General features: G+C 37.2%; 1 protein-coding gene across 1 annotated transcript; it reads right to left on the reverse strand.

Annotated features, from left to right (window-relative positions):
- Nucleotides 1–7,316: 7,316 nt before the first annotated feature.
- ACTR3 (actin related protein 3) lies at nt 7,317–72,861 on the reverse strand. The gene is made up of 12 exons (XM_042994284.1): nt 72,641–72,861; nt 44,611–44,666; nt 40,504–40,628; nt 33,594–33,704; nt 29,246–29,341; nt 27,384–27,491; nt 22,146–22,289; nt 19,928–20,101; nt 13,338–13,430; nt 13,008–13,133; nt 9,789–9,872; nt 7,317–8,209 (listed from the first exon to the last, which is right to left on the reverse strand). Exons 1-12 carry the CDS (start codon nt 72,682–72,684, stop codon nt 8,114–8,116), a joined length of 1,257 nt encoding a protein of 418 aa, XP_042850218.1. The 5' UTR covers nt 72,685–72,861; the 3' UTR covers nt 7,317–8,113.
- Nucleotides 72,862–144,179: the final 71,318 nt, after the last annotated feature.

Genomic DNA, 144,179 nt, shown 5'->3' on the forward strand with positions numbered 1-144,179 from the left:
TATGTTATTAGAATGTAGAACAGAGGAAGGAATATTCTTAGTTAATGTATTTTGGAATACAAAAGCAAAATCACAATCCTCTCCCATGCTCAAGTTCAAGTATTTCAGGATCAGGTTGCCTATGGTTAGTTCTATGCTAAAATAGGAAGAGCAAGCAGCTAAGCCAATCTATGCTACTATATTACCTAAGGTTCAGTTTGATACATGTAAAACACACCACTGGTGGAGTTCTAGATCACATGTTGCAAAAGGTTGTTTTTTGAGCTTTTTTTTCCAGATAAGAATTTTCATTTACACTGTATAGTAATAGGAAAGTGTAGGACATTTAGTTGATGGGCATCTAAAATCTGCATGATGAATTAAAGGCAATTATGTCCATGTACCTTAATAGTAAAGGAACATTTCTTTGCTGACTCTGCAATCAACCTTTACATTTTTTCAATAACCCATATCACTAGAGAGAAACTGCACAAAGTCTAACCTTAAAGAAACATGAAGAACACTAACTAGCAAGTAGTATTAAACACTGAACTTTAAGCATGAAAAAAAGCTTAAAATGCTACCCAATCCTCTACTTTTTCTGGCTTTCCTTAACACAAGAACATAAATGATGGTTCTCATATTGAAATTTTAATATGTTGCTGTGGCTTGAACATTCTTTTAAAGTTCCAAGAGGCAAAAACCCTGTCTGTTTTGCTATTATATCCCCATATCTTCAACATTTTTTAGCATATAGGAAGTTCTGAATTGATACTCAATAAATAAATTCCACTGTGAATTACTGTCACAGCCTAAGTTGCCTCTTTGTTTTTATTGAAGGCATGGCTATGTTGCTGAAAATAGCATACTTTAAATGGGAACATGAGATGTATTATTTCCATAACTCAGATCCAACTTGCTTTTGACAGCAGCAAATTTAACTGAAACATATTCTTTATGGATGATAGGAGAAAAGAGACATCTAGTGGATGGACTGAGACTCAAAATTCAAAAACCACATCTGCCTCTCTCTCCATCTTTTGTTAGAAGTCCCTGAAAAAAAATAAGTTGTCTTCTTTGTCAAAGAGGTCAAAGACAAGTAGTCACTTCAATTTCAAGAATACTGAAATGCTAATGCCTGAATAAAAAGTCTTCTACTTGGGAGTTTAAGAAGTCACTTCCTTATCCTTGGGTGGGGGGGGGGGGTACTTAAAACCATTTTATTCATGCTTCAAGTGCCCTAAAGAATAATGTCCATAAAGTTGTAACTTTCCATTTATAAAGGTGAAGAAGGAGAAACAGGTAGAAAAATAACGTACTGTTCAGATCAAGTAACTTTTGAGATATATTAGTGGCAGATGAATCCACAAACATACAATTTAAATGTACCCAAATGTGAAATCATTAGCAGATCCTTGATCTTAGGTTTATGAAAACATAATATACATATAAGGGCAGAACCACTTTTCAATGGACCACCTTGAAAAGGATGAATTTTTAAAAGACTATATGTAGCTATAAATGGATATGTAGAATTTTAATTTCTTCCAAAAGTGATCTATTTTAAAAACAGGTATTGGAGCACCTGCGTGGCTCAGTCATTTCCAAGTCCATCTCTTGATTTCGGCTCAGGTCATGATCTCTCAGTTTATGTGTTAGAGCCCTGTGTTGGCCTCTGCACTGACAGTGCATAGCCTGCTTGGGATTCTCTCTCTCCCTCTCTCCTTGCCCTTCCCTGGCTCATGCATGTGCGCACTCTCTCAAAATAAATAAACAATAACAACAACAACAAAAATAGGTTATCATCCCGCCTGTATCCTAAGTATTCTTAATTACTGGGCCAAAACCGTGGTAGGATCAGAAACACCATTTCCACAAATCTTTTTCAATCCAGATAACTTTATTCAACAAATATTTGAGTACTTGCCACATGCCAAGAATGTATTTCATAACACTATCACAAAGTTCACTTTTATTTGTAGACTAAAAATGCTTTACCAGTCTTTAAAACCAGTTCAGGTACTTTCTAATTCATAAAAATCCAATTATGTCACTGGCAAGTTTCACTTTCAGTATGAGATCTGCAAATAGGCACATAAATTTAGCCAATTTGGAGAGACAGTGCCAAAATGTGCAAGAGCTTAAACACGCCTAGACTGGGACAGCTTAATGTCCCAATGGTTGTTCTACATACAGAGAGGTCTCTTTCTTTTCGTTCTCTTTTTAAAGAGTTAATTTCCTCATAACATCCAATTCAGTCTCCAACAGACTTGCTGAGTTTTAGGCTCTTGTTATTAACTAAGCACTTCAGCCTGGTAACTAAGGACATCATGCATGACTTGGTAGACGTATTTAAGGTCATTTGATACCTCCCTCTCATGAGCAGCATCTAGCACGAAAAGGTATCACCTCTCTCAATTAAATGGGTCACAGAGGCTAAGCAATATTGCCAAATAAATCTTGTGAATATTTAATAAACAATATGCTATTCGGTATAAATATAACAAAAAGAATCATTAGAAGTCCTATTCTGTCCCTAACTATGTGGTCTTTGCCAAGTCACTTACAATGGTAAAATGTGATTTGGACTAGACCAAACTCTGAAAATTCCACGTTACTGATGTTAGTTGTTTGCATATGTGATCTCAACCTTAACTGCATCCATTTTTAAGTTTTTCAGTCCATGTGTGAGGACAGCACACATCCTCCAATACTTTTATCCACTATTTCCAATTTGCTTACAGCCACAACACATTCACCCCTCCCCACAATCACTAATTGTTACTCAGGCCCTTTCTTCCATACCTAAAATATTTTCCCTACCTACTCTATCTACCAAAATCTTCCTCATCATTCAAGGTCTTGGGAAAGAGAAATCAGTCTATTCTAATAGAACTGCTCTGTAGTCACCTTGTAAAGGTACATGATATCCCAACTAAGCATTATTGCACCAAAACATACATCTGATATTTTCTTATTGCCCCACCCTCTGAACAGTGGATTCTTAAGAATTTGTTTGTGAAAGACACCATGTACTCTCAATAAAAGAAAGGATGTACTCCCAATTCCAGTATCAACTTTCTAATAAGCCTGCAAGAAAGATTAACAGTCTACTGTACCAATGATTCTTATTCATTGAAAATGGAGGAGATTTTAAGTCATCTTCTCTAAACTGTCTCAGAATGGGATTTGGATCAGAGGGAATCAAAACTGATCAACAAAAGCCACAGCGAGAAATTAGTAGGGTTCCTAGTGCTGATGTTCAATGGCACAAAACATTTCAAGGCATTTCGTTTAGCATTGTACAATGCTCAGATTTAGAGTGTACAATCATTTACACTACGGAGATCTAAAAATTACAAAAAACCTAGTTAAAGAACTACTGAAGATTCACTTCAGAAAATTTATGATCATTTAATTAATCCTCCACTGTTTTACATAGAATTATCACAGTTTAAGATAAAAACTAGTGGAAAAGAAAAATGTAATTATTGTTTTACTTTATTGATAAATCTGGATATTTTTAAAGGACCAAAAATTGTGTACACAAGTAATTCAAAGCTTTCATTTCAAAATGAAAAATGGATTTTATTCATGCATCTAGCCATCTATCAAACACATTTACTGAACTACTACTATGTGCCAGGTAATATGTAAGGCACTAGAAATACCAAATGAATATGACTGATCTTATTGTGTAATTACTTTCTTCAACTATTGTTGGATGTAACATTTTTCATTATTTTGAGTAAGAATTTTAGGCACACATAAAAGACTAATTTTAAACCATAGACACACGTTGTAACATAACTTAGTTACAGAGTTGTAACTCTGTACTTAGCAGAGTTTTTTTCCCTCAAAACAACCACCACAACCACCATCATCTATGCGAAGAAGAATTCTGAGCTTCATAAGACATTTTTGAAACCTCACTCCTCTGTGAATGGGTTCACTACACTAGCTTTTGAGCTCAGAACAGAATGTTTTATTCATCATCAAGCACAGTGACTGAATCATGGTATATACTCAAGAAATACCTCTGGGATTGAAGGCCCAAAACTTGATGCCTTCATACGACACGGGCAGTATAAATGAGTTGTAGTGTTTGAATAATAGTGAAACCATTTCAATTCAGCACCTTAGTTTTAGTGTAATGTATAAAAGTCACCAAAAGTGACAGACCACTAGAAAGCAATAAGGATAAATCATTTGCAAAATCAAAATAACAAAACAAAACTTTTCTAATTTTTAATTTTCTCAGTTTTTTCTTTCAGGTTTTTTTTCCAGTTGCCATTTTTTTCTAAGTCACGCATTCATCTCTATTTTTGTACCTTCTTTTTTTCTTTTTACTGCTGCTGCATACACGGGAGCAATGTTAATACAATTCTGAATTCGAATAGGTGTTACTGAATTTCAGCTTCCAACTTCTAAATACATCAGTTACACCGGGTTATGGCATAGAAATTACCAGGAACAACCACAGATTTTAATTTATTTTTGTTAAGATTCTATCAAGACCAAGCACATTGTAATGAAGGTTCTGGTATGCTGAAAAACAAATACTAAAGAGGGATGAGCAGTATTGAAGAGTCATCAACAGTGACTAGAAATCCCTTTTCACTCAAGTCTTCAGACCCTCCAGCAGATCTAAAATTCTTAAGATAAGCTTAGATATGATACGGACCTAATTACAAAAACAAAGTATTTATTTTCAGGATTTGCTGTGGAAAGTTCACCAGAACTTCTCGTTGACAACTCTGCCTGTGACCATGTATACTGGCTACGTGCTACTACAGTGAATATGTTCTACAGCACAGAGTAGAAGGTTTTACCCCAAGAGTTTGTACATATTTGGTTTGCATGTATTTTAGGTAATACATTTAGGGACATTAAGCTATATTGGGAATCTAGGTGCTAACAGCTAAAGAGACTGCAGAGGGCTCTCAGAGGCACTCAGGCATGGTGCTGATGAATTACATCTGGCAGTTAGAGGGGCAGAGGAGTCAAAGCAGTGCTGGTAGGAAAAGCAGAAATACATGGGACTTGATCACTGACAGATTAGTCCGATATTTAGTGGAACAACAACACTCTTTACAATACCACAAATACCTTTTGATACTACAAATAATTTCATCAATAATATTACAAAGTACTCTGGTACCATCTTTATGGTTATCTGAATGAAGAAGGTTTCTATTTTATATAGATATATCTTCTAGGACTTCTCTGCAGAAATTAAGTAGAGAATAAATAACATAATAGCTTATTATCCCTATATATATTATTATTTCTGAAGATATTTCTACAAATAACTGCAAGGACAGTTATATCCACTTGTTCAAGTAGCTTTGAAAGCAAACTACTGGTGGACTTGATAGACAACTGCTGTATCTGCTATCAAAAAGCAAGACAATCAGAAGAAGGTGGTTACTTGTAGTATATGCCATGTACTAATGTGTAAGGATCAGGCTGAAAAACCCGGCTTCCTGAAGAGTAGGCAAGTTAGATAACTGTCATCTATTTTATTTCTGTCCATTAATATTTCCCAATCGATCAAAGCCCTGCCTACTAAAAAGGAGACATTAGAAGACACCCTTACTAACACAAATAAACCAATTCTCACAACTCATAAAAACTGCACTGTTAATCCAGATACCACACCACCCTCATATGTAAATTAAGGTCCAGAAAGTTCAAGGAATTTATCTAAGATTACACAAATATATCTTCTATGTTTTAACAATAACAACAAAAAATCAAAGTCGAAGGAGTTGTATCATCAATTTGTAGAACCAGAATAAAAATTTCAGTCACTGGCCTTAGTCTGGTGTTTTTCCAATGTACCATGCTCATGTAGCTGACATCAAATCAGTGTCACAGATGTGAATTCATCTTGGCCAGCCTCTACACATATACAACCAAACATGCTATAAACTGAAAAATGATACACAGTGATAGGACAGATGTAAAGAAATAAGATGTAAAGAAATAAGCTATCATAACATAGCTCAGTCCTATAAAAGCAGTGCAAAGGGGATATCAGGAAACATAAGAAAGGTTTGAGTCTTCTTGTGTGCCTAAATACATGTAAGTTTAAAGAAAAATTCTTGACCTTCACATTTTTGTATCAAACCGTTGACATATTTATATGAGTGAGACTGTAATCTGTGGCTTTATAAATGTGATTTGAGCTTACTCATTCACTCTTCAACTATACTAGGTGGAAAAGATATTTAAAGCAATGCTAATGGATCAGGAAGATGAAATCTTTTGATGTTTACCATTTTAGCTCTGTATCAAAAGATCTTTGAAAAAGCAAACGAAGAATAGTGTATGTAGCAAACTCCTATTTGTGTTAACATAAGGGAGCTATACTCCTTTCTATATGCAGAAAATTGCAAGGACATAAAGACATTTCTAACTGTAATGAAAAAGTCAGAAAAGCTGTGGTGGAAAATAAATGTACTTTCACTATCTACTCTTTGGTACTGTTTGAATAGTTTTTTTTTTACATGTTCATGGACTACTTTCAAAAAGATCTTTGATACTCATATTATTACTACTGGAGGGCAAACATTTTGTTCTTTACTCCCATATTCAAAGATTCATATAAAATGATTAATTTAAGTATCCAGCTTCACTGTAAATAAAACCTAAAGTTTACTCCCCAATTCTATCTTTATAGTAAATACAAACAACAAAGACACTTTAACTGCTCTTTAACTTTTAGACAGAAGTATACTAATCCTATGTGTTATTCTCATGGATAATGAACTTTAAGTGTTCACTGACATTGATGCTGACGTTTTAAAAAGCCTATAAAACATTTTCCATTTTATTCTTCTATAAATAACTGGTAAAATTTCAAGTTCACAAGATATTTTCTGCCATACACATTAGAGAGATTTCAATGAATCCCACTATTCCAACAGAAACAGAAATCATATAAAATACATAAACACAAAGTAGAATGACACTGTTCCTAAAAAAAAAAAAACATTAGAAAAGGTAATTCAGTTTTAATTTATTTTATCACTTTTTCTTCATGATCCAGATATTTTAAAATGCAAAGAAAATTAACTTTCCATGATATGTCAGGGACTGGCACTAAAAAAATTTTCAGACTGCAAATGAGTTATACAAATGAAAATATCAAATGGAGATCCAGTTATCAAAATGAAAGCACTCAACATATTAAAATTTCACAATTATTTGTTCAGAGCACATAAAAAAGTCAGCTTGCTAACCAACTGTTGTGATTTTAAAGAACTATTGCAGAGGTTTGAAGAAAATAGATTAGTTAACTTATAAAGAGATTAAAGAGCTTGAAACAAGTATTAAAAAGAAATCTGTGCCTTTATTAGAATGGTGTTAGGCTTTAAATATACCAATTTTGGTAATCAAATTATTCATTTTTAATAAGAAATGACACTACAGAACTGCATTACTGGTCCAACAATCTTGTCTTTACTTTTCCTTTAAAGCAAGAAACAGAATTCGAGTAATCAGAAAGCACTAGCAGGCATCAGTTAATCCAAGATACTAGCTTCTTAGTTCCAAAAGCACTTGCAAAGAAAACCACTGTGGGGGTACAGGGGGGTGGAAGCCATTTGTAATAACTGGAATCCCATGAGTGTGTGTGTGCGCCAAGTCTCATGAGGCTTTTTTAATTTATCCTTTACTTGGTCACTTGTTTTTCCTCAAATACTAGTTTTTCTTTGACTTTTTTTTCCTCAAAGTATAAAAAGTATGAAATATAAACAAGCTCTTGCATTGCACACTTAGAAGTGCACAACTCAAGCATTATAGAGCTATCTACATACCGATAAATCCCATCGAATCTTGGATAATTCAATAATATACAAAATATCAGGGCACAGAAAGAACTAAAACCCACTTCTTTTTGTTACACATAAGATTCAAATATTCAGTCTAAAGAAAAACACATAATCATTTTGGCTCTCCTCTACATTCGCATGTTGATATACTTATTAAAATATCCTGTATAATTATGTTTGGTCTTCTTACTCCAAGTCAGGTTTAAAACCTAAAAACCAGCCATCCAGACAAAACAGGTAATCAGAAAGATTATTTCTTCCCCACCTCCCTAACCCCAATAATTATGAAATCAATTTTACGACATGACTCCAAACACTGGATTGTGACGACAAATGCTAGGTCCAATTTCTTCGTAATCCTTTTTGGTGTGGCACACTTGGTAGAACTCAGGCTGAAAACAAAAACATGTATTTTACAAAGGTCAAAAACGTACCACCTTTCAATATGCTTAAAAGAGATCTGTGTGGTGCCTTGGGTTAAGTGTCCGACTTTGGCTCAGGTCATGATCTCGCTGTCCGTGAGTTCAAGTCCCGTGTCAGGCTCTGTGCTGACAGCCTGGAGCCTGTTTCAGATTCTGGGTCTCCCTCTCTCTCTGCCCCTCCCCTGCCCATGCTCAAGCTCTCTCTCAAAAATAAACATTGAAAAAAATTTTTTAATAAAATAGACTTGTTAAATCTAAAATTTTTATTAGCCCACCTCCATATGTGAACAAAGCTTAAAATTTCTAGCAACTGTGACAACATCAGTTGTAATTCTTTATCAGAAATGAAAAGTAGCATTAAACAACACATGTCCTAACACACATCTCCCCCTACCTTAGCATGATTTTGAAATTCTGAAGACTGGAAGGTGGATTCTCAAAAGCCCAGACTATTCTGCTGAGGCTTCCCCCATTGTAATCTAAAAGAGCAGCATTAAATCTAAAATACAGGTAAACTCCTAGTAGTCATATACAAAAACTTCTAGATCAACTTGCTTTCCTTACTCAAGGTATGGACAGAGTCTCTCTCTCTCTCTCTCTCTCTCTCTCTCTGTTAACTCCTTTCTCAAAGGGCACACTTACAAACTCAAATAGGTTATATGGCACAAATGAAGATGACTAAAATTAAGGAATAATATGTACCTCTTCATTTTAAATGGTTTTAAAAATCCAAGCATGTATGACATTCAGTAATTCAGATTAAAGCTTCTTCATTTTATTTAATACTCTGTGCTACAGGATAAAGCACCAATATTTAATAGACTAATGATGTTAAATTATCTTTTGAAGGGATTTTAAGATGTTTTGGTTTGGGGAGAGAGCTCTTAGAACAATTCCTTCCACTAAGTTTTGAACGTCATATTTCCTATGCAATGATCTTAATGCTTTTAAATATCTACACAGAAAAAACAATGACCTTCTGATATCTATATTATCACAAGGTTAAAAGAATTTTCCCTACAGATAAATTTTAACACCATAAATGCTTATTCTAAAAAAATGTCTAGCGAGCAAAAAATAAAATCCAAAGGACTTCTACTTTTTAAAATACTATATATATATATGTACGTATGTGTATATATATATATATATATATATATATATATAGTATGTCTATATAGAGAGAGACATCCGATTTTAAAACCTGCTCATGCAATATACAAATACAATTTAAAGAAATTTCCTTCGTTCTTCTGAACTGTGTAAGTCCTGGGGTGCTTGTGTGGCTCAGTCGGTTAAGCATCTGACTCTTGATACTGGCTCATGGTCTGTGAGATGGAGACCTGTGTCCAGCCCTGCGCTGACAGCAGGGAGGCTATGTGGGATTCTCTCTCTCTCCTTCTCTGCCTGTCTGCCCCTCCTCCACTTGCACACACACTCTCAATCTCTCAAAATAAATAATAAACGTTAGAAAATATTTTTAATTATGTCAGTACTGGTGAATTCTCCCATCTGAAAAATCACATTTTAAATGTAAGCTTTATCTCACCGTGGAAGCCAGCATCGATCCTCCAAACCAAACTGCGTATCGCTGCATGTGGTGTGTAATGACTTGTACATCAATAGGTTTTGGCTAAAAATGAAACAGCAAGAGCAGTTCGAGAAATAAATTCAAGTAACGATTTCTGTATTATGTAACTTTAAATGTATATAGACTAAAATATAATGTTTCAGATATTCAAAAATAATAAAACTCTAAGAGGACGCACATAAAGCAAAACAAAACACGACAGAAACAAATTAAGCTAATTTTTAAAAGAAAAAAAAACCAACCACTCTGAAGTGGCGAAAGCGACTAACCCAATTGTGAACACAGTATTATGACTGTGCCTTCTGGCTTAAGATAAAAATTAACTGATGAATTCCAGTTAATATATTTCTCACAGTAGTATGGATTAACAATTCTGAAAGTACTATATACATATTCCAGATTCGAGAAAAAACATAAATATATTGTAGATAACGGAAGCCAAGATTCTCACTGTCAGAAAACACAACATTACAAATATGGAAGAGAAGAAGGCTAGATTGAACTTCTGGTATTCTGGAACTGGAAGTATCGGTATGCATTCAGAGTTTTAAATTTATATAGATACAAAACTAGATATAGATTGTGTGTGTGTGCGCGCGCGTGCAAGCGAACACACGCACATACACACAAACACATCCTAGTTCTGTACACCAAGGCCTGAAGTGGTGACCCTCAGTAACAATAAACATAACTAGTATCCACAACTTGGTTGCTTAATAGCATTTTGCACAAAAAGGAACAGAAAGGAAGAGAAGAACCTGAATTATTCTGCTGTGTCAAGGAGTAACAAAGCACCGAAAGAATACTAGAGATGCATCAAAAGGACAAAAAGCCATCTTTAAGGGCTCCTACTGGCCAAATCTGAGAAATCTGAGCATCAAAATTAAAGATATTAATAGTAATAATGATATGTTGATATTATATCACAATGATATTAAATTATATAATATGAGAAATCAGGTTTTCACAGAGGTATTACTGAATGAATGAATGAATGAATGAATGAAAGAATAAATAAATGAATGAGAAGGAAAAACTCTTCCTTACAGTAAAATGAGACTTAAAAAACACAGATGGAATGACTGGAATGTACAGAATACCAGCTGGCAACTACCACAACGATAACTATTTCAGAAAAGAAAAATGGATGTTAAAACCAGGGCTGAAAGTTTGATAAAAACCAGGATAGCTGCATAGTCTGAAACTATCTTTCCATAATATTCTTATTAAATATAAAGAAAAATAACTTCACAGAGAAACCTAACAAACACAACTTTATTAACCAACTGATCAAAATTAACATCTGGGACAACTTATACCATGTGTTCAGTGATACAATGCACTAAAAAGGATACAACATCATTTCTGTGGTATTACTGCCAAAGTACCTGATCTGAACCTAACTTATCATGAGGAAATATCCCCAATTGACAATCCCAAATTGAGAAACATCCTGCAAAATAAATGGCCTGTATGTATTCTTCAAAAACGTTAAGGTTAAAAAAGACAAATAAGACTGAGTACTTGTTCCAGATTGAAAGGACATAATAATTATTTCAAACATGTGATTCTGGATTGGGTTCTAGACCAGAAGTTTTTTCTTTTGCTATAAAGGACAATAATGGAAGAACTGTTGAAACCTGAATCGGGTCTATAACTAAATTATATATTATATCAAGCTTACTTGTGTGATTTTTACAACTGTAATGTATTGTTTGGGGACATACACTAAAACATTTAGGGGTGATGGACCATTATATTTCCAACTCACTCTCAATTCAGAAAAATGTGTGTATATATGCATATGTACATATATTTATAGATATAGAATAAAGCAAATATAAAATGCTAACATTTGGGGAATCTAGGTGAACGATTTATCGGAATTCCTTCCACTAAGTTTTGTAACTTTTCTCTAAGTATGAAATTATTTCAAAATAAAAAATTTACAAACTTACAGGTCATAAAAAATGGCTTATTTTGTTGCTGTTAAAACTATTTTAGTTGCCATTAAAAATTACAGATTGAAAGGGAATAAAGCCAGATTTAGATATAGATATATAAAAATGTTATGAAAGTCCATAAAAATATCATATAAAAGAAAAAGAGAGGCAGAGTCCTCCAGTAAACATTATTTTTCCTGTATCATTAGTGTCAATACAGTTGACATCACTGAGGGGAAAAAATCTCTCATTTCTTATTTTGAATGTACGAGCAACCTAAAAATGTTAAATTTTTACTTTATTAAAATACTACACTCAAAAATAGCATTTCTACTTTCATTTCATGTCTCTGAGTCATTACAAACTAAACAACTACTTAAACATATTTTATTCTGCAGTCCAAGGGACAGGTCTAAGATAACCAAAATTTAGTGGGTGATTTTGCTGTTTAAAAGGGTCTCCAACCACAGTAGTGCCAAACTCTAGAGGATTGTGTTTTACTTTTAAGTAATTTTAAATGATTAGTAGTCTCAGATGAAGCCCTCATTCTTAATAATTTTCCAAGTTGAATAAAATGTATTTTTATTTAGCAACATATCCTCTAAATCAATGTTTTGTATCAATAGTCTACAATGAATAAGGATGAAACATAACATTTACTGAAAATCTGTCTCATGAATATAGAAAGCCGACATCTGAAAATTTAAAATTAATTTTGATTTTGACAGTGAACCCAAAATCCAGGACATGCAAAAGAAAAGTTATTTCTGCCACCAGTGTGATTTTACACTATGAGCTGCTATGGGGGATAGGGGTGGGTAGGGTCAGTCTGTATAAGCAGGCTTGACCCCACAACATCAGCTTCTCTCTCATCTCAGCTTTATTGTACTACTATTGGAGAATTTAAAATTGTGTAGATTCCCTAAGGAATATTATCCCTGGAGTATGCAAGATATCTGTTCTATATAATATGTTATCCGTGAGAGAGGTATGAAAAAATGTTGCTTACACAGACTAAGAATACTTTCCAGAAATGTAGGTGATATCCTAGAGGAATAAAAATGACCAAGAATATCATGGACATGAATGTGTAATATTAACCACTTTCCATTAGAATGCCTGATAGAGGCCTCTTATTTTCCTAAATTAAAGCAAAAATTGGCAGACATTTCCCATCACCATTATAAGAATCAAGAAAGCCCCTACCCTCCCACCAATAACTGAGAAAACCAACCTTCAATCTGCCACCACTCAATTCCTCACTTAGTTTCAGTCTGGCATCTACAGTTCTTTTCAAATCTCTTTGTAAGCGACGTCCAAAGTCCCTGAACATGGTTGAACCTCCAGAGAGGACAATATTCTACATTGGTGGAGAAAAATAAATAAGTATTGACTTTTATTTAAAAGGAAAAAGAACATTTTTAAAGACATAAGAAACAATACTAAAATCCTATCAGAGCCTTTTGAAGAGAGGTTTTTCAATTTAATATTCAAGAACAGACCAGAAATTTAAGAAGTTTTTAAAAGTATGGCCTTGAACAGTAATTTTGCTGTAAATACTGACCTTGTAGAGAGGACGTCTGACATCAATAGGGCAATTCTGAATTACTTCATCTACAACTTCTGAGATAGGTTGAGTAAAGTCTGGATTAGCAAACTGAAAAGTAAAGGTGGATATACGATAGAGATTAGGTTAGTACTGACTTAAATATCACAATAAAAAAGCATGTTTTCAGTTCAAAAACAAAAGAATTTTTATAAATCATGAATTCTGGTCTCTAATTCAAAACTAAAGACACTGAAATCAGAGATTTCAGAAGTCAAATTGTAATAATGATGATATACACCATTTCACAACCATCAGAACAGTAAAAATGTAAAGCTGCACATACACTATGAACTGATAAAAATCTGTGGACACGCACATGAGCAGAGCTGCAAAAATCTGAATTGAATGACACATTTATAGTTGAAGGCAAACAAGGAAATGCTCAGTCTTCTCATTTCACCTTTTATACTATAAGTGGCCTTTTCACAATATATGTAGTGTCACAGTTTCCACAGTTTTGTGAGTGATTTTGCTGTTTAAAAGGGTCTCCAACCACAGTAGTGCCAAAGTGCTATCTACTATTCCTAAGCTTGAGAAGGCTGTGACGTGTGTTATGGAGAAAATACAGTGTTGGTAAGCTTCATTCAAGCATGAGTTACAGGGCTGTTGGCCGTGGGCTCAATGCTAATGATGGAAAATATATACTCGTGTGCCTTTAAACAGAAACACAAATAAAACAAGGTTATATGTTCAGTTGACAAAAAATGTAACCTAAAGCTCACAGGACCTAACCTTGTATTTCCCCTACGAACAATGATTTTAGTTTTCACTAATTCGATGTTCACAGCAACTTTATAGAGCATCTACTGTGAATAATGAGAATAAACTGTGTATTTATATGATGATATACCACAAACTATTTCCAAATAGCTGACACTCAAAAGCAAAACTCAATTTTTAAGAAGCTAACTTCAAAAAAATTTGAATGATTACATATATGTAAATCTTTTAAAAATGTTTATTTTTGGGGTGCCCGAGTGGCTCAGTCAGTTGAGCAACCAACTTCAGCTCAGGTCATGATCTCACAGTTCCTGAATTCGAGCCCCACATTGGGCTCTGGATTGAGAGCACAGAGCCTGCTTGGGATTCTCTCTCTCCCCATCTCTCTGCCCCTCCCCTGCTCATGCTCTCTCTCTCAAAAATAAACATAAAAAAAAATTTTTTTTTTAATATATGTTTTTGTGAATACATGCACAGTTAAAAAACATGAACTGGATATACACTAAATTTATGACAACCACCCTCAGGAGAAAAAGCAAGGATGGAAACCAAACAGAGAAAGGAAAAGGTCTGAGGAAGGGAAGGTACTCTTTTTGTAATACTTTATTTCTTAAAATCTCAGTATGATAAATATGAGTATTAGTATGTATTTATTTAGAATGGAAGGTACATGTATTAGGCAACACTTTTCAAAATTTTTTTAACAGATCGGTTAGATTGGTAGGTTTGAGATGGAAAGCAGCCTAACAATTTAAATCATCATGGAAATAAGAATGAGATTAAAAATAGTAAATTTTTAAAAACTTAATTTTCATATACAGCAGGCCTTATACAAGGAGAAATAGTATTAGGGAAGGCTTTCTTCCCCATCATGTATTTTTATATGCATGCCTGTGGCCCTCCAAAACATGCTGTAGCTGTATGTATATTTCTAGATTTCCTCAGAGGAACTACAAAACATAAGTTTTTTTTTTGTTTTTTTTTAAGATTTTGAGAGAAAGAGAAAACGGGAGAAAGCTGGAGGAAGTGAGGGGGAGAAGGCGGAGGGACAGAGGGGAGAGGGGGGAGGGAGGGGGAGGGAGAATCTTAAGCAGTCTCTATGTTCAGCGCTGAGCTACATGCGGGCCTCAATCTCATGATCTTGGGATCATTACCTAAGCCAAAATCAAGAGACGGATGCTCAACCATCTGAACCACCCTAGCACCCATAAAATAGTTTTTGAATACTAGATCTCAGAATTCAACTTGTATTTTGAAACAAAGACCTCATTTTACTAAAACTTTTCAAAAATATATGTATGTGGCCATTCTTTAAAATTGGAGAGGAAATGCTAGATGGGGTTTTTCCTAGTTAAAAATAAAAGGTCAAAAGTTAGCCTAATTTGTCAAAATAAACAAGTATATTTCACTAAAATGAATAAAATTTAAAGTACTGTCCAGAAAATGAGTTGCCAACCACGTTTCTTGGCCTCTCATTTTTCACATTAGGTTGTCTAATGGGAGAGACAACATTCCTTTGTTCAATAAACTGATTCTAGAACTTGACTGATAACTCTTATGCATTTGTCAATTTTTTCCAGTTTTTAAATTTAGTTTTAAGTTATTGAGAGTTTGGGCATATAATGAAAAGAGATTTAACGTTACTTAAATGATGAAGCATAATGATACAAAATATTTTACTTTAGATAAAGTAAAATATCACTAGCAAAGATTCTACTGACTTCTATTATCATAGTAAAAAAACAAATGGTAGTCAACATCTATCTATTTAAAGCATACCCTAACAGGGGTATAGAATTCCTAGGAATAATGAATAGCTACAAGTGGGTAGAGAAATGGGGCTCATACTGAGGCTTGAAAACCCAAACTACAGACTATTCTTTCCATCTGTTAGAGGTAGTCCATATTGCATCCTGTGGGAAAATGGGAGAATATAACTCCACTCAGCTGGCTCTGTATGCCATTTACAGTCAATCTTAGTTTATGGGCAAGGAATGGCTCAGTTCACAATTAACTGGAATGAGTAACAGAATTGGAATCCTGAAAATTTCATTTTGTGATGTGTATAACCACTCTCTAAGCTTTAGACTATGAAATCTCTAAGGAAACTTCAATTCTCAAAACACGCTTTTATGATCCCATAATGATACCTTCAACCTGAGAACCTGTCATGAGATTTAATCCTCAAAATGTGGAGAACATTAACAATCCGATAGAAAATATGGTCTATAGGGGCGCCTGGGTGGCTCAGTCGGTTAAGTGGCCGACTTCGGCTCAGGTCATGATCTCGCAGTCCGTGAGTTCGAGCCCCGCGTCAGGCTCTGTGCTGACAGCTCAGAGCCTGGAGCCTGTTTCAGATTCTGTGTCTCCCTCTCTCTGACCCTCCCCCGTTCATGCTCTGTCTCTCTCTGTCTCAAAAATAAATAAACGTTAAAAAAAAATTTTAAAAAAAAAGAAAAAGAAAATATGGTCTATAAAATCTCATCAATTTACTAATACAGAACTTAAAAATTCTATACATTGTCTTTTGTTAGCCATACTCCTTAGTACTTACCTAAACAACACACACACACACACACACACACACACAAAGGAGCACGCACTCAAGAGATTAACCTTTCCGTAATTCTTTCCCAAACCTTTAAGACAGTTCACCTGCTATAACAAGATCAGAAAAAGGCAGGGATAGGGTCATTCATTCCTGTGCCATGCCCTTCTCATAGCAATTTTTAATCAGGAACATACAAAAGATAGAATTTATACAACCTTTCAATATTCACATACCCTGGACTCACCCATAGATATTCTGATTTAGAAAGAAATGAAGTCTGATTTGAATACATCTTTACAAAAAGCTTGGGGACTATTGTGCTTTATAGAATCCCAGGAGAGAATGTGTAGAATGTATCGAGTGAAGCAGCAAGCAATGAATACTTAGTAATAAATAAATGAAGGAAAAGAGTTAAGAATTAACAATAAATTGTTGCAGGTTATTTAATACTTTAATACTAACAGGCTCAACCTAGGGTCCCTACTAAGCATATTTTTAGGCCTTTGCTTTCCCTTTCAGCAAAAGGATTAGTCCTGCCTCTGTTTTCTGATCGTGTCTTAATACTGCTACAAGTGGCTAACAAGAGAGGAGTATCTTTTCTCTCTTCTGAGAAATTTACAGAAAATACACTCAAAGTAGACAAAGCAGTCAAAATAGCTTTGTCAAAAAAATTTAATTTCCTTTAAAAAAAAAAATCAAAGTGCCAAACCCGTTCCTTCTAAAAACAGCTCAGGTATTTGTGAAGAATTCAGCAATTCAAAAAATAAATATCCTTACTCTTTCATACAGTTTATCATCAGTGTTCAAATTCAGGTACCTACACTTTTATCTAGCCAAAACAAAAACCAGAGTGAATTCTTCAGATGACAAGAGGAACTGTGACACAGAAAAATCTAGAACTACATAAGACAGAATCTTAAAATTCACTTGGGAAGTGACACAGTTCATATGATACCAAAAAAAGGGGTGGAGGTCTATTCTGGAAAAACATGATGAACTGTACACACATATCTTCTTCTCTCTACTAAAAGCACTAATAAAGAAAAATTATCAAAAAGGCATAATCCCAAATGTATGTAGAGAAGAGAACAGGAAGAAACAGCAACAAAATTTGGCAAACTAGAATCTGGAAGGCAGATGGACAAGACCATACATTCCCTCCAAAACACTTAGTAAGTCATCAGTAGGGAAAGCCAAGAACAGGGCTGTTTCTATCACCAGCCCACCCCCCCTCCAAAGAACTGGCTGTTATGTGTTAGCACTGAAATGGAAGGGCTGTCTAAAACCTTACAACACCCAAATACTAGTCTGACCACAATGCCTTATCCTTCAGGGCCTCACTCCTTTGCTCCCAATTTACAGTTATCTGCAATTCATCATGATCTCCAATCCCTGGCCATACCCCTCATTATCCCTAAGTAAGTCAGGCCTTTCGGATTCAGGCTCTTACACTCCACAAAACTCTGACCTCTGCCTTGTCAAAACACTTTGTTCCTTTTCCACAACTGCCTGGGAGGGAAAACACTGCTCTGTGACTCAAAGTTCTGAGTCTCTAACTTTTGTAGTGCCACCCCCCTACTATTAATATAGTCACCCTCTCAATTCTTCTCACTAATGATTATACAAGTTACTGTTGTCTCCTAGCCCTCAACTTTATGTCCATTCCCTTCTCCCAACACAATAGCTTGACTCCCCTTCATGAAAAATAAAACTATGCACTGTGACAATGAACTTCCTAAGCTACCTGCCTACTCCTCTATCCACTCTTCCCAGCTTCACATTTTCCTGTACCCATACATAACTCTTTACCTCTACCACTGGGGTAATCCCTCTTAAAGACAAAACAACCTCAGCCTTATTCTTACAACTGGGCTCTTCTCAGTCCCTCCTTCATCTGGAAAACTGCAATAAACTAACCTGTTTCCAACACCTCTGTTCTAATTCATCCCACACAGTGCAGCCAGAGTGACCTTTCTAACACCGTTCATAAATCTGTGTCATTTGCACTGAAGATTTCTGCACAACTCCAGAATCCAGTAAACTCCATTCTGTAGCATATTAATCCCTCATGAACACCCATCTGGACCCATCTCCTAACTCCCTTCCTTTATACTTCTATTATTTAGCTCTCTCCTCTCCCAGACTTCTACCCAGTCTATCCCCTTTGCCAGAAACATACTCCCCTAACATACCTGCCTGACAAATACCTATTCACCCTTGAAGTCTCAGTTCAACTGTTACCTCATCTAAGAAGTTTCCGTAGTTCGCCCAAGCAGACTTAGATGTTCTTTGTTCCTATCCCCTACCCAGATCCATGCATTTATTAAAGCAACTTTACCTGTTTAGCTATTCATCTCCCTTATTCTCTGAGCTCAGTAAAACCAATATAAAATAATTTTTCATCTTTGAATATTCCGTACTTAAACTGAGACCATGAAAACTGTATTCACTTACTATTTGCTAAGAGAATAAACAATATTCAAAAACAACTGTTCTTAATGTCAAATACGCACAAAAAACATTTAATGTAATTCTATTAACAAGTTTTTTATAGAGGCACCTGGGTGGCTCAGTCGGTTAAGCATCCAACTTCAGCTCAAGTCATGATCTCACAGTTCATGAGTTCGAGCCCCATGTCAGGCTCTGTGCTGACGTGACAGCTCAGAGCCTGGAGCCTGCTTCAGATTTTGTGTGTGTGTGTGTGTCTCTCTCTCTCTCTACCCTTCCCCTGTTCATGCTCTCTCTCTCTCAAAAATAAAAAAAAAAATTTTTTTAATGTTTCTCATACTAAGTTATTAGAAGAGTTTTTCATTATTAAAAACACACCATTTCATTAATTTAATAAAACCTGTACATCACTAACATTTCACAGAGATAGAAAACTACTTTGTTAATAATATTTTGTTACGATACTTAAAGGTTCTTTGTCTAATGGCCACTTTATATGAGGACAGTGGCAGTTCTAGAACTTATCCCCAAATATATTATTTAAATGGTCATAAATTTTAAGGGCTCTCGTCTTTGCATGACCCCACATAAGCCAAATTTTAAAAAGACAAGTTTCAGTTTTCTAAATGCATGAAAACAGTAACTTGTTTAGCCTATTTCAACATAGGCAATTTTTCCTCTTGAAAATGATTAATTCCCTATAGCATTTTAGTATACAAAAGAAAGTTCCTGAGATTAACTCTTTCCTGAATATCTTATAGTTCATTGATAATTTCTGCCAAATTTTTCAAAACAATTCCATCTAAAAAAAAAAAAAAAAACTTACCTCTGGATGAAAAAAGATTTCAGGTCCCAAGAATCTCTCATAACCAACATCAATAGAAAATTCTTTTTTTGAGATAGCATTGATTCCAGTATATTGCTTAATCCACTTTGATCCATCTGTGTCATACTTGTTAAATTCTTTTACTAAATCTGGGCAGACATAACTATAGCGCTCCTAGAAAAACAAAGAATTGAGTAATTATTTCCTCATTTTAGTAACGGTAAAAAAAGATGCCATATTTTCAGTAAACAAGAATCAAATGAACCAATACCTTCAGAAAATAAAGAAATTAAGCTGAGGAAAATTTCATGTTACAGTATTGTCTGATGTCTAGTACAAATAAAAAGCTCATCTCTCATCTCCTACACATAACTCCTGGCTTCATATATAAATTGAGTAAGATCTGACCAACTAAAGAGACAATCTCTATTATTTTAATGTTATTTCATGAAAATATTCATTTCTGTCATTCAACATTTTATACTGCTTCAGTAATTAATGGAGTTTACATTCAAGAGAGAAGAAAACATAAAATACATAATAACCAGAGAATAAATAATAGTTGAAATAACCACACAAATTAATATAGATACTTAATCCTTAATACCTATCTGAAAGAAAACTGAACATGGTCTAAGCAAATGAGCAAAAGAAAAATGACTGAAAATAAAAACTATTCTTTTTTACTATATCACCTGCAATGCTAAATTGTTGCATATCTGATTATATGCCCTAAGTAAAAGTTTTTATCAAAACTGCAATTCAAAAATGTTATGGGTTATAACATTCTGTTTGCAACTTATGGGTTCCTGAATCCAAGTCTCAGGGTTTTTTTGTTTTTGCTTTTGTTTTTTTTTTTGTTTGTTTTTGTTTTTTTTTTTTAAGAAAAACACACAGGGGTGCCTTGGGTGGCTCAGGCAGTTATGTATCCGACTCTTGATTTCAGCTCAGGTCATGATCTCACAAATCCTGAGTTCGAGCCTCACATCAGGCTCTGTGCTGACAGCATGGAACCTGGTTGGGAGACTCTGTCTCCCTCTGTCTCTGTTCATCCCCACTCATGCGTGTTCTCTCTCTCTCTCTCTCTCTCTCTCTCTCTCAAAAAAAAAAAAAAAAAAAAGGATTAAAACAAAACAAAAAAGCCACACATTTCATATAGTTTTGCACATCAAGAATCCTAATCTGCAATAGCTACAACTATTATTACTAGTAACCAAAAGACATAAAAGGAAAAAGTACTGAAAAACAAAGGACAATTTGATTATGTTACCGTAGGTCTTCTTTCTCCAAACCTTGGAAGTAGAAATTACATGGAAACAATAAGTTTTAAAAGACATTCACACTGAGCATTAGTATTCTCTAGATTTAAATCATTGGTGCTCTTATCATTTTTTTAAATTCCAAAGACTTCCCGAAGATGCTATAGCAGTAATGTTCATATTAATTTTTTACACATTTAATTTCGATGCCACCATTGGCGTCTTTTGGCAGCCATTTAGTAATTTAGTAATTTTAGCCATTTAGTAATTAGGAACAGTAAATTCATTTTCATTCCTGACCTTTGACGAGTGGCAGAAACCCTATAATCATGCAGATAGGCAATAAATAGTTATTTCTGCTGGGGCAGTTTTACTTTCACATACTGAAAACATAGGAGAAATCCACGGAAATTTGTTTAGGTATGCTGGCAAGTGAGAAATTTAAAAAGCAATGCTAAATATTTTGATGGTTTACATAAAGCACTGATAGACTTATGTAAGATACATATTATATAACACCTTACATAGCCTTTACATGTTTCTATTTGCCATATCACTGGAGCCAAACCTATATTCTATAGACAAATGAAACAATTACATTAAAAAAAAATTTTTGCAACAGAAAACTCTTAGGATTAAAATAAAGAATTCAGTGAAAAAACTAAGATACGAGGACTCTGAAGTGAACTAATGAGTTTTACTATGGGGAATAATCACAAAATGCATGCTAAAGTCAAATGTTCTTGACTCAAATGTGAAATGTGGAGACAACAGGCACAAGGCTGATAATTCCCCAAAATTTCCTTACAAGAAATACAGAGAAAACATATACATAATTAAGAGTAATGATTTGCAAAGGGTTTTTTAAGTACTATTCTTCATCTAATAGTTTCTCATGTTAACACTGTAAATTTGACTTTAATTTTTAAATGAATTACACACTCCTCATTATTTTGTACCTTTACTGCCTTAGCAGTTTCCAAGGATTGTTCTGGAGGGATTCCTACTTCTCGGTCTCTCAGCAACTGCTGAATAAAATATGTTATATCTCGTCCTGCGATTGGAATGTGCTTAATACAGCTGCCAATCACATACCCTTCGGCCTAGATGAAAAAAAAAGTCTCAAGTTTACTTTCAATGATTTCAAGATTAATATAACACAAATAACCATTATAATAAGACTAGGTTCTCAAGTTAGTGTATTTATATTCTCAAGTACTACTTTATCCCAGGAGAATTCTTCTAGTCTTTATTCCTCAAGTTTATTCCTCACAATACTATATTACATAATTTATAGTACTATACAGATATTATGAACAAGAATGGTCAGCAACTCAGAACTGTTCTTTTAAGAACTCTTGGTAAGAGTTTATAACCAAGACTGAAATGACTGAACAGCACAAACAACGAATTTCAGAAGTATTAAATGTTTTGATATTAGACCAGATAGAAAATTATTTTTAAAACCTTTTATATTATCAGTGAACAGTTTAGACAACATTGTAGGAAATTTATAGTCTACAAACTATCTTTTTTCCTACTGAAGTAGGTACCAATTTCACAAGGCTGAGGCATTCTATGCATCATCATAATGCCAAATAATTAAGTTCCATACAATGAATCCAAATTTTCTGATAGGAGTCAGAGGTACAAAGAATAATGTAGCAATATTAAATTTAATTAACAAAGAATATTAGGGATGTCCTCATCTGGGCACGGCAGAGTATTAGTGATTGGATTTATCCTCTCACCTTAAAGAAAGAACAGGACAAATTATATGAAATAAAGGTTTACAGACAGTGAATGAACAACAGGCAGAGTAGGGCAGTGTTCCCCATGAGAAGAGAAAACAAACAAGATGAATGCTATGAACATCCCATCTCATTGCCTAGAAAAGTGCCCACACAGCAGTAACAGGAGGGAGAACCCAAGCAGAGCCAGAGTCTCATTAAGTTGAGGATACGGAATTTCGATTTCAGGAAGGTCAAGACGGCTACAGTTTGCAAGTTAAACTATTGAAGTGGAAAGAGCTGCACTGACACAGCTTTGGAGATGTGAAAAGTAACACGTAAGCTAATAATCACCACATTCATGTTAGGAAACCATCAAGACCAAAGAAAGAACCTCTAGAAAGGAGGGGACAAAATAATCCCCAAAGCTCTTGCATAACTGGAATAGTCTACATTCCCATTAATCAGAGTTTAAAGATCTCAAACACAGGGCATTGAGTAGAGTCCACAGAAGGGTATTTCTTCAAGAGTGAGGATAGAGTAGAACCAGACAAAAGACTGTTCTGGACTTGCTCAATAACACTTAAAAGGAGCTCCTAAAAGGATCAAAATGATTCCTAGTAACTTAATTGGGTTCCAGGAAAGAAATCTCAAAATATTTTAAAAAGCCCCCAAAACCCAGGACACAACAATGTAAATATACGGTACCTAATGAAAAATTATAATCAAGCAAGGAAAGAGGAAAATACAACCCTGACTGGGAGAATCATCAAAAGAGAAAGCAACAGAAATACAAAAGATAATAGCATTGATAGACAAAAACACTGAAACAACTATATATTCCACATGAACAAGAAGATCAATGGAAATATGAGTGAGAGAGAAAGGGAAGATAAAAAAGACCCAAAGAGAACTTCTATGATGAAAAATAAAATATCTGAAATAAAAAATATTCTAGGGGCACCTGGGTGGCTCAAGTTGGTTAAGCATCCTACTTCAGCTTAGGTAATGATCTCATGGTTGGTGAGCATGAGCCCCACATCAGGCTCTTTCCTAACAGCTCAGAGCCTGGATCCTGCTTTGGATTCTGTGTGTGTGTGTGTGTGTGTGTGTGTGTGTGTGTGTGTGTCTCTCTCCCCCTCCCCTGCTCATGCTCTCTCTCTCTCTCATGCTTCTCTCTTTCTCTCTCTCTCTCTCTCAAAAATAAACATTTAAAAAAGAACAGCATTAAAAATATATATATGCTAAATGTGATTAGAGCAAATTAAATTATCTGCTCTAATAATAAAAAAAGTGAACATGAGGACAAGAATGAACCATTCAATTCATGAGTTCCAGCCCCACATCTGTTTCTGTGCCCATGGCACAGCCTGCCTGGAATTCTGTCTGCCCTTCATGCTCGCTTGCTCTCTCTCTCTCTAAAAACCTCAAGGAGAAGAAATGGAAAAAATAAAATAAAAGAATACATTTAGGTACATCACAAACTACTAAAAACTAGTGAACCAGGAATATATTATGAGAAAATCTTGAAGGCAGCTGGACAAATAAGAAACATTACAAAGAAACGAGCTTAGGAATAACAGCAGACTTATACTCACAAACAATGTAAGCCAAAAGACAGTAGAATTACATCTTTAAAATACTAAAAGTAAAAAGCTATCAACCTAAAATTCTATACCAAGTAGTATCTTTCAAAGATGAAGGCAAACTACTTTTTCAAAGGATGTATATAAGTTGAAAGAGTTCATAGTCAGTAGACCAGCACTTTTAAGAAATGCTAAAGGCCATCGCCATCATTCTGGCAGAAAAAAAATTAGGCTAGACGAAAATATGGACCTTCACAAAGGAAACCAGCACTGGAAATGGTAAGTGCATAAATATAAAAGAAACTTACCTTTTTCAAGATCTCTTTTAAAGATGACAACTTGTTATGGGCTGACATGTCCCGCCTCTCCCAAAATTCTTACGTTGAAGTGCTAACCCCTAATACCTCACAGTGTGATTGTATTTGGAGACAGGGACTTTAAAGAGGTAATTAAGTTAAAGTAAGATGATTAGAGTTGGCCCTAATCTAATATGACTTATGTTCTTAAAAGAAGAGATTAGGACACAGACACACAGGGAAGACCATGTACAGATAAATGGAGAGAATTAGGCCATCTTGATAGAAGACACAGAAGCCTCGGAAGAAATCAACCCTGCCAACATCTTGATCTCAGACTTTATTACCTCCATCTGGGCAAATATTAATTTTCTACTGTTTGAGCCACTCAGTCTGGTACTTTGTTACAGCAGCCCTAACAAAACTAATATACTATTTACAATGAAACAAATTAATAACATAGTGAAAATTTATAACAGGTAGAAGTAAAATAAGTGACAATTATAATTCCAAAGGGAAGTACACTGTTGTACACAGTACCTACTTATAAAACATCAGAACATTATTTGTACTTAGATTATAAGTTAAAGATGTTTATTATAAACTCAAGAGCAACCACTGCCAAAAACAAGCAAATGACAATGACAAAGAACATAGCTAATAAGTCAATAAAGAAAACAAAATAGATTTAAAAAAAATACTCCATTAATTCAAAAGAAGGAAAAGAGTACAAAAACAGGAACATCCAATTCTTAATATCCTTATAAAAATTCACTCTTATTCATGTTCATAACTTCTATTTGAATATTAATTATCAAGATACTGACATTACTGATTAATTTCATAGATCTTCAGATTTGGGTGAATCAGAACCAGTTCACCTACTAGTTCCACAGCCTAGTATTTGGTGATCTTAGGCAATTCACTTATTTTCATTTTTTAATGGGTAAACTGAGGCCCTCAAAAGGTAATATAACCTACATTATAGATTTTGAGGTTCAAACGAGAATTTAAAATGAAAATCTTAAGAAGCTCTATGTACCACTAAGAAAGAAAACTATGACACCAACTATAAAAAAAAAAAAAATGAAATATTGGACACATTCCAATATCCAAGATATTAACATATCCCCAATGGCAAAAAAAAAAAAAAAAAATGTGATATAGCCATACAATGAAATATTATATGGTGTAGCCATATAACGAAATCTTATTTGGCGATAATAATAAATGAAGTACTATCTTGAATCTTGAAAACCTAAGGCTTCATGAAAGAAGCCAGTCACAAAAGACCACAAAGTTTATGACTCCATTTATGTGAAATGTCCAGAACAGGCAAATCAATTGAGACAGAAAGTATGTGAGTGATTGCCAGTGGCTAAGGTTATCAGGGAGAGAGTCTGCTAATGGACAGGGCATTTCTTTTCAGAGTCATAAAAGTGTTCTAAAATTGACTGCGGTGATGGATGCACTCTGAATATACAAAAAACCATTGAATTATACATTTGAAATGGGTGAACTGTATGGTGTATAAATTATATCTCAAGAAAGGTGATACTAAAAAAGGGACAATTATTACTAAAACTATTATGACACTGGGAGAATGGATTATAACATCTAATCTAAGTCAACCCAAGGATGTTATCCTCATCAGAGGATGCCTGATCCATTAAAAATAGGAATGAGAATAATGAAGACATAAAAGTCCCGAAATAATTTCATCCCAAACAGGATATTTAATATAATATAAACATTATTTGAAAAACTGTTTTCTATGTATACCCATCTAATATTATCAAGTATGAATTCAAGTAGTCATTTTCAATATATTAGGCACAATAAAAACCCGAATTTGTCATTAAGAATTGGAAGCACAAAGGCCTTGGCAGAAAAAATGCTATCTCTGACAAACAATACAATCTGATGTATTTTTCTTAATATGCCTTACTAAATCCAAACCACAAAGTACAATCATAACTTGAGCTTTTTATTCAAAAAATAAAATAACTTTCCGGGACACTTAGCTGGCTCAGTCAGTAGAACATGTGACTCCTGATCTCGGAGTCATGTGTTCAAGACCCACCACTGGGTGTAGAATTTAATTTTAAAAAATAAATGAATAATTTCCCAAAATTATTAACAGCCATGAGCTTATAAACTATTTAGTTAACCTACGCACCCAGCTCAAGTCTGTTAATCAAGGATAAGAGAGATTATCAAGTAGCTAACACACACACACAGACATATCCAAACCAGAAAACAGAATTCCGTGTCTAAGAAAAGAAAGGTATAATATATTTCCATTCCAGTTACTCCAACATTTGCTAATTATGAATTAGAAATAATTTCTAATATCTTTAAAATCATTTTCTAATTATAGTACAAACCTATAGCAAAAAAGACTTTACAATTTGTTTACAGAATTTAAATATTAATTTGAGCAAAATATAGCTATAGCTGAACAAATGACCAAATTTTTAAAGTGCAACATTTAGAATTTTTTAAAAGTGGTATTAATTCATATAATTTATTTCTAACAGATGTGTTATCTGATGTCCGATTTGGTAACTGTAAAATATTCTTACCACAGGAATGACATGAGTGACACCGTCTCCACTGTCTATTACTGTACCGGTCAATGTCCGTTCTCCTACTTGTCTTGAGGTCCAAGATGCAGCTAAGGCAAGAACAGCCTTAGACACACACACACACACACAAATTATGACAGACAAAAAAATAGAAACAAGGGCAAAGAGTTAACAGAAAGAAAACTATTTCAATGGAGTACTACAATTTTAAATGTACAACTGACTCTTGAACAACACCAAGGTTAGGGACACTGACCATTCCAACACAAGCAGCTGAAAATACAAATATAACTTCTAACTCCCCCCAAAATGAACTACTAATAGCCTACTGTTGACCAGAAGCCTTACCAATAACCTAAAGAGTTGATTAACACAGATTTTGTGTGTTATATTGTATACTGTGTTCTTATAATAAAGGAAGCTAGAGAAAAGAAAATGTAAGAAAATTGTAAGGAAGAGAAAATACATTTACAGTACTCTACTAGATTTATCAAAAAAAACTCCACAGATTAGTGGACCCATGCAGTTCAAACCTGTGCTATTGAATGGTCAACTACAGTATCTTTGGAAAGAAAATACACAAAATTAATTTACATTATGCAATAAAATTATTCACATCCTACTAGTTTACAGGCTTATATTTACTTTCAGGGGCATGTTCATAAATATTCCATGTTTTAACAAGAGACATTTTTCTCCTAAACCCCGCAAAATGGGAAGACTAACATGAGATATCACAGTACTAAGAATGCAAGGACTTAAACTATGTTTATATGAGCTAGCCTATACACAAACCACAAAGTGTAAGGAAGGTAAAGAAATACACAAACACCCAATCACTCGTTATTCCATACACAGATGGCTATAAACAAGTACCTCTATCATAAGATTAGCTCCAAATTTTCTAAGTGCTGCGTGCATTTAGAAATATGTAACAAGTTATTTACCCATAGAAAAAGCCATTATACTCTTCTTAATATTATGATTTAATCAGGAAACAAAGTTGAGGGGACTGCATTTTTCAATGCAAAATACTAGCATGGGCAATAAGATACAATTTTTTTTTTTTAAGTTTACAAATAAAGAAACTAACACAGCTAGTTCATTGTTTAAAAACTCAATTTCATACAATCCAAGCTTCAAACAAGATACACAGCCAATAATTAAAAAGAGAGCTAAACTGGCTTTATTTTACCTACTTGCAATATAATAGCTGAAAGGGACCTAGAAAGTTATCTAGGCCATCCTCCTATTTTAGCACAGGATCACACACCATAATCATCATGACCTAAGAGAACTACACAATAGTTTACATACTAATTAAACATTTATGATATGCTAGGCATCACATTCACTACAGGGTTAAAAAACAAGTAAGAGGTGAGCTGTGATCCTGAAGGGTAGGAGAGAAGCCATTCCATGAAGATACACTTACAAAGTAAGTTCAATAAAATACTACAGGGATTTCTGATACATGGAAAACAGAAGGGCACAAAGAAGATGGTCCAATATACCTAGCAGTAAGTCAATCAAAACAAACTATGAAAAAAGGACACAACAACTGTTTCAAGGATAAATGAATATGTATATAAAGTTCCTGACCTGGAGCAAACAATAAATATTAGTTCCCTTATTTCTGTCCCATGAAAGCTTTGAATTATCTAAAGTTCATCAACTTACTTCCTTCAACATTTCTCTTTTGCTGGTTAACTCTATTTCCTATGATTTCTAAATTACTGATTCAGGAAAGAACTATGGCATGCTTTGAGGTTATGAAAAATATGTATTTTTTAACAGTGAATTAAACCTTAGATTAAAATTTAAGAGACAAGCTTATCTTGACTTATGAACTTGCTTACCTGCACAGCAATGTACAAGCCTGGAACATTGAAGGACTCAAACATTATTTCAGCAGTATATTCCCTGTTTTCTGGAGTATTCAGTGGAGGTTCAGTCTATTAAATTGAATGTTAAACATTTTAAATAGACAAGATCAGATTATTTTCATAACTTTATAGACAATTTTTAAATAAGAAATAATTTGTCATTTTATTTAAAAGTCTTTTAATTAAACTTGCAGGTACAAAGATAGACATACAGACAAAAGAAAAACTATATAAAGATTTCAAGCAGATCTAGGCATATATGAAAACAATAGTTATTCACACAAGAAACTGACTCCTTATGTCACACCATTAAGCACTGATAAAAGGAATGAAAGAGAAAGGAGACCCAGTCAAATCATCTTGTGAAAGGGTAAAGACAGACCTCCAGGGAGACATACCAATCCTATCTGCTGGTGGAAGAACTCTCACCCATGTAATGTTTTCAGCAGGATGTACCTGGTCTATTTACAACTATAATAAATAAGCCAAGATTCTACAAATTTATGGCATGGCTTCTTGGAAAATGTTATAGAAGTCATAAAACTGTTAAGAGTATTAAAATGGAGATGTGTAGGGGTGCCTGGGTGGCTCAGTGAGTTAAGCATCTGACTTCAGCTCAGGTCATGATCTCACGGTTCATGAGTTTAGCATTGGGCTCTGTGCTGTCAGCTCGGAGCCTGGAGCCTGCTTCGGATTCTGTGTGTCCCCTCTCTCTCTGCCTGTCTCCCGCTTGTGCTCTGTGTCTATCTCAAAAATAAACGAATGTTAAAAATTTTTTTTTTTTAAATAAAATGGCGATGTTTACAGTATTCTCTTCCATTTTTGTGACCACATACATCATTTAGAAACCTGCAGATTAAGTCTTGGCCAGAACACATCCTAAGTCAAGAGTGGACTGAGGAAACAGTTACCTGCATTCCTGGACTTCATGTTTCACCTATGCCTCATGACTACTTAAATCATTTACATTATTAAAGCTTGAAACTGGGCAAGACCTCTAATTCTTCTGAATGTGATTTGACAATTCTTTTTGTTATCTCAAATATTGAAACTGAAAGGCAAAACTTTTAAACTTCAGAAGTACAAAAGAATTATCTTTTTGATCTTGAGGTAAGAATGATTCCTTAAATTTCAAGAACACATATTACAAAGAGAAAGATGGATAAAATTCAAATTCATTGCAAATTAAATCTTTTTGTTAATTAAAAAAAAACACTATAAAGTTTTTAAAGAAAAAGGTCGACTAGGAGTAGACTTTTTACACATGTAAACCCTTTAATAGCTAAACTACTTGATATGATTAAACTTATTTAGAGGAGTTTTGGAACATGTTCAAGGATTTGGAGATAATTTAGAGACAGGTACATAGAAAATTAAGCCCCCCCCCAAAAAAAACCAAGGCAGTTAAATTATAAACTCCAAGAAAAACAGAAGTTCTATATAAAATAAGATATAATCAGAAGATCTCCCAAGGAAAATATACAAATAGCTAATAAGCACATGAAAAAGTACTCAACATCATTAGTCATCAGAAAATGCAAATTAAAACCAAAATGAGAACTCTTACACACCCACCAGAATGGCTAAAATTAAAAAGACTGACACCAAATGTTGGATAGAATGTAGAACAACCAGATTGCTAACACATTGCTGGTGGGTGTGCAAAAAGGTAGAACCCCTTGGAAAAAGTTCTGAAAGTTTCCTATAAAACCAATCATGCATGTACCCCCATGACACAGCAATTCCATATCTAGGTATTTGCACAAGACAAATGAAAACATGTCCACAAAAAGACTTGTATAAGAATGTTCGCAGCGACAGTTGGGTGGTTCAGTAGGTTGAGCTTCTGACTTTTGATTTCAGCTCAGGTCATAAACTCATGTCCAGCTCTGCTGAGCACAGATCCTGCTTGGGATTCTCTCTCTCCCTCTCTCTCTGCTCCTCCCCTGCTCTTTCACACACGCTCACTCTCTTTCTCAAAATACACACTTAAAAAGAAAGTTCGCAATAACCAAAATATGCATAATAATCAAAAATTGGAAACAGCCCAGGTAATCATCAATAAGAAAATGGATAGTGAGGCACATTCATACAATAGAATATGATCCAGCAACAAACTACTGGTATTTACAACAATGTGGATGAATCTCAAAGATTATGCTGGGGGCGCCTGGGTGGCTAAGTCAGTTAAATGTCCAACTTCGGATCAGGTCATGATCTGGCGGTTTGTGAGTTAGAGCTCCACATCAGGCTCTGTGCTGATGGCTCGGAGCCTGGAGCCTCCTTCGTATCCTGTGTCTCCCTCTCTGCCTGCCCCTCCCCGACTTGTGCTCTGTCTCTATCAAAAATAAATAAAATGTAAAAAAAAAAAATAATCAATTAGCTTAAAAAAAATGATTATGCTGAATTAAGTCTTAACCAAAGAGCACATCTTGTACAATTCCATTTATACAAAACTCAAATATAAGCGAAACCAATCTGCGCTGGAAAAAATCAGAACAGTGGTTGCCTCTAGGGAAGAGGGGCAGGAAATAATCAGGAAAGGGCATCAGAAAACTTTCCATGCTGATAGTAATGTTCCATATCTTGGTAAGGGTTTAGGTTACACAGATGTATGCATCTGTCAAAAACAGACAATGGGTAAACTACATCATGTATCCTGTAAAACAAATCCATCCCACCACTTGTTTCTGTAAATTCAATTTTATTGGAACACAGCCATACCCATTCATATAAGTATTTTCTGACACTGCTTTCCTGCTACAACAGCAGAGCTAAGTAGCTGCAAGAGACCACATAGCACTCAAAGCCAAAAATGTTTGCTATCTGGTTCTTCAGAGAAAGTCTGCCAATGCCTGGTCAATATACACTGAATGGTAGAATTAAGATTTGTGCATTTGATAGCATGTGAATGTTATATAAAAGAACTGTAAACAAATAATGAACTGTATTTGATGATATGCATGCTAATGTACTTAGGGGTGAAATTACCCCATCTACAACTCATTGTGAAGTAATTACAAATATAAGATTGGGGCGCTTGAGTGGTTCAGTCAGTTAAGCATCCAACTCTTGATTTCGGCTCAGGTCATGATCTCACGGTTCATGGGTTGGATCCCCACACTGGGCTCTGTGCTGATGGTGCGGAGCCTTCTTGGAATTTCCTCTCTCTTCCTTTCTCTCTGCATCCACACACATGCTTACTCTCTCTCAAAATAAATAAACTTTAATAAATAAATAAATAATAAGATGGAATGATGGATAACCTAATAGCTATCATAAAGCAATTATAAAAAAATTAATACTTGAGTCTAGGTTGTGTACATGTGGATATTTATTGTAAAGCTCTTTCAACTTTGTTTATGGTCTAGCCATAAACAATATTCACAAACTACCATAGTAAAATACAGAATACTGATTTACCAAAAATTATGACATAACCACACTGCAGGGAGGAAGAGAAGATAGGGACTTTGTGTTAACAGAAGGGGGATAAGAGGAAAAGAATAAAAGCCTCATCTTTCCTACTAGGTAGTTAGTAGGTAGTGTCTAATATTCAAATAAACAAGAAATAGAAAACATGTTTAAATTTATGTGATAACTAGCACACACACAAAAAAACTCTTAAAAATTTAAAGTGTTTGTCTCAAGAGAACATGAATCAAAGACTGGGAAAGGTGAGGAAGGAGAATACTATCTTTTTATTTTAAATCTTATACCACTTGATTTTTTAAGCTAAAAACATGTGTTGCACTGATAAAAATAAGAAAAAAGTTTAAAAGTAAATTATATTGTATTTCTGTTGTCAAGAATTATTAATAAATAATAATCAGACTAGTTACTTAAAAACACAAAGTGAGGTGCCTGGGTGGCTCAGTGGTTAAGCGTCTGACTCTTTACCTCGGCTCAGGTCATGGACTGGAGCCCCCATGTCGAACCTGCTTAAGATTCTCAAGATTCTCTCCCCTGCCCCCAACCCTCTTCCCCTGCTTGCACACGCACAAACACTCTAAAAAGAAAAGAACAAAAGCAAAGTGCCTTATTTCTAATTTGTTTTGAACCTTACTTACAGTTCCTACTGTAAGAATTAAATATTAATTATGAAAACTTTGTAAAGCACCTAACCCTTGGTGTCTCAACATATTACAACTCTAGTGGAACTCAGAATTAGATAATCTTAAAGACAACACAACTTTATAACAAAGTCTCTTAGGTATATGGCAATGTAATAAGAAACTATGCCCTACTGAGTACAGATGTGATGAAAACATTCTCAGCATTTTTCAAAAATATCCCTGATGAAATTATAATTTGTACTTACCAAAAGAAAATAATGGTCTTCTGGTTCTGCCCTTAAATATTTAAAGATCACCTGTTCCATAAACCTTTCCATCAAGTCCCAATCTTCAACTATACCATGGCGAATTGGCCACTATTAAAATGAAACACAAAACAAATGAAATCGTATTAATATCAAAAGTAAATATAACTACCCAAAAAAGGTAATATTAAATCAGGACAGAAATTTTTAGGTGTGATTTAATGAGTGTATGTAGATCATGCTTAGGAGACACAAACTTAACTATTTAGAGATCAATGAAATTATTGCTACAACCTATTTTTAGATGGTTCAATTAAAATAAATAACGCAAATATGTCAAATGCTAAAAACTCTTACATCTAGATAAAAGTTCACCGTACTGGTCTTTCTCGATTTCTGAAAATCTTGTAATAATGGGAAAATAACCCATTAAAACTAAAGTCTATGAATAGTATAGTTGATTAAAGTTTCCTTAATTTATAATTTGTTAGCTCTTTCACAAATATTTGTTTTGTGCCTAATATATATAACACAGCTGGTATGTATAAAGCCAGCATAATCATAAATGAAGCATGTTAAATTTTATTTAAAAAGTTATAGATATTTGTACAGAACCATGCTTTAAAACAGAGTCCGAGGGTACTGCTGCAAATTCACAAAGACACCACAACATATTTAAAATTTTTCAGGGAAATACAGTGATACTCAAAATCAGTTTGACACTGCATATCTACTAGTTCAAGGTAGTTCAGTTTCAACATTAGATCATTCTATACTCCTTTCAGTAACATCACTTCTTTGAGAAGCTGGGTTGCCAGCAGTTGCTATTATAAAAACCAAGTACCTCCCCCCAAATAAGAAATGAGGGTGGCAATGAAAAGTTGTGACGTGCCTAACAAGCACATGCATCGTAACAGTTAACTGTGATTATCTGACAATTAAATAAAAATATTTTCCTTTTGAATAGTGTCTTATTTTTTTCAAATGGCTACTAGCTGCTTATCACTAGCTACTTAATAAACACAACTGCTGGGTATTTCTTTTTGTCTAGGTGGTGGGTGGCACAGTAAAAAATCTTACTGAGACACTGAGAGCACCAAGAAAGTTTGTGAACCTCTGCAATAATACTTCCACAACATATATAACAAAAGATTAGTGTTATAAATATATAAGGAATTTCTTAAGCAAATTAAAATTTTAGGCAAAAAACTTTAAAAATACACATAACAGAAAGGAAACAAACAAACAAAAAAATAAATAGTTCCATGTACACAGTACGCACTCAATACCTAAGGCTGAACTATTGAATGAACAAGTAAACATCCCATAGTTATTTACTTAATCATTAAACCTCTTATCTATTAATCCCTAATGTTCACATCTCACTCCATCACTTTAGATACTTTTTTAGTCATTATACTTATAAAATGACTTCTACTAGAATTTAAATTAATATTTGAAATAAAAGAAATACTCTTCAGTTTGCTTTAGGGAAGGGAAATGAATGTACTACACCATTCATCTTATAACATTACTGGAAGTTTACATATTTCAATGTTCTAAGAGCTTATTCATTTATTAGTCAAGTATTATTGTGCACCTAATGTGAACCACTGGCAAAAATGCTAAGGACATGACCATCCTGCCCACAAGTTCAGCCTAATGCAAGAAACAGATACAAATAATACACTGTAAGATCTTAAAGAAAGTATCTAGGACAAGATGACCAACTTGGCTTCTGAAGGAAAACAGAAAGGCTCCTCCTATTCCTTTATGACTGAAGTCATAATCTAAGCTGGGTCTTAAAGGAGCAACCTTGTCAATACTGTTTTTTGGGGGGCAGAGGGAAAACATGTAGACAGAATAGAAAAAATATATACAAACACTACATAATATACAAACACTGCAGTTATCAAAAGGCTTGGGGAGAGGAAGTATAAAGAGATAAATCAGTTCTAGATGAAGGATACCAGATTCTCAAAAACTGCATTTACTTACCATGTATTTGTGTTTTATTCTATAAGAAATAGCTCATCAGTGGCAATTTTTAAGCAGCGCAATGACAAGAACAGCTTTGATTTTCAGAAACATCATTAGTGCAGCATTGGGAAAGCTGAAATTCATCTTAAAAGAATCAAGCAAGAAAGAATAAGAGCCCCAATTGTGGTATGGATGATGTTAGGCCATACTGAAGATTTCTGTCAATAAGAATGAGAACAAACTCAAATGTATCAACAAGTTTCCGTTCTGAAGTCAGATTGGAGAGGGTCTATTAATCAAGATACAAAAATTGTGTTCTGTATTGTCTTGGAATAAGCAAGGGTAGAATATATATGTAATGAATTTTGTTTTGGATATATTAAACTTGAGAGCCAGGTAGTTGGAAATGTAACGGTCAAGGAATTGAAAGCAGAGATCTGGGCTGTAGTCGTAGGGAATGAAGTGCATGAGATCACCTAGATAAGAGGGGAGCTTGGGTGGCTCAGTCAGATAAGCTTCCAACTTCAGCTCAGGTCATGGTCTTGCAGTCCATGGGTTGGGGCCCCACATGTCGGAGACTCTGTGCTGACAGCTCAGAGCCTAGAATCTGCTTCGGATTCTGTGTCTCCCTCTTTCTCTGCCCCTCCCCCGCTCATACTCTGTCCCTCTCTCAAAAACAAATATTTTTAAATAGATAGATAGATAGACAGATAGATAGATAAGAATCAGGGAAAGCACATGGGAAATAACACATCTGATTAGAGGCAAAGGCGGGGGAAGTAAGAATAAAATAGAAAAGTCTATGTTAGGAAGAGAATTATCAGAGCTATCCTGTTGACAGACAAACTAAGAAGGATAAAGATTATTATATACTAATGGATTAACAGTTTAAAAATAATCTGCATTCAAATAATGAGACTAAATAAGAAGTTTGGTTTTAAAAGGAAAGAGGAAAATGAGGAAAATGATAGCTCTAAAAGGCTGAGGAAAAGGAGTAGGAATAAAGACAGAGAAGTTTTATTGTTTTGGTTTGTTTGTAGCATTTGAAAATGTGTTTAAGATAATGTGTTGAAAATGTGTTTAAGAGAACAAAATCAGTGCAGAGAAACTCTGGCCTCTTAGCTCACTGACTTCATCACCTTCAAAGATTTATTTTCCATTCTGGCTGCAGTTTAGATCTTGGTATCACTATCATCTCTAAATTCCTGGAATCCAAGTATATCCCTCTCTGATCATAACCTCTTCTGGAATACTCCAGCAGCCCCACTATATTGCTCATCACAATAAGACTTGTAGTTCACTGGCTCTGGTAATTATTCCCTAGTTATCAAACCTCCCCAAATACACACACACACACACACACACACACACACGGTTTAGATTTTATGCCCCATCACTTTGACTACTCATATTTCCTTTTGTCATTCCATCTATCAAAACCTAACCTAGCATAACTCTTTGCTAAATGTGCCTATACCCAGAATGCTGACTATACTGAAGACACATACATAACTAGGTGGATAAAACTAAGTATTCATAATTACATTCTCAATTCTATACCTAACTTTGCCTGGCAAGCCTTTGTTTCCCTACTCTGTTCATCTTCACTCTTCACAATGATAATTTTAAATGTTCTCCCTATCTATCACTCATGTATTCTTCCCCAACTCCCTGGGCAGCAGAGATGATGTCACCATGTACTTCATTCACAGAGAAGGCAGAAGCCAAGTCAGGAATCCAACCTCCTTTCACCAAATCTATAAAACTGATTCCATACTGACCCTTGTTTCTCTTTCACTTTTTTGTAAGTGAAGAGACTCCCCCCCCCCCCCCCAAAAAAAAAACCCACCCATATCAATTACATCATCTGTGCTCTGGATGCCATCCCTATCTTTCTTAGTCACCTGGATTAGACTACATCTTTCCTGTTACTTACACCTTTTTCTAATGGCTCTTTCACATTAGCATTTAAACATCTCTTCTTAGTCCCACAACTTGTCTATTCATCTATCTCTGGCTCCCAATCACAGACAAACCCCAACGAATTATTACTGTCATTTTTTCCTGGCCTAATATTCACAATCCAACCTACCTGAACCCAGCCTCACTGGGTTCTCACTCTTCTAAAACTATTCTTAAAGTTACAAATGACATCCCTGTAGCTAACGACAGTAAATAATATATGGGCTCTAGCTTATTTGATACCTTGGCAGCATTCCACACTGTTTATATTCCTTCCTATCTAGCCCAGTCTCTCGAACCACAGCTTCTCGGTCTCCTTTGTAGGCTTTCCCTCTTCTATACAAATCTAAACGGTACATCCTGGGCCTCTTCCCAAGTACACTCCCCTAAGTAATCTCATCCTTTCTAAAGTAGATACTTTCCAAACATCTGTCTCTAGCTATCATGTTTTTGAGCTCCAAAAGCCAAGTACCTGACTGCCTAACAATGTATAAGATGTTTCTCAGGCACCTCAAACACAACACATGCAAAACTAAACTTACCCTCTCCTCCCTAAACCACCCCAGTCCAAAGTGTTTCTCCTCAAATAGTCTCAATCTCAAGAAATAAAGGGCACGAAGACTATCCAGGAGCTGGGAACTATCCTCAAGTACTGTTTACCACCAATATCTTGTTAATCATTCCCTACTACTCCTTAGGTATCCACGTTTTTATTCTTGGCAAAAAAACAAAACAAAAAACCAAACACACACACACACACACAACCACATAACTTACACACATCTAATCAGACTTCTATATTTAATACTTTACAACAAAGAAGTAAACATAGAAAACAGAGGATGATGTTAAGTGACAGAAGAATGTAATCATCAGAATCCACAAAGTGGGACATTTAACAAGACAAATAACCAAAATTTTTCCATAAAGGAAAGAAGAACTCACTTTCTCTCTCTCTCTCGCTCTTCTCTCTCTCTCTCTCACACACACACACACAGAAAAGAACCCCAGACCTAAGCAACCTGTCAACCAAATCAAAGGAGTAGACCTTGTTTAAAACTTGATTCAAACAGATTAACCAAGATAAGAAATAATCAGGGAAATGTACTTATTAGATTTCAGATATTAACAAAGTGCACACTGTATTTAGGTGTGATATTTATATTTTTAAAAGTCTGTAAGAGAGAAGTATTTGTAGGTGAAACAATATGTGAGATTTACCTTAAAATAATCGGAGGGAGGGGAAGATACAGATCAAACAAGGTTGGTGATGGGTTGATAACTGCCAAACTTGTGTAGCTGGTATGTGGGGGTTCATTATATTCCTTTCTATTCCTTTTATACATATGAAGTTTTCCATAACAGAAGTTAAGTATGTGTGTGAGAGACACACACACATAATCTGTTTCTGTCTATCCCCACTGCCATCAAATGTAGTCCAATCACTAATATTCCTTGTCTCATCTACAGTATGGCCTTCCCAGAATCATGCTGTGTTCCCAAATAATAAAAACAGCTAACACATAGTGCTCATTCATTAGGAACAAAGCACCACCCTGTTAACAACTGCTTTATATGCATTATCTCATCAAACCTTCCAACAATCCTGAAGTACCAAAAATATTCCCATTTTATAAATCAAGAAACTGAAACTCAGAAAGCTTAAGTTACTGAATGATACCACAAACCAAGAAAGTAGCATAGATTTCCAGCGTAAGCATAGAGACTTCAATATTTGTACTTTTAGTCACTAACATTATTCCTCTACTGAAACCCATTAATGTTGTCCATGGGACAGAGTTTAAATCCTTTAACATGTCTGGCCTAACAATACTTCCAACCATAACCAGCCTCCTCACTTCTTTCCACCTTATTCTCTATGCTTCAGGCACACTGGTTGTTCAATTCCAAGCTCCCTCATACTTCCAAGCCTTCCTGAATATTACAGTCTCTGCCTAAAACAATCTTGCTACACAATTCATTCATCTAACTCGTTTTATTCTTCAAGCCTCAGCTGAAAAGATATATTCTTCAAAGACTTTCCAAAATCCACAAACCAGGTAAGCTACTCCCGATGTATATTCCCAAAGCATCCTGTATTTTCCTTTTTCTAACCTTCATAACACTTGTAATTATTTCTTCAATGTCTTCCATTCCACCACATTATACTAGCCTTGAAGACAGGGAAGCCATTTTTCTTATTTACCATTGTACTCTTAGCACTTAGGGTTTTTTTTTACACACAGTAGTTGTTCATTGTTCATTAGTGAATAAATTATCAGAAGGGAATAAAAGGTACAGAAGAAATGTGCAAAAAAATGTGCAAATAAGGCAAAGTCAGCATCTAAAAATAAGAAAATTAAGGTCACAATGGTGTTTGCCTTTCAGTGTGGGCAGGGGTGGTAACAGTGTGGAGTAAGTACAAGGAAAGCAGGTGGGTCACTAGATTTATTTGCTCTATACACTGAACTTTTAGGATTATGATAACAAATATTTTTAGACTACAAAATGAAAACTTACCTATTTTACTATATAGAAATTATACCTCAATTAAAAGGGAAAGAAAGAAGGGTCAGGAACGAGAAAAGGAAAAAGAACAAGAGGAAAAGAGAGAGGCATTTCCAGGTGACATAAGCTTCAAGAGAGAAATAGTGTGAGTCTGAAGATGGGAAAGACATGTCTCTAGATGCAGCACTTTGGAAGTAAGAGAAAGCCACTCACATTGATGGCTCTGAGGTCTAGTGGCACGGAAAAGTAAATATTGCTCATTTGAATGGGTAAAAATTTTCCTCTCAGGAGGAAAAAACAAAGCAAGGTTGGGAGGAGCCTCAAGGAAGAAGAAATTTCTACACTAAAGTGGTTGAGGGTATTAGGCCTATAATTGAGTAAAATTCTAGATGGCACAATCACTGAGCAAACTCATTTTTAAAAAATGTATTATTTATTTATAGAAATCATAAAAATATACCTTTGTTGCATATGTAGGTTTTTCTATTGCTTCATCACCAATAAAGAAGTCTAGGTCATCAACACCTTTCATCACCCTCCTCTGAGCTTGATCACCCACTTTTGCTGACTCCTTAATAGCAATACCTTAAAAATAAAAGTTATTTATACATGTGAAAATTTGCTTTTCTCAAATGAGACATATTAACTTATATTTCTTCCATTATAAAGTATTATTAAACACAACATGACCTAACATACTTAAATTGTCAAAGCAGAGTACAAAGGTCATTTAAGAAATCAATGACAAAATTAATTTAACACAATGAAATCTCAACTTCCATCCAGAGACAAGGCCTCAAGTGTAAAAGCCACAAGTAGAAGTACTGTTGTGGGAATGTTTCAGTTATATTTTTTAAAACTATGTAGAATCTATTCTGATTTGAGCAAGATTATAATCCCACCAAGTCAACATATGCTTAATGGATAATCAGAAAGAAAAAAAATGAAAAACACTAACAAATGAAAACAGGAAAACAAAAGGGGAATTTTTTTTCAAAAGCTTTCTTCCTATTTGCACTATTATGGACTGGCAATTTAAATATAACACTGGGGGCACCTGGGTGGCTCAGTTGGTTCAGAGTCCAACTTCGGCTCAGGTCGTGATCTCACAGTTCGTGAGTTCAAGTCCCACATGAGGCTAGCTGCTGTCAGTGCAGAGCCCGCTTCAGATCCTCTGTCCCTCTCTCTCTCTGCCCCTCCCTGGCTTGCACTCTCTCAAAAATAAAAAATAAAAAAAATATAAATATAACACTGGCACAGGGTTCTGTTAAACTTTAATCCCACAAAGGGAAATTTCAAATCATTTAAGTAAAATCCACAACATTCCCCTTAAATAATTCCAGAAACCCAGCCACGGTTCTTGACCTAAAACCTATATATTTCTTAATTAACATATAAATTTCTGAATCCTTCAAGTTAAGCATTCATTCAAAATAATTATCTGCATGTACTTAAAATGATCTAGCATTCAACTGTTATACTTTCATTTAATAACAATTATATTCTTAATAAGATGGGTAGAAAATACTGAAGGAAAGATATTCTAAATCCAGTCTACTCCTTCAAAATGTTAGAAAGCTTCTCTAGTAATTTATTTATAATGTCCATAGACATCCAGATGGCTCACTACAAGTTTCCTGAAAAACAAAGATATATGCAAATAACTATGAACCAAATCTACAGGCTTTCCAAATCAAATATCCATGCTCATCAGTGGCAACTGGCTGTATCTGATTATAAAAACTGGACTTGCAGCATTAAAACTGGATGTAAAAAACTCCAAAATCAAAAATCTTCTTTCAGTACAGAAATGGATTTTTAACACGCTACAACTTCTCGTAAGAAAGACAACGAAAACTAAAATTGCATATTTTGGCAAAGAGACAAAATAGAGAATGGGTACAATGGTGATGGGATCCTAAGGTTCCAAAGATGGGTCTCCAACAAAGACAACACGTCCACTTAAGATTTATAGAAAAAAAAAAAGGAAAAGAAAATCAGTAATCTCATGAAATAAATGCTTAATCACAATACCTTATAAAAGATTATAAATTATGAAATAACAAAATCAGCATTTTATGGGTTGAGTATCTTCCCCAAAGTATGTTGAAGTCTTAATCCCCAGTACCTCAGAATGTGACCTTATTTAGAAAGAGGGTCTTTTGAGTTGAAAAGAGATTATTGGGGTGGGCCCTAATCCAACATGACTGGCGGGTGTCCTTATAAAAAAGGAAATTTGGACACAGCCAGAGAGAAGACAATGTGAAGACACATCGGGAGAAGACAGCCATGTGACTGGAGTGATGCATGTACAAGCACTGTCAGCAAACGTCAGAAGCTAGAAGCAGCAGCTAAGAGGGTTCTTCTCCTAGAGCTGTCAGCAAGATCATGGCCCTACTGACAACCTGATTTTGGAATTCTAGCCTCCAAAACTATAAATTTCTGATGTTTTAAGCCACCCAGTTTTTGGAACTTTGTTATGGCAGCCTTAGGACACTGATATAAAAATACGAAAGGGTCTAACACTAAACTCAAATATAACTAAGTCAGGTACTAGACCACAAAAGTATTATCCATATTAGTGGGCAATAAAGCCAATATTTGTTACCAAATTCTTGAAATAAACAACAATCAGTATATTGATACATAAATGCGAGGAAAGAGTAAAAAAAAGCAAACTTGTCCTTCAGTGTAGACAACAAACATGCATGAATAAAACATAAGGAAAAGACAATAGTACCACCAAACTAAGATCACTATAGTCACATGAATGAATGATTTCATCAGTGTCACCTAAAATCCATTGTATGTATTAAAAAATTAGATTTAGGTAGTAGCCTAAATTCTTTTTTTCCCCTTTTAATTGAAGTATAATTAACATAAAATGTTTACTAGTTTCAGGCATGTAACATACTCATTCAACAACTCTACACCTTACTCAGTGCTCACCAGGCTAAGTGGTGACCATCTGTGACCATACAATGCTATTTAGAATATTATGGACTATATTCCCTATGCTGTAGTTTTCATCTCCATGACCTACTTATTTTATAACTGGAAGTTTGTACCTCTTGGTAGTAAGCCTAAGTTCTTACATAATCAATTCATAGCTAAGTATACCAAAAGTGTATCACAAGTACAAAGTCAAACAGGTTTGTCAGTGGAGAGCTAAAAAATAAGATATATATATGTATTTATATGAATGTATGTGTACATATGTATACATATAAATATAAAAGCTCCCCTCTTAACTACAATTTTAACAATGTACTTCTCATATTTCACATTGAATTTTGTTCTTGCCATATTAATTACAAAACCACTAACCTATTCATGACCAATGAGTGCCGACGAGAGACTAAAGATCTGCATTTTTGGCAATTTCTACCATGTTCTCAACTTCACTGATCTGAAACCTAAGCTGTTTCATTAGTCTCTTGCATGTTTATTTTCCCAATTCCTTATTTTCATAAATAAGAATATACTACACAAAAATATTCAAACAGTCACACAAATACTACTTTGTAAGACTAGTGACACTCCCGGAGTTAGCACCACCAAGCAATGGCTCAAAAGATTTTTCACCTGATATTGTTAAAGTTTTGATTTGGCAGTAGGACAAGTAGATCAGGGTACTTTATATGTTTGAAAGTCAAAAGTACAAAAGCATGTCCATTCAAAACCAGATGCATAATCAATGCTAACAAGTAAGAGTGTTAACAAACCAAGTGTGAAGAGTATTTTTTAAAAAACTACTGAAAGTTGGGGCGCCTAGGTGGCTCAGTTAGTTGAGCGTCCGACTTTAGCTCAGGTCATGATCTCGGGGTCGAGATCCCACGTGGGTTGAGCCCCACGTCGGGCTCTGTGCTGACGGCTCGGAGCCTGGAGCCTGCTTTTGATTCTGTGTCTCCCTCTCTCTGCCCCTCCCCCACTCATGCCCTGTCTCTCTCTCTCTCTCTCTCTCTCTCCCTCTCTCTGTCAAAAATAAACATTAAAAAAAATTTTTTTAATAAATAAATAAATAATTACTGAAAGACAAACTACTGAAAGTTGATGGTCAGGCTAAAGTGAAGTTAACAGAGGATAGAACAAAAACAATGTAAGTACGGTTATAAAATATTAGAAAACAGCTCAAGTCAACATTTCTAAAAATGAGATGCCATCCTTATTTTGAAACATGGGCTTTCAGCAGGGACGTCAATAAACACAAGTCTGGCAAACAACAATCATGTCCACACACCAAAGAATAGTCTTCATAGGTGTGCACAGAGGATCCACTACTGAACAGTTACACCCAGAAACTGTTAACAGAAATATCCTCAAAGCAGAAAATTGTGTGATTTTTCAGTTCATTCATTTTTGTCTTTAAAAAGAGACATTTGGTAGATCTGGCAAATGAAGAACTAAACAGCTAAAATGAATGGTGAGAGGTGTGCAAATGAGGTCACACTTAGCAAACTGTTTTTAAAGGACTAAAATCTTACACAGTGCCAGAAATAATTATCTTTTACTTTAACGATTAAGAAAAAGATCTTTAAATCAGCTTGTGGCTTAAAAGAATACTTACAGGAAGGGATGATAAACTGTGGTTCTGTGTTTCCAGCATATCCTAGTTTTGTATACCTGCAAAATAAAAAATAAAATTTTAAGGATTTCACTAGTATCATAGCAATTATGAATTTATTTCTCAGATCTCCATTGGTTATGAAGTGAGATTCCATTGTGGGTAAATTTACAAAATCCCATAGCTTCAATGCATGTAAATATCCCTATTTTCCAAAATTATACCAAAATTATAAATACCCACAGCTTTTAACAAGAAATTCCACTTCTAGAAACTGATCCTACAGGAATATCCTACACATGTGAAATAACATGTATCAAGGCCATTTGCCACAATCTTGCTTATAACAGCAAGAGTCTGAAAATAACCTAAATAAACATGAAATGAGAAACTAGTTAAATATGCTAACTTCATCCTATGTTATATTATGCAGCTATTAAAAGAGATCGAAGAGGCTCTTTATGGACTCATATGGAACAACCTCCAAAATGTACTGTTAAATGAACAAAAAGCAAGGTACAGAACAATGTTTCACATACACTATACAGTATTTGTATAAAGTAAGGGAGAGGAGTAAGAACACATAAAATGTACTTGATTGTATAGACACACAGAGTATCTCTGGAAGAATATAAAGAAATCAATAATTGTGGTTGTCTCCAGAAAACGGAATTGGGTAGGTGATGGGCAGAATTGAGGAGGAGATTTTTTATTGCCTATTTTTTCATACCACTTGAATACATTACTATTCAAAATAACTAATTTTTAAATGCCTTGCCACAGTGGATTCAGCCTATATTCTTACAATAACAAAATAACGACAACAATGATGATTAGGAACTAAAAGCTGAGCTTTGATAAGCTGCGCGTTATGGGCTACATAGGAGATACCTGGCTAAATATGAAAACCTATTAACTATGAGCAGGCTTTAAAGACAAAGTAACAACATTTTATACTACTCATATTCAAACTCACTGCTAAATAGTAGGCAGGTAAATTGCTGTGAGATTCCTGGCTTCTAATAATATCTGCAGAACTTTTTTTTTTTTCTTTCCTAATATAAGAAGAAGGAAAAAAGCTCTCTTTGGGGAGAACATGGTTCAAAACTTAGTTCAAGAACTAAGAGTGCCAAATAGGCTAACTCGTTAAAAGTAAGGAGAAAACATAAACTCTTCCAAATGTGATAATGCTCTGACTAAAACCTCTTCCAAGATTCCCCACTGTCCACGTTTAAAAAGTAAACAAAACTTCTTTGCAAGGCATACAAAAGAGCTCTAATATTTGGCTCCTGACCACCTTTCCCAACAGCGCTGACATACTATACCAGGCTCCCTAGCCATAAAACTGCTAACGTTTTCTGGACAGAACAACTCATTTCATGCCACGGAGCCAATGTTAACACTTCCAACTACAGGAGATGCTCTCTTTTCAATGCTGAATGCAACTGCTAAACTCTAACCCATCCTGCAAACAGCAAATTAAGTATCACTGCCTCTAAACAAAAACTTTTCTAACCTTCAAACAGTATACTTTGTCCCCACAGTGGACAAATGGACCTGACTTATGTTTTATTACAATAAAGACTTACAAAACATGACAGTCTAAAACTGTCTGAGCCACAACACCCTAGAAGTTTACTATACAATACTTAGTGTGAGATCTAATCCCTCTACCTTTTTTTTACCATTAGTCACCAAAGCAATTTAAGTCATTATAAATAATACCCTAATAGAACAGAATGTCTTACTTCCAATTCTATTACCCCTACAAAGAATAATCATCTCCCTAAAAATCACTGCCTAACTCACATATCTTCAAATGAGGCTCTACTGCTTACAATATTAAGTACAAACTTCTTGTTTCTATAAAATGATTCATTATTAAGTATTCCTAAAGTCCCTTTCAGATTAAAAAAAAATGTATGATTCTGATTCCTTCAGCTGAATATTAAGGAACTTCACAATAAGTCCCAATTAAACATTTTAAGTGTCTCCCATCATTTGCTTCCATGAACCCAGCTCAAAACACACTGCACTTGTTACTCATTTTCCTCCACAATGACTTGCTATTTCCCCATCACATTATCCGTGTTTACATGGCACTCTCTCAGAAAGCTCTCACCACAACTTAGGACTCCTCCATGAAGTTTTCCTGATCATTTTAATTATCAGTCATCCTTTCCCTCAATAAATTCAATCTCAACAATCACTCGTTACACAAGCCAAACTGTTATTTTCCTGTGTGTAAATACCAACTCCCAAATAAAGTAGTAAGATATTTGAAGTAGAAACCATTACAGTAAAAACTCCCTTAAGAAAACTTCCATTTGTCAAGTTCACCAGATTAATCAATACTCCATCCCTGGTCAAAATCCAACAGCCTAAGTTGAACATATTCAGCAATAAATTAGTTTCAGAAAAAACACCAAAAGAAGAATCTAATCAACCAGTCTTTACCAGACTAATACAAAACAGTCAATACATAATCAAAACAAATGTGCTCTCCCCCAAACACAAAAATAACTACCTAGCATATTAGCTATATGGATACACCATAACATTTAATCATTTCTACTATACTTATAACACCACAGCCAAATAATTTTCTAAGTTTTTGTAGGAGAATAGCCAAATACATCTACCAATGCTCTACTGCTCTGGATTTAAAGTTAAACAGTATATCAAAGGTACTCAAATATCTCAAGTATCTCAAATACTAAAATGGCATCAAAAAATCTCAATTTTCACCAATTTTTAAGAAATATAAAGGGAAATCTCCTAGTTTACTTTTAACCTTAAAATGTGCTTAGCCTCTAAAAATTAATTTGGCTTGTAGCTTAAAGAAAAATGTTTGTGGCACAGAATACAATCTAAAAAAACTGAAAAAGTCTTATCCTAAACTCTAGAAAAGAGTTACTGAGTTAGGTTGAAGTCACATTTTCTCTACTGGAGAGAGAGCAAAGTGCTAGATAACAAACAATATGACTCTTTAAAACCACTCTCCTATACTATTAGCAAATTTTAAAAGTTGTTTTTTAAAACAGCTTTGAAACTGCTCAAAAAATCCACAAAAGTCCATTTATTTAAGTTTATTTATTTACTTTTATTTATTTTACACAAGCAAGGGAGGAGCAGAGAGAGAGGAAGGGGGTGGGGGGGGGGAGAGACAGAGAGAGAGAGAGAGAGAGAGAATATATATGAATGAATGCCAAGCAGACCCCACAACACTGGGCTCAAACTCACAAACTAGAGATCATGACCTGAGCCGAAATCAAGAGCCGGATGTTTAACTGACTGAGCCACCCAGATCCGCCCAAAAAGACATTTTAATGTTCTTATATGAGCAGAGAAGCATTTAAATAGGGAAAGCAGGAGAGAGGAGAGGGAAAGAGTCTAGGAAGATCTGAAAGAACTGGTCAGCTGAGTCTTAAAGGATGACTTACAACAGTACATATCAATGCACACAAAATATGCTAATATTTGAAGAGTATACTGGAATGAATTGGAGGGCATTTGGGTATAGCTATAAGAGATTTGTTTTTAACATTCATTTAAACTTTCTCAACATAAATATAACGAAAAGAATATAAATTATTAGTACAGATATTAAGTACTAAATTTATGTTTCAAATTAAAACTTTTCAAATATAAAGTAGCCTCGATTAACCTAACTTAATTTATCAGCTTTTATACTTGAAATGGCTGATTTGATTAAGACATTTTTATGATGACCTCCCAAAATTCTTGATAGTCACCACAGAGAAGAAACTGTACAAGTAAATGACAGAAAAGTTTTTTTTTACTTTTTCTCTAAAAGAAACTTTCTCACAATTAATGGCATTTGTTAACTCGAACTCTTTAAATTATAATTTAAGGATGTGTTCACTGTATTTAAACTAAAAGTTCTTTGCTTTCATTGACACATGCAAAATTCAAATTTTGTGTAATAAAGCAAATAGATTTCAAATCAAACTTTTTCATATTAAGACTTTCTCAAACCATGCATACATGTTCCTCTCCTTGTTACAACAATGTTCTTTTTTATTATTAAAATACTAACCAAAGATCACAGTGAAACATTTTTAGCTTCACTCTTCCAAAATGAATTTTTGTTTTAAATTCATAGATTCTGTCGGTATACTTTATTTTTCCACAGCCCTTGCAATTTTCTATTAAGTTCCTCTGGGTGTTCAAAAAAGTGTTTTATATAATTAAGCAACTCAGGAACACAATACTTAACCAGACTATACAATAAATCTATAAAGAAGTGCGCGCGCACACACACACACACCAAAATCTAAGTTGCCTTGAAGCAGAAACTCTTCCTTCAGACAGCTAGTAGACACTTTGCTAACATTTCCTCCCTTTAAGTTTTAAACATGGGATTAAACAGCTTGGCTTTCTCTTAAATTTACCAGTTGGAGAACATCACTTAATGTAAGATTCAGACCTGGGACAAATCTTTATATTTGCAAGGCATTTATTCAAATCAATCTACAGATTCATGCAATCCTTATCAAAATCTCAAGAATTTTTTTTGTTTTTGCATTAATAGAAAAAAATCCTAAATTCACATGGAATCTCAAGGGACCATCAACAATCCTGAAAAAGAACAAAGTTGGATCTCAACACTTCCCGATTTCAAAGCTTTACTACAAAGCTAAAGTAACCAAAACAATGAGGCGGTGAGGTACACACAAACTATATAGACTAATGGAATAGAACAGAACTCAGAAATAAAACCTCCCAAAAAAGGTCAAATGTTTTTTGAAAAGGGTGCCATAACCATTCAATTGGGGAGAGGATAGTCTTTTCAACAAATGGTGCTGGGAAAAGTGGATATCTATCTACATGTAAATGAATCAAGTTAGAGCTTTATCTTATACCATATGCAAAATTTAACTTAAAAAGGATCAAAAACGAACACCTGGGTGGCTCGGTATGCTGAGTTTCTGACTTCAGCACAGGTCATGATCTCAGGATTCCATTCATGGGTTTGAGGCTCATCAGGCTCTGTGCTGACAGCTCAGAACCTGGAGCCTGCTTCAGATAGTGTCTCCCTTTCTCTCTGCCTCTCTCTCTCTCTCTCTCTCTCTCTCTCTCTCTCTCTCTGAAAAACAAACATTTAAAAAAATGGATCAAAGACCTACATGTAAGAGCTAAAACTATAAAACTCTTAGAGGAAGTGCTCTCTTCAGCAGCACATATACTAAAACTCTTAGAGAAAAACACAGCGGAAAAGCTTCATGACATTGGATTTAGCAATGACTTATTGGATGTGATGCTAAAAGCACAGGTAACAACAAGGAAATAAATCAGACATCATCAAAATTAGCAACTTTTTGGCACCAAAGGGCACTATCAGTTCAGGACAAAGGCACCCATGAAATGGGAGAAAACAGCTGCAAATCATATACACATAGTGCCCAATTTAGAATGATTCGACTCACAATTTTCTGACTTTACAATGGTGCAAAAGTGATAATGCATTCAGTAAAACTGTACTTTGAATTTTGATCTTTTCCTGGACTAGCGATATGCTGTATAATACCTCTGGTCATGCTGGGCAACAGCAGTGAGCCTCAGCTCCCAGTAAGCCAATGTGATCACAAGGGCTAACAACCAATACACTTACAATTACTCTGTACCCATACAACCATTGTTTTTTACTTGTAGTACTACAGTCAATATATTACATACTACTTTATTATAAAATAGGCATTTTATTATATGATTTTGCCCAAATGTAGGCTAATGTAAACTTTCCAAGCACATTTAAAGTAGGCTAGGCTAAGCTATGATGTTTGGTATGTTAGATGTATTAAATACCTTTGTGACTTAGGACATTTTCAACTAATGATGGGTTTATCCAGACGTAAGCTCAATGTTAAGTGGAGGAAGATCTTTATCATCCAGAATGTACATATATATGTGTGTGTGTGTGTGTGTGTGTGTACATGCACACACATATACATATATGTATTTTCTATGGATATATATATTCTGGATATTATACACTACATATGTACACATATATTCTGGATATATATACACTATATATACATATATATATATATATGTATATATAGTGAAGAACTCAAGAACAAACAATACAATTAAAACTGAGTAAAACACGTAATAGACATTTCTCTTAAAAAAAAATGTACAAAAGACCAATAAGCACGTGAAAAGATGTTCAACATCATTAATAACGAAGGACATGTAAATCAAAATGAGATGCCACTTCATACCCATTACATTGGCTATTACCAGAAAACAAAAGGAAAATGACAAATGTTAGTGACAAAGTGCAGACACTGGAACCTTGTACTGGTAGTAATATAAATGGTACAGGTGCTACAGAAAACAATATGACAATTCTTCAAAAAATTAAACACAGAATTACCATGTGATCCTGCAATGCCATTTCTGGGTATACACCCAAAAGAAAAAGCAAGGGCTTGCAGACCCATGTTCAGAGCAACATTATGCATATAAGCCAAAAGGTGGAATCAACTTAACTGTCCACTGTGAAAGGGTAAACAAAATGTATATACACACCACAGAATATTAGCCTTAAAAAGAAAGAATATTCTGACACATGATACAATATGGAAGAACCTAGAGATCATGCATAGTGAAATAAGCCAATCACAAAAGATCAAATATTGTACAATTCCACTTATATGAGGTACCTAGAAGAGTCAAATTTACAGACAGAAAGTAGGACATGCCAGTAATGCAGGTGGGGTAGGGGCTGTTATTGTTTTATGGGTATAGAGTTCCAGTTTGGGAAGATGAGTAAGTTCTGAAGATGGATGGTAGTGATAGCTGCACAACAATGTGAATATACTTAATGCCACTAGACTTTACACTTAACAAGGTATTTATGTTGTGTATATTTTACCACAACTTAAAAAAAAAAACTAAATTTTGTAGCTGCCCAGAAAAAAAATTCAAATTGGATACATACCGTATATGTTAAATATAAATCTAAATGCATCAAAGATTAAAAGAGAAGAAAAATTAAGATATAAGTTTTAAAAGAAAGCAGGACAATTTCTTTATAAGCATGGAGTAGAAGCGGTTTTCTAACTATAATTTAAAATCTAGACACTAAAAAAAAAATTAATATTTCAACTATGTAAAATTAAAAACTTCTCCAAAAAAACGTATCAAAAGTAGCCACAAGAAAAATTACTAACAGAGAAAAATTGCACTCGAAGACAATCTCCTTGAAACATACAAGATACCTACAAGGTGATGATGAGGGAGGGAGGGAAATAAAGAGGAAAAGAGCAAAGAAAGGAAGAAGGCAAAAAAAAAAAAAAAAGGAAGAAGGAAGGGCAAAAGAAGAAATAGAAATAGCTATCAACAGAAAGGTGCTCAACTCCTTGAAGTTAAAAAAAAAGCAGGTTAAAAGTACACTGAGATAATGCTCATACACTCACAGTTGGAATCCAAAATGATACAGTTATTTTAAAAACACTTAAACATTCGGGGCACCTGGATGGCTCAGTCGGTTAAGCGGCCGACTTCAGCTCAGGTCATGATCTCATGGTCATGAGTTCGAGCCCCGCGTCAGGCTCTGTGCTGACAGCTCGGAGCCTGGAGCCTGTTTCAGATTCTGTGTCTCCCTTTCCCTGACCCTCCCCCGTTCATGCTCTGTCTCCCTCTGTCTCAAAAATAAATAAACGTTAAAAAAAAAAATTTTTTTTTAAAAACACTTAAACATTCACTTACCATATGACCCAGCAATTCTACTTCTACGTACACACCCAAGAAAAATAAAAACATGTGTCCACATTCGTTCAAAACAGCATTATTCAGTGTCCCCAAACTGGAAGCAAAACATATGTTCATCAACAAGAAAATAAACAAGGACAATATAATTATACAAACCAAAATTACTCCACACATAAAGAATTTAAAAGTGTAACCCACTCTCCAAGGAAAAGTGTTCAACAGAAGACAAAATGACCCAAATATTGGAATTATCAGATAAAGACGGGAAAACAGCTATGACTATCACAATTAAATACACAAAAGTGCACTTATAATGACGAATAACAAATATCACCAGCAACTCTAAAACTATATAAAAAAACAAATGGAAATTCTAGAATTGAACAAAGCAATATCAGATATTAAAAAAAAAAAAAAATCACGGATGAGCTAAAAAACAGAAAACAGGTAACAGAGGTAATAATCAGTGAACCTCAAGGCAGATGAGTAGAAATTACCTAATCTGAAATTGGGGGAGGGGGGATATTAAGAAGAGACTTGAAGAAAAAAGAATAGAGTCTAAGAAACTTGGGAGAAAATACGAAAAAGGTCATATACTGAAGTCTCAGATGGAGAACACACCGGATAGTAAAATACTTTTTGAAGGAGTAATGACTGAAAACTTTAGCAATTTAGTGAAAGACAGCAACACATAGATGTGAGGGGCTCAAGAAAACCCAAGCAGAATAAATAGAAAGAAACCATACTTAGTCACATTACAATCAAACTAAAAATCAAAGATAAAGAAAAAAATACTGAAAGCAGCCAGAGGAAAAATACCCACTAACCGGAAACAAAATTCAAATTACTACCACCTTCTTATGAGGAGTGATGAAGGCTAGAAGACAGTAAACAACATTTTTAAAGTCTGGAGAGAATGGGAAAACAGCCCAGGAATGTACAGGAACAAGAATATCCTTCGACAATGAAAGTGAAATGAAAACATTTTTCAAATAGAAGAAACTCACTGCCATCAAACATGGGCTAAAGAAAAGTTCTTCAATCCAAAGGAAACGGGAAACTAGAGGGGGTAGTGAAGTATAATAAAGAAAATCAGAAATTATAAACAGGTAAATATAAAAGACTATTTTTTATACCTAGTTTTTGAACACACTTATAACTAAAGCAAAAATCTGATTATCTTGTGCGGTTATACAGTACATAGATGTAATACCTATGACAACTTTAGCATAAAAGGACAGTGAAGTAAGGGGAACAGCAGGCAAGACTTAACAGATCTCCTGAAATGCAAGATCTCTACTCCTAACGTGAAGTTTTAATTAACTCTAAAGAAACAGTGAGTAGTGAGTTTTCTTAAAGACACATATTGTAATCCTTAAAGCAACTGTTAAAAAAAATGCCAAGAGTATAGTTAAAAAGCCAAAGGTAAATTAAAATGGAATTCCAAACAATATTCAAATAATTTGAAAGACAGAAAAGAGGAAAGCACAACAGGAACACATTTTTTTTAATAAATAAATAAAACAGTATACCTAAATCCAACCATATCCATTATTACATTAAACGTTAACAGACAAAACTCTCCAATTAAGAGGGACAGATTAAAAATTTTTTTAAAATAAAAATGCAAGCCCAAACTATATGTTGTCTGCATGATATGCACTTTATAAAGACAGAATGAAAAAAAATGGATGGAAAGCAAAAAGCAAGTATAAGAAGGCTGGAGTGGCTATATTCATATGCGATAAAACCGTTCTTTAAGAAAAAGAGTAATATGAGGGGTGCCTGGGTGGCTCAGTCGATTAAGCGTCTAACTCTTGATCTTGGCTCAGGTCATGATCTCAAGTTTGTGAGTCAGAGCTTCAGGTCAGACTCTGCACTGACAGCACAGAGTCTACTTGGGATTCTCAGTCTCCCCCTCTCTCTCTTTCTCTGCCCCTCCCCCATTCACTCACTCTCAAAAATAAATTTAAAAAATTTTTTTTAAAAAAGAGTAATATGAGAGAGTAATTTTATAATAATATAAAGGGTAAATTCATCAAGACCTAACAGTCTTAAATGTGTATGTGCCTATTAACAGTTTCAACATGCTTGAAATGTGTCATAATTAAATGCTGAGACTATTCAACTCTTACAGCAGGAAATTTTGTCACCTCTCAGTAATGGATAAAATCACACACACACACACACACACACACACACACTCACACTCACACACACACACACACATACCAAAAACTCAGTAAAGGCATACAGGATCAACGTTAATAACCATTCTGATCTAATTGATATACTCAAGAAGTGCAGAATATGAATTCTAAGTACACATGATGCATTCATTTTGACCACGGATGGGCAAACTATGGCCCCAAAACAAAATTCAGACTATTGATGTTTTGGTATCACTCGTGAGTTTAAAATTCTTTTTATATTTAAATTTTTTAAATTTTCTTTTATCTTTTTACATTTTAGGAGGAGGAAGGGAAGTGAAAAGGGAGGAGAGGAAAGCAGCAGCAAGGACCATGCCTGACCCACAAAGCCTAAAACAAAGACCATATGTGGCCCACAAAGGCTAAAATATTTACTATTTGGTCTTCTTTATAGAAGTGTGCCAATCCCTGACACAGACCAGATGCTAAGCCATAAAAACCAAATCTCAATAAACGTAAAAGATTAAAATCATAAATACATGTTCTCTGACTAAAAAAGAATTAAATTAGAAACCGACAGCAATAAGATATCTAAATAAACCCCAAACATTTGGAAATTAAACACACTTCTACCTAGAATCCGTGAATCAAAGAAAAAATTGCAAGGAAAATTACTTCAAGTTGATTAACAGTTAAAATAAAAAACATCAACATGTGTGGGATGCACCTAAAGCAAAGCTTAAAGGGAAAATTCCTACAATGCTTATGTCAGAAAAAATAGAAATGTCCATAATCAGTGACCTAAGATTCCACCTTAAGGTACAAAAAGGAGGGATGCCAGGGTGGCTCAGTCGCGTCAGACTCCAGTCCAGGACGTGTTCTCCCAGTTCATGAGTTTGAGCCCCAGGTCGGGCCCTATGCTGACAGCTCAGAGCCTGGACCCTGTTTCTGATTCTGTCTCTCTCTCTCTGCCCCTGCCCTGCTCACACTGTCTCTCCCCCTCTCCCTCAAAAATAAAAATAAGTATTATAAAAAGAAGAAGAAAGCAAACTCAAAATAAATAGAAATAAACAGTAAACAGAAAGGCAGAAATCAGGTTAATAGAAACAGAATATTAACAGAAAAAAATGGAACTATGGAAAGATAGGCTGATCGAGAATAGTACAGAAATTGCCAACATAAGGGATGAAAAGCTGATTAACGCTACCAATCATATAGAGGAGAAAATGATAAAAAAGAGAATACTATAAACCATAGCCATCATATTAAGATGTAAGGGACAAATACCTTCAAAGACAGAATTTACCAAAATCAATACAAGATGAAACAAAAAATCTATTTTGAATAACCCCAAAGCTATTAAAGAAATTATCAGTAACCCTTCCAAAAAGCAAACTCCAGGCCCAAGTTTGACTGGTAAATTCTATCACTCATTTAAGGAAGAAATAAAAATAATTCTACATAAGCCCTTTCAGAAAAGAGGGAAGAGCTTACCCCAAACCCTTTCGTGAGGACAGCATAATTCTAATACCAAAACCAGATAAAGACATTTCAAATGAAGAAAATGGCAGGCCAACATCCATCATGAATACAGATGAAAAAAATCCTTAACAAAACAAATAGAACAACATGCAAAAAGGGTATATATCATAACTAAGTGAGGCTTAGCCCAAGAATCCAAGCTTGGTTTAACAGTTGAAAAATCAAGCCTCTGCTTTTTCAGAACACCTCAATTAATTTCACTACTCAACATGCTATGGGGTCTGATGCCTGCTTACTTCCCCAGACTCATCCAAATACTCACTTCACTTGCATAATCCTCAAACCCTACAAAACACATTTTTTTTTATCTAAAATAGAATTACTCTTATAAAGCTTTAATAAACATAGTTAGGAACAGAACACACAAATCCGAGCACTTACAGAACATAAATGCTTATCCTTCTTTCCTTCTTTGTTTTATTTCACCCAAATCCTTTGTTTCCTTATAGACCCTTTCCAAATCTTCCATTTTTATCATTCCTTTTGGACACATTTGATTTTCATAGTATGATTCCTAAGCAAAATTAGTAGAGTCCTAATGCCTTTCAATTTGCTATTCTTTAATACGTGGTGTAAAGTATGTATGTTCATGTATGTGTACTTTTAATACTGTTTAAGTGCATTTTGTTACCTTGAAATATCTTAAAAAAACCTTTCAAACCTAGTCCTTTTTTAATCTGAATTCTAAGCAGGAAAATTACATTTTGTGAATGTCCTTTCTTTTTTGATGTCAATTGTAAGTAGAAATCTACATTTAAATGCAGAGTAGAAATAAAATTACACATCAAGAAAAATTCTATTACAAAATGCATATGTTTTTTTATTCTGGAAGTCTACAAAAGAAACAGAAAATTGTGAGGCACCAGGGTGCCTCAGTCAGTTAAGCTTCCGACTTCAGCTCAGGTCATGATCTCACAGTTCCGGACTTCCAACCCCACATCAGGCTCTGTGCTGAGAGCTCAGAGCCTGAAGCCTGCTTCAGATTCTGTGTCTGTCTCAAAAGTAAAAAAGAAAGACGAAAGACAGGAAGGAAGGAAGGAAGGAAGGAAGGAAGGAAGGAAGGAAGGAAGGAAGGAAGGAAGGAGAGAGGGGGGGAGAGAGAGAGAGAGAGAGAGAGAGAGAAAGAAAGAAAGAAAGGAAGGAAGGAAGGAAGGAAGGAAGGAAGGAAGGAACAGAGGGAGGGAGGGAGGAAGGGAGGGAGGGAGGGGGGAAAAACTGTCATTGTCTCCAGATAGCAGAATGGAGAAAAAGGAGAATTCTGTTTTCTAAATTTACAATGTTATGTCTTAAATGATCTAACCATATACATTTAACACATAACAGTGTCACATTACTTTTTTAATTAAAAGAATTTTGGAAATGATAACATTAGCCCATGAAAAAATTTTAATAAATAGTAACACTAGAAAAGTACTAATGTAAGTTTCCCTACCATGCCTATCCCCTAGCCACCTAGTTGCCATCCCAAGAGTAATTATTTACATATCCTGGAAAAAATTCATGCATAGACATGTACATATATTACTTTAATTTATGTCATTGGGTTATACAGGAAGTCAAATTATGAATCCGCTTTACTTCTTTATACTTTCCTATATTTAAAATGTGTCATTTTCTAAATGGTTTTTAAAAAGAGAACATAATGAAAAAGGCAAAGCTATCTTACCTAATGTTTATGAAACTTGTAAGCACAATACAGTATTTTGGAAAACTAAACCAAAATTTTCCTTTATGGCCCGAGAAAGCAGGCTAGATTTACAGAAACTCTCCCTGAGCTACACAGCAATGAAAACAAATTTCTGATGCTGATTTTGGCCAGCCAGGAGGAGTATGGAATTGGAAACGGCTTACAGAAGGGACGATAGTAGAGAATTCAAAACCATCTTTGAAGACTTGGTGACTAGAAAAATAGTGAAAATATAATAAAGTTAGAAGAAAGGGATTTCCTGCACTGGGAGAAATGAATGGCAAAAAGCGAATGAGTTTTATGTAAGAAATGGTTGGTCTATCATGGTCCTAACTGCCTCTGGGGCAGGGAAAAATGGATTCAGGAGTAGTCATCAATAATGTGCTCTCTTAAAAAGAAATGAAACAAACATGATAAAATGTTAGCAGGCAATAATTGTGATAAATAAGAGTATCTGTTATGTTATTCATTATACTTTTCTAAAAGAAAAAATTCACTTAAAGAAAGAATATTTTTAAATAATAAAACCAGTTATGCTTGTAATGTAAAACATTAGCATCCCTTATGTTGGATAGTATTTTTAATTCTGGGGACGCCTGGGTGGCTCAGTCAGTTAAGCGCCCAACATCAGCTCAGGTCATGATCTCACAGTTCAAGCCCTGCATCCAGTTCTCTGCTGTCAGCACAGAGCTGGCTTCAGTCCCTCTGTCCCTCCCTCTCTCTGCCCCTCCCCTACTTGAGCACATGTGCGCTCGAGCTCTCTCTCAAAAAAAAAAAAAAAAAAAATTATTCTTATTCTGCAAATTCAAATTTTACTTATTAAAGGCATATAGTTGACAATGAGTACTTTTACTTTACACATGATTCCTATTTCTTTTTGCTCTGAAAATCATCTCACAGCAAAAAGTTACTTGAAGATTCCAATACTTTACTGATACTAAACCACTAATGGGAGCAGAAACTTAAGAAAATAAATAAATAAAGTTCAAAAATGAACTGGAATAAAAAGCTACAACAAAAAAATCATTCCAGAAAAGAACAAATATGTATTGACGTTATTACCCTAAATACAGTATATGTACCTACAGCCTAGTAGGTAGGAAGTAGATAGAATTTTAACTTTCCATGTTTGAACAATCTTAAACCACATAACAAAATGAATATAAGACTCCCACACTTTAGGATGTACAGAACCTTCATGATCTAGTGCAACCCACAATTTCCAAAATTTCTTTGTACTGACAACTACTAATTTAAAGCTGAAAGAATTCTACCTCAATATGAGCAGCTTACATCTTTACCATATCATAAAAACAAAGTATATATTAAGCATAATTATCAAATTGTAAGTGAAAATGGAGGTCTACAAATGAATTCCAATGCTTAACTTCTATAATTTCTCAATTCTCAGCTTAGCTATAGTTTTCTTTGTGCTTCTAGTGTTAGGAACTTTTACAACAAGAATGTAGTCGTGGGGAGCCTGGGTGGCTCAGTTAGTTAAACGTCTAACTCTTGCTTTCAGCTCAGGTCATGATCTCATGGTTCATGAGTTCTAGTCCTACACTGGGCTCTGTGCTGACAGGGATTGTCTCTCTCTCTCTTCTCCCTCTTCCTTCTCTCCCCACCCCTCAGGTATGTGCTCTTGTTCTCTCTCAAAATGAATAGCATAGCACAGCACAGCATGCAGTGGCTAATTTACTGGATTTGTAAATCGTATCTCAATAGAGCTGTTTAAAATAGAATAAAATACTAGAGTCAGTCTAATACTGCATTAAGTTTAACTTTTACCAATCTTCTGCTTAATGAACTACACAATCTATTGCCAAGCAAACCAATTCCAACCCATTGTTTCCCATTTAAAATCCTTCTGAAATATGGCAGGATATATAAATGAATAAAATTAGCTACTTTCTGTCACACAGCTCCAAATAGGGTGAATTCCAGGTAGGGCAATCTCCTAATTGACCCCTCCCTCAAATATTTTGAAACTCCTGACTTCCCTTCATCAATAAAATATTACTGAGCACTATTAAATACTACGCACAAGGCAGTAACTTAGAGAGTGAACAAAAAAGACATCCTACCATCATAAAGCTTCCAATTTAGCTTACATTAACAAGGTTTTCTTTCCTTTCCATCTACCATATCCTACTTATGCTTTTCCAAGAATATGAGCAAGTTCAGCTCCTTCATAAACCATCCTCCAAATACGACAGCCCTTAGTAATGTCCCCAATTAAATACTAATATGCCATCTTTAATTATTTCACATACATTAGTTTCATCTCTGAAACTAAATTGTAAGTTTTTTAAAGAATAAAATCATGCTATAGCTTTCTGGACATACCACAGTATTCAACACAGAACTGAGAAGTCCAACAGTGAAATAAGTAGTTGATTACTTTTTATAATAATTTTAACTATAGCCAAAGTTGTTACTGTATGTCAATTATTTTGCTATGTTCTTTATATTATCCCTAACAGTTATCAAAAGCATGCAAAATGGATCTGTTTAAATATTGGGAAACTGCAGCTCACCAAAAAAATCACTTCAAAGAAATACAAAAGCTAGATACGAAATCAAGTATCTATCAGCCTCCAAAGTCAATGTCTTTTGTACTGTCTCCTTTTAAACATGAGTGGTTACTTCCAAAGTAAAACCAGAGAAAGAAATAACAGTATAGTATAGTATGCTAGCTATGAGATCTTTGGCAAGCAATTTACACTCTGTCAGTTTCATCTGTAAAAGAGAATAACTACCTACCTCATAGGATTACGTATCAAATGAATTAATATTTGTAAAGCAATTAGAACAGTGCCTGGCACACAGTATGCACTATATAACTGTTGGCTGTTATTTTTATTGTGATAAATCACCATAATGAAGTCATCAAATGTGCCTACTTTCATACATTATGGCTTCATACTATCTACAACATAAATATCAAAGTAGTGCAGAATTCAAGGACATTCAAACCTCCATAATCCAGCTCAACATGGATCTTTTTAATTCAACTCAAGAAGCACTTACTGAGCACCTATCATACATCAGACACTTTCAGTACTTTCTTGTACCATCTCTCTGTACCATATTAAACATCACTACTGCCTCGTACCATATCAAACCTAACATACCCAAATTCAACCTATACTTTTCTCACCTCACTTTGTTTTCTTCCACTGTTGTCTCACCTGGTACACTAGTGTTATTTCTGCCTATTAACGCTTTATTCATCCTTAAAGGCCTACTTTAGTTATCATTTCTACCAGGAAGCCTTTTTTTCATCGTCCCTGGAAAAAGTACATTTTCCTTCACCTATGATTCCAAAAAGTTTCATTCATACCTGCCAGAATATTTATCATATTGTTATAATTATATACACGTAAGCTTCCTAAAGGCAGGCACCATTTCGTAATCATCTTTATATTCCTCACAACAAAAGTATTGCAAAAGTACACATTTGCAGACACTTACTAGAGCTACTGAAAAACAACTTTCCCAACCATAAACAAAACAGACGCAAAAGCTACTTCCTATTTCCTACTTTTGTTTATAAAGATAATAATCCCACTATCTTCTGAAAAAGAAAAAAAAAGAGTACAGCTCAAATTCTCTCAATTATAATTCTGGTTTACTATTTAAAAAATTAGGGGTGCCTGGGTGGCTCAGTCAGTTAAGCGGCCGACTTTGGCTCAGGTCCGTGAGTTCGAGCCCCGCGTCGGGCTCTGTGCTGACAGCTCAGAGTCTGGAGCCTGTTTCAGATTCTGTGTCTCCCTCTCTCTGACCCTCCCCCATTCATGCTCTGTCTTTCTCTGTCTCAAAAATAAATAAATGTTAAAAAAAAATTTTTTTTTAATTATAAAGCTTAAAGAAATAACCTGTCATATTACTGCATTTATCAAGCGGGTCCTACTTTCCAAAATATTTCATACTCCCAGAATAACTAGACTGTTATACCTCTGTTCTAATGAAAAATCCCATATTATTCACACCATCATTAATTATTGCTTTCAAAAAAAAAAAAACCAAAAGCAAAAAACAAAAAAACCTGCTCCTTCATACATTTAAATTGAACACTGCTTGAAACTCACAAGAGTTTTTGCACTTTTGGAAAAAAAATGTGTTAATTCAAACTGCTGGGTAGTAAAGGATCAAGCAGTTATCAAAATGAAATAGGAATTTAAGGCAACATAAAGAAAACCGGGCAACATTACTTCCCCATCCTCATCTTTCTCTGGACAGCAGTCACTTCTGCCAGCATCAAATCCCCACTCCTATTCTGACAAACCCACCAAGGATTAAATCTTTTTGCAAGATGAAAAGCTGGCATCCCTTTACAGGATGAGGGACCCATTCCACTCCTGTCAGCTACTACACATCATATGATCTATGCCTAATCAATCTGAGCTTAGGTAAGAACACTGAACATCTCAGAGATGTTTTAGAATTCATATTGCCAGTATCTATCTAGTTGCAGCATCTTGCAGACTTCATGCAGCATGACTTTGACAGCAGACTCTCACTACCTGGCCTCTCCCTTCCTCTGCTTTTCTGAGCCCAGTTCTCCAGCCTTCCCATCAATTTTGTGCTGTATACCATACCCTTTCCATAACTCATTCCTTTTTCGCCTTATATAAGCTAGTTATTCTGTTGTTTGCATCCAAGATCTCCACAAGTTACATTTCTCTCATTTCTACTTCTCATGGAGTCTTATCAATTTGAATCCTATTTCACTGGGTTTTTTTAAACCAAAGTTTTGTTTTGCTTTTTACAAAAAATGTTTATTTTGATAGAGTGAGCATGTGCACGCACGTGAGAGAGAGAGAGAGCAGGGGAAGGGCAGAGAGAGAAGGAGAGAGAGAATCGCAAGCAGGTTCTGTGCTGCCAGCATGGAGCCCGATGCAGGGCTCAATCCCATGAACCCTGAGAGTCTGAGCCAAAATCAAGAGTCCGATGTCTAACCAATTGAACCACCCAGGCACCCCTTGTTGTGCTTTCTAAATAATTTTCCTGACAGGAAGGCAACTTGAAACAAGGCAGGCCCCTATGAAATGCATTTTAGAAGCAATAAAATTCTCAACTAGTGTATTATACAAAAAACAAATTAACCAAGGGGAAAAAAAGCTCAAAAAGGTCTCTTTCCTTCACTGTTACCTCTACCTTTTTTGATTAGTATGAAACAAAATTTTTAAATAAATATTTTCAAACAGGAAACACAAGTTTCTCCCAAAACTGTGTACTTTCCAGATAAAATGCACCAAAATTCATCCTATACCTGAGATAACAATCTCTTTAAATTCTACTTTAGACAGGGCACCTGGGTGGCTCAGTTAGGTGTCTGACTTCCGATCAGGTCGTGATCTCATGGGTTCGTGAGTTGGGAGCCCTGCTTTGGGCTCTCTGCTGTCGGCACAGAGCCCACTTCAAAGCCTCGTCACCCTCTCTCTATCCCTCCCCTGCACACGCACACACACTCTCTCTCTCTGAAAAATAAACATTTTAAAATAAATAAATTACATTTTATGGAAAAAAACTGCTTTCTGGTAACCCATGTTTCTCTTAATCTATATATTCACTATATTCCAATTCAAATAGCAAACATTAAGTCCTGTGAGTCTAATAAAAAAAAATTCTTATTTACAACTCCATACTCTTCTTATTCTTAAGTTCAACTATTTCATTTTTGTGTTTTATGCAGTCATTAATGAGAGATGACTTTTGTAATGCACTAATTATTCATTTTCAAACTGCGGCTTCAGAAATATACCCTCATTCTGAAGTTATATGTAATTAAACATCATTTGCTTAATTGAGTTGTCCTGAATGAACAAGCAATTGTCAGTTTTACCATGTTTGATATAATTCCTGTCCTTGCAATATTCAAAGTTAATAAATAATTCAATGTCAATTAACTTGCTTATGTTTCAGGTTAATCAAATCAATGAATTGGTCACTAAGACTACCCTATATATCTCATATTTGTACTAAAAATTGGCAGTTCTAAAAAAATATTTTTTTAATGTATATTTAAATTTGAATACTCTTCAAAAACTCGGCTAACACTTTAACCGCTCTTACGGAATATATCCCAACTGAGGGCAATGAGCTCTGGTGTCAGATTGCCTGAGGGCTCAGAGTCTAGATCTATGTAACTGTAGCCACTCTTTTATTAGAGCAGGTTACTTCAGTTCTCTATACCTCAGTTTCCTCATCTTAAAATAGTAATTATATCATAGTACCTATACCTCATAGGATTTCTGAAAAGGTTATAAATAATTATCTCAAAAACCTAACTCTTAAAGGGCTCTGAAAGGCTGACTTGTACACATCCCACATTATGTCTTTAAATAACTGAAATCCAAAAATAAAAATATTTTTAAGATTTAAATGACCTAACCAATAAAAAAGCATATTTCCTTAAAAAAAGCATCACTTCAAAATAGTAATTTCTGAACTTGGTTTCAAATGTTATGATGGGAAACAAAATTAGTTTTTCATTTGTGCCATCCAGTATGTATTTGTATCAGCACAAAAACCCTAAAGATTTCATGCACTGCACCATGCCTCAACCAAAACCACTCTAACATATTTTGTATCACTTCAACTAGTAATAAGAAACTTTAACTAATATAACTCATAAATGTGAACTCCTAAGAAAACTTTAAAGAACTCAACAATGCTATCAATTGATGGTTAGAACACTCCCGAAAGGTATTTTTCAACTCTGGATCTCTGTTTCATTTTTAAATAAGAGTGGATTAAATTATTCTTAAAGTCTTTTTCAGCTCCATAATTCTATGTAAGTCATGAGGCACTTCCCTTAATTCACGTAAGTTTCACAAATACACATTAAATGCTATTTTTGTGGTCTCAAAGTAACTGAACTTAAAAATGCTTATAGCAGAAGAAAAATGCACCATATTTAATTTACTAAGTTCTAAGACTTTAAGCAAACAACTGAAGTTTATCATAGACCAATACTAAAAATTTAGTATATATTTTTATACAGTTCCAAAATCAACCTTAAACTGTAAGACATTTTGCACCCTAATTCCCCATTTTAAGACTTCCAATCCCTTTCTTGTAACCCTTCATGCACACTAAATACTGTAACTGAAAATGTCTTCAACACCCTTCCCATGAGAATTGCATTTTCACAATGGGCAAGAAAACTCAAGAGAATATTTAAAGATTAATGTTCAACATCAGAACAGACAAAGAAAAAACACTCTTGTGAGGTATGTGTTAGGTGTAGAGAGAAGTTAGAAAGACAAATATATCAGACCACACAAATTGAAGGCTGTTCCTTTCCTGGTTATAAGGAGTATGTAAGAATGACTTGAGTTTAAAAGTCAACAGTTTCGGGGCACCTGGGTGACTCAGTGCGTTAAGCGTTAAGCGTCTGACTTGGGCTCAGGTCCTGATCTCCAGGTGGTTACTGAGTTCAAGCCCCACCCTGGGCTGTGGGCTGAAAGCTGGAAGCCTGGAGCCTGCTTTGTATTCTGTGTCTCCCTCTCTCTCAGAGATAAACATTTAAAAAAATTAAATAAAAAAGTCAACAGTTTGGAAAGCTTTTTTAAAAAATCCTGGAAGAAAATTAGTAAAATTACACAAAATGGTTCTTTAGAAAAATTAAGGTATTTGTCTTTTTGTTCCGGTACAATCAATTATGGAGGTATCTCATTTATATATTGTATGGCATAAAGGTTCACATAAAGATATAAAACCACTAGTAAACAAAGTAATATTTGTCACTATCCTATTTTGAAGAATCAAATTTAAAACATTAATCCAATAACATCACCTTATCTTGCACTGTCACTTAATAATATATGAATTTATAAGAAACTATAAACCATGTTAATGGAGCGTTATTATTACTTAACTGTCTTGCTCTTACCTCTCTAAGCTACTGGCTATTACAGATCAGTAATGTCATTAAAGAGCCTACAAGTTCCAATAGAATTACAGAGGAGCATTCAAATGCTTTTCTTATAGGGGAATTTTGTTTCAGAAAGCATTACTTGAAGCTACCTTTTAACCATTCCACACTTCTGCCCCTATTCCAATCATTTACCTGTTTTCACTCTTTAGAGAGGGAGCACACTGGACAAGGAAGACCACTGTGGAGGGAAATTGAGCTGTATGGTGAGCTAAACTCTCCTAAGGATTCCTCCTCTTAAAAAGTGAGAGGAAACAGATGACTGGTTGTCAGCATGGCTGACTTCACTTTAAGCCACAACTGCTCACTCATTCTTACTGTGAAGCTCAAGAAGCCAGATTACATATCCAAGATTTCTAAAAGAAGGAACATTAATATTCAATCTTTGTTTCTCTTTATCATTTCATTAGCTTCAATTTATAAATTGTAATGATGACTGCCACATCTCCACCTTCATTGCTAAAGTCCCTATATTTTTAACTTCTCAAATATTTCCAATTATGATCATCATCCAAATTCAATAACAAATTCAAATAATGAACTTACTCAGCTGCTAAAAACCAACTCCCTTACTGTCCCACTCAAACTCAAAATCTTTAAATCGTCATTGATGACTATTCACAATCCACTGCAAGCAAATGCCAAGCCCTAGCTATACCTTCATCTCTCAAATCAGCAAAAACATTCTGACTGTGCAAAGAAGTGTGTTAAGCCAAGCACTGCAGGAGAAAAAAATAAATAAGCATAAGACACTGTGTTCCTTTCCTTAAAAACTTCAATTCAATAAAAACAGTAGCTGATAATTGTAATAATTACAACGTATCAAGTTATTACTATACATCAAGCACTGCGCCTAGTCATTTTCATGCATTATCTCAAAAAGCAACACAAAAAAACCCACCCATACGGTAGATACTATGATCTCCAAATTACACATGGGGAAAATATGATGTGAAGAGTTTGAAGTACACAAAGTCATACAGCTAGAAAAACTCTGAACTCAAAAGCAGCTATGACTACAAAGTCCTTGCTAACCATAAACAATACAAAGAATAATTGCTTCAAAGTACAAACAAAAAAGAAGCGGCCCTGTTCCTACTGCCAATACCCTATTTCAGAACTTGTGCAAAGCTGGTGCTGGGAGGGTTGCTTAAAAATCATCCAGACAGACCAATTAAATGAATATTCCTGGGCCCAACCCTTGAGATTCTGAGTCACTGGGTATGGGGTGTCTCCCAAGTAGTTTTTTTTTTTTTTTTAAACCATACCCCTAATTCTTGTTCAGCCTTTCATTAGCTCATTCATTGAACAAAGATGTGAGTTCATATTCTATGTGTCAAGTCCCATAACTTCATCCCAAATACCTCCTCTACATCTGATCCAACCACATTCCATTCTGCAAGTATTCTAAAAGCCCTATTTACAACATTTAACTCTTCTCCTAAAGGATTTTGATTCCCTACCAAATAAATATTTTGAATCAAAGCTTTCCTGACATAAAATGAACATGAGGTAAAGTAAGCGCTCCATAAATGTTAGTTCTTTTTCACCTTATGAAAATAGATTTGCATTATGTTATTACACGGTCCTCAATTTGTAAGGGAAAGGAGAGGCACAACATAGGCTAACAGGGCTAAACACAAGAAGCAGCTACTCTCTCCTTTCTGCTGCATATGCTTTTCCTTCCCCTGTGTATATCCAAACCCTTCAAAGGAGAGTGTGCATCCTACCTTCACTAATACTGCTTGGATTCTTCTTGACCACAATAATCTCTTTCCTTACAACCTAATGAACAGCTATTACTGTCAGAAAAGTAAAGACTGTAACATTTGATTAAGTGGTCTTTTACCATCCTAATTTTTTAAAATAATTTTCAGCTCTTATCTCATTAAGATTCTTGAGAGCAGATTGTATTATACATTTTCATTATAATTCCAAGAGTGTCCAACCTTCTGTCAAGTATATAGTTAGCTTTGATTTGGCAATACCACTTTTTCTACCTGTAAGAGTGATCCTTAAGTTACTAACGTAACTTTCTGCCTTTATAACATCAAAAATGAATTGTCAAAAATATACAAAAACGATTGAAAACTACCAAAGATTCATCCTCAATTTAAGAAGCATATCATATGGTATAGGGACTCTCCCACACTTATTTGCTATAATAACTGGCTTAAATAGTTTAATTTCACTAAACCCTAAATTTTTCTGTCTATAAAATAGAGATAATTCTCAGAGTGACGTGAAAAGTAAATGAGGTAAAGCATTTAGCACTAGGCCTGATATGTAATTCTTCATAAATATTAGCTGTTAGTATTTTTTGATAAAATCTAGACAGTAAATTTTTTTTCCAGAAGTTAAATTTAAGCAAAGTGACAAGAAAATAAGCTAGGAATTCATGTATCTAATATATATATATATATATATATATATATATATATATCCATCAAATCAGAAAAATCTGCACAAGAATGGTTTCTCTAATTCATTAAATCAAATGTATAAGTCTAGGATTTATAATCATATTTTAAAGAAGAATAGAATTAACCTTACTAACAAAAATAAAGCAATGTGCATAGTTCTGATAAGGGGCTCAGGAGTCCCCACAGTGTAACAGAAAGAACACAGGGCTTCAGTACAGAAAGGCTTAAGTCAAAATAGCAACTCTTACCACCTGCTCACTACATGCCATTAAAAAAGTAATTTAAATTTGTCTAATCCTGTTTTCTCCCTTGTAAAATGAGGTTAAAAACAGCTGTCACAAAACTAAATAAAGTAAATAAAAATCCTGGCCAGAAGATCCTCCACTAGTGGAGTTTTCCATTCTGTGCTTAAAAATAAATTTCTGAACAGTGTTTTACAATTAGGCTGGAAGGTTCATCACATACAATGAATATACAACCCAAAGCCCATACTTCACCACACAAAATTTGCATGCAGGAAAAGAGATTGGTGGGAAGGGAGAGGAGAAAGATTGTAGGAAGTCTAAGTAAGAATCCAACTTCTCAACAGGTGCCTGTTATACTTCAAAGAGCACGCAAAACATGACCCATGAAGGAATAAGAATTTCAATGTTTTTTGGTAACAAGATACTGTGAATGCTTCTGCCCTTGGAGATGGCTGGAGAAAAAATTATTAAATACTATGTACAGAATTCACATATGAAACTTGAACTTCCCACTTATGTTTTTCCCCACCCACTCAGCTCTTCCCCATTGGCTCTCAAAGAAAATCACCCTATCTGTACTAATTGCAAGAATGTAGCCACAGTATGAATTATATAAGCTGCTTATCCACGGACTCCAACAATATATTTATGCTTATATTAAAATTTCTAGGAAGCTTAAGTCAATTATGGAAATTCCTGAATTCATTCTAAATCTGAATATATCTAGATACCAATATATAACTCTACAACAAGGCTATATTAATCCCTGCTGTCATAATGAAGATAATTTACCAACACAGTATTTATCAGGGAAAAATGAAAGAACGGGGGAAAAGAAAATTTCACAATGCAAAGTTCTATAATCAAGCTGTAGCATAGAAAATTACATAAGGAGTTCCTTCACTTGGCTTGAGTGTTGAAGAAAAGAATAAATGAAATGAATGAAAACATGCAAAATATAATTTAGGATCCTCTTAACTTTGCAAGTGTTACATTGTTACAAAAATGCTTTTTAAAAAAAATGTTTCCCTTGGGGCACCTAGGTTGCTCAGCCAGTTGAGAGTATGGCTTCAGCTCAGGTCATGAACTCACAGGTGCTGAGTTTGAGTCCTGCATATGCTCTCTGCTGTCTGTGCTGAGCCTGCGTCAGATCCTCTGTCCCCCTTTCTCTGTGCACCTCCCCTGTTCAGGCTCTATCAAAAGTAAGCATTAAAAAAAAATGTTTCCCTCATCACACATAGCAGGTTTGAGTTTTGTAATTGTAATATTAAACAACCAGCTCAATTGATGAGAATCTCTACCCAAATTTTATTCTACAGTACTATCCCAGTGCAGACAAAAAAAAGCATAGATATTAATATGAAAGTATTATTTCTAAATTCTTTTCAAAAGGAGTTATTTTCTTTTATGATCTGAGCTAAGTGATTCTTTTTTTTTTTTTTTAATTTTTTTTTTTAACGTTTTTTTATTTTTGCGACAGAGAGAGACAGAGCATGAACGGGGGAGGGGCAGGGAGAGAGGGAGACACAGAATCGGAAACAGGCTCCAGGCTCTGAGCCATCTGCCCAGAGCCTGACGCGGGGCTCGAACTCACGGACCGCGAGATCGTGACCTGAGCCGAAGTCGGACGCTTAACCGACTGAGCCACCCAGGCGCCCCATGTGATTCTTTATCTTATGTTGACATAAAGGATCTTTGCTAGAGGATCTCTAATTTTAAGTCTGGGGTATTAAGGTTCATGTTTCCTAACTCATAGCTTTTCTTATCTGAGAACATCAAGTTTCATAGGTGGTCACTTTTTCAGTCATCTTTTTCCTAACTTACATAATGAAATGGAATGAGCAACCAGATTCAGGTTATAACTTTTCACTTACGTTAAGTAGGTAATTGTAATTATAGACCAAACAGATGAATGTATTCTCTAAAGCACAAAGGAATACACAAATTATAGGTGCACAATCTGCATCTGGGGACCACGGTATTCTGAAACATAAAACTCCCTATTAAGGCCTTACTAAGATATGCTTATCGCAGGCCCCATCTCAATGAGCTATCCTCTCTGTGCTAATAAACCTGAAGGTGTGACTCTTCCGGAGTTGCATTAATAGGCAACACAAAAGACCAAAAAACCTTTTGAAGACCAAAATAAATGAAGTTCTGACAGATGGTAAGAAAGGTGAGAGGGAATGGGGAATCTTAGTTCCATTCAAATCATGAGTGTCCAGTTAACTACCTCACCTTGTGAGGTAAAACTAACGTAATAAAGTGTAATGTAATAATAACTGAAATTTTAAAATAAAAATAATCCCTATGATAGATCGAACCCCTCCTGCACCACCTTCTGGTCACTCAGTATGTGTTTTAAATTCAGGGTTGCCCTATCAGAAGGAGGTCATTTAAGGACAGTCAACCTCAATGAAATACCTAATACACTAACTCAAAAATAACCAGAACTGTATTTCAAAAGGGGAAAAACAGAGTGAGAAAAAGTAACATCCTACTTAAGATGTTAACCATGTTAGTTATTAGGGTTACAATTATCTACACTAATTTTGTTAACAGCCCCATAATTTCTAAAGCATAAAATATTAATTATGTAGCAGTATTTTTCACTTTAACAAAACACACTTGAAAATTCCTTCTCACTCAGGCCAAATCTAATTTTAGAACTGACCCTAAGCACGAAACTAGTGGCCAATTAGACTGAGAAAAAAAAAATAATAAAATACTGAGTTGAGAAAATTAGACTGGATAAAAAATAATAACTTTAATAAGCTGTCCGTCAGAAAAATGCATTTAGAAGTTCCAAGGCTAAAGAGGGTGGTGTTTCCCAAAGGAAAATATTAATGAATCGGTTGCTTCCACATGCACGGCTGGGATTTTAGAACTGTCAGACTAACAAAGTTATGAGCATGAAGATTAGAGCTGTTTTACGGAGAGCAAATGGAGTGAGGAACATACACAATCCTTCAAGCAACAAAAGTTTACTGATTAATTAAAGGAGGGAGGCTGACACCCTACCTCTCATAGCCCGCCTCCTCCCACTGGATTATTTGGGGAATTAGAAATGTAACAATGTATCAGAAGAGGACACACACACACACACACACACACACACTCCCTGCACTGTAACTTAAAGCAGTCATTCCACATTAAAATATAGACAATATTTTCTATGAAAATACAAGTGCACCAAAAACTCTTAAGATGCCTATTTATTTACTTTAACGCCATTCTACATATTAAACTACCTTACAGATCTGGTGACTCTTTGAAAAGCAAGCACATCCCTTTATAACTCAATACCACCTTCCTTCCCGACTTGAGATACCTTCACAGAATGAATGCACAAAACTTCCATTATTTTCCTGGGTGCTTCCCCTCCTCCTCCCTCGTGAAACACGAATATATATCTTTTTGAGTTCACATAAATTGATAACTAGCACCAGTAACTCAGTCGATTTGAAATATGCTTAATCTTGAAAGTTCTAATAAGATGTGTTCAGGTTGGAAACGAAAAACTACCTTATAAGGATATAAAAGACAGAAAGCAGGAAGCGGCTTTGACAAAACTAAGGAAGTTGCAGCGCGCTTGCTCACTGGGGGACTTTTTTGAGGCAAGAGAAGTAACACATGACATCTTTCTCTCTCAAATTAAAATGTGACTTGGTTCACCGGTAAAAGCGCAGTGGGAGATGGAAAAGACCGCGAGTCGGAAAGGAAGAGGAGGTGGGTGGTCAAATGAAAGCCCCGACCTAGGTTCCCATTTTCAGAGTCCGATTCTTCCCTTTCCCCACCCACACCCTGGGCAGTGTTGTCACAGCAATCTTGCAAAACCTACAAGGAGTGCTTCTCTCTTCTAGCTCCTCTGCCAAGCTGTCCCCGCGCTCGATCCACTCGGTCCCAAACCCACAGGCAGGAAGAGACGCGGAGGAAAAGGAGAGCCGGGTGCGCCGGGTGGCGACCGCACCGCGGGCCCCGGAGGGACGACCGACCCCAAGTCTCCTTGGGCAACGCTGCCCACCGCGATGGGGGAAGGGCCGGGAGGGGTCCCGCGGAGCAAGCCGCTCCCAGGGGGTTTCTCGGCCCCGCACGCCCGCCCGGGTCCCAGAGGGTGAAGCGAGGCGACAAGGGAGGCCCTGGCTCCGGGCCCCACCCCTCGCAACACGGCGGGGCTAGGGCTGACACGGCCGGCGGCAGCACCTTGCCGCAACACACATCTCCCGACCCCCACGGTCCCCCGCCATTTACCCCCCTCCGCCTCAGTTTCCCCACCCCCCGCCCGTCAGCCCCCTTACCCCGTGCCACAGTCCACCACACAGGCCGGCAGCCGTCCCGCCATCTTCCTCCTCGCCTGCTGCTGCCGCTGCCGCCGTCTGCTCCGTGCTGATTGGGGCCAGGGATTGGCGGCGGGAGATCGGAGCTATCTGACCATCCACAGCCGGGCCGCCCTCTCCGTCCGGGGGGGAGCCGGGAAGCCGAAGCAGTAGCGAGAAAGCAGCAGGCTCGGTCAGCGGCTACCACTTCCGCAACCCAGGCGGGCAGGCAGTCCCCGCCCTGCCCCGCCGCGGCCTCCTCCCCCTCTCTCTCTCCCCTCCTCCTCCCTCCTGCCCCCACCCTACAACTTCTTCCCCCCACGCCGCCTTGCCCCGGGAAGCCAAGATGGCCGCCGGTGCCGCCGCCCCGGCCAGGCCAGGCCCAGGCCGCGAGCGCTCCCGCTTCCGGCTCCGAGCGGGAGGGGCGAAAGAGCATGCGCAAATGACGTGCTGCCGCCGGCCTCCGCTCGCGTCCGCCTGTTAATGAAGTCCACTTCGGGTTTTCCCGAGGGTAGGGGCGGGGAAGTCGGCCTCAGCTTCCAGATCTACTTCTGAAGCTGGAAGGGCTTTTTAGTTTCAATTACTTGTGTGGTAGGTTGAGGGAGGAATGGAACCGCATCCGGCAGCCGCGAGTATCTTCTCCAGTGCCCCGGGGAAAACCGGCCTAACAGAAAACGTTCTCAGCGGCACACAACATTCTTGTAACTTGGAGAGTCTGCTTTTCTGGGTAGAAAAGCGATTATCAGACCGAGGGTGAGCTGTCGGGAGGGATAGGTGAACAAAGGCTTCCACCGTGGCTCTTCTGCCTTTGTGCCGAGTTTTTAGTCATTTACACCTGTGCATTGTTACAACATTGTCTGGATTTGTAGGCTCCCCACCCCCAGGGGCAGGCCTGTACCCTCGAGGACAAATAGTCCGTTAATCAAGGCTTTTGGTTGATGGCAAAGATTCCCTCGTAGTAGTTTAAGATTGTACTATTTTACTAGCAGGATTATACCAAGGAGTAAGGACCAAAAAATTAATTAGGAAAAAAAAGGATAAAAACTGGAGAGCCCAGAACAATGGTTTTCAAACTTAAATGTGCATCAGAATTACCTGGAAGATTTGTTAAAACAGATTTCAGGGCCACACCCCCGGAGTTTTCTGCCTAGTCTGAAGAAGGGCCAGGTGATGGTCTGGGACCCCATCTGGGGGGAACCTAGAAGTTTAAGAGCTTTCCACCAGGCTTATCTTCTGATAAATCGTCAATTTGCTTATATGTTGGAAATAAAAAATATTTTCCCTAAGAAAGGTGTCTTAATCACTCCAGGCGATAACAATATGGTGTCAGACCAGCCTGAGGAATGTAAGGTGGGTTTTTCATTCATTTAACAGATAGGTATTGCTCACCTACTCAATTGTGGCAGGGACTGTGCTGCCCCTGAATAGTCATTGGGCACAAAAATAGATAAGGTCTCTAGTCATAGTTCACAGTGTAGTGGGAAAACATACATTTTGTTAAAAGCAATAGCAGAGAACAGGGTCCTGTGAGAAATGGGGATGAAGGGTGGAAGAATAGGAGGAAAGTGGAATATAGCTTTTCTGACAAAGTGACATTTCAAAGGTTAGGTAGGAGATAGTGGAAAGGGTGAGGAGAGCTTACCATAACGGAACAGCAAGAGTCAAGGACCTGAGGTGGAAAAGAGCTTGGATAGTTCCACAAATTCAAAGAAGACCCAAATGGTCAAAGTGAAGTGAGCCAGGGAAGATGGGAGATGAAGCCTGAGAAATAAGGAAGAATCAAACTGTAAGTATTTGTAGACTTCTCCACGAATCTTTAGCCTAAAAGCAACCTGGAAGACATCAAAGAGATTGAAGCAAGTAAATGTGGCTGCTTTGTAGGGAATGGACCCCACAAAGAGTGAAATGAGTGGGTGGTCTTATAATACATTGTGTGCTGTAAATCAGAGATAGAATTATGTGAGCAGTAACATCCAGTTGGGATCAGACATGTGCAGAGGAGACAAGGGGAATCATCATCACCAGCTAATGCCCAGCACACCCACAGCTACTCACAGAAAGTAGATAAATAATCCTCCTGGGCGGCTTACTTCAGCAATTGTCTTCCAAGAAATCAAACAGAAGTGGTTCTCTGTTCAGATCATAGTTGGGGTTTTTTCCCCTACATTTTAGAAGACACAAAACAGATTCTTTGCTGCCTTTTCCACCATCAGATATTTAAGGTCATTTGGAAGGATAGATGCTTGAAGATAAATTGTGACAGAAAAGGGACATGTGGGTTGGTTGGGGTAAACAGTTGTTTCCAGAATTACTGGTAGCAAGTCAGGAGTGAAAGGATCTTACCAGAAGGTCCTAAGAACAGAGGTTAGGCACTTGAACAGATCACTCAATGAGACCCACACTGGTGGATCCTCAGGATGGCCTCCCACACTGGCCTTGTGTGGGCTCTCACAAAAGTAGTTACATTAAGGGTCAGAAACTGGAATGTTTCCAGGGCACAACAGGTGACCTTATGACTGAAAAGGACCATGAGGAGGTTTGACAATAGGGAGAGTCCACATCCCCACCAAAGGCGGTAGAAAACTATTGCTATGCAGAAATGTAGACCCAGGATTGCCAGAGCCTCTAATTGTTCCAGAAAAGTTGGAAATCTGTATTTTTGTCTGTTGGTAACTAATTCTCTGCAGGCTGTATCTGACCTATGGGCTACCAGTTTTCAACTTTTGATTTGAGAAGCTGTTTAACAGTTTACTTGTATATTGGATTCAAATATACAGCTCATGTCAGTGCTGTGTACTGTATTTCATAGGTATGAGGAAACCTACAGATAGTCTCCTTCATGTAGTCAAGTCTGACCTTTGTCTGTAAAGGCTGTGACTGTTAGAAGCATTTGGAAGCTTCCAACACTTGTTGGAAGTATCATTTGTGCTTGTTCCTCATAATTTGTCTCCCCAAACATTTGCTTGTTTAAGACCCCTCCTGCTTCCTACTTGCTACATGCCAAAATTGGTCAACCTCTGTGCTCTTGCTGTGGTTAAGCCTTCCTCAGCTGCACACAGCGTTCAGAAGTACATCCAGCCAGAACATTTCTGACAACCCTGTTTGCATATATACCCTTCCTGCTCCCAATACAGAGAAGCAGAGGATGTCAGAGCTAAAAGACCTCACAGAGATGATCGTGCTTAGACATGAAAAGGAAAGCGGTGGTGGATCGGTGGGGTTTGTGTGACCGCCTTATATCCATTCTTTAATAACACCCTGAATTCTTTTTAGTTCAGATCAACCAAGTGCTTGTCACTTTCTAAGCCTGGTCCCCAACATTTCAAGCACTTGTGAGTCTTGTAATAATCCTTTCAAGAAATCCCCATTTGCTTAAATTAGTAGTAATCAGTTTTCATTACTTGCTAAGTTACATAGAAACCAGACAATATAAGTGATTTTCCCAGTATCTTAGAGAAACTAGGGACCAGGACCCAGACCAAAGCCTGGCTCTTTTCACCACTCTCTAGTTCAAATGCCACAACGCTGTTTAATTTTGACTGATATGCTGTGTGATTTCCTAAGTTATTTGTAATTTAAGGCCAACTTAACAAATGTCTCTGGGGGCGCCTGAGTTGTCAGTCTGTTGAGCACCTGGCTCTTGACTTTGGCTCAGGGCATGACCTCACGGATTTGTGAGTTCTAGCCCTGCATCGGGCTTCCCACTGATAGGAAGGAGCCTACTTGGGATACTCTCCTTCTCCCTCTCGCTCTGCCCCTCCCCCACTCTCACTCTCTCTGGATCTTAAAATGTCCAAAAAATTCACAGAATTCACATGTGACTCAATCTCCATTTTTTTAATATAGGAAATGTTGTTATGGTTTTGAATGAACATAAGTACTTGCTGTGAGGATGACTATTTGCAAACTGGCAGACCAATCAAATCCACTCAAAGCCAGAGTATTGATTAAAGGCAATGAGATAAATGGCCAAGATATCCATGCAGCTGAGTGGTCAGAGGGAGTTTGTAAATCTTGGCTTCTCCCTACTCCAGTTGTGTGATCTTAGACAGCTTAGTATGTAGAGAGAGCCCTGAACTTGGAATTAAGAGACTTGAGTGTTAATTCTTTAATCTGTTTTTATCTATGCATTTGCAGAAATAACTAACCTATAGGATTGTTGTAAAGTTTGAATTTTAAGGAAGCATATTATAAATTATGGGATGATATTATGGACAGATCAGGAGGACTATAGTTTAATTATAAAGTAATGACTCTTTTACTTCCTACCTAAACATACAGTCTTTTGTATCCTCCTCATCACAGAAGTTATCTTGCGGCCTGTGTACTCTTAATGCTACTATCATACAGAGTATTTTTAGAAGGTCTCCTACAGACTTGCCTTCAGATCCCATGGCACATCCTTTTAAATATCTCCACTGGCGGCAAATCTTGACTTCTTGTGGGTAGATTTGATTTTTGGAATTTGCCAAAAGTCTTTTTTTTCAGAGCCAAGTCCAGGGAATAAATGGCTGATCAACTAGAGCTATGTTTTCTGATCATCGGCTTTGTGGGACTATAAAGTAATAAAACTGGTTTTAAAGGGGACTTAACTGCTGCTGTCTATGCACTTCTAAAAAGAAGTTCTAGGGGCGCCTGGGTGGCTCAGTCGGTTAAGCGTCCGACTTCAGCTCAGGTCACGATCTCACAGTCCGTGAGTTCGAGCCCCGCGTCGGGCTCTGGGCTGATGGCTCAGAGCCTGGAGCCTGCTTCCGATTCTGTGTCTCCCTCTCTCTCTGCCCCTCCCCCGTTCATGCTCTGTCTCTCTCTGTCTCAAAAATAAATCGTTAAAAAGAAGTTCTAGAAAGATTTTATGCAATGGACACATCCTTGGGATAAAAATGTTGTACTCATCATATGTTTTATTCCAATTGAAAATCTATTTCAGGGGCACCTGGGTGGCTCAGTCAGTTAAGCGTCCAGCTCTTGGTTTCAGCTCAGGTCATAATCTCATGGTTCTTGGGATCAAGACCCACTGACAGCATGGAGTCTGCTTAGGATTCTCTCTTTCTCCTTCTCTCTCTCAAAATAAATAAACTTAGAAAAAAAAAGAAAGTATATTTCATATAGTAATAATATCTGTACAGTGTTTGAAATAAGGTGAGATTCTGTGGGATATCACCCTAGTCTCCCTCACTGCTGCAAAAATGAATTATGTGTTTAAAATATAATGGGGCACTTGGGTGGGTCAGTGGGTTAAGTGTCTGACTTTCTGTTTCGGCTCAGGTCATGATCTCATTGTGAGTGTGAGCCCTGCATCCCGAGTCTGCACTGTCAGTGCAGAACCTGGTTGAGATTCTCTCTCTCCATCTCTCTCTGCCCCTCCCCTCACTTTCTCTCTCTCTCAAAATAAATAATAAACATTTTAAAAGAAATAATTAAATAAATAAAATGTAACTCAATTGGAAAGAAAATACAAGCACACTCCCCACCCACCCTCCCACCCCACACACACATTACATATAAAGACATGTTCCAGATGGACTACAAATCTTCAATATAGAGTAAAATCCATATTCTTCATTGTGACCAGCTAAGGCTTCTGTGGTGTAGTGCCTGCCTCGCTTTTCAACTTCGTTTGTCCCTGATGGGTTAGCCACATCAGCTTTCTTGCTCTTCTTCACACACACCAAGGCCATTTCTACCTGTGTCTTTTCCCTGGACTTACCCCCTAATCATTAGTTATTCCACAATCAGTTTAAATCTCACTTGCTCAGGACAGCCTTTCCTGATCACCTATTCTGAAGGAGTCTGGTTCACTCCACCATGTCACCATATTTTAATAATGTAGTGAAATGCCTCATTTATTGATTGATTCATTTGCTTATTATCCATCTCTCCCAAATGCCTACTAGAATTTGAAAAGAACCCGGCTCATAATAAGGTGCACAACAAATATCACTTAAATGAATGAATTGAATAATAAAAATAAAGCTATAAATATACTAGAAGAAAATTTAGGAAAATATTTATATAATCTCAAAGTGGGGGGGGGGGGAGACTTTCTTAAGTAGAAACCCATAGCCATTAATGGAAAGAATTGGTTACATAATTAAATTTCCATTGGCTGAAGGTTTTTCTAGAAATTATAGGCTAAAAGAAAATATTTATATCCATATGACAAATGTTAACACTCGAATAATTAAAAATGATAAGAAAATGCAAATAATCCAACAGAAATATTGGCAAAGGCCGTTAACACAATCTCCCTACAGAGCAGTAGGACAATTAAAATGGACAATTAACATAGGGAAAGAGGCTTTTCATTGCTGCTAGTAAAGGAAATACAAATTAAACAATGATACCATTTTTAACCCATCATTAACAACATTTAAAAGGAGAAAAAATATCCAGTGCTGATAAGAATATAGGAAAATGTTCGTGCACTAAACACTGTTCCCAAGAAGGTGAATTGCTACAACTTCCTACAAAGTTAACCATCAATATCAATTCATTTATTTCTATACATTTGCATATATTAGTTTTGGAATCCCATGTTGGTGAATCCTTAAAAAATTAAAGTACTGATCTAGGAGGAAGAGAAGATTATGATCATGAAGAATTATTTTAAAATTCGAAGATTTAGAAATGCATTCTTCAAGTGCCTCTGTGACCAGGTAAATCACTTATAGGTGATTAGCAGGTAATGAAAAGAAGGTGGACTAGTGAAAGTATAAATAATAGGGGATGGGGAGGACCACGTTAAATTGGAAAGTCCATGCAGCATCAATAATATTATTGCCATGCAGGCATGGAGATCCATATCTTCCAGTTTTTCATATTAATCTTTCTCCAATGTTGTGCAAACAAAACATTTTCTTTGCTGTATCTAGACTGCAGGCCACCATTTTGTGACCTTTGATTTGTAGTGTGGTCTAATATGTGGAAAAATACACAAAAGGGAGAAATAAGAGAAGAGGAAAGGAAAGAAGGCCCTATTGTCAACACAAAACAAACAAACCTTTTAGAATCTCAGAGAGAGAGAGAGTTTAATTTAAGCCCAGGTTAGGAGGGCTTCCCTGGAAACACTCTCCTCAGGGAAGAAAGTGCTCCGGAGAATGAACAGTTTTTAACAGGGTTATATGTTTTTGACATTTTGTAAATGCTCAACAGATTATAGATTTGCATATAGGCAGGGATCATGAGTTTTGCTGTGAAGGAATGCAGGTAGTGGGTGCTTCGATCCATATTTCAAGGACAAGATGGTTTTCTGTTGGGGTGCCAGGGTGGCTCAGTTGGTTGAGCATCTGACTCCTGATTTCAGCTCAGGTCATGATCCCAGAGTCATGGGACTGAGCCCTGCGTCGAGCTGAGCATGGAGCCTGCTTGGACTCTCTTAATCTCTCTCTCTCTCTCTCTCTCTCTCTCTCTCTCTCTCTCTTTCTAAAATACAAAACAAAAGAGATAATTTTCTGTTAGGCATTCGTAAAGCAGATATATAACGCATGCATGGAGAGCCATAAATCAGGTTTTTGGTTTGAACAAAGTTCATCTACAGTCATGTTTTCTTAGAAATCTAATATGGTTTCCCTTTAGGGAGTTCTTCCCTCATCACTATATATGTACAGTAGTCCCCCCTTTTCCATGGTTTTGCTTTCCACGGTTTCAGTTACCCAGGGTCAGTCCCAGTCTGCAAGCTGATGAAACTCCTGACGTAGCATCAAAGGTTAACAGCCTAATGCTATGTCACAACACCTGTGTCATTCACCTACATCATCTCATCACATAAGCATTTTATCATCTTATGTCATCACAAGAAGGGTGATTAACAGGACAAGAAGATATTTTGAGAGAAAGAGACCACATTCACATAACTTTTATTATAGTACATTGTTATAATTGTTTTATTTTATTAACCTCTGTGCCTAATTTATAAATTAAACTTTATCATAGGCATGTACATATAGAGCAAACAGAGCGTATACAGGATTCAGTACTATCCATGGTTTCAGGAATCCACGGGGGTCTTGGAACGTATCACCGAGGATGGGGGTGACAGAGGTGGGCAACTGCACACATTTATATGTGTTATAAAGATAGAGACGATATTGAAGGTTGCACACAAAACGATGGAAACCCTAGAAGGGATGAGATTGAATAGAAAGATTGTTAACTTTTCCTTATAACTCTGTATTTCTGTCTTGTTACAATGATTTTTGTCATTTTAAAAAGTCTAATAAGATAGGAGGAAAATTGCTGAGGTTACTCAGACTGAAACTCCAATGCAAATGCCACAACATAATCATAGCAAGCTTTTAGGATAATCCAGCCAGAGGAATTTCAATTTGTCTTAGGAGCAAGTCATTAATTTAAGTATTAACACCTGAAACTAGAAAATACAGCTTTGAAAGGGAAAACATTCACACACTGTAGGGTACAGTGACTTTTGTTAGGTGTGGATGAACTGGAAGTCACATATAAACATACACACTTGCCAACTGGAGAAAAAGATGTTACAGAAAATGGTACCTTGATTATTTTTAAATAAAAGATTAAAAAGAAGTGCATGCTTAGTTCTTTAAAATTACAATGTGGCCCAAAGCATACATAGCATTTAGTTTAACACATTATGCTGTTTTATTAAAACCAGTTCTAGTCTTGGAGCAGCTCAGATTTTTAAATATTTATTGCTTTTTTTCTGCTTACCTCTCAGGCATTACAATGCTCTTCAAAACACATACCTGAAAAATGTTCAGGCTTCTCATTCCAATCTAACACTGCATTTGGTTCCAGTTTGATGAGAAGAAACTAAATTGCGAATACATTTTTTTTTCAGACACATTTATTTTCATCTTTTGGTTAATTTGACTACCAGTGACAGTCCTCACATTTCTGGAACAAGTCCACCAATTATGGAAGAACCTAATAATTGCACTATGATAAATAATAGATTTTGAACTGGGGTTTATCCAAAGTGAAGTTATCAAACTTTCTCTTCCTGCTTTCTACCCTGACCCCAACCCACCCTGACGCACACCATGTGCCATTGCAGCCTCTATGCCTACTAGTCAGTTAGCATTGAGTCAGTGTTTTTTTCAGAGAATGACAACTTTATGGGAGAGGCTTAGTATACCTCCCCAGTTTAGCAAATGAGAAAACTGGAGCACAGAATTAAGTGACTTATTTAAGATCTCACAACAAACTAGTAGAGTACTTCCACTAAAATATATCTCTGGAAATGCATAGATGATGAAAGCTATATTAACAATCTGCACAATTCTTGTGTAAATTCGATGATGCTATAAAACCTTGGCATAATTTCCAGTGGGTCAAGACACTTTGTGGTGGTAACTAAGAGAAACCAAACTCAAATCAGCTCAAAAATAAAAAGGAATATTTTCTTTTGAATGAGTGGATTTCAAATAAGTGTAAATTCCAAGAGGTAAATAGGTTGAGGCTGGATGGAAAGCTCAAAAATGTCAGAATCTGGCTCTCTTTCTCTTTTGGCTTTGCCTGAAACTGTATTGGCTTCATTCTCAGGCAGCTTTACTCACACGGCGGCAAAAATGGCTTCTGTTCTAACAGTTCACCTATATCTTTCTTAATGGCCTCAACAAAGGAACGGGGAGTAACCCTCATTGGCTGGTTTGGATTGTGTGTCCTTCCTGGGCACTTCACTGTGGCTACTTGGCCAAGCCTAGGTCACATGCTCTGCCTCCTCCCTACCAATCCCACCAAAAGGAAGCATCTGGAAAACAAATGGAGGAGGGGTAGTCACACAAGGGAAAAAAGTGTTCATTACTCAAAGGGAAGTAATGAATGTAAGGAGAGCAAAAACAAAGTCCATTAAATTTACATTGACTTATAAACTGATACAGTTAAGTGTTAATTTCTTGCTTAGTGGTTAGGGGCTGGTAGCATTTTCATTAAAAAAAAAAAAAATACTACCAATCCTCTAGAAGAAGATACTATGAAAACAGAAAAAATAGAAATATACTGAAAAATATTGTTGAGTTTGCCAAAACAAAAAGATGCGTGGCATATATATATATTTATAGTGTCAGTCCATAAATGAACACAAAGGCAAATGAAAAATTAAAATGTAGGACCTCTACCAAACATTACATTGATTTAAGTGCTTAATTATTCCCTCGATCCTGCACTGGAAAGCACTCATTATGTTTTTGCAGTAGCATTTGTTTATTTTGGTTTCCATTTCATCTTTAATGCCGATGAGCTTGTGCTAGCTTCACTTAATAGTATTCCATCGGAAAGTATATAATTATTCAGTTCATAAAGAGTAATGGCCTCATACATAGCTAATTTTTATCATAGTGTAACTAGAACTCTGCTTATTCATTTATCCATTCATTCATTTGCTTATGTGCCAATTATGAACCAGGAACAAGGTTGGACACTAAGATTAAAGAGAGGAGTAATTTGCAGCCTCACCCCTGTAAGAAGTCAAAGTGCAATAAGGGAAACAGATAAAAGTTAAAGTATACCATGAGAAGGGATTTGCACAGGACTTTAGAAGCAGAGGAAGACACATAACTCACACAGTTGAGGTATCAAGCAAGACTTCAGAAAAGAAGGCTTAGGGCATGCTTTCCAGGGTAAAGCAGGTGACAGGCAATTCTGGAGAAAATGTCATGTGCAGTGACAGAAAAACTTAACTGTGGGAGTTTCAGAAGCAGGATACAACAGTGGCTGTGGTATAGCCTGTATACAGGGTAAGATCCATGTAGATGACTTTGTGTGCTAAGTTTGGACTTGACCCTGCAGTCCCAAAACCCTGGTTCCCCAACTAGGACCAAGGTGACAGCAAAGAGCCATCTATAGAGCTTGTCAAAAGTATAGACTACCCAGGCACCACTTCTGGAAATTTGGGTCAATGGGGAGTCTGTGTTTTAAGTAAAGCTCCCGTGTGATTCTGGAACACATCCAAGTTTGAGAACCACTGTGTATAAAACACAGGGCTCCTTCAGAGGGTACTGGGAAAGAGAATAACATGTTTTGGAAAGATAGCTCTTTGCCAGGGGAAAGTTTCAGCAGAGCAGGTCAAACATAGGAGATGGAGAGACCTGATAGGAGACTGTTGTGATAAAACAAATTAAGAAATGGCCAGCACCTGCACTGTAGCAGAGACAGCGGGGTGCAGAGGACGTGAAGGTTCAGAGAGATTTCTGAGAAATGGAACCCACAGGACGAAATGATCTGTTTGATGTGGGAAGTGGTGTGTGTGGGCGGGTGGCTGGGGGGTGGAATCTAGTTTATAAGGGTGCCCTTGAGAACTTGGAGTTAAGAGGGAAGCAGGAGGTGTGGCTGTGTGTACTGTAGTGTGATATTAGCTCAAGGTGGGAGACAAAGCTGGAGCTTGCCATGGGCAGGAGGCCAAGGCTGGGGACTGGGCTATTCGAGATCCAGAGTCTCAGATCTGAGTTTGAAAACTTGCTGCCGATCTTTACCTGGGGACACCTCCTTTCTTTGTGCCACAGGGGGTTTCTCCCAGCAGTCATCTCTCACAGCCCCTCTAGTAGCTTCTTAGGCCTTCTCTCTCACTTGTAAACTTTCTGAAGCCAGGGATTGTGTGACTGTGTTCTCAGAGCCGAACCTAGTGCCTGCACATGCTTAATGCTCACATTTCTAGGTAAATGAATTTTATTAATTACCTAGATAATTACAGCTATAGCAGCCTCACTATATCTGTATAGGCTTAGGGCCTCGTGTATGTGTGTGTGTACATGTGTGTGTGGTTATATAAACTTGTATTTCTATAAATCTACATACTTCTTTTATTACTTACCAAAACACACATTTTTATCATGAGTAAGAGTATGCCAGATACACTGCTTTCTTCCAAACATTAGTTACTGCAAGATGCACGTGTAGTTAGTGAACTAGGCATTTGCCAGAGATATTAATTTAAATTCCACCAGAAAGAGCTTGATTAATAAAAAATTATTTTCACAACTTTTGAGCTAATCAAAGACAAGGAGTAATTTTCAATTCAATCATCCAAATAAGTGTATATGGATCTGCAGAGATTATTTTTAAGTAGAGTGGAATGATTAAAGTACTGATCTTTTTCTCATATGGTACTTATTGGAACAAAGAAGAAAGGCTTTACTCAAGCCCCAAGGAGTCACTGCCATGCAAAATAACAATAGAAGGACAAAAAACATAAGGCTAACTTGAAAGTATATGCTTCATTCTGTTCATTCATTAGATAATTCCTTTTTTGTTTATTCCCCACTATTGTTGCCTTCCTTATTGCAGGTAAGTGCCCTCTGAGTACTGAACAGGAACATCCTTCTTACAGAGTTTCACATCAACAAGAAAACTCAAATAGTTACAACTTTTCTTTATAATCTGCTCTCATAAGAAAAGTCAATGACAAGTAAGCAAGCTAGTATCAGCAATTTCACAGTACAATTGCCAAGCAGATGTGGGAATTAACTTTGGATAACCAGAAATTGTAAAATAGCAAACATGTTGGCAAAAACTAAGAAAAGTACTGTTTGCATTTTAATGCATACATTTTCAAACTAAATTCTTACATATAGATACCGAATTGTACCTCTCTAAGCCTATTTGACCCCAAATTGACTTCCCAGTGTGTGTGAATGTTCCTGATAGAGCCTGATTATCATGAAAATATATAACTTCCTGTTACCCCTGATCTCCAGAAGGCTGTTTTATGCTTCTCAGCTTATAATTTATGATACGTATGTGCTAGTTCCCTGCCCTTTCCTTCTGTGTTGAAAAAAGCTGATTCCTAAAAAATAAATAAATTTTTAAGAAGGGGGCACCTAGGTGACTCAGTCAGCTAAGCATCTGCCTTCGGCTTAGGTCATGATCTCACCGTTCAAGACTTTGAATCCTGCATAGAGCTCACTGCTGCTGTCTGTGCAGAGCCTGCTTTGGATCCTCTGTCCCCCTCTCTCTCTGCCCCTCCTCCCTGTTCACACACATGTGCGCACGCGCTTGCACGTGCACATTTTCTCTCTCTCAAAAATTATTTAAAAAAAAAGAAAAAAATAAAGAAGAAGCTGATTCCTGCCGTCTCCATTTGCCAGACTCACTTGCCTATGTCCCAAAGGAATTAGGACACTGAAAGATAAGAAGACATAGTAGGAGCACTGGCAGAAGAAGGGGAGAAACCAAGGCATTTCTCCTCCCTGATTCAGGGAGCTTCTCCACAGTGGCTGCTTCTCTATGATTCCCATTCCTTGTCTGGCCAGGATTAATGCTCCAAGGCTCTGTTAACCCTAGAGGTGGAAAGGAGAGGCTTCCTGCTATTGCTACTTGGTAGGGTGCCCCTCCTTCCCCAGTTTGGCTTTCCAGTCCTTCCAACACCTTTGTAACTAGTTCCTGGTATTAAACCTTCTCATCTGAACTACCTCATTCGGGGTCTGATTTCTGGTTAGACCCCATCTCAGACACTGAGGCCATAATACCTGGAAAATGGTTAGGCAAGGAACAAAATGATTATCGTTGCAGGAGAATATGGGTAGGTATTGTGAGGATAGGTACTGCAAGGACATCCCAAAATGTCCAGCAGAGATATAAAATAAGTCATAAACATGTTGCAGAAAATATATAATACAATAGAAACATTTATTTTTTTTTAAAACTACTTTCACTTAGTTCTTATCTCCATTCACTAGTAATCTCCCATCAATAGGAAAACCATGGGGAATGGAGCAGAGTGAACAAAGAATCATGCCCACACTCAGCCCAAAATAGTTCCAAGTAGCTTTGCCTACACAAAAGAAAGAAAGGTGTAATCAGCACCCAGGATAGGTAACAAGACACATTTAACAATGTTACTGTTAAATAACAATGAAGACCTCTCTGAAGTCTCCTGCTGCTCTGTCTCCTGGATACTCTTTCTCTCTCTGCACTAATTTGACCTTCCCATGGCACAAAAGCAATCAAGCTTAATTGGATGGGAGAGTCTAGGACAGTTGTCAGTGACCTAAATGGCCTGGGGGTGACCCATCCTTTGATATAGGTTTTGAAATCAGATTTTGTACTCTGTGCAAGGTTGAGGCTATGGTTTCATCATCTTGGACAGGATTCATTTCCTCATGTCTACCTTCCAAGCAAATAAATCCATTTCTGGTTTTGTTGAGATGGAGCCTAAATGGAAGCTGCATAAGGAACTAGTTTTATTCTCCAACCAGTGATGGGCCATGTGCTAGTTTCCTGAGGCTGCCGTAACCAAGTACCCAAACCAGGGCCTTAAACAACAGAAACTTACTGTCTCACAGTTCTGGAGGCTGAAAGTCCGAGACCAAGCTGTTGGCAGGGTCCCTCCCTTCTGGGGGCTGTAGGGGAGAATGTGCTCTAGACCTCCCTCCTCACTTCTGGTGGTTTGCTGGCGATCTTCGGTATTCCTTGGCTGGCAGAAGCATCATCCTGATCTCTTCCTTCCTCTTCACAGCATTCTTTCTGTGTGTGCACATCTGTCTCTACCCAAATTTCCCTCTCTTAGGAACATGAGGCATTTTGGATTGGTGCTTACCCCAAAGGTCTCATTCAAACTTGATTTCCTCTGCACAGACCCTATCCATTAATAAAGTCTCATTCTGAGATACCAGGGGTTAGGACTTCCACAAATCTTGTTGAGAAGAACACAATCCACCCCCTAACTGGCTACTTACACAGATGAGTTCACTGTCCCTTGCTGAACTCGTCTTCCCACACCCACGTACCCATTTTTCTCCACCACAGCCTCTGGCAGAACTTAGTGGGCAGGAGCCCATTTGGTAAATTCATTCACACTGAAGCGTAATTCACTAACATTGTCCTGGTCTATTTATAAAGTGTAACAGTCCAAAAGGATATAGAGCAGCAATAAGAAACCAATGAAGTTTAATATATTATCCTTCCTGGAAATGTGTACATTTTATCAAATCACAAGGAATTATACTCATTCCTCACTGTTAGGTGAATGGCAGCAACACTTGGGGTTGTAAGCTAAAACTTGCTAAGGAGCCCTTGGTTTTCACTATAATTAACATATAAACTGCATTTTCTATTGATGGCAAAATAAGATTGAATTCCATGTTGTTGATACAGTGATAGGCACTCATAATTCCTTACTGAAGATTACTGTAAATATTTTTAACACTAGTAACAAATATAAACACCACTGAAGGAACTGCAAACTTGGTAGCTACTGCCACAATATGTTTCTTAAGTGGCACAAAATCTAGGAAATTGGTAAGATATTTGAACCACTCAAGCCAACACTGGCTTTCCTTTAAGTCTGTGTGTTCCAGTAATGTCTCCACCCATAGCGTTTAAAAGCCATGTTTGCAACCAATGAAAAGATTTATTTTTTTAAGCTCAAAAATGTGGGATATGATGGCACAGCTATCACATTTAAGAAAAGCTTAAATTGACATTAAGAACTAAAAAGTAAGATAGGAAAACTTTATGTGTTGTGCTCTAAAATACAGCTGGTTCTTAATATTCACAGGAGCTATATTCTATAGTCTCTGCCAACATGGAATTAGCAAGTACTGAGCCATTGCCCCTAAGGGAAATACAGGGTTAGGTTCCTTTGAGGCTCCAGTCACAACATTTATGTCAACCAAATACATATTCTTGTTTTATGTGTGTTTCTGTTTAAAGGCACATTATTTAATATACATTGTTGATTCATTACTATTGAACTCATGACCCACTCCTCTATAACTCATGCCTAAATGAAGCTTAGCTAACTGTATTTTCTCCTTCAGGCACATTACAGCCTTCTTGTGCTTAGGAACAGTAGACAGCACTTCAGCACTATGCTTGGGACCATTTTAAATAGCAAAATCAACAACAAAAAGCATAAAAATGTGAAAGATGTAGCACTAAATAAACTGCAAAAGGGATATTTGTTTACAGTATCAGAATCAAAATAAGAAGGCAAGACATCGCCTTGTTGGACCTTAGCTGGGAACATGTACAATCAGCAACTCAAATTTTTTGCCACTCTGTTCTTGTCTGGGAATAACCATGAAAGTGTCATGGGTATTGATTTTAGGGTTATAAAAAACTTTTTAGTGAGTAGGAGAATTCCCAAATATGAAGGCATGAATAGTCAGGTACTTTAATCTGGTTCCCATTACCCATTAGTCAAAAACAACAACAACAAAACCCCAATACTCTATTTATCTAACAAAATAGGTAATTTACATTTGAGGTTCATATTTGGAACAAGAGACCTTGTAGAGTAGTAGATAACTATAATTAATATTGAAGCCCTGCTACTAATTCTCTGAGTGACCTTGGGCAAAAAAGCTGGGTTTCTCTGGGCGTCTGCTTCTTATTCATTAAATGATAGGTTTAGACTGCAGCTGATGTGTACTGTTTTTGTGTGTGCATATACATACAAATATATGTCCATATACATATAAATACAGATACTTATAAAGATACCTTAGCATTCTAATACACACAACAATGCCCACATTTAAATGTGTTTAGCATCAGGAAAACATATAAGAAATAGTACCTTAGACACATGGAGGACAGTGATGTGATGGAAGATATTTCACCGTGTTTATTTTGGTGTTTGACATGAAAACATATTAACTATTTAAAAAATTAAACTGGGGTGCCTTGGTGGCTCAGTCTTAGGGCTGGACTCTTGATTTTGGCTCAGGCCATGATCTCATGGTTCGTGGGTTCAAGCCCCACAACAGGCTCCGTGCTGACATGGAGCCTGCTTGGCATTCTCTCTCTCTCTCTCTCTCTCTCTCTCTCTCTCTCTCTCTCTCTCTCTCTCTCTTTCTCTTTCTCTCTCTCTCTCTTTCCCCCTCTCCCTTTCCCTACCCTGCTTGTGTGCTCTCTCTCTCTCAAAATAAACTTTAAAAACTAAAAGTAAAATAGATTAAGAAATAAAATATTAAACTGTATAAAGTAGAGAATAAGAATTAGACTTTAAAAAGGAAAGGAAAAAGGAGGAAGAGGAGGAGAAGAAGTAGAAGGAGAACAAGAAGGAGGAGGAGGAGGAAGAGAGGAGAAAGAGAACTCCTAATAGGCATTTCCTGTTCTGCATAGTAGGGGGCAGTTATTTTAAGCTCAGATCACACTATGACCATTAGACCACAGGGTTTTATTTGTATATCTTTTTATAAATCATGTGCTTGTTGAGCACTTACTGAACCCCAGGGACAGTACTAGGACATTATTTAATTTTTTTCATTATGCCTGTGAAATAGTTATTAGGTTGAATCACACCAAATTGCCAATTTTGAACAATTTTAACTTACAAAAATGTCCATTGCTTACCTTCAACCTAATATTAACATCCTCATTTTAATGATGAGGAACCCAAGGTTCCCAAAAAGCTGAGTAGCTGCCCAGTGGCACACACAGCTTTAAAAGGGTCCTGACCTGAACCGAGATCTGTTTCCACTGAGAAGTGGGTATGAATTTCAGGCCATACAAATAAATGTACAAGAACTTTTTAACTTTCTTTTCCTATGTGCCACCTTAAATGCCACCAAGTGTAGAGATGTGACATCATTAAAGTCAGAATTTTCTCTTCTCACCACTTCCCACCCATTCCCTAGAATTGTGCCAGGGAGGTGCCCCAGGCTCAGGGGCTCTGGTTCTCTCCAGTCATTCCTTCTGCTTTCTGCTCCGTATTGGTGGGAGAAGGGATCTCACTGCCTTGCCCTCAGCCTGGGGGGCACATGTCCCTTCTGCTGTCAGGCAGGAAGTATACCTCACACACCACTTTCTCTGACATCACCACTGGCTTCCTCACTGGCTCTCCTGGATCCAGACCCTTACTAGTCTCAAGAGGCAGAAAAGTCTGGCTCTGACATACTGTGCAGAGTCCAAGCCTTGAGTCCTTTAATAAGGCATTGGCTTTGAAATGTCAAAAGCTTAAGGTTCTGCCTTCCACAGACTCTTCTCTAAAACTCTTTCCTGCTTATAGTTTCAAAGTCTACTTTTCTTAGTAAAAAAAAAAAAAAAAAGGAATCTGTTTTCTTTCATTCTTTTCTTGAGGCAATAAAGGCAAAATAATTAGTAGTCTGAAGGATGAGTGTGAGGGAAGGGATCATGATAACAGGAAAGAACAGATGGGAAAAGAGGAAAACAGAAGTTGATGTTCAAAATGCTTTGCCACACATGTGTGTGGTTCTTCTCTCAACACAACTTCTCAGGCACTTCGCACGCATGAGGGTGCCCACAACATGTCCAAGGAGGTCGCACAGATCCTGCTTTATTTGAAGAATAGTAGTGGGGACCCATGGAAATGGGTTAACCCATATGGCTATAGTAATTTTCACTTGTGAGCATATCCAGAGTCACATAAAAGCTTGCCAGTCTGACTAAATAGAAGGGATTTTCTCAGGGCAAGTAAAACTGAAACTTATTTTTCAACTTATTTTGAATGGGTTGAATAGGGAAGCCCACTGTGACTGCAACTCTGTGGCCCTTTTTCTCTGCCTGTGAAGCAGTTCTTTAAGACACAGATGGGGTGCTGGGCCATTATTTAAGCAAAGGTTACGTAAAATGAAATCAATCAACATGGTGTGACAAATCAGAGAGGAGAGTCAAGCTAACTGTGCTGCTTCGCTGCATCTAAATTGCAAAACAGAGGAAGAATGGAGGAAACAGTGTAATTAGAGGCATTTAAACTCTCCTGTAGGAGGAACAGCAAAATGTACTAATTTGAAATTGTAGTGGGAACTTGGAGTTCTAAGGAGGTAGGGATAGGAATAAGGAAACTAGGAGAAGGGTAGAATAGAAGGGAGAAGGCACAATGTGCCCTCAGACTCATAGGAAAAGTATTTGATCAGACTTCTTGAAGAATCAGGGAAGGAACAGTAAAAAAAAAAAAATCTCTTAAATACAACGGGAGATGTTACAGTTGGAGAGGAAAAGAATGAGAAGTGGTGGGGGAGGGTTTGACAGGTGTTAAGAACTGAAACGGAAGAAGATTGAATATTTACAAGGGATAAAATAAAAATTGATTTAAGTAAAAATATTTCACTGTACAAAGTCCCTAGGCATGCCATTAATGTTTAATTTAGATTATACAACGTTATCACACTTGCTATGTATTTGTCTAAAAATAGTTTAAAATGTGCTAACCAACCTTCCTGGCCACAGTCCACAGTAGAGTTATGGAGCCTTCTACAGTCCCAGAGAGCTTCTCCTGAAGGCTAATTTTGTTCTCTACCTGCCAAACTGAGGGAAGAAACATGAGTTGTTTCTTCACCAAGGAGCAACTGTTAAAACTGCTCTAGTTTTGAAGGAGAGGCAAACATACCAATGTTTCAAGTTTCTCTTGAAGGTTTCTTTTTGCACAAATGACTTCTTACAATTGTGGCCATCCTTTATGCTTTCAAAGCACGTTCAGATGACTTACTTCATTTGAATTTCAGTAAATTCTATCATGAATATTTTCTATATCATGGTTTTTTGTTTTTTGTTTTTGTTTTTATAAGAGAGAGAGTAGGGGAGGGGTGGAGGGTGGGAGGCTGAGGATCCAAAGCAGGCTCTGCACTGACATTGGAGAGCCCGATGCAGGGCTCAAACTCAAGAACCATGATATCATGACCTGAGCCCAAGTTGGACGCTTAACTGACTGAGCCACCCAGGCTCCCCTATGTCATATGTTTTTACATGTTGCTTTTCCACTATCAGAACCAATAAAACATGAGACCTGGTTAATTCATTAGTTTCTTATACCATAAATCCTCAACCTCTCATTGTTTTCACTTAGGTTTTCCTTTTTCTTTCCTTCTGACTAGAGAGCTTTTTATGCTGGGGGTCAGTTCTGTTGACATTCCAAATTTCTAGTCTTACACTTGGCAAAGTCACACAAAATCTAGAAAACCTAGAAAAAGTTCACAGGGGGATATAGCTGCCCCCCTAATATCATAGCCAACTGCCAGGCGTTCATTGGTACTGTGAGAGCCACTGTGGCCTTTTGAAGTCATCAAAGGGTCTCAGTGGCTATCAACCAAAGTTTTAAGGCCAGTTTATACCTGGCTTTGATCCCTGGATTTACCATCCAGTAGCTATATGGCATCCTCCATAAAGTGGTGGATATCATTTGTAAAGTTTCTAAGTGCAGTATAGTCCCTGCCACACAGCAGACATTGAATGAATATTCACTCCTTTCCCTTACCTCATAGGACTGTTAAAGAGCGAAGTCACATACAGTTTATGTGACAAGGGCTGGGATGTGATTTTCTTCACAGAAGTAGAGGTGGAAACTCTACCATCAAACTCTAGGGTAATTGTGTGCACTGCTGAACTCTGACCAGCCCACCATGCCTGTGGAAACCAGGGCATCTACTGACACCCAGCTGGATGACATAATCCCCCTCAGGCAGGTCATGAGGCACCTGCATACCATAATCCCAAAATAGCCCAAATGCATACCATGATTTCAAAGAAGACCATCGTGATTAGCCCTGGAGTTACACAACAACAAATGCAGATCTCACCAGGCAAACATCGCTCAGACATTTTACTTTATTAATATGGGACAGAAACTGTTTAAGTGTTTAGGCTTTGAAGGATTTACCCCCTTTCTCCTTTCCTAAATCTCATCCATGAAGGGCTCCTAGACCTCTGCCTCTGTGTAGGTCTAGGTCAGTTTCCCTGCTTTGCTACTTCAGCACTTACCCTTAGGTCTCTAATAGTCTTATTTTTTCTTAAACAGCACATAAGAAAAATTAGTGTCAGCCTTTGTGAGAAAGACATGGCCTTTGTTCCTCTATGCAAGAAAGTAAAAGAAAGCCCCTGTGAACATAAGAGAACAGATGTGGATTCTCTGCAAAAAGGCAAGATCAAAGCTGGGAGAACTGGACTGGAAGGTAGGAAGAAGTTGCTTCAGCAAGACAACTGATCTCTGAGACAGACAGTATCTCGGTTTCCATGAGGATACCCTGAGTATGTTAGAGCGGCCAAATACTGCATTAGCTGCCGGAGATAGTAAGATGAGTGGAACTCCGTCCTTATCCTAAGGACTTCAAAGCCTGGTAGGGAAGGACCAATGAAGCACATGGTACGACACATCATGATTGCGACTGATGCTAGAAAAGACTCAAGGTGAAAGTGTTCTGGGGTCATAGAGGAGGGTAATCAACTGTGCTGGTGGGGAGAGGAAGAGGGAGGAGCAGAGCCCTCATACAAGGGGTAATACTGATACTAATTAGGATCTCCATGTTGGTTCTAGCTAGCAGTTATTTTTGTGAAAACGAAATAAATATTTTTTTAAATGTTTATCTATTTTTGAGAGAGAGAGATAGAGAGTGAGTGGGGGAGGGGCAGAGAGAGAGAGAGACCGAGAATCCCAAGCCCCATTAGGAGCTCCAGCTCAAGAACCGTGAGGTCATGACCTGAGCCGAAATCAAGAGTCAGGCGCTTAAACAACTGAGCCACCCGGGTGCCCCGAAAATGAAATAAATTACAGAGTTCATTGACATTTCTGGTCTGTCCTAATCCTTATAATTTGTTCTTAATGATCTTTTCAATTTATCCATAAATTTGTATTTTACAAATGTATATATGTGTTTGTGTGTGCAGTATGTGTATGTGCATGTTTGTGTATGTATATGTGTGTTTGTACGTATATATTAGAAATATTGTGCTTTCTTGTATGACTCTTGCTTCTATTTCTCTAGCATATGTGAAACATATTTAAATATGCCTGAAGCTATGCTTCTCCCTTGTAGATGTTAATGGTGATTTCTTCTAAATAAGTTGAAATTGGAATCAATATGCATGTATATGTATATATACCCCTACTGACATTAATCCCCCCAAAACTTTCTTTTTTTTCTTTCTAAAATTTGCATCTTTATTTTCTGCCCTGTGTATTTCCTCACCATGTTTGTCATCAGCATCATACAGCCTGTAACTCATCAATATGTCTCAGGATGCCTTAAAGGAAACACCTGGAGGGGCACCTGGGTGGCTCAGTCGGTTGAGCATCCGACCTTGGCTCAGGTCATGATCCTATGGTCTGTGGGTTCAAGGCCCGAGTCAGGCTCTGTGCTGACAGCCTGGAGCCTGCTCCAGATTCATGTGTGTATGTGTGTGTGTGTGTGTATCACAAAACAAAACAAACAAACAAGAAACAAGAAATACCTGGAGAGGCTCAGTATTGTGGTCTTGACATACAGCCCCTGTTCCTGCTTTCACAACTCCACACGATTCTGCAACTTCCACATAGGTGTGCACTTTGGAAAGTGCTGCTGTCTTTGTTGTAAGGAGAAGCCCTATGTCCTGTACTGCTCTCTTGATAGCTCTTAAGAGTGTCTTCTGTTAATAGTCTATTTGCTGCAGCTCTCAGTATCACCCTATCAAAAGCTATTCCTCCTTGAGCTCTTGAGTCACACTGATCTAGGGTGAAGGGATTTATCCTGTTCACGTTTTACTAGGAAGAGAGCTTTAAAGTAGTGTAACCTCATAAATATTCCTTAACTGGACCAAAGACTCTACTTTCTGTGCAGTTCAGGAAGCACCCTCCCTAGCGGCTGCTACTTCATCATTCCATACCCACTCTTGGGGAGTGGGGCAACCTTGCTTGAAGCTTACCTCACACCCCCCTACTCTGTAGGCCACAAAAGCACTTTGCAAACTCTAATGCATTACACAAACATAGGGTATTAGTGCAATCATGTGAGAAAGAGCATACCCACCCCTTATTCCTTTATCACCCTTTATGTGAACTGCTTTGGGACTGAGTTGCCTTATTGTCCCTTGGAGTCATTAAGAGGCTGCCCATGTGAATGCAGAGGGTCCAAAGAAGACTTCAACTTTTCAGGAATATCCCTTTATTAAAAAAATATGATGAACATTGATTCATTCTGGATACATTGTATTTTTATATCATCTGTGTTGTTTTCTGCATGTACCAATGTCTTCAAATTAAAAAATTAAAAATCCCCCTGAGCAGAACTGCATACATGCTAAAACATACACATGTAACGTCCAAGAAGCAGGGACCCAATTCTGCTGAATCAACTGGATTCTGACGCTAACTTCTAACTGTCCCACATTTACCTGTTGTCTTTTTAAAAAGTTCATTTCCTAATTTTTCATAGTATCTCCTCCCCTGTTTATGCTGACAATACCTGCTGTGCTTATAGGAGTATTTTTATAAAAGGCAACTGGAAATAATAGGTACTAGATGCTGACATTAGAGTAAGTGGCTAGGGCACCTGGGTGGCTCAATTAAGCATCCGACTTTGGCTCAGGTCATGATCTCACAGTTTGTGGGTTCGACCTCCGCATGGCGCTTTGTGCTGACAACTCAGAGGCTGGAGCCTGCTTCAGACTCTGTGTGTGTCTCTCTCTGCCTTTCCCCTACTCATGCTCTCTCTCTCTCTCTCAAAAATAAATAAACATTAAAAAATTTTAAAAAAAAAGGAAGAGTAAGTTGGGGCACATGGATGGCTTAGTCAGTGGACCATGCGACTCTCAGTGTCATGAGTTCAAGCCCCACATTGAGCCTACAGCCTACTTAAAAATAAATAAATAAATAAATGTTAAAAAAGAAGAGTAAGTCTAATAACTAAAATTGTGTTAATGTAAACATGAAATTTTAATAGCATACTGAAATATATATTATACTATGATTAAAACCAAGTAAATATTATATACATACTGTGTGTGTGTGTGTGTGTGTGTGTGTGTGTGTGTGTGTGTGTATGTGTGTGTAGAGGGGGGTAATAAAATTGATAAGCAATGTGAAGAAAGAGAAGATTTCTATACAGTAATATGGGAATTATGGGTGGCTTTATAAAAATCCCTTATAAAAAATGTAAGTCTATTTAGTAGTAAAGAAAAATGAATGTCCTTTATGCTATTGAGTTTTTCCTTTGACTCCCATTCTTTTAACTTTGTACTTTCTTTTGTGACTGTTGCTTTTGCTCCCCTGGTATGTGCTCATTCATTTTAAATGTTAGATGGTATGCTTCATCTGTTACACATTCTATCTATATAGGATGATTTCTTTCATAAGCTGAAAATGGGGTCAGTACCCCATGGGGACAGATACCTGTCCTTTCCTTAAATTTAATTTCTCTGAAGTGTGACCTGCACTGTTAAGCACCATCAAAATCAGCCTTTCGTCATGTTCCCCAATACTCCCTTGCCACCCACCCTGTGTGTGCCGTGAGGAGACTCTGCTAGAGAATGTCCTCTCAATTTCAGTTCTTCATTTGTCACATGGATGGCCCAATCTTAAACCTGCATTGGTGTGAAATTAAAAATCACATTCCTGATTCTCTCCTTTGGTGTATCCCATAATCCCTCTCAAGCCAGCAAACTATTAATTTCTAACCTTTTATGGTAAACTTTGTGCCTTGTGAGTCATGCTCCTGGAAATTTCGCTTGCTTATCAGTAAGATTTTATCAAAAATCTGAGAATTTAGAATTATTAGTGCTCCCCAATTCCCAATAGCTTCCATGTTACTTTTACAAATGTCATTGTTAATATATAATCTGTGTGTGTACATTATATATATATATATATATACACATATATATATATATATATATGGATGTCAAAGTGTTAGAATGATAAACATTGAGTTGGTGAGAGAGATTTTGATATAATGATAAACACTGAGGTAGAAGAGAAAACAGGGTCTGTCATTAGTGTAGGGGCCCTCGATGGATTAGTAATGCTTTCTTTTTTTAAAGGAGGAAGAAACTATATTACAATATTAAGATCTGATGAAGCTGAGCAGTAGATCTATATTCTCTGTATCTACAGGTGTGTTCCTCTGTTAGTCTATCATTGCCTGTGTGCATGGACTATTTCACAAAACAGTGTCATTATTAAACTTTTTATTCCATTGTGCTGGTCATTTAAATTTCTTTATTGACATGTTACAGAAAATACCAGTGAGAGAATTTTGGAAGGGTAGAGGATCCATACAAAATAGAGAGTTGAGAGATGTAGATTATAGTTAATGGAACAGGAAACAAAGGTAAGTATGTTAAGAAAGGTACAAAGAGGAAGTAAAGTAAGTGCATTATATACAATTACACTAGAGGAATTAAAAATAATGAGACATTCATACTGAGAGGGGGGAGAGTGTAAGTGCACTAAGCACTCATCTGTCTGAATGGGAAGGAAATCCACAGATAGAGTCTGTCTGGTAAATGAAGAAGTGACAATTTGACTGTATTACTGAGAGATAGGGAAGTAAGCACTCAGAAAAATTAAGAAATCTGTTAAAAAGTTAAACTTGGTTGCTTCTCAAGTGTAGGTCTAGAGTTTGGGTGGAAAGCAAAGGGGTGGGTAGAGCTGGGATGTGGGAGCAAAGTCATCTGATCTTTTGCAATGAGCTCGTCAACACCATTGATTTTTTGTAAAGGTGCACACGTACTGCTTGGACTTGAAAGACAGACAGACCATCAAACCCAAGAAAACGTCCCTCCCTTCAGTCATTTGGTCAAGTTAGTTTTCACTTCTTCTTGCTAATAAATTATTTACATCTTTACATCTTCACCCTTTGATTGGTATCCTAAAATGATCCTTTGTTTTTCTTTCTCTGTTTCTTTTCTCTCTTTTAATTTTTACCCTCTGCAAACATTTTAGAAATGGCTTTTCTATATAAAAATTTAAAAACTATTTATCCATTTATGGAAAACTTGTTTCTGATAGATTATTAAGTGAAACAAGCAAGGTTCCTCCCATTCAACTGGCTCAAAACATGCCTAGGACAGACGACAAACATGAAGAGGTAGAAAGCAGAGCCCAAGGCTGGAGGCATTAAGATAGAGAGTAACCGCTAATGGGCTTTTCAGGAGGGTGGGTGATGAAAATATTTCAGACTTAAAGGGTGGCGATGTTTGCAGTGGTGATGGTTCACATCTTTGTGAATATACTAAAAGGACTGAATTGCACACTTTACAGGAGTAGATTTTATGGGAGATGAAATATATCTTAACAATAAAAAAATATGCCTATGAAGAAGTACTAGCAGAGAATAAACAAAAACGATAATTCTTATGTTATATTTGGGGAGTGTTTTTCTATCTTTTCCTTCTCTAAAGGCTTTAGTAATGTGATGTCGCCTTCATAATTTCAGAAATATTTCAAAGTAACATCATTAGCTTCAGTGTGCAGCATCATCATGTGTCTCTTTCTCCTAATTCCACAGTGCTTTTTATTTTCTCATGTTCTCGTATGTGCATAATTATTTGCGTTTTATTATTTATTTATTTATTTGAGAGAGAGAGAGAGAGAGTGCGCACACTCAGGAGCAGGGGAGGAACACAGAGAGAGAGAGGGAGAGAGAGAGAGAGAGAGAGAGAGAGAGAGAATCTTAAGCACAGAGCCCAACAGGGCTGAGATCATGACCTGAGCCAAAATTAATAGTCAGACGTTTAACCAACTGAGTCACCCAGGCACCCCTCATTATTTGCATTTTAATCTGTTTTCTTTTTGGTTTGGGATTTGGTATTACTCTCATTCTTGTTTGACTTTTTTTTTCTTTTCATCACCTTGATGCTGCCAAATCTTTTCTTGTAATTTGTTTTTTTCTGCTTTGTTTTCTTCACTCACTAAAACACTTTTTCCTGCTTTTCTTGAGAGCTCTCCTTGAAATACATAAAAATGCTTTAAACACACTGTGACTTTGTGAAAGAAAAGCTGGACTTTCCTGCCTTGAATCATTCCTCAGTCCAATCAAAGCTGGCAGGCAATCTGGAGGAAAAGGACAACAAGGAGAGAAAGAGGAGGAGAAGCTGATATTCCCTGGGCCCCCTCCATGTGCGACGCTCTGTACATGCATTTTCTCAATACTCCCTCAAACCGAGGAGGCACTGTTACCCTCTTCTTTGCAATGCAGACTCTGACTCAGATCAGTTAAGCAATTTGCTCAAGGTCATACAGTCGGTAAACAGCAGAGGCAAGTATCAGACCCAGTTCTGTCTAACTCCAAAGCCAGCACTCTCTTCCTCTACACCTTCATGTTTGCTTATGTCAATTCCACTGTGGCATTGCCAAGATGGCCTTCAAAGGTTATACCAACTTATGCTAATGTTTCGTGAATTTTCATGTTTATTGGCCACTTATATGTTTACCATTAGATTTTCCAATGTACATTAGCCATTTGTGTAATTTCTTCTCTGAATTTCCTGCTTATTCCCTTTTCTTGTTCTCCTACCGTGTTATATATTATTTATACTCCCTGTGGATTTGTAGCACTCACTCTGTGCATCGTGGCTAAGGATTCTTTATTTTCTATTTTAAAAATATGATTTTCTAGATTGCCATTCATCTCACAACTTTGTTTATGGTAGTTTTAAATATAAATTATAAAATATGGGGGCTCCCAGGTGGCTCAGTCAGTTAAGCATCTGATTTTGGCTCAGGTCATGATCTCACGGTCCGTGAGTTCCAGCCTAAGAGCTCAGAGCTTGAAGCCTGCTTCAGATTCTGTGTCTCACTCTCTCTCTGCCCCTCCCCCACTTCTCTCTCTCTCTCTCTCTCTCTCTCTCTCTCTCTCTCTGTCTCTCTCTCTTTCTCTCCATCACTGTCTCAAAAATAAATAAAACATTTAAAAAATATGTAAATTGTTCACAATTTACCCTGTTTTCCTTATAGTTATGGGTTTAGTATTACTCTAAAAAATGATTTTCCCACCTTACGGTTATAAAAAACATTTCTGTGAATTTTCTTTTTAGAAGTTATATAATTTTCTTTTTTATTAAAAAATATTTTTTATTAAAAAATATCCTGGTCCTTAATCTAGCTGGAATTTAGTATGTGATATGAGAGAAAATGAATGTAATTCGTTGTCCTAAAGAGTGATCAGGTGTCCCAAACCAATTCAATTTACTTTATGTACTGAATTTGTATTCCCCCTTTATGGAATATGAAGTATATACACACAGTATACACGGACTAAATTGAGATAAACACACACACTCGAGTCTGTCTCGACATTTTCTAGTCTATTCCACTGATTTATTGCCTATTCTTAAACCACTAGCATGCTGTTAATTTTGAAATTTGGTAGAACAAATCCTATCTTCTTACAATATCATTTAAATTTTATTTATTTATTTTGGGGGGGTGCAGAGAGAGAGGGAGAGAGTGAGAATCTGTGCTGCACAGAGCCAGATGTGGGGCTCAAACTCATGACTGTGAGATCATGACCCAAGACAAAATTAAGAGTCAGATGTTTGATGGACTGAGCCACCCAGGCACCCTGTCTTTTAAATAGATAGATAGATAGATAGGTAGATAGATAGATAGATAGATAGATAGATAGATAGATAGATAGATATCTCATAAGTAAATAAATAAACATAGCAATCAAAGATACTAAATGACTTGTTCAATGCATGTATCATTTAAAGACAGAATTCAGAGAGTAATCTGTGTCTTGAATTTGAATCATTTATTCATTTTATTTAACAAGTTTTTATTGGACACTTACTATATGCCAGAAGCTATTGTAGCTTCTGAAAAGTCAGCAGTGAAGGAAACAAAAATATCTATGCCCTCATGGGGCTAACACATATTCAACATTATTATTCATTTTCAAATAGATATATTCTCCTTTTACTTCTGCTAGAGTTCCCAATTTTTGAGAAATAAATCTTAGCTATTATTCCAGTATTATTAAAAGAGTTAGTCTTATATTTCACAGCCTCTTTTTCTTGCATACAAAAAATTTAAACTCTATGGTTTCATTTCCCTTTTGTTAATGCAAAGTAGTATCTCTTGTACATCCAAGTTTGGTTTCTAAAAACCACTTTGTAGAGAACCCATTGTTCAGAAGCATAAAGCTTTGTGAGGAAAACTAGTTTAAGGAAATCAAGGTCATAATTGAACTAGGAAAAAAATACACACTTTCCTTAAACATTTATTAAAATAAAACTATATATCTAGCGTATATTATGCATCTGAACTTAGTAATTGATTTCTCTTAACCATTTCTTGCTTTGGGGGAACTTTTCAGAACTTCTCTTTTATGACATTTCAGCAAGATGCATGACTATTTTATTTTATAGCACATAATATTCATGATGAGTCCTTTCTCTATTAGTTTTGATCACTACATTTAAAATTTTATGACTTGGAGTAGTTGACTCCCACTCTCTACTCCCAAAATGACCCTAAAGGAATAAGGAAAGAGTTACTTGACAGGAATTAAGTATAGTTATGTTTGGGTTCTGAAATTGTACAGGTCTGGATTCAGAACGAGCTTTGCCTCAAAAACACAGTGTGATCTTGGGCAAGTGAGGTAACCTCTCTAAATTAAGTTTCTCCATATATAAATTGGTGAGAATAATAATAGTGCTTCATAGATTGTTGAGAAAATTAAATAAGCTAGAACATATAAAGCTAACAGCCAATGCTTGTTACATGATACATGTTAAATAAATGTTAGCCAAAGGGCACCTACATGGCTCAGTCAGTTCAGCCTCTGACTCTTGATTTTGACTCAGGTCATGATCGCACAGTTCATGAGTTTGAACCCCATGTTGGGCTCTGTGCTGACAGTGTAGGGCCTGCTTGGGATTCTCTCTCTCTCTCTCTCTCTCTCTCTCTCTCTCTCTCAAAATAAATAAACTTAAAAAAAATAAATGTTGGGATGCCTGGGTGGCTCAGTCGGTTGAGCGGCCGACTTCGGCTCAGGTCATGATCTCACGGTCCGTGGGTTCGAGCCCCGCGTTGGGCTCTGTGCTGACAGCTCGGAGCCTGGAGCCTGCTTCCAATTCTGTGTCTCCCTCTCTCTAACCCTCCCCTGTTCATGCTCTGTCTCTCTCTGTCTCAAAAATAAATAAATGTTAAAAAAAAAAAAAAGGTAATCTTTAAAAAAAAATTTTTTTTTAATAAATAAATAAATAAATGTTAGCCAGTATTTTTTGAGATGGTTGTCAATATCCTGACACGACAAAAACCAATGGTTCATTTGGGTGATAGAAGCAGGGGTATTGTGAGAAATAAGGGCTTGAAGAACCTCCTGGGAATTCAGGGGAAAGCTATGGGTTTAGGCCTCATGGACATTGGCAGTCATTCAGGCACCAGAGGCTTCCAGGGAAGAGTCACTGACCTGACTCATCTTGGCGACTTCAGGGATTCCATAATTGCTGTGACTCAGCAGCCCTCCATCTGCTCTGCTCCCTTTCTATTTCTACTCACCAATTTCTCAACTCTTCTGTGAATGCCTTTGATTTCAGCTTACTATGGCTTCTGCTTGTTCATAACTGCTTGCTCACCTTTTCTAATAATGCAAAGCTTCAACTTATTCACAGTATGTCAGTTTCGTGTCAAATTTTGCAGAGCTCGTGTCAGCTTGACCTGATGATATTCCTATTTGCACAGAAGGTCTATGCCAAACCATCTCAGAGGCCTTAGACACATCTAAAAATTGTTTGTCTGGGGGCTGATGTTGAGGTGGGAGGACTGGGTGTTGAACGGTTAGGCAGGGGTAGGATAGTTCATGTGGTATGGGACACCTACCTTCTCAGGAGGAGCCACAGGCTTTGTGGTTCCTCCAAGGGGCTGTGTGGTGGCTCCCTTGTCCATAAGCTATATGTTGAGTAAATCATATCTAATCTATTCAACATAGCCCAAAAGTAATGTAGCTTCTTCCTTCCATTCCCAGTTATTTTATTATTTAGGTTGGTTTCCAATGTGGTGTAAAATGGGGAAATTTTTGGCCCAGAGGATCCAGTCAAGGATTTAAAAAAATAGATGCCCAGACCCAGTTTTTCTTCCTGTATTACTTTGTTTGCTGTTTTAAAACTATTCCTTATTTCTTTCCTTTCTAATCTCTATAAACCATAACTCTAAATTTGAGTGATCTAACACAATCTCAATGACCTGTTTCTGGTTTATATAATGCTTAGCCCATATCTATATGGTTTATTTTTAACTTCTCTAGGCTTACTTGAAATCCTTTTACTTCCTTAGATTCTTAATTGTTTACATCCTTTAATCCCAGGACTCACATTACTTCTCCTTCCTCTATTCTTCTCTCCGCAATAGCTTAGGCACCCTCCACGGTGCTTCTCATCTCCTTTGGGCTTCACCTCCATGGATTTTCCTGGAACCCCTTTCCTCCCACTTCTTCATGCCTCTTGTCCTTGAGCTCATGAAGTGTTCTCCTCCATGGACTCGAAACAGAGGTATCTCCGCTGGAGTGAGTCATCTTGCTACTCTTTCCCTAGCAAAGGTTCATCTTGGCAATCACTGTCCACCTTTTCTTATTCACTTAATTTTATCTCCACCATTTCCCTAAATTGATCTTGTTTTTTTATCTAGCCTCTTCTATGGCCCCTTTATCTCCTTTTTCTTTTATAGAATCAGTTAATTCCCCTGCATTCAAAGGGCAAGTCATACCAAATACTGCCTGTGTTAATTTTCTAGGACTGCTATAACAAAGTACCATGACTGGGCGGCTTTAACAACAGAAATTTATTTTCTCATCATTCCAGAGGTTGAAGTTCAAGATCAAGATTGGTTTCCTCTGAGGCCTCTCCTTGGCTTGTAGATGTCCTCCTTCTCTCTGTGTCCTCACATGGTCCCCCCTCTGTGTGTCTGTGTCCTAATTTCCTTTTTTTAATAGGGACAATGGTTATATTGGATTATGGCCCACCTTAATGACCTCATTTGAAAATTACTTTTTAAAAGACCCTATCTTCATATTCTGAAGTACTGGGGGTTAGCACTTTAACATATGAATTTGGGAGATGGGGGACATAATTCAGCCCTTAACACTGCCTATACTTTAAAACACAGATCAACATTTTTCTCCTCCTAAAGCATACAGTGACATGATTTTTCTAGAACTTGTCTGGAAGTTAGTATCCTTACCATCCATCTGGTAATCAGTCATGCCCTCTCTTGTAACATCTCTTGTTTTGCCATATTATTATGTATGATTTGTGTTGTTAATTTCTTATATTTTATTTCCCTGATAGGGCAAAGAGGACCCCTACCTCTCATTCTCAGAATCACCATAATATCAGGTCCAGTACTTTGCATGCCATTTGTTTTCAATAAGTAAGTTTAACAATTTTAGTTCATGTTCTCCCACTTTCGATTCTCCTAATTCAAACCCCTTTAAAGCTTGTCATTAATTTAATGATTTTCAGTCAACTCCTAAAAATATGTTCTTTTCAAAAAAAGGCCCTGTTTGCTCAAAGTAACAAGAACCCACCAGAGCAGTGGTGGAACATGTTTGAGGCTGATTCTATAGGGGTCAAAACCCACTGAGATTACTGGTGAGGTTTGAATGGGGTCAGTTTAGGAGGAGGTGCTTAATAAGATTGTGGTTAGAGGGCAGGTGGTGGGGGTCCATTTGATTGGGAAGGTGAGTATAGGGCAGAGGACATGCCCAAGTTGCAAGTCAGGCTTTTGTTGGTGAGGCAGGGAGAAAGCATCCCTCAGGGGACAGCACCCTGGTTGAGTTTGAGAGAGAAACTCTGTCTCAATGCTCAACTGGTCAAGAGTCCCTTCACTGACAGGTGCACAGTGGGAAAAATGACTCATGTATAAAATTTATCTTCCCGGATGGCCCAATGAGTGTGGCCCTTGCAAAGATCCTCAGTTTCTATCTCACCAGAGTCTCGTTCTATGGGTACCTCAATTCCCTTGTCACTGTATATCTCTCCAGTATTTCCAGATAGCCTTTGTATATCTCTCCAATATTTCCAGATAGCCCCCAAAGAGCAGAGAACTTGAGGCCTTATCTCATCTGGCCTCACTTGTTTCACTAACCATCTTCCCCTACCAAGCAACAGAACCCTTTCCCAACAGAACCCTTGGCCCTCATGGTCTTGCTTTCTCAAATTTGGTCATCTAAAATCATTTCTCATGTATTTAAGTTAATTAAGCATTTACTATATGTTAGGCACTATGGTAAATACTTTAGAAGCATCTTTTCATTACAACCCTCTGAGGTAGTATATTAGTTTTCTATTACTGATAATTCTAGAACAAATCATCACAAACTTAGTGGCTTAAAACAACACTAATTTATCTTCTCACAGTTTCCGTGGGTCAGAAGTCCAGGTACAGGTTACGTGGGTACTCTGCTCAGGATCTCACAGGCTGAAACCAAGGTGTCATTTGGGGCTGTGATCTCCTCTGGGGCTCTGGTCCTTTTCCAAGTTCATTGGTTGCTGGGAGAGTTCAATTTCTTGCAACAAGATGACCAAAGTCCTGGTTTTCTTGCTAGCTCCCGGCAGGGGACTAGTTTCAGCTCCAAGTGACCACCCTCAGATTCTTGCCACCTGTCTTCTCTTCTCATGGGCTTTTTTATTTCTTCCATGGCAGTAGGAGAGTCTCTCTGAGGCTTTACCTTCTTCTAAAAGCTTATCTGATTAGGTCAGGCTCACCCAGGATTATTTCTCTTTGATTAACTCCAAGGCAACCTATTAATAACCTACTCACAGGAGTGATATTTCATCATATTCACTGGTGCCACCCAATACTCTTGGGGGAGGGGCATGCACTCTACAGGGCAGAAATCTTGAGGCCATCTTAGAATACTGCCCACCACATGGAAGTCTCCATTACAGATGGAGGTACCATCTGTAATATGATACCCCATATCACAGATGCAAAGCTATTCACACAGTTTGTAAATAGCAGAGCTGGAATAGAATTTCAGGCATTTGGATTCCCAAACCAATGTTCTAGCCCAATGTGCAAGACCACTTTTATTAGCTCAACATCTGCCTGCAACATTGTCCCTATTCTTATTTCTGCTTGTAAAATTGCATTTCTTCTATCATTCAACATAATTCTCATATCCCTCATAAAGTCTTTTTGATTAACCAAGCTTGATGTTGACTACATCTATCGTATGTTTTCAAAACCATCTGTCAGTTAAATATTAACAGGACACACTAAGTATTGAGAACTAATATTCTGTCTTTATGCTAGAAATATATTATTGACTGTTTTCTATAACTGACCAATGGCTATCAAACTTAGCCTAAAGAATATTTTATTCTTTGGAAAAGTTAGAAATAAAAAAAAAAAAAAACTAAAAGATTTGTTTCCATCACCTCAAATAGATAAAACAAATGATATGCCCTTAAACCAAGAAATATGCTATATTGGAAAGAATTAAGTGTCTTTTGGGAACTGGACCAACACATTGTAGAATCAGTGCGACCAAAAACTCCAATTCAAGCTAAATGTTTTCAGAATAGTTGGTTCAAGAGTCTTGCTTTCTAATGCAGTGGTTCTCAAACCACTGAGTACATCAGAATTACCTGAAATCTTGTTAAAATAGAGATTGCTGAGGGACGCCTGGCTGGCTGAATCAGAAAAGCATGCAACTCTTGATCTTGGGGTCATGAGTTTGAGCTCCACATGAAGTGTAGAGATTACATAAATAAATTTTTTAAAAACTTAAAAAAAAATTAAATATATAGATTGCTGAGCCCCATCCCCAGAGTTTCTCTCTAGCAGGTCTGCAGTGGAGCAGGCCCAACAAATCACCAGGTGATGCAGATTGTCTGGGGACCACGCTAAGAAACATTATTCTGAAAGGAAGAACACATGGGCAGAAAGTATATAATAGCTACTTTTAGCTAAGGATTTGGAAGAATCTTTTTTTTTTTTTAAGTCATTATTACTCTCCAATAATGGACAGTCTCTTTCATGAAGAAGAGAACTTCCCATGACTAGAAATAAGCAGCCATTGAATGATTGCTTGTGGGGGAAATTGTAAAAATGATTGTTGCAATAAGCAATGGTGTCCTGGGTCCAATCCATGAAGCCAGGATTGATCTGGGGGGAATTAGTAGAGCAGAGGAAGGGGGATATGGGATTTTGCCAGGACATAGCTATCAGAAAGACAAGCCTAGGTGCTGAATCAAATAGGCTTGGTATTGCGTGGAAGAGAGTTTCAACCCATCAACAAGAATGAGAGATTAAAGCAGTAACTAGGAAGCAAATATTAGACTGGGGAAGGAATAACCAGACCTACATCATACTAAAAAAGATTATATTACTCGTAAATGAAGGGTAGGTATAAATGGAAAATCAAAGTAGAAGGAGCTATCCACAAATGCTGGGCATTCCACACAGTGGCCCTGTTGTACAAATCTAGTCAAATATTTCTGGAGTGGGACGGCAGGTGGAAGTTTGGGTGATAAAGAGGGGTCACTGCACAGAGTGGAGTTGTGCTGGAATTGTTCCTTAAACCCAGCTGATTATCAGTCACCAAGGAGATTTTTTTTTAAGTTACTTAACATACATTGTAATACTGGTTTTATAAATAGAATCCAGTGATTCGTCACTTACCTGTAACACCCAGTACTCATTCTAACAAGTGCCCTCCTTAATGCCCACCATCCATTTAGCCCATCCCCCCCACCTCCCTTCAAGCAACCCTCAGTTTGTTCTCTGTATTTAAGAGTCTCTTATGGTTGCCTCCCTCTCTGTTTTTATCTTGTTTTTCCTTCCCTTCTCCTATGTTCATCTGTTGTGTTTCTGAAATCCCACATATAAGTGAAATCATATGATATCTGTCTTTCTCTGACTGAGTTCACTTAGCATAATACACTCTAGTTCCATCCATTTTGTTGCAAATAGTAAGATTTCATTCTTTTTGAATGATGAGTAATATTCCATTGTACATATATACCACATCTTCTTTATCCATTCATCAGTCGATGGACATTTGGGCTCTTTCCATAATTTGGCTATTGTTGATAGTGCCACTATAAACATTGGGGTGCATGTGCCCCTTTGAGTCAGCAGTTTTGTATCCTTTGGATAAATAATCAAGGGGAGCTTTTGACAATGCCAGATCTCAGAGTCCCAGTGAATTGAGGGTTAGCAGTCGAGGGTCACATGGAATGGGAGAGAGACAGGAATCTGTCATTCCCAGGCATTTTTTAGGTTTGTAATTGACTAGCCCTTCTGATCTCTAGCAACAGTAATGTTTGGTAGTTGTCCTTAAAGCTTTTTCACAACAGGAGACTTGGCCTTTTGAGTTATTAATCCTTAAGCAATTCCATCCAGTCCTCTTGGTGAGAACACACTTATTTTTACAAGCAGGCAGAGAACCAAAGTGTTTCTGTGCTTCTACTTTTATCTTTTCTTGTGTACTGATGTGATGTGATCATTTTCTTTTTTTAATGTTTATATATTTATTTTGAGAAAGAGTTCATGAGCAGAGGAGGGGCAGAGAGAGAGAGAGCGGGGGGGCGGAGAGAATCCCAAGCAGGCTCCACGCTTAGCGTGGAAACTGATGAGGAGCTCAATCCCACGACCTTGGGATCATGACCTGAGCTGATATCAAGAGCTGGACCCTCGACTGACGGAGCCACCCAGGCACTCCTCATTTTATTTTCATTAAAAACATTTAAAAAGACTTCTGCTTTTAAAATGGTTTGAAAACAATGGGGTAATAGTGGAGGAAGGAGCACCAGTTTTTGAAGCCGGTGTTCACTGCCACCTCTCTCGCAGAAACCTTGGTGGAGTTGCTTAATCTCTCTTGAGTCTTGCTTTTCTTGTTGGTACATGGAGAAAAGTAGGACAAGCCTAACGGTGGTTCCAAACTCTTTGAGGTCACTGTTGTATTCCTAGTTCTTGGCACTTAGGAGTTGTTCACAAAAAACATTTGCTGAATGAGCTAATAATTTATATGTAGACAGTCTAGCACAGCACCTGCTTACTAAAAGGGAGTTCATGTTATTATTACTGAAAGCTTCCCAACCTCCCCTTTTTTGGACTCAGGCTCAAATACTGCATGTGCTTGTACTTCTTGTTTCAGAAAAAAAAATCGTTTAAGGAGGTGGAGGTGTTGACATTTGTGTAAGGTACAGTTGAGATGTGGCCAAAGGGTCCTTTATTTTGACCTATAAGTTTTGTAATTTTTGGAAGGAAAATATATTCATAAATTATTCGTTCAATTAGGGAAAAAATGGAAAGAAATTGAAAAGTAAACTAAAAATCTCCCTCACATCACCCCATAAATGGTCTGCTAGCCAGGTTAGGGGTTCTTTTTAGATTTTTTACTTACGGATCTGCACACCCAAGACCCTTCAACTTTCCATCTAATTAACATATTTTCCTTTTCATTCAATAAGCTGCCTTGAACCCATCTTCTGCTGGAGAAATATGTGTATCTCTTCTTATTCAGCAGTTGCCTCACCCTCTGCCCTCTGAGCCTCTTATCATATTCAGAACAATTCTGATTAATTCATTCAAGTCTTTTATTTTATCAAGAAGGACTCTGGTTACAGCACTCTGTCTCATTGGTGTGTGGTATTGTATGCACCCTGGGCTGAGAGTGACCTTTTAACCCTTTGCTGTTCCAAAGCTCCCCATTTGATAGCCAGTAGTTCAAAATTCTCTGCTTGCCTGGCAAGACCCTCCAGATGGACCTCACTTGACCTCTAGTGGTCTCTTTCTGTCATGCGTAGAATCCTCAGCTCTTCCAGTGATGGTGAATTTCTTGGGAGTGGAGCCTAAGCCTTCAAACTATTTCCATCTGTTTTGATCAACAGTGTCTTTGTCACATAGAAAGTACTCCTGTTGGATGAATGAAACTGGAGTTTTGATCTTATTTTTTTTTTAATTGGTTCAGTCACTACTTTTTATCTGTAATAAATAGAAGTTGTGTCCAAGGAGCAAGTTCCCATTTTCATAACAAGGAATTTCCAACTGTCTACTATTTTTCAAGGTCATCTCTCACTTCTGATCAAGTTTTTAAAATGTGAATGTTGTAATTTCTATTGGGTATGCACTTAAACCTGTCCTGGGTTTTATTCTGAATGCCCTTTGTTTTTCCCCCTTCATTAATTTGGCTAAAGACATCCTTAATCTCTGTTCTGTTCTTGCAGAATACACTGATTTTATGGTTTATTTTTCATGATAACTAAGTCACTGGATGTGAATATTGAAGAAAATTTGACATCTCATCCAGAGGGTTTTTTGTCTGGTTGTTTATTTTTGTTTGTTTTGCTTAGTAAAGACTATAAGCTTTGGGAAGTTCCCGGTTTGAATCCTGGGTTTGCCATTTAGTAATTGTGTAGCTATGGACTATTTACTTCATTTTCTAAGTCCTGTTTTCTCATTTGCAATATCCAAAGAAAAAAACCACTGCCCATATGTCATTATTATGAGGATTCAATGAAAATATGACATTAAAGACTTACCTCAGTGACCAGCCCACAGATAATGTAGCAAATAGTACTTATGATTATTATCAAGTGGATATTATGGACTTTATTCATTCATTTATTCATCCATTCTTCCAGTTATTATAGTTCACCTATTGTAGCAAGCCCCGCTTCAGATGAAAATGAGCCCCGCCTCGGGTAAAACACAATCTTCACTTTGGGTAAGCCCTCTCTCTCTCTCTTACTCCCTCTCTCTGTCTCTGTCTCCCTCTGTTCCTCCTGTTATTCTCTCTCTCTTTGCCCCTTGCTTACTTGTGCCCTCTCATTCTCTCTCTCTCTCTCTCTCTCTCTAAGGAAAAAAAAGAGATAAGAGATAAGGATAGTTCAGAACTCAATCGTTTTTTGTGTTAAATTGATTATAAGCACATTTCAGCACTTTTACTGCTCTCAGGCTTAAATTATTTGGCTGAGGTTGAGAAATAGCAGAAAAGGGCGGTAAACTGAAATGCCTGCAGGAAGTGAGATGAGCTGAAAGTGAGAACCCACAGAAAGCCATCGGGGAAAACCATGGTGTGCAGGGTTACACACCTTCTAAATGGGGCTATGCTCATGTGGCTCTAGCGAATCACAGGACTGGTGTTGACAGCAACTCTGGTGTCTCCAAAAAAAACCAGACACCTGGAATCTTAGGTGAGCTTTCTGGACTTTATTGTTGATTCAAACAATTTTAAAACAGTAGGAGACAAAACAAACGTGTCAGTTTGTGACCAAATTTACAGACCAAACTCTATTGGCTTTATATTCTTGTCAGCAAAAAAATGTTGAACATGCAATTCAGAATATAATTTATAAATTATGTAGATGTACTCAAAATCTATGAATTCAATGTGAACAATGCCTTCTTTCTTTTAGGAAAGAGGTAAATCTAAATAAATGTTCTCACATTTCCCTTCTTCACCCTAGTGTTCCTTGGCTTGTGGTACTGTGGAGACTGCTGCCTGGACTCTGGCTGCTGGAGGAGTTTGAAGGTTGTGGGACATAGAGAAGTGAAAAGTTCTCTCTCTCATGCTTGACCCCTAAGTTCCCACCAATTTCCTTCTGCAAAGCAGCCACTATAAATAGTTGTGTTTTTTTTTTCCATTGTGTGTATTTGTCCTTGTGTATTATTTTTTTCAAAAGAAATGTATTAATAGCTACTGTGCACTAGAACCTGCTTCAGGTGCTTAGGGATATATGCAATAAACAGAACAGACACATATGGCTTCCATCATGGGACTTTAGATTGTAGTGCCTCATGGAACACTAATTACATTCTCTTGGGGGAGATAGCTAATAAACAACTAAATCTTAAATATATAATTAAATGTCAAGTGGTGCTAAGTGCTAGGAAGAAAAATAAATGAGGGTGAAGTGATAGACAGTGATAGGTGGTGTTAGGGAGGGAAGGTACAGAGACAAGAACTAGGAAATGGCTCTCTGGAGAGATGACATCTGAGCACAGATCTGAGTGATAGGCCAGCCTTACAGTATCTGGGAAAAGCACTCTAGGCAGAGGGGCTGTGAGTTGCAAAGACCCTGAGGTAAAAATGAACTAGAACAAGAAAAGCATGAAGTCAGAACCAGATCACATCTGGCTGTGGAGCTCTGGTGGGGAGTCTGGTTTTATTTGACCAATTGAAAAAATAAGGGCTTTTTCATTTTGTTTAATGTTTACTTATTTATTTTGAGGAGGGAGGGGCAGAGAGAGAATCCCAAGCAGGCTCTGTGCTGAGCTCAGGGCTCGATCTCAGAAATGATCAGATCATGACCTGAGCCAAAAATCAAAAAGAGCCAGATGCTTAACCAACTGAACCACCCAGGTGCCCTTACTTAAAGGGTTTTGAACAGAGGGATGATGCGATTACATTTTTCTTTTAACTGGATTTCTTGGGCTGCTGTGTGGAGACTAGACTGAAGGTTGGAAGCAGGGAGGCCAGTCAAGCAATGAGAGGCTGCTGACCTACTACAGGCATGAGGTGGTAGCTTTCTGAGGGATGAGAGCAATGCAGGGAGAGAGATGATTGGAATAGGGATTTGTTTTGAAGGTCGACTCCACAAAGTTTGCTGATGAATTATTCTATGCACATAAAAAATACATGTTTATATTTGCCACTGTCTCCATTTTAAAAAACACAAATAATAGCTTAGCGTACAAGCTATTCCACATCTTGCCTTTTGTCACTTGATATTAAAGACTTTACATATCAGTCTGTATCAGAGACATCGATCACTTTATTTTCTCTTTTCTTTTTTTACTTGTATTGAAGTTAACATGCACTTACTTTTGAATACAAATAGTTCTATAAGGCCGATTGTGAAACACAGTAAGTCCATTTCCCCTCCCTTATCATTTCCTTCTTCACAGGGGCATTAACTTCACTTCTTTTATCTGACTGTTTTGGTAATAGCTCCTATTTCTCTGGGTAACACTCTTGCATTATTATTTCTAGACTTTCTAGTTTTTTTAAAAAAATTAATTTATTTAGAGAGAGAGAGAGAGCGAGCACGAGCAAGGGAGGGGCAGAGAGAGGGAGAGAAAGAATCCACAATGAGGGCAGAGCCTGACATGAGTCTCAAACTCACGAACTGTGAGATCATGACCTGAGCATAAACCAAGAGTCAGGCACTTAACCAACTGAGCCATCCAGACACCCGGGACTTTCTAGTTTTAAATAGGATGTCTTGAGTTTCCTTCAGGAAGAGGAGAAGAAGAGTAGGGCTCCACTCTTTTATCTTTCCCACTCCACTATTTGTACCCACTTTTTGCACCCCTTTTTTTCTCCTAATATGGTTAAACTGTAATTTTGGTTTGTTTAATATTCAGTGTTAACTGGCATATGACTAGGTAAACACTAATTACCACTAAATCTTCTGCAAACTGTGGCTATTTTTATTTGCTGAACAACTTTGTGTTATCCTCAGACTTAATAGTTGCCTATTTTTTCCCTTTGCTTAGGTATCTTTATGATTACCATAAATTCAACACCAAACTCTTTTGACAATTTAAATCTTCCATCAACATGTTCAGACACATCGAGTACATCTTGCCAATTTTGTCTTCTTGAAGAATTTTCTCCTGGAAATAAGCTCAATGGTAGATTGCTAACAAAAATGACTAGCAAAAATTCCTTTTATTATGTCCAAGTTCCCTTGCTCTGTAACTTTGAGTACACTTTCCACATTGAGTCTGAACTTGATCATGTAATTTGCTTTGGCCAATGAAATGTGAGCAAACGTGACATTGCAGAGATTTGAAAAGTCCTTGTGCTTTGGGCTCTTAGAGCCCTGCTGCCATGTGAAGAGCAAGGCTCCTCTGCTGGATAATGAGAGGAACATAGCCCACTCACCCTGATGGCCCTAGCCACCACCCAGTCAGCTGTCAGACATGTGAGCATGGCCATCTGGAACTGATCAATTCCAGCTGAACTGCCAACTAACCACAGATGCATAAGTGAGCCTAGCCAAGATCAGTTAGAAGAACTGCCCGGTAAAATGTGAGCTTGAAGATGGTTGTTTTAAGCCACTGCATTTTGGGTTGATTGGTTATGATACAAGCTGCAGTGTGGACTGGTTTGCTCTGGGGGTACAACTACCATCCTTTATTCTTCACCATCTTCATCATTGTCTTTTGCTTTTGCCCCCTAAATTTGATTTCCTACTTCCAATAACCCACATCTTCCTCCTGCTTGGTTTCTTCCAGTGACTTCCGCAGAAAGGATAGATGAGAAGTAAATTATTTAAGATCTTGCATGCCTTTAAAGAAATTCTCATATCTAAATGATAGTTTGGTTGGGTGTACCATTCTGGATTGGTAATTATGTTCCTCAGATTTTTGGAGGCCTTTCTTCATTGCTTTTAGCTTTCAATTGCTTTTAGCACCTGTTCAGAAGTTAAAATTTAATCTATGTCAAAGGCTGATGAGACTCAATATCTGAAGTAAAAGGACAAAGCTGAAGTTACTGCTGTAGTAAGGAAGAGCTGTGCTGGTCAGGCACTGTCTCTCCAAGCAAAGCAGATTGCTGAGATCGTCTAGGATTTGAGGGAAGCACAGAGTTCAGGGGCTGGTGGACTTGGAAGGCTCCAATGGGTCACTGTTACTTATAGTGATCATCACAGTTCCTCGGGTGCATTTACTGAACCCAATCCATCCCTGACTGGTCAAAGGTCAAAAGTGAAGGATTCATTGGGTTCCTTGGCTTGCAAAGAAAAGCAGGCTCACTAGGGGCAGGGAATTTCGATCAATTAAATGTTTAAAACCAGTTTTTTAAAAATGTGGGGTTTTTTTGTTTTTGTTTTTTGTGTTTTTTTTTTTTGAGAGAGACAGCACGTGCACTCAGAAGCAGGGGAGGGGCAGAGAGAGAGGAGAAAGAGAATCCCAAACAGGCTTCTCATTGTCAGCATGGAGCCCCCCATGTGGGGCTAGAACTCATGAACCTGTGATATCGTGACCTGAGCCAAAATCAAGAGTCAGACTCTTAATCACCTGAGTCACTCAGGTGCCCCTAAAACCAGTTTTAGTGATCATTTGTTACCATGACTACAGAACAATAGCCTTTACCTAAGTTTTGGGGAACATTTTTATTCTCACTCATTGCTAATCCTTTGTCTGGATATTTTCTTTCCTCTTTACAGTCTTGCAGGATCTTCGCTTTGCCTTCAATATTTGAAAACATTGTTACACTAAACTGATCTGTTTTTACTTAGTAAAAGTTTCAGTCTGGAAACTCAGGTAATTAACTATCACCTCCTCTCCATTTTCTCTATTCTCTCCAGCCCTTTTTTTTAATGCCACTATGCCATGATCAATTTCATAATTGTCTTAGTTTTTATCTCCTATTTCCCATCTCATTTTGTTTTTTTCCTCAGCTTTTATATTCCTCAGCTTTTATATTCCAATCTTCCTATTGCAAATTTTCATTTCTCCTCTTGCATTTAATTTCTAAGACCTTCTTTATATTGCTGGAACATTCTATGTATTTACTTTTTTGTTTATTTTGTGGTAGAATTCTGTTCTTGTTTCATGCTTATGATAGCTCCTCATTGTGAGGTTTTGGCATTTATTTCATTTTTTTCTTCAAAAAAATCCACTTTTCTCTTCATTTTATTTTCTATCTTCCAGGTTAAAGGCTTTCCTTGGATATCTCACCTGACAATATTTAAGAGTGAGAGACTAAAATACCAGCTAGAAGCTCTGAGGATATGAGAGGACTCCTCCCCTTCCTCCTCCTCCTCCTCCTCCTCCTCCTCCTCCTCCTCCTCCTCCTCCTCCTCAGGTTAGTTAACATACAGTGTAGTCTTGGCTTCAAGGGTAGAATCCAATGATTCATCACTTACATACAACACCCAGTGCTCATCCCAACTAATGCCCTCCTTAATGCCCATCACCCATTTTCCCCACCCTACCCCCATCAACCCTCAGTTTGTTCTCTGTATTTAGGAGTCTCTTATGGTTTGCCTCCCTCTCTGTTTTTATCTAATTTTTCCTTCCCTTCCCCTATGATCATCTGTTAAGTTTCTCAAATTCCACATGAGTGAAATCATGTGATATCTGTCTTTCTCTGACTTATTTCACTCAGCATAATACTCTCCAGTTCCATCCACATTGTTGCAAATGGCAAGATTTCATTCTTTTTCATTACTGAATACAATTTTCCATTGTATATATATGTGTATATATATATATATATATATATATATATATATACCACATTTTCTTAATCCATTCATCAGTTGATGGACATTTGGGCTCTTTCCATAATTTGGCTATTGTTAATAGCACTGCTATAAACATTGGGGTGCATGTGCCCCTATGAATCAGCCCTCCTGTATCATTTGGATAAATTCCTAGTAGTGCAATTGCTGAGTCATAGGATACTTCTATTTTTAATTTTTTGAGGAACCTCCACACCTTTCCAGAGTGGCTGCCCCAGTTTGCATTCCTACCAACAGCACAAGAGGGTGAGGGGGGACTGTTCTGGTGTGAGATTTACTGTAGGAGCATCAGAGTGGGCTTGTTGAATGAGGAAACTTCCAGTGTTATATCTTTCATCATGGACTATCCATATTTCCCAGAAAAGCCTCTTTCAGCATCCTGCTAGGAGGGTGAAGGTGTAGCTTCCAGTGTCTTGGAGTCAGAACAGAGAAAGATGTGGCATATTATATCTCCAAAGCTAATATGCATACATTCATTTAAACCCCCATTGTTAGTACAGTCCCTTGAACCCCAGCTGCATTGGTATTCTTCTACACAAACCACCTATTTTATTTCATTCTGAAAATAAGCTATCACTCTTTGCCTGTTAAGTAAGGGGCAGTTTCTGGGATGTGGCACAGATTGTTGAAGCTTAGGTATCCAACTCCTTCTAAAACATACTTTCTAACAATCCTTCTTATTAAGGCCATACCCCTTTTACCCTCACTTCCACGAGGACCTGGCTGCCATTAGTTTCTAAGTTTTGGATATTCTAGCAATCAGATTAGTTCTTAGTTTCCTCTGCTGAGTAATTAGATTCAGTTTCTCAGCGCTGCTTACTCGATTACTATGTATTCGTCTTCCTCCCAGCTTCCAAAATGATCTCTTCTCCAGTTCTTTCCATTCTTGGAGTTTAAGTCTTAAAATAGCCCTTCACTGGTTGTGTGAGTGGGGTTTTAGGAAGGTGAGAAAGTAGAAGTGCATGCTAAATCTCTTATCTTCCTACAGAACTTGCTTTTCAATTTATTTGTGATGGATCAAAAACTGGTTGATGAAAGATGGCTCTAATTACAATAAGCTGAAAGCTGTGCTTCTCTCCTTAACAATACAGAGGAGAAAAAGTAATTCACTAACACAGTGAAAGGGGACAGATAATTATAAATCAAGATTAATGTGCCTGGGAATATTCTTTCCACGCATTTGTATGCCCTTGCTAAAATGCATATTGCGTAACAACCTTAGTAAAACAATTCCTAAGCCTGTGCAAACTTGTGGGAGAGGTGTAGTCATGCATAATCTCACACTAAAACCTGCCAAGGCAGTGCATACTATGGAATTTATAATTTCAGCTTTCATTCCACACAGTAGCTCAAAGCTGGAAACATATGTGCTCGTGAATCTTTGTCAAGTTAATCACTTTTTCCTGCTGCACCAAAAGTTTAAAATAGCCTTCCTAACAACCTGTCACTAGAGTAATCTGCTTACTAACCATGTGATAAATCACACACAAGGTAAGTTAATGTTGTTCTGTAAGTAAATGTTGCTCTGTTAATTGCGGTCATTTTTTCCAGAACTCTGCTCTTCAGCAGCCTTTGGGGGATGACTGGGTTCCTTACCCAGAACCAAGCCAGACAACTACACACTGTAACACTGTAAAACAAAAATAAACAGGAAAGTACATGTAGACAGTTACTCCTTCTCCCTCTGAAATGGTTCCTTGTTCTCTGGCTGAAACCATAGTCCACTCTTCCCACCTTAAGAAAATCTTCCCTTGATTCTGCCACCTCTTGAAAGTTGCCTTTGACCTTCCAGGGGTCTTTATTTTTTCTCTAACTTCCATCCTCCTTAGTCACTAAAAACACTCAGACCCTCTCTATTGAAAGATAACATACAGAACAAGTCAAACATAATAGGCTGCTTTAACAGGAAATCTTGATTTCAAATCTAAACCTTCCCTCCTTTAAAGACATCCCAGTTGGTAATAACAAAAGCTTTGATTGAACAATTATTTAGATATTGTGCTAAGTTCTTTATATGTATTAACTCTATTTCACATCTTAATAACCTGTTAAAACACAATCTATTATTATTATGCACAATTTTATAAATATGAAAACTGAGTCCAGAGTTATATAATTTGCTCAAAGAAAAACACTGGTCAGTGGCAGGCATACATGGACACGTGTGTATCTCTGTATGTGAATGATATTCCATCCATCCAGTTACCCAAGCCAGAAACCCAGCGATCAGTATTAATTTCTTTCTTTTCTTTTTTCTCCACATTCTTACCATCTTGGACCAGGTTACCACCATTTCTCACCTGAACCAGCCTTCCAACTATTTCTGTTCAAGTTCCTTATAGACTATTGTCCATAGAGCCAACATGTGAATTTGATAAATCCATAATCATAATGAGAGATTTTTAACAAACTTATTTCAAAAATTGATTCCATGCAGTCAGGATAGTCATATGGCTAAAAATGTATCTTTATTGTGTAGGTAATACCAAACCAACCAACCAAATCTGAAGGATGTACTTGGCAACAGCACTCTCATGTCCCATGCCTGTCTTGGGCATTAACTTTATGCTGGTTGGTATGCTCTCGAATTTATATCCCTTGCCCTGGCTTCTCTCCTGAACTCCACTGCTGTGTTTATAGTTGTGTATAGGACATTTCACCTTACATTTTCAGAACACCAAATTTAACACGGGTAAAACTAAATCCATCATCCCACTTCCCACCCTCTAGAATCTGCTGTTGTTAATCCTCTGCCTGACCTTCTCACGTGAAACACCCATCCTTAAGAAGTCAGATACTTTCAGGCAGGGACTACATCTCTTTCATAGGAATGACTTTTGGTTCAAGCACAGAGCTTGACATGTAATACGTATGCAGTAAATATTTTCTGAATCACTGGAAGATTCCATCATTCTCTTACTAATTCCATATCCTTTTCTATTTTGTTACACCTCTGTAATTTGCTCTGAAATACATTCTCTTTTTATTTTTGTTGTGACTAGTCCTCTTGACCACTCACCTGCAGAGGCAACAAGACAGTCTGAAACTCCAACAGTTAAATTATAATGAATCCCATAATATTTTATTATGTAGTTAACAAAAGCCATGTTAAAGGCAAAATGTTTCCTAGTCAGCAGGAAGAATGAGACCTGACTGCAAGGTTCTTAAAGCTGTTAACATAATTGAGAAAGAATGTGTTGATCAGAAGGGGAGCTGGTGTAAGGAAAACACTGGGAGAGCTAATAATGCCAGCAGAGCTCAGTCATGCTGTGTGCAGGATTCTTCCCCATCCAAAGGGCTCAGCTTTCTCTGGTCGTGGATGTAGCCTAGTTGTTTGCAATTGCTGTGGCTGTTGTTGTTGGATTTAACTTTTCTATAGCTAAATGCAACCAATCTCTAAATTTCTAAGAATCCGACAACTATTCCTTCAGTTACCCAAGCTCAGAATATAAAAGTTACCACTGACTCTAGTTTCCCTGTATTCTTCATATCGACTCTGATCCTTTTTGATTCTTAAGCTTTCCTCTTCTCTCTCTATTTTTAGTCTTGCCTCCTCCCTGCCAGCCATAATTTACCAGGTGCTTGCTAAAACACACCCAGATTAGCCCTTCAATTAGATCCCTTTGCCTCTTTCCACCCCTCCTGAGAATCCTGCCCATGGCACCAGATTCCTCAGTTTGGTGTTGCCTTTCCTTATGTAATAATGACATGAGACCCAGACACATACAGATTCCCAGGCCTTTCTCTCCTGGTATTTAAAGCAGGCACCAGTGGGGCACCTGGATGGCTCAGATGGTTAAGTGTAGGATTTCTGCTCAGGTCATGATTTCACAGTTCGTGGGTTCAAGCCCCACATCAGGCTCTGTGCTGATAGCACAGACCCTGGAGCCTGCTTTGGATTCTGTGTCTCCCTCTCTCTCTGCCCCTCCCCTGCTCATGCCCTGTCTGTCTCTCAAAAATGAATAAACATTAACAAAAAAAATAATAAAAAGAAAAAAAAAAAAGCAGGCACCATTTTCATGAGCAAAACCAGGGCTTGCCCTATTGCTGACATCACTGAAGCCCACCACTGTGTTTTTCACTCAGGTGGAGTTCTCTACCCTTCCCCGAACAGATTATGCTCATACTTGCCCCCCAGCCTTTGCATACAGAGTGGCCAGATGAGAGCCATTCTCCAAAGTCCCATTTCCTCCTTGAAACCTTTGCTGATTTTACCTGCATTACACTGATTTCCTTCCTCCTCTGGCCTTCTTTAGGCCCTAGGGCATTTGGATGAGGTGATTTACCATGAAGCTAACTAAAGCTTATAATTGAAGGCCCCCTACTTGGACAGCGCCCTCCAAGACTGTGCACCTAATTTTTATTTATAATTTTGTATTTTTCTCTTAAAGAAGATCCTTCAAGTTGGGGAAAGTCATCTGGATCTACCCCTGCATTTAGGCATTTAATTATATTCTTTCCTTGAAATATTTTCTTTTTTTTTTAAGTTTATTTATTTATTTGGAGAGTGGAGGGGCAGGAGAGAGAGAGAGAGAGAGAGAGAGAGAGAGAGAGAACCTCAAGCAAGTTCCTCGCTTAAGCATGGAGCCCGATGGGGGGTTCAAATCCACGAACCATGAGATCATGATATGAGCTGAAATCAAGAGTGGGATGTTTAACTGACTGAGCCACCCAGGCACCCTTCCTTGGAATGTTTTCTAATTTTTTAATACATGACAAACTTGATTTCTTAACTTAGCATAAGCTTCATGCCATGCAATGTTATTTAGTGTATACTGTGGTAGTTAAAACGGTCATTGGTGGAGTCCCACAGATCTCTATACAAAAATCACCTCTGCCACTTTCTAGCTGTGTAACAAGTTTTATTTCTTAACTTTATTTAGCCTAACTTTCATCTGTTAAGTGGTAATGATTATGGCAAGGGCCACTCTATGACTTTCTGAGGTCTAAGGCACTTTTGTCCTCATGGACCCCTTACTCCATAAAAAAACAAAAACAAAAACAAAAACAACACAAAACCTAAAAATTATATTTTATGACTGTGTGGTATAAAGACTAAAGTAACCCAGGGAGGATTTTATTATTTTGGATTATTATAAAGGATTTTTTTTTGAGGAATAGATGAGATAATGCATATAAAGAATTTAGCACTTTGCCTGGCACAAATTTGGCATCCAGTAAATGTTAGGTATTATCACTAGGCAAAGTGCTTAACTCAATATATGGCATGTAGTAATTGTTCAAAATATGGTGAGTAGTCAAACAAAATAAAACAAAACCCCAGGATATGGTTGGTATTCTCACTAACTGTATTTTATTTATTTTTAAAAAATTTTTTAAATATTTATTCATTTTTGAGACAGCGCAAGTGGGGAAAGGGCAGAGAGACAGAAGGAGACACAGAATCCAAAGCAGGCTCCAGACTCTGAACTGGCAGTGTGGAGCCTGACACAGGGCTCAAACGCATGAACCATGAATCATGACCTGAGCTGAAGTCAGATGCTTAACCGACTGAGCCACTCAGGGGCCCTGTAACTATATTTTAAAGATTTATTTTGCTTATTTTTCTTATGTCTGGCAAGTTTTGTTATTTGCCTAAAATTATTTGCGATTATTTCTTTGTTTTAAAGAAAAGACAATCCCAAATTGAAGGACATTCTTCAAAATAACTGGGTCAGTCTCTTCAAAAGTGTTAATGCCATGAAAAACAAAGAAAGATTGAGAACAACTAATGATAATTTTCTGATACTGATAATCAAATATTTATTAGTGTGAAGTTCTGTTAAAATAATTAGTCACTAAATAAATACAGATAATGTAGGAGCACTGTGATCCATTGCAAATAGCATATAAATTGATATGACTTCTCTGAAGGGTAATTCGGTAATACCCTTCAAAAGCAGAGATGCATGTTTGACCTTTGACCCAGAAATTCCACTTCTAAGTAATTATCCTACATAGATGATTCCATATGTGTGAAATGATTCAAATAAAATGGTATATTCATTGCAGGTATTCATTGTAAGAGGAAAATCTGAAAATGGCACACATGCCTGTCAGTAATGGAATGCTTAAGTGAATTATGATAGACTCATTCCATAGAGTAAAATGAACGTAAAAGACTGTTCTAAATGTACTTTTTGAAAAGAGGTTCAAGGAAGGAAGTGGAAAGAATAAAGCTTAGAAAATTGGGCAGAATATGTCCCCTGCATGTGGGGAAAATGTGTGTGTATGCATGTATCTGCATTGATTTCATATGCATCTATTTATATTTTGTGTATATAATACATGTATTTGTATACTTCTATATGTTTATATACATATTTTAAAATATGTTTATATATGCATATATTTATAAATGCATAGAGAAGCTCTGCATTAATGCTTAAGAAAGTTGAGAAATTATTGGCTCCAGAGAGGGAACTGCATTGTCGGGAGACAGAATGAGATAACTTTTTTTTTTTTAACTTTTAATTAAAAAAATATTTTTTTAATGTTTATTTTTGAAAGAGGAAGAGAGACAAAGCACTAGTGGGGAAGGGGCAGAGAGAGGGGGAGACAGAATCCTAAGCAGGCTCCAGGCCCTGCACTGACAGCAGAGAGCCCAATGCGGGGCTCGAACTCATAAAAAAGGAAGTGAGATCATGACCTGAGCCGAAGTCTGCTGCTTAACCAACTGAGCCACCCAGGCACCCCATAGACTTCTTGATCTTGGTATGCCATTTTGTATTTTTTTGTGTGTTTTGTGCAATATTCAGGCATTACTTATCCAAAAAAATCAAAGAATAAAGACAATTTAGAGTGTTGGAGAGCCAATCTGAAATCAGTTGAAAGGAGTGAACATTTGTTAATAACATGAGTGCAAGCAGATGGAGAAGGATCTTGTACTGAACAACACTCCAAATATAGAAATAGTGTACTCCCCCCCCCCCCAAAGTCAGAGGAACAATGGGGCAGGAAACCAGAGAAAGTCAGACAAACATGGCATGTTCAAAAATCTGTTCCCAGCTTAAAGGTTATCTTTGCATGGAGTGAAGATTATCAAATGACTCTTCTTTTTTGCAAAGCTTAAAGGGGCTAATTTTATTGGTATGTGAATTAAACCTCCATTAAAAAAGTAAATTAGCTTTGAAGAAGTTAATGGTGATAACACATTCATACCATGTAATACTACTCAGCAATAAAAAAAAAGGAAGTATTGATACACATAAGAACTTGAATGAGTCATACAGACATGGTGCTCATTGAAAGAAGTCAGTCTCAAGAGGTTACATGCTGTAAGATTCCATTTATATGACATTATCAAAAGTACCACTATAGGCATGAGTGACTCTAAAGGGATAACAGGATGGAGTTTCAGGTGGTGATGGAATTGTTCTGTATTTGGGTCATGGTGGTAGGTGCAAATCTATACATGCCTTAAGATTCATAGAACTTTACATAGAAAGAAAAACTTCAAAACTTTTACTGTATAATATGTTTTAAATAGAGTTTTAAAATATTGGAAAACAAAAACACTCTAAAGTGCGGGGGCTCTTGAAAGAGCATAGTCCCAAAGTAGAGTTCTTAAATTTTGAATTTAAATTTTCCTTCTATACCAGAGGTCAATGAGGTGTTGCTGGTGGTTTGATTTTGTAGCCATTAATGTCCTGTTCTCTTTCTACAGGATAACCCTAACCCTCTCTATGACTCTCAACGAGTTAGGGACTATTTCAGCTCTATCTTTTCAGAAGCATAGTGACTGCAGACAGTAATTGCACTCCTCTGTGAATGAGCCAGCCAAATAGATGCTGGTGGATGGTTACATCACACCTACGAACACCATTTTCACTGTCACCCAAGTTCACTGTCACAGCACACCCTAGGTGCTTCTATGAGGATGACACAGCAATAGGAAAGTACGAGAGATTCTCAGAGTGTCAGATGTAGAAAAACAATTATAGCACAAGTTCCTTTCCCCAGAGAGCTTTCTAAGGAAAATCGAATCAAACAAGCCTTCCTGAGGACAAAGTATGAATTAGCAGGAGGCATTTGTGTTCCTTGTGATAATACTAGATAAGTACGTATTGATAGGAACTGTTACACATTCTCCCCACATCTCACCTAAGCAATAAAAAATTAACTCTTGGGGCACCTGGGTGGCTCAGTTGGTTGAGCATCTGACTCTTGATTTCAGCTTAGGTCATGATCCCAGGGTTGTGGGATCGAGTTCTGCACTGAGTGTGGAGCCACTTAAGATTCTCTCTCTCTCTCTCTCTCTCTCTCTCTCTCTCTCTCTCTCTCTCTCTCCCTCCCCCCTTCTCTTCTTCCCTGCTCATTCACTCTCTCTCTCTCCCTCCCCCCTTCTCCTCTTCCCTGCTCATTCACTCTCTCTCTCTCTCAAAAATAAGTAAAATAGAATAAAATAAAATAAAATCAATAAAATGTTAAACAAGTTAACTATCTTTTTGGAGATGTAGATAGAGCACAATACTTATCTATCATTCTTTTATTTCTCCTGTTGGTATTCCTTCAGAGTCTACTTATTTCACACATTTATCTCAGACTTCATCCCAAACAACCCTATAAAAAGCCACTTGTATCGAGAAAGGTGGTCTGGTGGGTTTGAATCATCCCTCCACGGGGGAAGAAATTATCCTGAAGAGAAGGCTATAGGAAGAACTCCCTAGTTGAAAGGGAAGGCTCTGGAGTCAGAAGTCTTGAATTTGATCCTAACTCTAAAATGTATCAACTGTGTGACCTCAAGTTAGTAGCTGGACTTCTGTGGCCTCAGTTTTCTCTCTGTTAGTTTTGGGTGCCAAGAGGAACTCCTTGAACTGTGAGAAGATTAAATGCAAAAACTGTATGTAATGTAATGCACCTAGAACCAGGTCTGATGCTTAATGCATATTCGAGGAGTGTGAGCTATTTTCATATGCTGTCATTTTCATGCGTGTGAATATGAAAGGGTGGGAGGGTCTAGGAAGGTGTTTAAATCCCTTTGGTGCTCAGTTCCTTTATTCTGCTTAGGGTGACCTCTAACATTCCCTGGGCAACTCTACCTGCTTCCTTGGTAGGCTGGTTCCCATTCCCTTATGCCCTTTGCTGATATACCAATCAATCGGGCAAACTAATCATCACAGAGATGTTAGTGACTTTGACTTCTTAGAAACTGATGATGTAAGAAGTGCACTTCAGGCTGGAGACAGATGGGTCCATTCAGGTAGCATTTCTTTCCACACAGATCATCCCTGCAGCCTAGGCTGTGGCACCGATGTGAGTTGGCCACCTTATACTAGTGGCTGCTTGGGTATGTGGGTGAGGCTGTCCTATTCATGCTCCAGGGTCCTTGTGCACATTTATGACACCGTATTTCTGCTTCCCTGCCTTTACTCTCCCTTCCCTTCCAGATCAGAATGGAATAGGGCTCATTAAAGATTTATAGGGTAATACCAATAAAGAACTTTAGGAGCTGGGCTTGGTCTGGAGAAGAACCATTAGTAAAAATCAACTCTATGCTCTAGGAGCCTTTAGACAGCCACTGCTTCCATTGGTGTTTAATATTTATCGCTTCCTCATAATCTTTCAGCTGCTCTTTTGTTGACTTTAGGAAGACTGGGAGGAAAGTCCTATGAATATTTATTTTCTGCCACATAATATATTTAGTGTTTGGCTTGGAAGTTTAAGTTTTGTGTTCCTTACACAAATTATGAATAAAAAATAAAAATCATCATCACTGCTTTCAGGCCAAACATATGTTATCATGTAACAATGTATTATGTACAAGAGCACAACATAACTTGCACAGGTTAGTCCTACAAGAATGTGACACAACACAATGATAACACAGTATTAAAGTGGAGCTATGAATGAAAAAAGAATTTGTAAGTGCCCAGAACCTGTGAATATATTATGGTACATGACAAAGAGGGATTAAGTTGGCAGATGGAATTAAGGTTGCCAATGAGTTGACTATAAGATATGAAGATGGTCCTGGGTTATCTGGGTGAGCCCAACATCTTCACAAAAATCCTTTCAAGTGGAAGAGGGAGTCAGAAGAGCGGTCAGGAAAAAAAATTGAAGATGCTGTGCAGAAAGAGTCCATCCTCTTCTCTGTACCTATCTCAAACTACTGTTCTATTTCGCTTTCCCTTTAAAGCTTAACTTCTTAAAAGGGTTTTCTACATTCTCTTCCTGGACCTTCCCACTTCTCATTCGTGACTTAATCTGTGATGCCTGACTATGCCTTCATGTTCTACTGAAATTTTGTCCTCCAGGTCACCAGTGACCTCCCAGTAGTGAAATCCAGTGACCATTTTTCAGCTTGTCTCTTATAGACCCCTAAAAACCCCATTGTCCTGAGATACTCACATCCGCGTTTGACTTCTGTGTTCCTGCATTCTACTGCTTCTCCTTGTGCCCCCACCCCATTGTTCCTTCCCAGTCTCTTTGAGGCCAACATTTTCTCTGGCTGTCCCCTAAATTCCATTTATTATGGTAGACCCTCTTCTTCTTCTACATACTCTTTTGAAAATCATCTACATCTGAAACCTCAATGAGAAAGCATACACTGATGACTCCCAAATGTATGCCTCCCGCACAAACTTTGAGCTTTAGAGCTTCATATCCATTTTGCCCTCTGGAAACTGCATGGGTGATGGAGTGGGGGGCAGGGGGGGTGTTTCCCCATCACCTTTAACTTAGGCTCTGATACTCTGATTTGAGTGAAAGTAGTTTATTTTGGAGGGAGATGACCCCAGGAAGCATTCTAAGGGAATGGGAAGTAAGACAGAGAAAGGGGGAAAGTCAACAGGCAATGTGTTAACAAGCAGATTATCCCTACTGTCCAATGGGACTCAGTCTCCCTGGGGACCCTCAGAGACAATGGGTGGAAGACACCTCAGAACTGATGCATAGAGGGACATGAAAGCTGAGGTATTCATTCATCAGTTCCTATCCCTCACCTTTGATGGTCACTCCTGGGACATTAACTCCCTGGAATTTCACATCTGACTGCATATGCCCTGCAGCCAACCTTACTCTAGTGGCCACAGAATGACCTCAGTCAGAAACATGCAGAAGCTGTATTCACATGTAGGAAGTGTCTGCAGACAATTTCAGTAGAAGGCCAAAGGAATACGAGTGGGTCAGCAAATCACCACACCCCAAACTGGATTCAAGGGCTTAACTTCCAAACCTGCTCTTCCTCCTGGGTTTCTTGTTTCAGTAAATGATCTCACTATCAATCCATTGTCCAAGCCAGAGACCTGAGCAATCTCAGTGTCACACTAAATTCCTTTCTTTCCTATTTCATACATGTCACATCTGTCACCAAGTCCTGTCAATTCTACCTTTTAAACTTTTCTCATATCTGCCCATCTGTGCCTTCTACAGCCAATAGTGACCATAATCTCTTATCCAGATACCTACATAACCCCTGTCCTAGTCTTTCCATCTTTTATCTCCAGACTTTGTCTCTCCCAATCTCTATTCAACATAGCAATCAGAGTGGCCTCTAGAAACAAATCCAGTCATGCCACTTCCCTCCTAAAGACTATTCAGCTAGTATTTCCATGGAAATAGAGGCCACACTTTCTAACACATTTTGCTAGATTGTCCATGACTTTCGATTTGTTTACCACTTTAGATCTCTCTTCGTTATCTGTGCAATTACTTTCTACTCTCAGTCCTTCAAATATGTCACGTTCTCTCCAACCTCAGCACCTTTGCTTGTTCTGTCTTTCTCTACTTAAGACTGACTGTCTCTGAGGTCTCAATTACAAATCACTTCTTTCAGGAAGTCTTCCCTGATCTCCCCTGCCTTGAGATTTCCATACTACCCTGTGTGTTCTCATCATGACATTTCTCACACTAAATTGTAGGCTATTTACCCATAATAGACCCACCTCCCTTCCCCAATATTGAGAACTCTATTAGATGAGGGGCTATGTTAGTCTATTGTTCTATTATTGGTGCATAGTAGGAATAATACATATCTGTCAGAAACAGGTCTCTCCTTCCTATGGCACAAGCAATAAATATGTAAATTTGGTTGGCTGTTGACTCTTTTCCAAATACCTGAAATCTGAGAGGCCACACTAGTTTCTATATTTGAATTGCACATAGCAAAGAAAGGCCTCTCTTTGAAGTCAGTGGGCCAGGAGAAACTGTAAGATTAATAGACCTACCTCCCACCTGCTGCTGGAGGAATTTATCATAACTCTGAAGAGTATCCAAGAAGATATGTTTCCCGGAAAAATCAAACCAATGATCTTTCCAGAGCCACTACTTTTAGTAACCCAGTACAATCGGTCTATTCATCTTTCTGGTAATGATTTTTTTCTCCTCAAAGCTCTCAATTCATTTTCCATTGCTGACATGTAATCCAGAAATAATAGAGGTCGGTTTAGTATAACTCATATCCAAAAAGGGAAAGTGCCAACACCCTGAAAGAAAAGCTCTGAATTAAATATTCCCGCAAATAATTCTCAGCAATTCAGGGGATACAAAAAGGCCTATTCAGTTGTAGACGATATTTCTTTTTGTTGTTTATTATAAATATGGTTTTCCAGTAGAAAAAAATTATGTTTGAAAATACCGCTTTGGCACAGTCTTTGTAATTATATCCCAGGATTCAAATGTGAACATTTTTTTCTAGTTCTGTTTTCTCATAAAGTTCTATTCAGAGGTTCTAAAATTTGAAACAATCTTTAAAAGCTGTAAATGTTGGCATGTGCAGTCAAAGCCAATGAACAGAAACCCAGTGAACATATAACATTAGCAAGAAATAAACCTTTGTTGTTTTAGCTACTAGGATTTGGGGTTCTTTGTTTCTATAGAAGGAGTGATAATTTCCTGTCAACTCTCTCAGTTCAAAAGCAGTTGAGAAGTGGAAAGAAGAATCAGACAATTGGAGAACAAAATACTCAATCCTATTACTCAGACGGCCAGTTTGAAGAATAGACATAGAAAGCAGCCACAATCAGGTTCTTTAGTAACTTCTTCACTGCATTCACCTGACCCATCCCAAACTTCAAGTCTGCCAGTTACAAGGCCAGATCCTGATGTAGAAAGCTCACCTCGTGGAGAAACAGAATGAGAAATTCTCAGTGAGAGGTAGGGCAGAGAAAGAGAACAGTAAAGCACAGGGGCTACACTGAGCACATATTCAGTTCCTTTTCCACATTCACCACAGAGATAACGCACACCTCCAAGGGAGCATGCCCACACATGCCCATCCTGAGAGGAGGAACTTGTTCACCAGGATGGAAAAACTCACAATTGAAATAATGGAATATTGATCCAATTAAGCCCAAGAGCAAAAGCTAAAAGAACTTACAGGGTCTTCCTCTACCTGAAATCAGTTTTAAAAAATGCCCAGCATTGTAGATACTAAGTTCATGCAATGTGACCTCTGTCCTGGGACAGAGAGAGTGCACGGCCATCTGTCTCCAGAGAAAGCAGGATCCTGTACTATTTCTGGAATTGTGAGATGCTGAGTCAAATAAAACCATACCTGGGTGATAAATAGACTCATCTGAGCTCTAAGACCAGATCTGAAGGAGAAAAAGTCCTAAAGGACCATCTGGATGGAGGAATGTGAGAGACTGTCCTATTATTTTGACTTAATAAAGACAGAAAGCTATGGGCCTGATTACAGGCATATCAGCCTCAAGGATTATAGTCACTGATGATAGAACCATATACTTGATTGCATTTGCCTTCCTCAATGGCTGCTTTCCTCATTTACCAAATGAATGATGTTTAAACCTGGGATTTTATTTTAGGTTTCACTACAGGAGTAGTATGGAATTTGCCTTAGTTCATTGCTGAGGAAATGGCTGACATGGAAGCTAGGGGAGAAGAAGGAATGATGTAGTGACCCCTTGGAAAAAACAACCAACTAATCCTATGATTGTCATGTGAGATTTATCAACTGAGTAATAAACATGTGTTTGACTTCCAAAACAACAAATGATTTTGGCCTCTGCCAAGTTGTAAAACACACACACACACACACACACACACACACACACACACACACACACATTCTTACAGAAAGGATAGTAGATAGATAAATAGGAAGGAAGGAAAAAAAAAAGAAAGGGGTAGTGTTTTTCCTCCTTTTAACAAATTTATAAACCATATAACAAATTGAGTCATTTTTGGTCCAATGCCTTTTTTATGTGTAACAACTAAGAAACCACGAGGTCATCATGTGAAAAGGAAGAGTCTGGGGTTACATCTTAAATTGTAATTATTTTCTTTCCATGACTAGTAGAGAAAAGCTTTTCATATTAGCATATTTTTGTAAAACAGTCTGCTTCAACCGATCCTAGGACATCACTTGGATGAACTACACAGAAGCTAGGAAACTTCAGGGTAGGCCTACATCATTGGTATTGGTATTGAAACTTAGTCTTTCTTTTGCATAAAACTTTCTACTTTTTGCTCATTTCCTTTATAGTTTTTTGTTTAGTATGTAGGGGTCTGAATAAAATTCCCCAAAAAGTTTGTTTTGGACCTATTTTCAGATGGCTGTTTTTTTTTCTTCTTCTGAGGATCCAAAACCTCAAAACATTAATATTTCTCATTGTGAAAGAAGTGATATGTTTTCTTAAATGTTGGTAGCTGATTATGAACAGGTGTTATTTCTTCCCTGAAGAAAGAAGTAGTTTAGTTTTGATGGATAAAATGATAATCCTTTAATGTTATATTGCCTCACTCTGTAGGTCAGATTTCAGTTTAGGTATAGTTCATAAATTTTATTAAATAGATGCTTCAGAGAGCTATGATTAGCTTCTAGGAAGTTTTTAGCCAGAGAAACACACAGCAGCTTGAAAGGCTTTCACATTAATGAACACCTTTTATCAATAGTTTTAATTTCAGGGTAGAATTTGTGATATATTTGGTTTCTGCTTTTTGGCAAGCATTCTGTTTATACTATAAATTTCACTGTGAATTTCTAGCATGGCTCTGATATGTGAGTGAGAAAGAATCTGACCAGTGAGAAGTATTTTCTAGTGCTTTTAAACCTGAATTATGATTTTCTGTCTTGAATTGTTTCTGTGCTCTGGTCATTCTCCCAAGATGGGTAAGGGCAGCAGTAAGCCCAGGACCCCAGGGGAAAAGAAGGGACTCCATTTTCTGTAGCAAAAGAAATTGTAATAATTTCTTCCTACTGTGGCCTGTTTATTACGAGAATAAATACAGATGACAGCTTTCCATGGGCCATTTGCTCTAGCTGGTGGTCCTACTGTACTTGGTACTGAGTGGGTTACCAGGACATGGGAATTTCAGTGTTAAAACCTATAAACTTCTAGATAAACCAGGACAAGCTGATCACCGTAGGTAGTCACAAATTCTGAAAGATTGTTATCCCTAATTTGGAGAATTTAGAGGTCTGACTATTATAATGGAAATGTTATGGATATGCAAATGCAGCTCATTGGCTCCTGGTTTGCCTTAAAATGACACAGTGAGACCATTATCTCTCATGTCATGGAGAGGGTTAGGATGTCTTCTCAAAAGCCCAGTTTTCTTCTATTAACTGCTGCCACAATACCAAGAGATTCATTCTTGGTGTTCAGAGTCTGGCCCTACAGAACAGGTGGGTTGCCTTTTCCCCTTTAAGGTTTTGATGGGTTTCTGAATTAAAAAGCAAAATAATATTCTCAGCCATCAAATCTTTAAATAAGCTGCCTTTCTTTTTGTTTATACACAGCTTTATTGAGATATGATTCACATACTACACGATTCACTCATTTAAGAAGTACAAACCAATGGTTTTAGTATATTCAGAGTTTTGCAGCCATCATCACAATAACAGTATATGAGGGTTCTAATTTCTTGACACCCTCACCAAGACTGGCTATTTTTTTTATTTTTTATTTTAGGAATCCTAGGGGTATAAAGTTGTACCTCATTATGGTTTTGATTTGCATTTCCCTGATACTAATGATTTGGAGCACTCTTTTACATGCTTTTGGCCATTTGCATATTTTCTGTAGAGAAATGTCTATTTAAGATGTCTTCTTTTTAGCTAAATCAAATCAAAGGCCAAAAAAAAAAAAATACAGCACGTAAAGTGAACTAAGTTTCTAGCTACAAGATGGATAGGCTTAGGTCCCCTCAGCCTCTCCTTTTCTGTCACTTCTGAGATAAATTAATCATCTGACAATAGCAGAGGTACCACGGGACTTACCTCTCTCTGGCCGAGGTACTATACAGTGAAATGATAAACAGATCCAAGATCTTCCAACCAGAAATTCCACTCAACTTCTATAATAGGTGAGATTTAGAATTCTCACACGACTAGTAGGATGACAATCAGCCTGTCTCTTGACTTCTCACTCACTCGTCAATTCAAGCATGCAATGCAATCATTCTTCCAATCCAAGTCAGCAAGAAAGGACTGGGGAAGTCAGCTAGGGGCTGGATAGTAGAAAGCAGGAGATGCCTATTGTTCATCTTTGCCAACTTAGTTCGTTGCATTTGGAGCTTATAGGAAAAGAGACAACTTTTTACCAGGGAGAGACAATATGTTAAGCCATTCTTGTTCATCGTTCTTATTATTTAGTTTATCAGCTTGGTAGAAAGCATTATAGAATACTAAGCCAAACATTTATAATGTGCAGTGAGGAAGTAAGAAAAATCCTGGAATATTGAGTGGTGGATGAACCCTCTTGGGGAAAACTTTAGGATGCTTCAAGGTGGCATAAAATTACTGGCACATTTCAAGGGAGACAGAGGATACAGGGTAATTGTGGCCATTGTTGATCCTGTCACTGACCCAGAGGTAGACTAATAGAGGTCCTGTCAGAGGCTCTCAAACTATTCTGTTCTTGCTCAGAAAAAGTTAGAGTAGGAAGAAGCTGCTTCCAGAAGAAGGGGATTTCGGGAATTGATACATCAATTGTACACAAAACTTCATTTGGGGCACATCAATCCCAGAGTCTTTCAGTTTGTAGCAGCAGAGGTTAGCAGATAAGGGTCCTTTCAGAACTTTCTCTGAAGCTGCTGAATTCTTCTGGACTAAGATAGCCTGAGCCTTGGGACAGCCCAGCAACTTCTTGAAAGAGATGTCTGGCTTTACGGTTCATCAGTGTTTGTTTCCTCCCTCTTACATACAGAGTACAAAAGTGTACCATGAAAACAAAACTCTAACTATTAACAATGATAACAATTTGTTAAAGCTTAAAATATTCCAAATGTCCTTACTTTTTCTAGAATTCTCTCTGTTGATATTTTGAAACCCTTAAGGAAAGGCCACCTGCATACCAGATAGTAGGATTTTGTTTCCATCTGTGTGGGGCCTTCAGATGGTGAACTAAAGACAAATGGAACACCAGGATCTAAGATGTAGGATCTCATCCCTTCTCTTTTTGAATGTCAGCTCGCAGTGTTTCTCCCTGTTTACTGCCCCAAACAAAATTTTATCTATTCTGTTTTTTTCCATTTACATAATATTAACTTTGTTAGCTATAAGTCTGTGGTTTAAAGGAGAAATAAAGTTGTGGGCAATAAAAATACTGAGTAATCTCAAACCTTAATCTATTGTAATGATTCTTTTGGCATTTTACATAATACTTCGACTTAATGACCTATAATGAAATTTTTAAATAAAGAGTACTTTTATTCCAAGAATCTATTTTTCCTCCAAGAATCTATTCTATTCCAAGAATTTAATAGATTCTTATTATTTATTTAAAATATTTACTGAGTACCTAATGCATGTCAGGTATTTTTCCAAGTGTTGGAGATACAGCAGGAGAACAAACAAACAAACAAACAAAATGGCCAATGATCTGAAAAGCCTTATATCTATTAAAGAAATTGAAATACTAATTAATAACCTTCCCACTCAGAAAACACCAGACCCAAATGGGTTCACTGTTAATTGTACCAAACATTTAAGAAAGAAATTATACAATTCTCTGCAATCCCTTTCAAAATATTGAAGCAGAGAGAATACTTCCTAACTCATCCTATGAAACCAGCACTACCTAAGACCAAACCCAGGCAAAGATATACAGGACAAGAAAACTACAGACCAAGATCTCTCCTGAACAGAAATGCAAAAATTCTCAACAAAATATTAGCAAATTGAATCCAATAGTATATAAAAAGAATTCTAAAACACAATTAAGTGGTTTTTAACCTCGGTATGCAGGGCTGGCTCAAAAATCAATTCATGTAATCTACCACATCAGCAGTCTAAAGGAGAAAAATCATATGATTATATTAGTAGATACAGAAAAAGCATTTGACAAAATCAACCTCGATTCATGATAAAAAAAAATTCTTAACAATCTAGGAATAGAGGGAATCTTCCTCAACTTGATTAAGAACATCAACAAAAACCTACAGCTAACATCCTACTTGATAGTGAGAAACTTGAAACTTTCTCTCTAAGATCATGAACAAGACAAGGATGTCCCCTTTCACCACTGCTTTTCAATAGCATACTGAAAGTCCTAGCTAACACAATAAGACAAAGGCTAAAAAAGGGTATATAGTTTGGGAAGGAAGAAATAAAACTGTCTTTGTTCACATATGACATGATTGTCTATGTAGAAAATTTGAAAGAATTGACCAAAAAAAAAACCCCTTCTGGAACTAATAAGCAATTATAGCAAGGTCTCAGGATACAAAGTTAATACACAAAAGTCAATCACTTTCCTATATATACCAGCAATGAAAAAATGGAATTTGAAGTTAAAAACAATATCATTTAAGTTAGAACCCCCCAAAATCAAATACTTAGGTACAAATTTAATAAAATATGTACAAGATCTATATGAGGGTGACTAAAAAACTCTGATGAATGAAATCAAAGAATAAATTAATGGAAAAAATCTTCCATGTTCATTGATAGGAAGACTCAATATTGTCAAGATGTCAGTTCATCCCACCTTGACCTATACATTCAGTTCAATCCCAATAAAATCCCAGTAAGTTGTTTTATGGGTATCAGCAAACTGATTCTAAAGTTTATAGAGGGAGCAAAGGACCCAGAATAGCCAACACAATACAGAGAGAGAGAGAGCATAAGTGGAGGAGACTGACATCACCCAACTTAAAAACTTCCTAGAAAACCACAGTAATTCAGACAGTATGTTTTTGGTGAAAGAACAAATAGATGAGTGGAATAGAATAGAGGGGCCAGAAGTAAACGGACAAAAATATAGTCAACTGATCTTTAACAAAGGAGCAGAGGCAATACAATAAAGGTAGTCTTTTCAACAAATGGTGCTAGAACAACTGAATATCCACATGGAAGACAATGAATCAGACACAGAACTTACACCCTTCACAAAAATTCACTTGAAACAGATCATTGATCTAAATATAAAATGTGAAACTATAAAACTCTACGCAATAACATAAAAGAAAAATCTTGGTGATGAATTTTTAGATACAACATGAAAGAAATAATCAATAAGCTGGACTTCATTAAAATTAAAAAGTTCTGCTCTGTGAAAGATACTGTCAAGGGAATGAAAAGACAAGCTACAGACTGGGAAAAAGTATTTGCAAAAGACACATCTGATAAAGGATTATTATTCAAAGTATACAAATAACTCTTAAAACAACATAAGAAAACAAACAAGCTGATAAAATAAGTTAGCCTTAACAGATAACTCAGTAAAGGATATTTATAGGTGACAAGCACATGAAAAGATGCTTCACATCATATGTCATAAAGGAAATACAAATTAAAACAATGAGATATCACTACACACCTATTAGAATGGCCATCATTTAGAACAATGGCAACACTGAATTCTGGTGAGGGTGTGGAGTAGGACTTTCATTTTGTTACTGGTCAGAATGAAAAAATTGTACAGTCACTTTGGGAGACAGTTTAGTTGTTTCTTATAAAATTACACATAAACTTACCATTTGATCCAACAATCATGCTCCTTGGTATTTACTCAAGGGAGTTGAAATTTTATGTCTACACAAAAACCTGTGCATGAATGTTTTTGGCAGCTTTATTCATTATTGGCAAAACTTGGAGCAACCTGAGATCCTTCAGAAGGTGAGTGGATAAATAAACTGTAGTACATCCAGACAATAGAATATTCTTCAGCATCAAAAAGGAACAAGCTACCAAGTCATGAAAGGGAAGAAAGCTTAAATACATGTTACTACTTGAAAGAAGCCAATACTGTATGATTCCAGTGATATGACATTCTGGAAAAGGCAAAACTACAGAACAATAAAAAGATCCCTGCTGCCAGGGGTTTAGGGGAGGAAGGGGAAATAGGCAGGGCAAAGAGGAGTTTTAGAGCAGTGAAACCACTATGTATGATATTACGGTGGTGAATACATGTCCTTATAAACTTGTCCAAATGCATAGAATGAGCAACACCAAGAGTGAAGCCTAAGGTGAACTATGGACTCTGGGTGACATGTACCACTGGTGAGGAATGCTACTTTGGGGGAGGCTCATGTGAGTGGAGGCTCAATTTTGCTGTGAACTTAAACCTGCTGTAAAAAGTAAGGTCTACTGGGGCGCCTGGGTGGCTCAGTCGGTTAAGCGTCCGACTTCGGCTCAGGTCACGATCTCGCGGTCCGTGAGTTCGAGCCCCGCATCGTGCTCTGTTGCTGACAGCTCAGAGCCTGGAGCCTGTTTCGGATTCTTTGTCTCCCTCTCTCTCTGACCCTCCCCCCTTCATGCTCTGTCTCTCTCTGTTAAAAAAAAAAAAAAAAAAAGTAAGGTCTATTAAAAACAAAAAAATAAAAACAAAGTCCAGACCCTTGTCCTTGTGTTGCTGTTAGGAGCTCTGCTGAGCTGGGAGAGAAAAGAAAGGTCAGCGTAGCTGTTTAAAGCAGCAAGGCAAAAATCAGAATTAAGCCTTTAAATCCCTTATGGTGATGAAATAAGCAAGAGTTTAAAACTGGAGAAAGTGCAGACTCTCTCCTGTTTCATTTCCCTCACAAAAAAGCACACGAGTGAGGGGCTCTGGCAGTTTCGTGGATTCTGGGACTGGGGTAGGGCAGGAGTGAGGCAAGGATGGCAAGGATGGCAAGGTTGGGGAGGGCTAAGAGTGAAACAGTAGTGGGTACTGAGTCAGAGTAGGGAAAAGCATCTTCAAGGTTTATCCTCTTCTCGCCCATTCCCCATAAGATGGTCTCAGCAGGAGCTCCTTCAAGATCTGTGCCCAAGACCTCATACAGAAAAATCCAGGAATGAAGGCCCAGGGCTAGAAGTGCAGATCTGTGAAAGAGCATGTCTGGATCGGGTCCCTGGGTCCCTGACTGCATCTCCCTAAAGAGACTCAGATGCCCTGGCTATGAACTATGTCTGCTGTGGGAATGACAGCTTTTCACTGTGAGCCTGCCAGGTTAGAGCCTTTGTAATCGCCTATGATCAGGCCTGAAAAATCACCCATAGGTTTTGAACCAGGAACTGGACTCTTGGATCACATTCTAGATAGTAAATGGGATGAGCACGTAAAACAGATGCTATGCTAGATAGTGGCAAGTGCTAACTTACTGAATAAATCAAGCAGGGAGGCAGATAGGGAATACATGAGAGTGTGGGGGTGGGGATGTGATAGCAATTTTAGACAAGGGAAGGCAAAGGAGGCTTCGTGGAAAGGCAGCATTGTGTGAAGAACTTCAGAATGAGGCTTGAAGACACTTGGGAGAAGAGTAGGGCATACAGAGGGATTAGCAGTTACAAACTGCTTGAGCTGGAAGCTTGCGTGTGATGCCAGAGGAGACCCATTTGTCTGGAGTAGAAGGAGCAGAGCAAGAGGAACAGGAGATGGGATTATGGGATAGCTAAGGAGGGGCCGTTCCCTCAGGGCCTTGCAGCCTCTGTAAGGTTCTGGATTTTTTTCTCTGAGTGGGAGGAGACACCACTGGGGATTTTTTTTTTTTTTTTTTTTTTTTTTTGAGTAATCTCTGTGCTCAACATGGGGCTTGCACCCAGAACCTAGAGACCAAGAGTTGCATGTTCTACCGACTAAGCCAGCTTAGTGTTCCCCTCTGGGAATCTTAAGAGAGGAATGACATGATTTGACCCTAGTCAAATGGCTTTAGGGGAATGAGAATGGCTTTAGGAGAGACAAGGAGGATATGTTAAGGGCAGAAACAGGGGGACCTGTTAGGATGTTACTGTCATCATTTGGGAAAGAGATAATTGAGGTTGCCTTGGACCAGGGCACAGGGTGAAGTGGTTGGATATGGGATATATTTTTAATACAATGCTCCTATTGTATCCATTCTAAACACATTTTAACATACCTGAAATCAGAATGCATCTTACATTGGGGTGGCATCATGCCACATTGAAATTCTGGTCATCTGTTTACCTGTATGTCTCCTCCAGGAGGTGAGGAGTTGGGGACCTCATTAATTTTTGCTACACACAATCCCCTAAACATACCAATACACTTGGCACAGAACAGGTCTGCAATATTTGTAACAGTATGTTTTTGTTATTTTGCATTTGCAAACCATAGTTTTCTCTTTTGCAAAATGTAGTCAACAATGGCTCATAAAGATGTTTTAGGAGTTTTGAAGATTATGTAAGATAATGTATACACCAGGTCCAAAGAACAGTGTTTGGTACATAAATGCTCAATAAATATTTGCTTTTTTTTCAAAATTTGTATTGAATTGTGAATAATATTACTATTATGCTTTAATTATCATAATATACTTTAATCTCATTTGAAAAGTGTAACATCTATTTTTAAGCCTTAGAATGGGATCTGTTCCATCACAGAAACTTCTGGTGTATTCAACTAAAAAGAAAAGAAACAGTGAAAAGAGGAGGTAACCCCATTTTATTTCTCTCGTGGTGACAAAGTGCTGGAATCTATGATTATTTGAGGATTCTAAATATAGAGCACTGATGACCCAAAAGCTCTTCTCAAATTTCATTTTTTTCTAATAGCTTCTGAAAAAACACTCCCAGGAGTGTCAACTAGTAATGTCAATTTAGGGAGTTTATGCAATTTACAGCAGTGTGTTGCATTTTATCTCATTGACTTTATCTCACAAGAGTCTATTCATGTCCAGCCTGCTTTGGTCATTGATAAATGCATCATCCAATTACTCATTTAGCCTGTTTGCTAATATGGAAAGAAGCAATTTAATGCATTGGTTAAGTGACTAGAGCAGACATCATTGGATCTCTACTCTGATAATATGCATGACTCTGAACAATACTTTGGTGTCTGCTTCCTTCTATGACTTAGGAATTTTCCTGATTGCTAAATAGACACTGATGAATTTTAATACGATTATTACGTTCTTCTAAGACTTTTAAATAAAAGTATTCAATAAATTCATCTTGATTGGAGCACTATTTTTCTTGATATTTATAATGGCTCCAGCTTTGCCCTTTTTCTTGCTTGAGATGTTGAGAAACTGTAGAGTTTATTGGCTAAGTGAAAGTCTGTACGTGCATAATTTTCAAATTAGCGTGATCAACATGAGATGTAAAGTACACTTGAGGAGTACGTTTTTAATCTCCCCCTTCCCCCTTTTCCTTCTTACTGATGACCTTGATTCAATGCTCTGTGTGAAATAGAAGCAAACAGGCACTTTCTCCTCTTTTTCCCGGGGCATCTCTGCAGCCTCTTGAATCAGGACCCACTCTCTGGGTTTCATCTGCTGCTGTAGGAGGAAATGTCCCTGCTCCTAGCTAAAATCAACCCTTCCCCTGAATTCTGAATCACATCCTCTTTCACCTTCTCTAGGACTTTTCTCCTACAAATAGACCCCTCTCTCCTGCATTATTGATTTCCCCCTCATGGGGTTTGTTTCCATCAGCCAATAAACCTACTCTTGAACCCCCTTTTCTTTCTAGCTGCAGCCCCATTCTCCTGCTCTCTGATGGCAAACCTTCTCAAATAAATGGCTTCCCCATTGCATCACCTATTTTTTTTTTTTTTTTTTTTTTTTACTCAATCCATTTCAGTTAGATCTTTGTCCTTCCCTCTCTCTATATCTGAAATTTCTTCAGTGGCCCCCATGTCACCAAGTGCAATGGTCACTTTTTGCCTTCATCCTCCTCAGCATCTTAGTGGCATTTCTCCTAAGTGACCACTGTCTCCTAGAAACTCTCTTTTTTCTTGGTTTCATGACAACCCATTTGCCTGATTTTCTTATTTTACTGCCTATTGACTCTAGGCTGATAACTCCCAAATGTATATATTCAGATCTAACTTTTCCCAGAACCCAAACTTGTATATCTAAATACAATTTGGCATCTCCACTTGAATGCTTAATGAGCATCTCATACCTATTTATTATGATCATCTTTCTATGTACATATATACATGTAGAATCCTTCTGCTATTCACTCTGCCTGATATTCTCTTCCTTCATCTTTTCCCTTTTTTCCAGTCCTTTCTCCTAAACCAGCCTTCAGTAGAATAGGTCCCGTGGTGATTCCACAGCACCCATTAGTTCTCTTTTATAGTAATTAGCACGTTTATAGTCATTTGCTCAAATGTATTATTATCTGTTTAGTGTAAATTTTGCCCCTTTAGTCTCTAAGATTCCTGAAGTCAGAGATTTTCTGTGTTGTTTAGTATATTCTGAGGGCTCAACACAGTGTCTTTGCACAGATTAGGAGCTCAATGAATATATTTATTTCTTACCTTTGTACATCTACATTGTTTCCTAATTTACACCATTATATTATAAGCAATTATACAATGAACATTCATATAGCTAAATTTTTGGCATGTCTTTAATCACATGTTCAGAACAATCCTTACAAATAGAATCGCTGGTTTTACACTGATACACATTTTCGAGGCTTTTGTTATAGTGTGGTAGTCTGCAACACAGCCGCCATTAACTTCTTCCCTCCCTTTATGAGCAAGCCACTCACTCATTAAAAGGTGATGTCTCCTTCCCTTATTCTTGAATGACTTGCTTTAACCCTCAGAATGTGGTGAGAGTAGGATTGCCAGAAAAAAATACAAGATGTCCAGTAAAATTAAACTGTCAAATATGTAGGAAAAAGGGGGGGATATATTTATACTAAAAAGTTATTCGTTTTTTATCTGACGCTCAGATTTAACTGGGCATCCTGTGTTTTTATTTGCCAAATCTGGCAACACTACGTAAGTGTGATGATGCTCTACTAGGTTGGTATGATAATGCTGTTCCAGTGTCAGGCCTAGCCTTTAAGAGAACTGGCAGTTTCTACTTTGCCCTTGAGAAGTCAGCTACAATGCTGTCAAGAACTTTGGGCCAGGGGCGGCTGGGTAGCACAGTCAGTTAAGCGTCCAGCTTCGGCTTAGGTCATGATCTCACGGTTTGTGAGTTCAAGCCCCACATCAGGCTCTGTGCTGACAGCTCAGAACCTGGAACCTGCTTTGGATTCTGTGTCTCCCTCTCTTTGATTAAAAAAAAAAAAAAAAAAAAGAACTTTGGGCCAGACTCCTGAATGAAGAGAAATCACCCAGGAAGGTCTAGGAGGGGGAAATGTTCTATTGGATGTTCCAGCCCCAACTAGGCCTCAAGTCCTGGGAGAGGAGGATCTAACAGCATGTGTTCAGGTAGATTTCAGACCTACTATCTCCCTGTTGTTGAATGGGAGTGTCTATTGCGGGTTTCCTGTCCCTTTCTCACCATTGTATGCCTGATAGGTGGGGAAGAGTGGAGAGTTGGGGAGAGGCAGAAAACAGTTCACAGTTCTCCAGGTCTGGAGGAGCTGCACTCATATTGGACATGATGCAGATTATGAAATACTGAGCTTTGAGTCTGGTGGTTCCATGGGATGAGATTTTGAGAGATCTTGGGAGGTGGTGACTTGTTTTTGTTTTTGTTTTTTTTTCTTGCATGTGGAAAGAATATAAATAATTTGTGACCAGAGGATAGACTGTGGTGGATTAAATATAACTACAGATTCTTTGCCAGTTCTCTGGTCAAGAAGTGAAGTCTGGGGCGCCTGGGTGGCTCAGTCAGTTGAGCATCCCACTCTTGATTTCAGCTCAGGTCATGAGCTCATGGGTCATGGGATGGAGAACTACTGTGTAGGGCTTCGTGCTGACAATACGGAGCCTGCTTGAGATTCTGTTTCTTCCTCTCTCTCTGCCCCTACCCCCTGCACTCTCTCTCTCTCAAAATAAATAAATAAACTTTTTTTTTAAGTATATCGCTGTTTGATTTGCATACTTTGAAAATGAGTTTCAATATTTTTCAAATGCTTATTGGCTATAAAATGACTCTGTCTTTTGTCTATTTTTCCTTTAATTTGTAAGGGCTCTTCATTTATTTTTAATTTATTTTTTTAATTTTTTAATGTTTATTTATTTTGAGAGAGAGAGAGAGAGAGACAGAGCATGAGAAGGAGGGGCAGAGAGAGAGGGAGCCACAGAATCTAAAACAGGCTCTAGGCTCTGAGCTGTCAGCACAGAGGCTGACACAGAGCTCGAACTCACAAGCCATGACATCATGACCTGAGCCAAAGTCAAACTCTCAACCAACTGAGCCACCCAGATGCTCCTGGGCTCTTTATATTTTAATAATAATAACAGCAAATGGGGAATCTTTTGCAATATATGTGGCTACACAGTTTGCTTGCGGGCTCTCTGAAGTAAAAAGTTTAAACTATTTATATAAAAAGCAGTGCCTGACTAGACAATTTTCTGAATGTTTCTTGTAACATGATCATATCTAGTTTCTAGCTTGTTTGCTTGTTTTTAGTACTTCTTAAATTATTCTAATACTCTCTCTGGATTTTTTTTTTTTTAATTTTTTTTTTTCCAACGTTTTTTATTTATTTTTGGGACAGAGAGACAGAGCATGAACGGGGGAGGGGCAGAGAGAGAGGGAGACACAGAATCGGAAACAGGCTCCAGGCTCCGAGCCATCAGCCCAGAGCCTGACGCGGGGCTCGAACTCTCGGACCGCGAGATCGTGACCTGGCTGAAGTCGGACGCTTAACCGACTGCGCCACCCAGGCACCCCTCTCTGGATTTTTCTACTAGTGATTTTCTTCAAATGAAAATTTCAGCTGAAACCCAGTATAATACACTCCCTGCCTTCCTCTTGCCATTCTAGTGTGAACAACACTGGCATAGGCCACTGCCAACGGTTAGGTCTTCAGCCATCTTTGTGTTAAACTTTATGGAAAGTCTTTGGATAAACTGCAGTAGTATTTCATACCAATTTTAATCTCACAAACTTGAAAGAGCATGATACAAAAATGCTATTAGTTTGTACAAATTTCAAATACAGTTGACCCTTATAGTGTATTTACTGACCCTACCCCTGCAGTTGAAAATCCCTTTATAAATTTTGAGTCCCCTCAAAACTTACTAATAACCTACTGTTGGCCAGAAACTTAGTATATAAAATGTCAATTAACACAGATTTTAATAAAATAACAATTAACAGATTTTGTATGTTATATCTATTATATACTATAGTATTACAATAAGGTAAGTTAGGGAAAAAATGTGATTAAGAAAATCATAGAAAAGAAAATTCATTCACAGTACTGAACTGTGTATATTTTAAAGAATCTGCATATAAGCGGACCCATGCAGTTCAAATTCATGTTATTCAAGGGTCAACTATAATGTGAATCCTCCCATAACTAAAAGGCACTTAAAATTGGTTTGGATTTTGGAATTTAAAAAAAAGGAGCATTAATAGAAAAACTGAATATGAATAAAGTCTTGAGTTCAGTTGTATTCATGTTGGCTTCCTAACTTAGGCAAAT

This window comes from Panthera tigris, chromosome C1 (assembly GCF_018350195.1).
Source record: "Panthera tigris isolate Pti1 chromosome C1, P.tigris_Pti1_mat1.1, whole genome shotgun sequence".
NCBI lineage: Eukaryota > Metazoa > Chordata > Mammalia > Carnivora > Felidae > Panthera > Panthera tigris.

What these genes read in the sequence shown, in the direction of transcription:
- ACTR3 (XM_042994284.1), bottom strand. Translation starts at nt 72,684, where the DNA reads ATGGCGGGACGGCTGCCGGCCTGTGTGGTGGACTGTGGCACGGG. An exon ending in AAATCTTTTTTCATCCAGAG is followed by an intron (nt 13,431 to 19,927) that starts GTAAGTTTTTTT and finishes TTTACTTTTCAG; the next exon opens with TTTGCTAATCCAGACTTTAC. An exon ending in TGAGTGGTGGCAGATTGAAG is followed by an intron (nt 9,873 to 13,007) that starts GTTGGTTTTCTC and finishes TTTCATTTTTAG; the next exon opens with CCAAAACCTATTGATGTACA.